The 144,179-nt window shown below is 36.3% G+C and overlaps 4 protein-coding genes and 1 long non-coding RNA gene across 9 annotated transcripts; 2 read left to right on the top strand and 3 right to left on the bottom strand.

The window, feature by feature from the left end:
• Positions 1-6,077: 6,077 nt before the first annotated feature.
• LOC115975810 lies at positions 6,078-8,502 on the top strand. 2 transcript variants are annotated; one of them, XR_004088196.1, is made up of 2 exons: positions 6,078-6,578; positions 7,206-8,502. It is a non-coding gene; the product is annotated as an uncharacterized LOC115975810 (long non-coding RNA). The 2 variants fall into 2 exon arrangements; XR_004088195.1 differs by having other exon boundaries at positions 6,153-6,578; positions 8,024-8,502.
• Positions 8,503-15,426: 6,924 nt separating this feature from the next.
• Positions 15,427-17,081, bottom strand: LOC115966057 (protein FAR1-RELATED SEQUENCE 5-like). Its single transcript, XM_031085397.1, has 2 exons — positions 17,021-17,081; positions 15,427-16,553 (listed from the first exon to the last, which is right to left on the bottom strand). The coding sequence occupies exons 1-2, from the start codon at positions 17,079-17,081 to the stop codon at positions 15,427-15,429; spliced, it is 1,188 nt and encodes a 395-aa protein (XP_030941257.1).
• An 11,850-nt stretch (positions 17,082-28,931) lies between these two features.
• On the bottom strand, positions 28,932-100,005 carry LOC115975809 (protein SWEETIE). Of its 4 annotated transcripts, none has more exons than XM_031096798.1 (48): positions 99,689-100,005; positions 98,979-99,186; positions 90,821-90,927; positions 88,441-88,677; positions 88,234-88,323; positions 88,076-88,163; positions 87,011-87,075; positions 80,172-80,276; positions 79,160-79,249; positions 78,987-79,067; positions 78,616-78,684; positions 75,611-75,736; positions 73,600-73,703; positions 63,950-64,082; positions 63,777-63,886; positions 58,653-58,763; positions 58,396-58,563; positions 58,153-58,239; positions 57,900-57,993; positions 55,886-55,954; positions 55,677-55,799; positions 55,519-55,587; positions 55,288-55,392; positions 55,046-55,134; positions 53,173-53,329; positions 47,376-47,525; positions 47,105-47,151; positions 46,842-46,941; positions 46,682-46,738; positions 46,532-46,599; positions 45,191-45,284; positions 44,075-44,298; positions 42,813-42,957; positions 42,654-42,722; positions 36,604-36,660; positions 36,413-36,499; positions 36,183-36,311; positions 35,853-36,056; positions 35,283-35,741; positions 33,336-33,401; positions 32,756-32,853; positions 32,531-32,627; positions 32,294-32,438; positions 31,446-31,756; positions 31,220-31,351; positions 30,946-31,110; positions 30,741-30,866; positions 28,932-29,966 (listed from the first exon to the last, which is right to left on the bottom strand). In XM_031096798.1, the coding sequence occupies exons 1-48, from the start codon at positions 99,851-99,853 to the stop codon at positions 29,229-29,231; spliced, it is 6,618 nt and encodes a 2,205-aa protein (XP_030952658.1). In that variant the 5' UTR covers positions 99,854-100,005; the 3' UTR covers positions 28,932-29,228. The 4 variants fall into 4 exon arrangements, with proteins under 4 accessions (XP_030952658.1, XP_030952659.1, XP_030952660.1 ...); XM_031096799.1 differs by having other exon boundaries at positions 63,777-63,883; positions 99,689-100,004; XM_031096800.1 differs by lacking the exons at positions 90,821-90,927; positions 99,689-100,005 and having other exon boundaries at positions 98,979-99,110.
• A 7,243-nt stretch (positions 100,006-107,248) lies between these two features.
• Positions 107,249-108,575, top strand: LOC115978157. The gene is made up of 3 exons (XM_031100178.1): positions 107,249-107,688; positions 107,777-107,947; positions 108,034-108,575. The coding sequence occupies exons 1-3, from the start codon at positions 107,406-107,408 to the stop codon at positions 108,540-108,542; spliced, it is 963 nt and encodes a 320-aa protein (XP_030956038.1). The 5' UTR covers positions 107,249-107,405; the 3' UTR covers positions 108,543-108,575.
• A 31,720-nt stretch (positions 108,576-140,295) lies between these two features.
• On the bottom strand, positions 140,296-141,454 carry LOC115978377 (probable carboxylesterase 17). Its single transcript, XM_031100397.1, has one exon. The coding sequence runs from the start codon at positions 141,442-141,444 to the stop codon at positions 140,395-140,397; it is 1,050 nt and encodes a 349-aa protein (XP_030956257.1). The 5' UTR covers positions 141,445-141,454; the 3' UTR covers positions 140,296-140,394.
• Between the last annotated feature and the right edge of the window lie 2,725 nt (positions 141,455-144,179).

The raw sequence follows: 144,179 nt of genomic DNA, 5'->3' as shown, positions 1-144,179 counted from the left end.
CGGATCCTAGTACGCAACTTAATCACCAACTTGAGAAAAATGTTGGCTGCAAAGTTCTTCAGTTCATCACACGATAAAAATCAAGAAACTCCTTGATCACAAAACCCTACAGTGTACAAACACAGCTGCTTCTTCAATAGAAAGATGAACTAGGGTAAATTTTGTCTCCAGTCACAATTTGCATGAACAAGACTCTACTCCACACTTGTGCAACTATGCAACCTTTTACGGCCCTTAAAATAATCCTTATATATGTTTAGTGTTGTGAGAAAAGAAAACCTAAACACATACTCACGGATTGGATGAAAAACAGTTTTGAAAAACTGAGTTTCATAAACCTCGATAGATAGGGTATCTATCGAGCTAGCTGTCAAGCTTCGGGTTTCATAGTTTTTTATACCTCGATAGATACTAGCTGTTGAGCTTTAAAATCTTGCACTTTGTCACTTGATTCTTGGACAGACTTGTATGGCTTTAACACTTGAACTTGAAACCTTATTTCTTGAAGCATTAAACACATCCTAAATCTATTCAATTACAAGTAAAGTGCGTTTTGTCAAAAGATTAACCAATTACATAAAATATTGATATATGTTCTTAACATCAAATCACATATGTCCTAACATTCAGGTGTGGGGATGGAGTGATGGACGACGTGGGTGGGGGTTAATTTTTGGGTTTTTTTTTTTTAAAAAAAAATTTTAAATTAACATTTTTTCTTTAATTTTAGAAGTAAATAATTAAATAAAAATTAAATATGGTTAACGGCAGACATGGATGGAATGTTAACGGAAGATTGAATTGAGGATGATTGAAACTTAAAAGATTGAAATGACAAAATGCAAACTTATAGGACGAAATAAAAAGTGATGAACCTTAAAGGGTGAGTTTTGCATTTTGGCCTAAAATTTTTTGTTTAAAATTTTAGCAATTTCGTTTAATTCGTCCTAAAATATAAATAACTAATTGACTTACACCTATGGCCCCTTCTCCTAAGTCCTGAACCTAATAAATACTTAAACTTAAGTGACGCTACCAAATTGAAGCTATTAATTACCTCAAAAAATATTACCAATTTGTCCACAGATCATGAATACCTCTAGGTCTTCAATAGAGTCAATACTATTGGCAATTTTGGATGGGGTAAAGGCTCTTAAGTCTCACCCTTGTCCTTCCTCTCTTTCTTTAGAATAATTATTTTTTGGATCAATCTTATTAATGATTTACAAAATACTTAAACTTTAGGTTTTAAAAAAAAATGAAGGTTAGGTCCGTATGTTTGGGTGTTGATATAACTGAGAGAATGGGAAAAAATATATTTTTGGAAAATAATCTTTTTTTAATGCAATTTGGTGAACATAACATAATGCTGAGTATTCTCAATAGCATCAAATTAAATGCACTACTTTCATATCAAATTCATTGGTTTTTGTATATATTCAAAGTTAGATGTTTATATAATCCTCATACTCAAAGCTTGTTACTTTTTTTTCTCTTTTTTAATGGTTCTCAAAGTTGATTTTTCTTTTTCGTTTTTCTTTTTTTTTTGTTCTCAAAACTATTTTTTAATCTTTTATATATACATATGTTTTGGTTTGGATTTAGATGCCATATAGTATATGATATGAACAACATAATTTTATTTATATAAAAGAAATTTTGTGGTAACCTCGAACATTAGAGTAAGGGAAATTGTTACCAAATTTCGTAAACTTGATATAACTTGAAATGTATTAAAAAATAATTACTCTTTTGAACAACAATGGGTGGTTCATTTAATAAAAATGTATTTTGTGTGTGTGTGTATATATATATATAAAGTGCGGGTTGAAATATGTGTGAATGATCTTACAGTAAAAGAATGAAAAACAAATAAAATTTTAAAAAATAAAAATTCGTGGCATAGTCTAGACTATGCCATGAAAGAGTGAACGAGAAACCGAAGACCCAAATCAAAGAATTAATATAATAGATGTTTGGGACTTCTATAAACCCATCAAGTGATGATAGGCAAGTCATAGGTGTAGGGTCAAAATAAAGAAAACTATATGTTTCAAATTAAATACCAAAACACAATGCAAACCTCGTATTCCTTACCATTTATACTGAACTAGCATGCAACCCATACAAATACATGAATGCATATAAAATTAAAAACAATTTTTATTATAAAAATATAAATAATTAGTCAAATTAATTAAAAAAAAAAATGTAACACATGCATATGTATAGATATATTTAAAATTAAACACAATTTTTATCATAAAAATATAAATAATTAGTCAAATTATTTTTTTTAAAGTAAACGTAATTAGTCACATATTAAAATTCTTACCTAAATTTAATACTACTTATGATCATTTAAAAAAAAAAAATTTAATAAGATAGAACGTGTTATGATATTTGTTGTGTAATGATTTCTATTGAGTATATGTGATTGGTTTTTTTTTTTTTTTTTTTTTTTTTAATTTTATAGTTCATTAATATTAGATTCTTTGTATTTTTCACTCATTAACTCACTTGGCATAAAAATTTAAAAACTTTACCTATTAATATATATATTGCACAAAAATTATATTCTAATTCCAAATTCTAATTTAACTTTCTCTAAACTTTACCTATTAATATATATATATATATATATATATATATATATATTATCATTAATTTGTGCAATGCTCCAGATAATTAAATAAAATTACATATATTTATTTTGACTGAAGCTACAATGATCAGTATTCCAAATAATATTGTGAAATTTGTGGTGAGACTCTCAATTATGTACTATGTATAATATTGTGAAATTATGTACTCAGTGAGGAACACCCAAAAAAAAAAAAAATCTTTGCATCTAGATACTTTTCACGCACAAAGTGCTAAATGAGAGAGAGTATTGCAGGTGTTTTTTGGGTATTATAGCAATCCTCCCCAAACTACTAAATGGAGAAAATTGGCATATAACACCAATTTTCAAACATATTTGTTAGTTAGCACCTTTTCAAACTTATTAGCAAACTAACATCTCGAGTCTTTAAAACTTGAGTTCACTGTAGCAACTTGAGTCTTGGAAAGTTGATTTCCATGCGTTTGTTAAAAACTCAAGTTCTTCAAAACAAAACTAAAAGAACAAAATTCACGAACAACTTTAGCTCCTCACATGTGAGCTTTAAGTTTCACTCTCACCTTCAATTTCTCACAATATTGTATAGTATCCTTCTAGATCTCACCTTCAAATCATTCATAGGTCTTCACCAACAAGACCAAATCAAAACCTAACAAACACACCGATCAGAACTTGCAAAACCAAACCCAATAGACACACCGATCGGAACCTAGAAAACCAAACCCAACAAACACACCACAACCTCATCTTGATCCCAATTGCCACCTAGGTTCAGACCTCATCCCGATCCTGATTGCCGTCTGGGTTCAGTTTGAGTTGCCGCCTAGAGCTTGGGTTTGTTGCTTCGTGTTACTGTTTTGATTTCAAAGGGTTTGTTGCTTCATGATTCTGTTTTTGTTTTAGAGAAATCGAATTTTAAAGAGTTGAGTTTACATGGAACTCAAGTTTGTGTGACTCGAGTTGCTACAGTGAAATCAAGTCTAACAAACTCGAGATGTTAGTTTGAAAATGATGCTAACTAACGAATATGTTTGAAAATAGGTGTTATATGCCAATTTTCTCCACTCCTAAACTAACAGTGACTCGGTAAGTGTCTGTTTGGCATGTATTATTTTTACCAATTTATTTTATTATTCAGCTTATTTTTGCTACTATTCATAGGTCCCACTACACTTTTAATATTATTTATGAGTCTTACTGTACTATTACAGCTAACTTTTATCTTTATCTACAGTACTTTCAACAAAAAATTTTCAATTTCAGCAAAATAAGCGGATCCCAAATGGACACTAAGAAGGAGCAATATTGAAGACTGCATTTTCAAGAATAGGATCTTTGCGGACTGCAGTTTCTTGGAGTCTTTGGGTTTTTAAGAAAAATTTTAAAAACCAAATGATAAACTAAATTTGAAATAATAATGATATGGAAAATTATGGGAGCTTCAAAACTTATGTGACAAATACTTATGAGATCAAAAAATAGTTAACAGGCTTCGGTTTTATAGTATATATAGGGCAAGTTTGGCATCAGTTTTAAGTTTTAGTTTTTAATTAGCTTTTATGTATAGTTTTTTAAAACCTCATTTTTCCCTACTTTTTCTCACTTTTTCAAAAAATTTAAAGTACAAGTATATTTTAGCACATTTTCAGCAAAAAGTTTTCAATAAAAAACTAAATAAGTTGTTTCTAAATGAACTCATAGATAACTACTTCTAGCTACCTATATTTAAAAATAAACAAATAAATAAAAATCTACCTATACTTTTTTGATAAAAGAAAAAAAAATCTCTACACATGCATACTGCCTATTAATTAAAATGCTAGTAATGATTATTGTTTATTTATTGAACTATCTATCTACTATTTAGAGAGAAAAAATGATGTGTCGAGATTCTAATAAATAGTTAAATATAAAAGGTTTTATAAAGAATCATTATAAAATTTAAACATAATATATATATATATATATAATAAAAATTTGAAAAACTCGAGTTTTTAAAAGATTAAAGTAACATTAGAAGAAGGTGGCAAAAAGTAAAACACTTTTATTTGGTTAAGTGCAAAACACACCCTTCAAATTTTGGGGTTTTTTTACTATAAATTTTTTCTCCTAATATATCAAAATTTTGAGCCGCTCTCTTACCGTTAGGGGGGTCATTTTGATTGGCAACCTCTCTATCCATTTTTTGTTGGTGTGTTTGATAAGTGCCATATAAGCTTGTTACCTATACTAATTGGTCCAATGAAATGATGCCATATAAACCATGTAATTAAATAAATCATAAAAAAATTTTAAAATTTTTTTATTTTCCTTTCTTTTCTTTTTAACATTTTCTTGGATAAACATAATGAACAATTTTTCTTTCTCAAAATCTTTTCCACAATCAATTATCAATCAACCAAAGTTTTCTAAAGATTCAGAATCAAATTTTTTTTTGAATCTCATACCAAGAATTTGACAAAATCGAAACAACAACAGCAACAAAAATTACAAAACCTAAAAACTTTTCTCTTCTTTATTTTCAAATTTGGGTTTGGATTGATATATATATATATATATATATAAAAGGATTTGGATACAATTAGATTTGTTTTGACTTTTCTCGTGCTTGATGGTGTGAGGGATAAGTGGAGCTTATCTTTTTTTTGGTAAAATAAGTGGAGCTTATCGTGGAAGAATCTAAGAGCTTTGGATCAATGCTTGAATCAATTGGCTGTGAGAGTGAGTGAGTGAGTCTCGGTGGGGAATCTAATGTGAAATCCAACAAGTAGGAGGCGGCAGCGATAGAGGAGGCTGCAGAAGCCATGCCCGATTTTCTCCACCACTGGTGGTGGTCACGCTCGCGCCTACATATAACTTTTGTTGTTGTTTTAGTTTTGTCAAATTCTAAATATAAGATTCAAATTTTTATTTTTGGGTTCCAATTCTTTACAACAATTTGGTAGATCAACAATAAAATGTGGAAAAGATTTTGAGAAAAAATAATTGTTCATACAATAATAATTAATAATGTTAAAAAGAAAAGAATATAAATTATTTTTTATTAGATTTTAGGATTTATTTTATTTTATTTAATTACATGGTTTACACAACATCATTTTATTGGACTAATTAGTATAGGTAAAAGGTTTATGTGACATTTATTTAACGGACATATTAACAAAAATAAACAGAGAGCTACCAATCAAAATGACCTCCTAATGTTAGGAGAGCATATCAAAATTTTGAAACTTTAAGAGAACAATATCAAAAGACTTCCAAACTTTTTTTTAAATATATATATATATATATAAAAGAAAAAGACTTTCAAACTTTAGGAGAATGTTTTGCACTTTAGTCATTTTTTTTATATTATATATACATGAAATATATGTTCTATTCTTACCTTTAAAATCTGCTCCACATTCTTCTCAAAAAAAAAAAAAATTCTGCTATAAACTTTTGCTTATAATAAAATTCCATCGCCATAGACTCCATACATAATATATACAATGGAAGAGGATATTCTTGGAAAAATGACACCTTTAAATGTATTTATTTTTTCGTACAGATTTATTCTGAGTTCAATGACACCTTTATATGTATTTATGTTTAATACAGATTTATTCGGACAGAAAAACCTCTTCAATGACACCTTTATATGTATTTATTTTTTCGTACAGATTTATTCTGACATAAAAACCGCCTCCGTGGTAATTTTCCCACCACACATGCACCCACCAGTATCCACCACACATGCACACAAGACACAACGCTTAAAAATAGAAGCCAAAGGCATCAGGAAGGTTCAAGCTCAAAGAGTCTTGAGCATTTTCTAAAAACATATATGGCTCTCTCTCTCTCCAGCTGTTTAACTGAGTATTACTCTTCTCAAAACACCAACCAAGGAGAAGATGCAGATGATGATGATGATGATGGTGGTACATTGAAATTCCAGTGGAAGATCACAAAGCAGGTAATTAATCTTTCTCCAAGAGCTGCTTCTGTAGCATATATGTGGGAGTAGAAATATATGATGCAGAGAAAAAAAAAATAATAATGTTTCAATTTTTGTGGTAAAAATTATGGATGCTGGAACCATTTCCAGTCATTAAACCTGTTATTCTTAATCTTTGTGAAACTGATAACAGCTTGGCATTTTAATCCAAAAAGGTACAGCCACCATTTTGTTTGGTCCAAAATAAAGTATTGGTCTGAATTATCATACATACTATACGCCTATACCAATATCATCTGAAGAAGTTTTACTTTTAGCCAAAGAACCATATATCGTACATCCGTTCCAAGAGAAAACATCGTGCGTATATACATTTGGTTCAATTTTTATTTCGTTATAATTAAGAAAATTTTGAGGTAATTATATGAAGAGGAGGAGGGCGTTGCAGCATTTTCACCAACAGAGGGCAAACCTCCACACACTCTCTTTCTATGTTTGGAATGGTAGGAGAGGAGAAGCTCCATCCAAACATAGGGTTAACTATTTGCTTGTTTTCTGTCAAAAATCTTATAATTCAATTGATATATTATAGTGTTTTCAATGAAAATATCTATAATTCAAAATTTTCCATTGACGAGTCTCCAGCTGAACTCTCACAAGAGATGGAGAAGCCTCTCTCACTTGAATTGACGAGTCCCTTCAATTCTCTTGATCTCAAAAAGGACCTATCAGGAAAAGAAGAAATGTGAAAAGTCCCACATATATCTATAACATGTTTGGAAGAACTGATCCCAAAAGCATCCCAGCCAGAGTGAAGGAAGGGAGAGAAGATGAGTCCATTACATTCTCATGTTGTTAGGGTTCTTCAAGGGCAAGATAAAAGATGATTAAGAAAAAAGCAATTTTTCTTTTTCTTTTTTTTTTTTCAAAATTTTGGTTGATAAGTCAATAATTACAACGGAAAGTTAAGTTTCTCTACTTTTCGATCTATGAAATTTACATGAAATTATAAATAAATAAATATATATATTTATTCTTTAAATAAATAACCGAGAACATATATATTAATCTTTAAGGCTCTCTAAAGCAATATTTATTACCCATACGACTTCATAATCTTCTTACCATATACTTTGATTACCTTGGGAAAAGATTTATTGATATTACGGCCTCACAAAACCAAAAATTTATATCACTTTACTCATCAATAAAATGTCATTGCAACCGCTCTGAGTACTGATTTTATGTGTATAGGAGTCTGTATTTTGTGCCAAACCTGTACAGATTCTTTTCTTCTAATTTCCCTCCAACCAAACTCAGTCTAGGGAGCCCAAACATTGAATCTATCCCATGCCCAACGAGAAATCCATCCCACATCTGTACCTAACGTTTGAGACAAACCTGTTATATATAAATTAATTATTTCAATATTATTGCGCGGAAGTAATGTAAGAATTATGCAGGAAGATTCATATATGGAACACTCATTTGAGCAAGATACTACATGTAACTTCTGTTTCTAGTGGAGGAAGAGGCTATATGGTTAGAGAGCCACAACCTAGGACCTTCAGCAAGCTAGTCCGGTTGAAGCATAATTAGTGGCTTTCTCGTGGCTCTGGTGGAACACAAGTGGTTTGTTCAAAGACAATTAGAGGCTTCCTCGTGGCTCTGATAGAACACAAGTGGTTTGTTCAGAAATAATTAGAGGCTTCTCTCGCGGTTATTGAACATAAGCTGGAAGTACAACATCTTTTGACATTTTTTTATGATCATTACATGGTGATATATACTTTTTGCTACTCTACTTTCTTTCCAAACAAGATATTGTTTTTTTTTTTTTTTTTTTTTTTTTTTTTTGATACGAACAAGATATTGTTTTAAGTGACATGTGAAGCAACAATGCAAAACCGTTTCAATGGTCAGTTAGTAGTTCTTTTGTCAATTTATTCGTAAATCTCTCTCTCTCTCTCTCAAAGCCTAGATTAGGTTTAAAACATACATGTTTATGGATATTGTGATCCAGATTAATAAACGGTTGTACGAAGTTGATAGTAAGTAAAACTATAGGTCACATCCTTTGCAGTTTTACAATAAAATTGTGCTCATATGCAACTTTAATTTGGTCGGTGCTTATAACTTTTCAAAAATCTTGGTTTTGACAACTAATGTATTATTTAAATTTGGATCAATCATTTTTAGAGAAGAAGCCTGATTAATTTTGTTGCAAGGTAAAACTGATGGCATTCTTTCTATCACACAAGAACATAGCAAAAGAAAAAGGGGGGGGGGGGGGGGGGGGGAAAAAAGAAAAAAAAGGACAGAGTACTACATATAGTAGAAAATACGCACATATATATCATGTGTAGTTGTTTGAAAAATGGTGGAACCGATCCTCTTTTCTATTGAACAGTGTTTTGAAGATACATAGTTACTTTTTTTTTTTTTTTTAAGTTTCAACCTATGGTGTCCATTTTTTATGATAAATTTTTATCAACAGAGATTTTACTAGTTAAGGTAACTGGAATCCACATATATAATTGCTTAATCTAAGCACTAAATTAGAAAAGTTGGCGATAGCGCAATGTCACAATACCCGTTTTTTACTTTTAATTTATATGGAAGTTAAGAGACATAAGTTCTAAATATTAGAGTGACAATTTGAATCGAATCCTGGTCACACTAGATGGAGGATGAACCATCCTCTTTAGATCTTTCAAAGGAGTTTTATCTAAAAATTTTCAAAAACTCACTTTAAAAATTAATTTAAATTTATTTTAGCTAGTCCATTTTTCAATTTTAAGTAGTTACTGTACTACTAACTAGTATGTAACTCATGCTTATGCACATGAATGATGAATTGTAGTAGTACTATTGATGTTAGTTTAGATTATTACATATATAGAATATTAGTTCAACTAGGACATTTGAAGATACTACTTTTATATCTTATATTTAAAAGGTAGTGTTAACGGGAACCATAAAGTGTCTCCGTTGAGAAACAACTTTATGTCAAATTATTTTACTTTATGTCACATTTTTTACCAATTTTATATGATGTAGAGTCAATAGAGTTAATTTTTTTTTAGTTTCACTTATCACTCCATTTCTATTTTCAGTCACCTCATTAACTTATACCAATTTTTTATTAGATAAATTTCACATGTGCCTCAATCCGTTTTCCATATCAAACTAATAATTTTGGACCTATTTAATAACATTGTTTAAACAATAATTTTCATTATTTAAATAATAAAAGAAGTATTTTTCAACATTTTTTTACCCTAACATATTTTTACAATATTCAAACAACGTTGTTCTAACGAAACGCCCTCCATCTCAAATGATTAATTCCGAAAAAGAAAGTACGTGAATACGATGACTTCCGTTGTTAATCAATTGCCATAACTGTCCCCAACCCAAAAACACGAGAAATTTCCACTGATGTGGTCCTCCCTGCTCCTGCCAACCAATTAATAAGTGCCATGTGGCCATTTCTCTGATTCAGGTCCACATCAGCAGCAACCCATGTCCTTTAACTCTGGTTAACAAAACCAAACCAAGGTTAAAACAAAAACAAAACTTACCCAGGCGGAAAACCAAAATCAAAACACGCCTCTTTCTTTCTCTCTTCCTCTAGCCCTATTTCCCCAATTCTCTAGAGAAGAAATCCCCATCCCTTTTCGTATGAAATTGAAATTCAAGCCGTGGCTACTACAACAGTGACAGCAACGGCAACAATAATGATAAAGATGAAGATAAAAATAGTGCGATGTCTTTCGCAGAGGCGAGGAGGCTGATGAGATTGGTGAACGTGGAAGCGTGTGAGAGCATGGGCGTCGCTAGATCCACCGCGTTCGTTCAGGTTCTCGACGAAGCCGGCGTTCTTCTCTTTCGCGACAAGGTCTACTTTCATCCCGATAAGGTCGAAGTCTCTCTCAACCAGCAGCATCGTTGCCGAGAAGCAAAGATAGGACCCAAAGCCCACAAGCTCCGATCGGTTTTGGTGGTCATGGGAATTTTGGGTTTTGGTTTTAAGACTCATGCCCCTATTCGATCTTAACAGGGAGGTGGTTTATGAGATGAAGGCATACAGTTTTTTATTTTTTTTATTTTTATTTTTTTTATATATTTATGGGAATTTGAATGTTGTTGTTGATGCTGCGAAATTGATGTCCCAAAGTTTTGAAGAAAGATTGTATCAGTGGCTTTGAAGGCAATGGTGTGCATTAAGGTGTGTTGGGTGATGCATAGTTGTGTGCGTTGAGGGGTGCAATGGGGTGCACGGGCTGCTGCTGTATTGTGCGTGGGCTGCTGCTGTGAGGTGCGTGGGCTGCTGCTTCAGCATGTACCAAAAAGTTGAGCACTTGGTTGGGATGGTCAGGGGAAGTTAGTTTGTTAGGCAGTTAGAGCAGGGTTGTTAATCATTGGGTAGTAAATTAGTTAGTTAACATGGATTTTGTTACATAAATAAGCTGGATTGTATTGATGAGGGTCACAAGGAATAACACATTTGATTTCACTTGCTTCCTTTATTGCTCTGTTTTTGGTGTTTGAATCTCTCTGTAAATTTTGTTCATTTTGGCAATAAAATTTCTCAATTCTTGGGCAGCTTGTTGTTGAGTTGGAGCTTGTTCCCAATTAAGGTGTTGATTCATCTTAAAAAGGGACATGGAAGAAAGAATTCTAAAACAAATAAAACAGGATCATAAGTATATTAAAATAACCACATCTTTGAGCAAAGAAAACAAATTGAACCGTGCCTTATCTCTTCCAGCAGTGAGCAAGATCTAGCCGTCCCTAATATAATTAATGTACTATTTCTTTTAGTTAGTGCATTCACAGAAATTGCATAGCTGCATAAACTTGGAAATAAAAAAAGGGCATACAGATCACATGCTACTTGCATGCAATTTTTTTCCATACCACTGAAGGGAGAAAACAAAAGTTACAGTAGCATTACAAAGAACCAACTGGAAACTGATAGCAATAGTGAATTGGCAAACGTGTTGCCACTTTAGCTATAGACCAAATATCCTTCACAACAACATGAGGAACCCAAAAAAGATCACAAAACAAGCCATTCTGATTCAGGAAGCAGTAGTCCGCGAGCCTAGTGCTGTCCATCCAATCCGTGGCATATTTCTTCTTAACTGTCTGCATAAGTTTTTTGCTATCACTGAGGAACAAGACATTTGGAAAACATTGAGCTTTAGCTACCAAACCAGCTTCAATAACAGCCTCCAAAAGAGCTCCAGTGGAAGTTGTAGCAGAGGCCTTATACCTGCAAGAAAATTTTTTAGCAATTAGAATAACTTCCATTGGATTAGGGATGATTCCTTGATGCACTACTCTGTTCCGATGGTTCCAAATAGCCCAAAGGGTAATGAAAACATCCTGTAAATAAGACATAGAGTCCAAATTTTCCAGTTCATGTCTAGAAATAATTTGTTGCAGCCAATGTTGAACAGACAGGTCAGAGAAATCTGAAGAATGGATAGCTAGAGTGGTTCCATGCCAACACGCCCTAGTGAATGGGCAAAGAAGAAAGAGATACTTGCATGCAATTAAAACATTGGGTAACAAATAGAAGTTACAAGTAATATAGAAGATATAAATATATCAAATTAAAATTAAAGTCTCTCTCATACAGGCATGCAAGCAAAAACATAAGTACATTACAGTTTCACACTAGCTTCATTACAGGCATCAAAGACTTGTAAAGTCCACTCCAATAAGAAATCATCCAATTTCTCAATATCACATTTTTAGAGTACATGGATAAATCTACACAATAGGAACATTTCGAAACTAAAAATGTCATAATAACTGGACAGGAATTTCCATGGCGGTTGTTCAAAAAATCACTTTCCAGAAATTTTATTTCATGTTGCAGTGACTCCATCTTACAAATACCATCTGCCATGCACATAAGGCACCTACTAAAACACCATTCCACTCCCATCAAATTCCTAACCATGAATAAATTAGCAAACCTTTTTTTTTTTCTTTTCCTTGAGAAGGAACCAACTAGCAAACTAAGATAAATTCTCCTTGAAGAGGGAGAAATAAAAAATAAACATAAATTCTCCTTGAAGAGGGGTTGAAACTTGTTAAGGATGAGATTAGGGTATCAAAATCTCAAAGGGAGATATACACAAAAGTTATACAAATGCTAGGTTGCAATTGACTTGAAAGGCATGTAAGCAAATAAATTGTTTGGAAAATAGTGAATGTTGCAATTGACTTGAAAGGCACTGTTTCCACAAAAGTAGCATGGTACTCCTTAAGGACTCTGCAGGAAAGAAATTCATTTTATCTTAGAGATAGTGAAGAAAGGAAAATGTAAATAAGCTAAGGGAAAGGATTTAAAGTTGTTACTTGTATCTTCTGCTAGGTGCTTTGAAGAGCAATAAGATTCTTTCCCAGCATTAAGGGCATGGCTGCAACAAGCTTAACTATCATCAAGCTTAATGATCATCTGCAAAGTTGACCACTTCCTTTTGCTCCTCCTTAACCTTGCACTTGCTATCTTAATGATCATTTGTCAAGTATCACCTAATCCTTGTTGGGTGTTTTTTTGCCTTGTAGGCTGGTGTTAAGAAGTGTTTTGGTTGTTGAAAGCCACCTGATACCTGCAAATCAAAGATTGAATAGTTAGACTAGCCTCCATACTAAGAGTGCTGGTGTAGCCTTTTTCCGCTTGGTACTTACCAGACTTGGAATGTTTCCACAACAATTTGTCTTGGCTAGCACCTACCTTGGAGATGGAGGTTTTAAGAATTTTTGCACTAATAGTATGAGGGTATAGGGAACGGATTAAATCAGGTTTCCAGATGTGTGCAGAATGGTCAATAAGGTTAGACATAGTGCCAAGTTTAGATTATGATGTTGAAGAAGCTGATCACTGCTGAAATGAAAATACTTTTCATTTATATTAGTTATATTCAATTGGATGAAGAACAGTGTTGAATAATACAATTTTTGTCTAGAGGATGAGAAGGCATAACAAAAGAAAATATACAAAAAGGAATGTATTCTAACATATCCTAAAAATCAGCCTATTTTCATTGCCTTCAATATACAAAAATAACATTCCCTACAGCTTTCACTCCTCTCATCATCGATCTATACTTGTTAGTTGCATACTTGTCAAGAGTCTTCTGAATTGAATACTCATCAAAAATCTTTCAAGTCAAATCACTTTTGTCCTGGATTTAGTTGCGTAAAACCATTTAAGAAAGAATTCTGCAAAATTAGATATAGACATTTTCAATTATTAGTAACAAAGTGATAACCATTGATACAAATAAATAAACATAACTAATGAGGAATAAAAATAGCAAGTATATTTACCTGACTTAAATGATTTAAGCAATTGTTACTTTGAAGCATGCTTGTTAAGCTAACATTTGGAGAAGCACCACTCCAATAAGAAAAAGGGATCTACATTCATATGTTCTCAACATCAAATGGTAGATATTTATAAAAATTAAATACTAGTGCATATATCATTTTATTTTATTTTTTACTTGTACCTGATTTGATAGTTGAAAATGGTTTGAACTACTAGTCATTGGCATGCCCAGAGAATGAAATATCTATAAAAGACTATAAGAGATTAAAATGTATGATCATTTAAAAATAAATAAAAAAGAGGATGCAAAGGGCTTAGATCATACTTGATTATTGTAGTTCTCATCCATTGGTACATTAGATGGGTGCATCGGCTGGCATAGTTTGCTGGAAGTCCTCTCTTGGGCAGAGTTTGCTGGAAGTCCTCTCTTGGGCAATTGTTCTAAAAAAAGAGAGGAAATATTGGGCATTATTCACAACAAATAAATAATTAAATCATTGAACTAACATTTAAAATTTAAAAAGAAAAAGAGTTACTTGATCTTGTAATATCTTTTAATGCCTTCCTTTTACGCTTCTCCATATTGCTTTTCATTCTCGCATTTGTGACTCCTTTTGGTCGCACACATGGGGGATCTAATATAGGTAAATTATTAAGTGAGCAATTAGTCTTCTCAACATCACCAGAGATGTTATTATCCACAAAACTATTTTCTTTTTCACCATCATCTCTTGCCCCACTTAACATCTCCATATCTTTCTCAACAAATTCTATCATCTCTCTAATTTTTCTTTTGCACATTTCAGTATGCTGAGTTGTTGCTGCACTTCTTGTGAAAAATTCATAAACTGAGCGCATTAATTCATTACGGCGTGATGTCAATGACAACTCATCATTTGCATCCGCTGATTTTGTATGATCACATACAACATTATCTTTCTTTGCATTTTTTGTCCATCGTTTCAAAATATATTGATCAGGAAGCTCTGTTACATTTTTCACAATAAGTATTCGCAAAGCATGTCGACATAGTAACCCCAATGTTTCAAACATTTTACAGCTGCACGTGATTTCATTATTTAAGGAGTTAAAATAGACAACATGAACCCTTCGACCACCTCCTTCAATGATTTCATAGGTGAAAGACTCTCCATCAGAATTAACATCTTTGTGTGTGACCCCCAAGGTAGAAGTAATTTCTAACTCAAATCTTTTAAACATTGTACGAGTATAAACAGATGATGCATGTTGCAAAAGTCCACAATTTTGGACTATTTGAAAAGACGTACCTTGTTTGCAACGAAAATCTTCTTCTAACTCGTCTGTGCGCATATTTTTTGAAGCTTTCTCATACTCATGTACAAATTCTGTTAGTCTCATTGTTTTGCATGCCATATGTTGAAAAACATTATTTGTACTCTCACTCCTGGATGAAGCTTTCATTCGGCAAGAGAAAATGTTATGACTAAAAACTGAACACCACCTTTCACGATTTTCATATAAGGTGTTAAGTCACTTATTACCCACCAAATTGTAATCTCTGAGCAAGGCATCCCAACAAGACTGAAACTCTATTTCTGTCTCACAATTATAAAGAATCTTATTAAACTTACTCTTAAATTCAGGATTCCCATAATGCCTTGGTAAATTTTCTGCAGCATTTTTTGAGATATGCCATAAGCATAGGCGATGACAAGTATCAGGAAGCACAACTCTTATGGCATTCTTCATTGCTTGACATTGGTCAGTAAAAATTGTCTTTGGTTTTTGATTTCCCATTGATTCCAAGAATGTTTCAAACAACCAAGTAAACGAAGCAGTTGTTTCATCCAATAGAAATGCACAACCAAAAAGTACATTCTTCCAATGATGGTTGACACCTACAAATGGGGCACATATCATATTATACTTGTTAGTTCGATATGTAGTGTCAAAACATATAACATCTCCAAAAGAGTTATAATCAATTCTTGATCTACCATCTCTCCAAAAAAAATTTGTCATTCGATTTTCTTGATCAACTTGAATTGCATAAAAAAACATAGGATCTTCTGCTTGCTTTTGTTTAAAATGGTTTACTAAACTTTGAGCATCTCCAGCCTCAACATTGATTAACTTATGCTTGTTCACCGCATTATAGCAATCTCGTTTTATAAACCCAACATTTTCAAATCCCCCAGCTTCCTCAACTAAATAGGAATATGTACTTACTGTTCTTATGCCCGCTTCTTTAAAAGTTCTTATTACACCTAACTGAGCATCAGTTATTTTTCGATTCGACCTTAAAAACGGTCTTTCTTCAGGCTTTGCAAGCTCATGATTATGATTAGAATTGAAATGAGTAACCTTCCACTCACCATTTGTCACTGTAAACCTGATAGCTTCACAACCAGTCCTAGTTTGTAATCTTTTGAATTTCTTATCATCCAAATGGTCACCATCTCGTGGAAATCCTTCTTTCGAACACACATACTCTCTCTGTCTTACACCATTTTTTGCATATCTGAGTTTTTCTTTTCGAACGCTAAACCCAATTCGTATAGCATAATCATTATACAATTTATATGCTTCCTCCTCACTGTGCACCACCATTCCAAGCAAATTTTCAACATCTTGTAGTTCTTCATCAGCTCTAATATCTATAATTAAAAACATCACAAAACACATTTCTAAGGAAACTCAAATTAAAAGGATAATAAAAAAAGAAATAAGAATGGTGTGTGCGTATAAACTATTAACTGTACAAATTCTAATTTTTAACTATTTTTACATTTTGGACTTAAGGTACGTTTAGAACTTAACTTGTGCTCTGTTTCAAAAACAAAGAAACAGAGTGGCATCTAATAAACCCAAAAACAAAAAGTAGGCAGGGGTATGGAATGGGTTCTAACGATTCATACCATAAACTCATAAAAATTTAATTTTTAATATCTATAAACTAGATAGAAAGAAAACAACACATAAAAATTTCATTATTTTAATTATTTCTTATCTTGGGTTTTTATCAAACACGTAGAATATACTATATTTGTAAACTACATGAAAACAAAACAAAGCAAGAGAATGATACATTGAAGAGTGAATTGAGTCTTTGTAACATACATACCTTGATCAATATTGGTTAGTTGCAATGGTGGTGTGTGGATTCCAGGAACTACTTCAGCCATAGCTTACAGTGAGTACAACTCACTATTCATCCAAGGGAGAAGAAAGAAAACCCAACATAAGATTGTTTGAAAGGCTCGTCCAATGATGCGGGAAGGGAGAGGGAAGAGGATTGAGCGGGTAAAATAAAATTTTGTGTTTTAGAAATTGGGTGAGAAATGGCTAACACAGTGGGTTAACAGGGTTTGATTTTGGCTAATTGATTTTGGGTCTCCGGGTAAGTGAGTAAGTCTGTAAGTATAGCTGAGATTTAACCTTGGTTTGATTTTTTAATTATAGTTAAGTTAATGGTTAAGGCTGATGTGGAGCTGAGTAAGAAAAGATGGTTATGTGGCCTTTTTTTATTGGATGTTGGGACTTGGGAGAGATAAGTCACGGTTCAATTTGTTTTCTTTGCTCAAAGATGTGGTTATTTTAATGTATTTATGATCCTGTTATTAGATATTGTGTGTGGCCCGGTTTTGGGAGGGAAATGATGTTTTAGAATTCTTTCTTCCATGTCCCTTTTTAAAGATGAATCAGCACCTTAATTGGGAACAAGCTCCAACTCAACAACAAGCTGCCCAAGAATTGAGAAATTTTATTGCCAAAATGAACAAAATTTACAGAGAGATTCAAACACCAAAAACAGAGCAATAAACGAAGCAAGTGAAATCAACTGTGTTATTCCTTGTGACCCTCATCAATACAATCCAGCTTATTTATGTAACAAAATCCATGTTAACTAACTAATTTACTACCCAATGATTAACAACCCTGCTCTAACTGCCCAACAAACTAACTTCCCCTGACCATCCCAACCAAGTGCTCAACTTTTTGGTACATGCTGAAGCAGCAGCCCACGCACCTCACAGCAGCAGCCCACGCACAATACAGCAGCAGCCCGTGCACCCCATTGCACCCCTCAACGCACACAACTATGCATCACCCAACACACCTTAATGCACACCATTGCCTTCAAAGCCACTGATACAATCTTTCTTCAAAACTTTGGGACATCAATTTCGCAGCATCAACAACAACATTCAAATTCCCATAAATATATAAAAAATAAAAAATAAAAAACTGTATGCCTCCATCTCATAAACCACCTCCCTGTTAAGATCGAATAGGGGCATGAGTCTTAAAACCAAAACCCAAAATTCCCATGACCACCAAAACCGATCGGAGCTTGTGGGCTTTAGGTCCTATCTTTGCTTCTCGGCAAAGATGCTGCTGGTTGAGAGAGACTTCGACCTTATCGGGATGAAAGTAGACCTTGTCGCGAAAGAGAAGAACGCCGGCTTCGTTGAGAACCTGAACGAACGCGGCGGATCTAGCGACGCCCATGCTCTCGCACGCTTCCACGTTCACCAATCTCATCAGCCTCCTCGCCTCTGCGAAAGACATCGCACTATTTTTATCTTCATCTTTATCATTATTGTTGCCGTTGCTGTCACTGTTGTAGTAGCCACGGCTTGAATTTCAATTTCATACGAAAAGGGATGGGGATTTCTTCTCTAGAGAATTGGGGAAATAGGGCTAGAGGAAGAGAGAAAGAAAGAGGCGTGTTTTGATTTTGGTTTTCCGCCTGGGTAAGTTTTGTTTTTGTTTTAACCTTGGTTTGGTTTTGTTAACCAGAGTTAAAGGACATGGGTTGCTGCTGATGTGGACCTGAATCAGAAAAATAGCCACATGGCACTTATTAATTGGTTGGCAGGAGCAAGGAGGACCACATCAGTGGTCCTCCGGGTGGAACCAAAAATTTCTCCAAAAACACCTCATCTGGCATCTGTCACAAACTCACAAGTCACAATCACTCAGGCATCCAAGAAGTACGGAGTCCGACATGGGAAAAGCTCTTAATGACCTCATCATTTCTTTTTTCTTTTATCTTTAAGAGTTATTTTAGGATAATAATTTTTTTTCACAATTTATCACTCTAATGACCTCGCCAATCTTTTTTCTTTTTTCTTAACTGACTCTAATGAATGTTTATCACTCTCGCGATCCACCATTTCTTGTTTTTCCCTTCTTTTATTCTCTGAGACTTTTTAATGCATTATTTATTGCACCTTTACAACTTCATAAAGTTGTTTACATGTGTCTGACTTCCTTACAAAAAAAATATATTTAAATGGACTCATTCAACCAAAAATATTTGAGGTAACTTTCTCCAAAAATATATATTAATGATGCTGGAAATAATACCACCAATGAGTCACACGTTCCTCGTACGATCGCAAATGGCACCTGCACAACGAAAAGGAATAACCTAACAGAGAGTACCGGTGTGGTACCGGCCAAACACCCTCCGAAGGTCAAGTTAGAACTATTCTCACTGCTCTAAAGTGCTAGAGAGGGTAAATTATGCGTACCTTGGTTTGTGAGGGTGCTTGGGCTTTTATAGTAGTAGAGGGTTGACATCTTTTCCTTAGAGTAGAAGTCTTTTCCTTATAGGAGTCTTCTTGAGCGTATTTTACGGGATTCTTTCCATATAGGAATCCTTAGGCTTCATGAAACGTGGGGAGCAAGTTATTCACTTATACACGTAAACGTGCAGATCAATCATCCCACAGACTGACGCCGTCAGTTTATGTTATCCCGTCAGTTTATGTTTACCCCGTCAGCCTTGAAGGAATGCTGACGACAAAATCATCTCGTCACCCTTGTCAAGCGTATACCGTCACTCTAGTCTATCTAATTTTATCCTCATCATATATATATATATATATATATATATATATTTGAGGCAAAATTTAGGTGCAGTATATAGATGTTGCTCTATAAGTATTCTTCTTAGAATTCAGTCATGTGACTGTACTTAATTAAAAATATACTTTTATCTATGAGAAAAAAGTCACATAACTGAATTTTAAGAGTGGAATTTAAGATACAACTTTTAAGATACTGTACCTAAAGTCGGTTGAAATGTTTTACCATCTGTAACATGTCATTACAAGGACTCTTAGGCCTAAAACTTAGACTAGAGTGCCCAAACATTGGATCAAGAGTCAATCAAACCCATACCTACGAGAAATCCATCCAACGTTTGAGAGAATTTTGTTATACATTGATGATGCCGAAAAATTACTAGTAAGCCACACAATTTTTGCACGCTTGAAACAATACTTGCACAACAAAAAGAGAAGACCTAATAGAGAGCACTGGTATGGTGCCGGCTAAATACCATTCGAAGATCAAGTTAGAACTTTTCACAAATCTAGAGTGCCGGAGCTGGGGTAAATTATGCGTACCTTAGTTTGCGAGGGTCTCGGGGTTTTTATAGTAGTGTAGGGTTGACATCCGTGCCTTGGTTAAGAAGATGTTTCCTTGTAGGAGAAATCCTCCATTATTTGCGTATTTTGCGGAGTTCTTTCCTTATAGGACTTTCTTAAATAGGCTTGAGCGTGGTGCACAAAATATTTCCTTATATGCTTATGCGTGTAAGCCAAGTAAGGTCATGTCAGACTCTTCAGGGGTTCTATTATTCCCTTCAGCATTCTTCCATCAGCTTCCTACCTTCGTCTACACATTCCAGTCGTCACCTTTAGGTGTTAGACTCCCCAAAGGTGACGTTGTCAGTTGAAAGGTGGATTCTGTCGACCTTATCTTGCCGTTGCTCGAGCTTATGGACGTGTGGGCGAAGTTGACGAGTTTGTTAGGGCCGTCACCTTCGCCTAATATGGACGAGCTTATCAATGTTACAAAACTTCCCTTATCATACATCTAATTATTATTATTATTATTTTGCAGGAAGATTGGTACCTGGAATACTCACTTGAGCAAGAAACTACAAATAACTAGTGTTTTTAGAGGATGACAATGCTAAAATGGTTAAAGAGCCGCAACCTAGGACCTTAAGCATGGTTGGTCCGGTTAAAGGATAATTAGTTGCTTCCTCATGAAGATAGAACACAAATTAGCCAGCTTCGTAGCAATTTGACACTTCCCTTGGGGTATAGATCATAAGTAAAATATCTGAAGAACTTCTATATTGAGCGAGTAATGCATTAATTAAGTATTTTTGTGAATTCTAGTTAACTCAATTGGTAAAATTTCTTGTTGTCGAATAAGAAATTTGAGATTCGAATATTGCCTACATCAAAAACTAATTATTGTTTTGATCTGATGATAAAAAACAATTATCATGAAGTGAATGTCATAGATTTAAATTTAAATTCTATTGCATTTATATAAAAAAAAATTATAAAATTATAAACATTTTCAATGATCTTTAAATTGCGATATGTTGTCTTTTACTCTACTTTATTTCCAAATAGAATATTACTTTTAGTAGCATGTGAAGTAACCAGGCAAACAATTTTTAATACTATTCGGGAAAGTACTTTTTCCTTTTTTTTTTTTTAATTTTTTTATATTATAAATTGGAGATTGACAATGATGTGATTTTTTTTTTTTTTTTTTTGAAAACTTTAAACATTTTTAAAACACAAAATTGTGTTAATTGGGCTACAATACAAAGTTTAGAGAAGTACTTTTTCACTGTTTATTAATAAGACTAGTCAAATTACATTTGAAACTCATTATAATGTATTCAGCAAAAAAAAAGAAAGAAACTCATTATAATGACTTTTATAATGTAATTTGACTTAATAAATAGTGGCCAATGTAGAAGTAATTTAGTCACTTCCATCATGACTATAGGATATAAGTAAAATCTCTAAAGCAATTCCATATTAAAAAAGGCCAATGCATCAAATATAAACATTTCAATAACCTTTGTATTGCAATTATGCTATTTTCTACTCTATTTTCTATTTAAACAGAACATTGTTTGTACTTTGTACGAAGCAACCATGTGAAAACTATTTTCATAACAACAAGAGAAAGCGCTAACTACATTTGTACACGACTTTAAAAGCATTATTCAAATTAAAATTAAGATTTTTCGTAATCACTTATATGGCTTATTCATCCAAGCCAATAGTTAATGTAGAAATCAGCACACACCTACTCAACATACATTTACCCAATTGAATTTTCATAATTTGAGGTATCACAATCTTCTCCACTTAAATTCCTAACATCCACATTAGGTCCCATGTTGTGTTGTAGTAGTATTGATCCACATGACTTTACCAAGTTGGTTTCGATACCATTTCTAACGACTCAAGGAAATGCTAGCTACGTATGCATTATACCTTAAAAGACTAGTTAAATTACAATTGAATTAAGGCTCTTGTACTCACTTACATAGCTCAATTCAACCTAGTAAACAATCAATGCCTACACAACACTCACATTTATCCAACCCAATCCAATACAATCCACATAATCCGAGGTATCACAATTTCAATGGTTGGGGTGGTGGTTCTTTTGTCAATTTGTTTCTCTAATATCTCTGTCATCTCCACATGTCCATATGCATTGCAGAACTCATTGATGCTCTTACCAAGGGTGAGAATCTAGTTCCGATGATTCTTCTAAAGACTTTACAAGGGTTGGATGCTTTGTCTAAGAAGAAAACCCACTTGTTTCATGGTAGTTTGTGGGTGCAAGCACCCGCAACGAGCGGTTTCCCCGTGGGAATGACTGATCTTTACTAGAGCATGTGTTTGGAGTTTAGATATGGGGATGGAAAGGTGTTAGGCTCCCAACCCCACCTGACACGTAGGTTGGCCTTCACTCATTGTGTTCCATATCCTAATCCCATCAAAGAGTCTTCTAATAGGTTATTCTATACACACACATACACTAAGCCTACCCTAACATGCATCTAACACACAACTTGGCATTTCAATCATATCACATTCATGGCACAAAATCCTACCATTCATCTAGCACATATATATCCAAAGACAGCAAGTATATCAGAAGGCAGTAGCATTAACAAGGCGTTAACATCAAGCATACCCAAACATCCAAGCATAGCATCATGGCATTAATCAAGCATATTCATCATGTTCATCAACCAAATCAAATGCATGCTCATGTAATTATGCATAACTTACCTCACTGCATCCAATGGTGGAGCCAGAAATTTATCTTTGGGGGAGGGGGGGGTGCAAATATATATATATATATATATATATATTTTTTGTGTATATGAAATCTAAAATAGTAATATACAATACTTCATAACTCAAAATGTGCTATAAACAACAACTAAATACATGTTAATATAGTAGTATATACTGTATATTTTAATTAAACTAATCAAGTACATTTATAAATTATAATGCCATACGATATATAATATATTGATTATTATAATAACAAATAATATATTATAAGGAAAATAAAAAAGAAAGTAAATGAAAAGTAAAGTAAAGAAATCAAAACAAAGCAAATGAAAAATAAAGTAACACAAGAGCATTACACAGGAGTGAAAGGCCTACGGAAGCTTCAAGCTTGTCTTTTACTCTTTCTTGTCTAGTCTAGTAACACAAAAATTTTAATTTTTATATTATAAACACAAAACTGCAGTAACAGTGGGAACATGAAAGAACTGGAAAAAGAGAGAGAGTCACTTGTGAGAGCACTATGAGCTAAATTTTCTACAACTGTGTGGGGGACTTGGTGATGCGGCAAATCAACAAAGCTTTTGACCTTTCAATTTTTCTATTGTTGTGGTACAAGTAAGCTCTAAATGTGTTGGGATGAAAATTAGAATTTTTCCCTTTTTATTTGCTGAGATAATTGTTAAAATTCCTAGCTATGTGTTCATTTTAAAGATGCTAAATGTTTAATTATTGTAATTTTTTGACATATATATATATATATATATTATCGAGTATGGGGGGCCAAAATGATAAGGTTCTTTTAAAAAATTTCAAATTATTTAGGATAATTCCAAAAAAAAAAAAAAATTCCTTAATATTTTTTTAAAAAATTGGGGGGGCTAAGGCCCCCTCGGTCTTCATGATGATCAGCCATTGATTGCATCATAGCACCTATGCATGAATGCAAGTTCATGTTTATATGCATGTTCATGGAATTCATAAAAAGGTATAAACCCTAATCATTAATCTAATAATCCAAGCATGTGAATCATGTTATTCTCTTGACCCTATACCTAAACATGTGAAAACTAAACTAAACAAATGCTAAGCATGTAATTAAAACAAAGTAAAACAAATAAAGTAGCAAGAACTGGACTCTTGCTTGGTAGTCTCCAAGTCTCTTAAATGTCTTATTAGACCCTTGCTTAGTAGTCTCCAAGTCTCTCAAAGTCACATCAATCATGGTGTTGAAGATGAATTGGTCCAAAAGTAAATCCACTTGCTCATTTCATACCTTAGTCTTGCTTAAATCCAAGCCGTAGTACCATCTCGAGGCATTTCCCGTGAAAGACATAGAAGGCACACAAAACTTGCTTCTCATCCATTCCCTTCATTCAAATTAAACAAATATATTTTTGAATATGTTGCCTTGGATCACCACTTCCATCATACTTCTCAGCATTCAAAATCTTGAACTTGGGAGGCAATGGCACCAATGGAATTAAACCCAATCCACCCATAGTATACAAGAAAACATCTGTCCCTTGGGCCTTGCGAAAGATTTGTTGCATCTTTTCCATCATCATGGCGGTCTCAACAGCTATCTTGTCCTTATCTTGTAGGGGCTTCTTCCCTCTTCCTTCTTCCAAACAACTTAGGCGACTTCCCAATTGTGGTAGCATTTCTTCTTGCTTAGTCAACATTTGGGTAATTTTCTCAATTGCGTCATTAGGTACTCCAACCATGTCTTCCAGTACAACAATGTCAACTTCCTTTAGGCGACTAGGGTAGGTGATCGAAACCAAGTGAACTTAGGAAGTTCTTTTGAGCAGGGAGTGTTATTGTGCTTGAAACAAAATTTGATCAAATAAATATGTGCTCCCAATGTCTTTTAAAGATTTGGACCCAAAGGCATATTCAACTCTTCTTGTTTACATCAAATTGTGTGCTATATGTATGCCCCATTTGTATTCTAAGTTTTGTATCATTTTTATTATCTTGGATGTAGAAATAGAATAAGCTACATCAATCTTCCAAAATTCATTTTTTCCTCTATTGCTTAAAGCCCAATTACACCATTCACACTTGTCACTCTCTCATATTTCCTCATTTGAATCCAAGCCCAACATTCTTTCTTTCTTTTTCGTTTCTTTTCTTTTCTTTTCTTTTCTTTTCCTTTCCTTTGCTTTTCTTTTGTTTTGTTTTTTTTTCCTTGGGCTTTGAATCCAATTACAAATCACTCATCTCGCCCTCTCTTCCTCATTTGGGCTTAAGCATAGATTGTTCATGAATTTTGCAAGGTTGATCCACATCTTGTGCTCTATTAAGCCTTATGAAAATGATATCATCAAATAATTTAAACACAAAGATCAATACCTCATTTATAATTCAAGCCTGTCATGCTTTGGAAAGATTTCTTTTCTCATAAAGAACTTATTTGAACTTGTATTTGAAATGAGCCATGACATTTAGAAGTCCACATCCTTTCTTTTCTTTTTCTTTTCTTTTCTTTTTTTTCTTTTTTTTTTAAATTTTTTTAATTATTTTGGAAAAAAAAGTTGACCAAGTTTTATCCCAACCCATCAAAACCTTTTATTTGTCCCAAACAAAACCCATCTTGAATGTTTACTCTCTTCCCTCCAGAAGCCCTTGCCCCTAGTTTCAAAAGTTCGATCCATTTTCATTTTCATTCTCAAATGGGCATTGCCCCTAGTTCAAAGGGCTTGGTCAATTAGTTCAAAAATATTTCACCTTTAATCTTCATTGGGCTCTTGGTAAGCCTACCTATGCCTTTAGGGTTTTAGGGTATCAAAAATTTCCCAAAGCATGGATTGGTTCACAACTTTTCAATAAAGTCTGTAACATACTCATGATCTTGGGTTCTCTTGCTTTTGAAAAAGATTTCTAAATTTTGACCCAAAATCTAGGGTATGTTATGACTTCATGGCCCATTGTCCTCCTCCAAAGAGACTAAATTGATTGTAATTTGAAAATAACAAAGACCAAATTGACTGTTACCAAAATGTAGAAACCAAATTAATAGTAACCTAAAAATATAGGGACCAAAATGGTATTTTTGCCTTTTATTTAAGTGAGATTTTTTTGGCCATCCAAGCATGTCAAATTGAAGTTCACCATGCCAGTTTTCCAATAACTCCTCACTCGAACCAATTAGTGGTCGTTTGATTAAAATTAAAATTGAAATTAAATTTTAATCACACATCACAAAAAGAGACTATTATATAGGCCATGAAATTAAATTAAGAAAACCTAATTTTCTTCCTATCATTGCTACTCATGAATTTTGACCTAAAGAGCCTATTATATAGGCCAAGAAATCCTATTTCAAGTAGAATTCTTGAAAAAAAAATCCTTAATTTTCAGGCTTTATTTAACTAGCTTTTTTTACCCATTTATTGTCATAATTTGGAGTTTTGGTAAACTATAAATTTGTAGCCCTTTGAGTTAGCTTTCCTTCCCAACTTGAATCCACAATACATATCTGAGCCAAAAATTATGCCCAAAATACTAAAGCTTGCGCAGACTGGAATCCTAATTTGAATTGGACTTGAATTAAGTGCGAATTTCGTCCTTACTCCCATTGAACCCAAATTTAATTGGGTTGACCTTCTTTAATTTCATTATAACCCTTGTAAAAATATAGTCCATCAGCCTTCTTATTTACACAAATTTGCTGATGCATTTCACGATAAATCTTGCTAGAATCAATTCCATTATCCTATAAAAGACATATTAATGCATTAAAATATTTATTTTAAACACAAAATTAATTATTCAACATTTTTCCATTTTATATGAATTAACACAAAATAAGTATGATAATACTTTCTAATAATAATAATATAAATATACAAAATTAAGCTTTCATCAATTGACCCAATGGCTTGCCCAATATATTTCGGCCAATATCTTTGAGGGCCACAAGGGCAATATGTTTGAGAAACATAGGATCAATTATGTATTTTGAGAAGCGGGCCTAGATTGCTATAGAGGAAGGGGAAGACTTGAAATTTGGGACCCAAGATCTTTCGCTAAGGAAGTGCTCACTAATAAACCACGGCTGCCCTTAAATATTTCTCTAATTCCAACTATTTGAAAGCTGAATCGGCTCCAATATACATTTTTTATGACAAAATTATAAACATAAGATCTTTATAAATGAGAAACTAACAAATATTATAAAGTAATATATTACAAATATTATAATGTGCTCTTACCATTTGATTTAATAAATTGCACTCATATCTTAAAATTTTATCCAATGCTTTTCATGAATCTATTTCCTCCTTTTGGAGGCTCCTCTTTTCTTGACTTCTTCATGCTACATAATTATGCTCTTCTCTTTCCTCAACTTCTTCAAGTTACTTAACTCTTTACCAAATTTTTATCAAGTATAGAATCAAATTATACCAATTCATCCAAGAGATTACAATGTAAAATCAATCACCCTTAATATGTATGGCTTGAATTCTTACATTTGGCCAATGACCTATCGGTCAATTGGCACTAAAGATGAATCAAGAAGAATATTATGATATTTTGACAACGAAGAGAAATCCTTTGATATCCTTGGCTCTATCAACAAATCAAAAAGATAGAAAAAGGAAATAATCAGAAAAAGACACAATTGATAGCTTAGGGAGAGAGAGAGAGAGAGAGAGAGAGAGAGAGAGAGTGACAGACCCAATGATATGATATTCTGACGAAGGGAACAATTTGAACCTCCTTTACAATTAATAAAAATCATACAACTGTTGTTATACTCAAAACCAAGTATTACACAAACCAAATCAAACTAACTAATAATGAAGATTGGAGAGTCTTTTCTTTAGTGGAAATCAAATTAGCAATGCATCCAAACCCAATTATCACAAAGATAATAGAACATTTAGACCATACAATCAAAATGGCAAATTACTTATCCAAAGAATTTGGAGTTCTCACTACAAAATCACTTATCACAAAAAAAAAAGAGAAGGATTTTTTCATATTTCCCTCTTCAAATCATGATTTGAAACACTTTTTAAATACTAATCCTATGCACAATACGCACAAATTTTGTAATATATCAAAGTAAATGAAATATTAATCAGTTCATGGGGTAATACAAATAGTTAAGTCATCAATCGGTTATGTTATATGTAAAGTATGAATCGTGCTCTGTAATCATAAAATTATATACTAATTTTAGGTCAATCAATTAGCTACTAAACAATGCAAGCATCCCCATTCCAATTGAGGGTAGTCCTTTTTATTCTATAAGTATCATATTATACTTTTAACCCCGATTGATAACCAATTAGTACGGCCAATTATGCAGAGGACAATCATAAAAAGAAAATAGCAATGAGGTTAAAAATTGTGGAGACTGCAAAGCTAAGGTGGCACACTCTCAAGAGGTCAACAAAAAGTTAAAAGGTTTTAATTTTATGGTACATATAGATTACAGATTAAAATCCTGGGAAGAAACAACACATGCATGCAATTCCTGGTTTACGAATGATGGTATTGGTAGCCCTGTGGTAGATTGTTGGTTTTCTTCTCTCACAGGGTTGCACTTAATCTTCGCTTTATATGGGCTGAGATCTCCACCCGTTATGGTTTCTCAAGAAAATGGATGTTCGCAGTGGAATCTTACTTGTTTGATGATGATTGACGCAAGAAATCCTAGAAAACTAATGGTGATTTGTGTGTGATACCGGGGGGATGTATGATAAAAATATGCAAAAAAATAAAGGACAGCTCTAATGGGTTTCTACTATACTCGTGTATCTAGTCCTCATTCAGTTGGTATACCTCGGTTATTTATAGAGGTATTTTTCTTGTTTTTATGAGTTAGAGGTCGTGTAGTTGGTGATATACCATCATATTTATCTACCATAAAAATTAGAAGAAAACGTAGAGAAAATTGAATAAAACGGACTCCCTCTCTCACAAATTGTTTAAAAGGTAACATGCTTTAGTTCAATATTGAGTTCGCTATACTAATTCTCTTAATAATAAAACAACTAATGCATTGAAAGTACAAACTTCCTCGTCCTTTTTAGCCGGCGTACTCTTATATTTTTACGCGGGAGTAAGAGAAAAGCTACAATTTCGCAATTTAATAATTTCATACACCTCGTCTCTTGTTGCCAGTGGTCACTGCTATTATTTTCAGCCATCATTTTCTTTCTGGCATCTTCATGTGGTTTTCTCTTCGTTTTCTCGATTTCCTTCTCCATGAGTTTCATTACAAATGTCTTCAAGAGGCAGAGAATCTGCTAATATCTGATCAACATTGTTATCTGGGTTCTCATTTCTCACTTCATGTTGAAGATCTGATGATATTTTTTCATTCTCGTGGCTTGAAACTACCGTTTCATCTCTCTCTTGGCTTTGAACCACTTCCTCTTTTTCCTCAGGCTGATCATCACATGGCTTAATACTATCGTTAGTTTGGAAATCACTGGCTTCATGCATCCCAATTCCACCACTTGGTGCATCACTCTGCAGAGACACCGGACTGCCAGGCCTATCAGATATGACTTCTTCACCAGCCTCTTGATGCTCTGCATTGTTGATCTCTTTCACATTGTTGTGAGGTTGGGAAGTAGAGTGTTCTTGAAAGTCATCACTTCCAGTATTATTTTTCAGATCAGAAGAATTTTGAACCAGGCCAGGGTCTTTAGCAACACTCTCTACTTTTGAGTCATTTCCAGCTGGATTTGTAGACGCAGGAAAAGACTGGAAATTATCCCAGTCATCCTCATCCTCTTCATCCTCTTCCATGCTATCCGAGTGTATCGCGGTGGCCAATGGTGGGGATTGTTTTTCCCTACTTCCATCTGTCAAAATTGGTAATTTTATCTCTAACGATGGTGTCACAGCCTTCATTTGTGTTGCATCATGATCTTGTGTTACAGAAGCACGAATAACCCCCTGAAAACAGAAATGGGAAGTCAAATAGAAACTTCCTCAATAGGCATGGGCAAAGTCTGTCATAAAGAAATTAACATCTCTACCAGATAACATACAACAACAACAACCATGCCTTAGTCCCAAAATTCTGGGATCGATTATAGATCCTCAACAGACTAATCAAGGTCAGCCACATGTATTTGTTTGGGCCATTCTATTCTATCATATACCATACTAACTCTAAAATTGTCTCACAACCACAAATGGGTTTCTTTTAATAGCAGCTTAATAGTTTCTTTTGGGTTGAAAGAAACCCATGTGTTAGCAACGCAAGCCATAAGAGTAATCGAAAACATAAGAGTTCTCCAAAGTGAGTGACTGAGAAGTTGAGCATTATAATTCTTATTGAGTATAGTTTATTTGATCTTACTGTGCTGAACCATGAAATTATTGTGCTTTTTACTTTTTTTTATCTGTCTTTACTATTATTTGTTCAAATTTGTGAGTGTTATCACACAACCCATATTGAATCAATTGTAAAACTATAAGATTTTAACTGATGAAATTATAAACATATATTTCAATTTTCAATTGGGATCAAACCTTGGGATTTTTTCTTTTCCCTATTTCCTTGTTATCAAACATATAGATACATGGATAAATTCGTCGATGTATGTGTTTGTAACACACTCCCACGAATTATATATGCATATGAAGGTATGTGTATATACATACACATCTATGCATGTACATATGTATGTATACATGCGTATGTATTTATAACAAGAAGAGCACCTGAAGTTGCTGCCTGTGCATTGGAGGCATTGACAACAGGACATCCTTGAAGTGAACTGCTGAGGAAGGGATTTGAGCTAGGTGAGAAACAAGCTTTACAGAGATGCTTCTTATGTCACCGACTTCCTGTAATAATCATACATAATTAGAAAAAAGTCAAACTAAAGAATTGTGTTCAACTTTAGAAGCCTCTTATTTATATTACCTTAGAAATTCCATCTTCTGTTGCCAAGAAAACCATGATGATGGCTTCAAAAAGCAAATTCATAAAACTTCTCTGAGATTCACTACCTTTGGACAGTGTCTGAAGGAGCACTAAGATTCTCAAGCACTCACTGACAATAGTTACTGATTCTTTGGTTAGAGGTTTCTGTCATCAATAGCATAGCACAAATCTGTTAGAATGATAAGAAGCTGAAGTTGAACAAGTGAAAGTGTTGTAATCTTTGGTTTAGAAGCAAAATAACAACAAAAAAGACCTTTAATGTCTTCTGGATTATGGTGAAAATATCTCTAATATGCTCTCCAACCAAAAATATTACAAAAGCACTGTTTTCAATGGTGCCTTTCTGTACACTACTTTTAAGCACTTGTAAACCAATTGATTGAACCTGTGTGAAAGAAAATTCCATTAGTTGTTGTCATACTGGTCTACATAACACCTACAACCACACCCAGATATTATATGCATAGAGATCTATTTACCAGTATACTTGAATCAGTGAGTAATGTTCGGATGCATTCAGTGCAACACTTGAACAGCGTAAAATAGACGGGATCGCTGCCTTCACTCTCGTCAAGACCTTCAATTTCATGAACCAGCTTGGCAAATGATATAGTTTGTTCAACTGAGAAAGCAATTTTCATTTGATGTAGTTTTCGCAAGTCAGATCTCTTATACTCCAGCAGATGGATGTCCTCAATGAAATCCGTAGCCAAATTAGTAATCACATCCAGACAAGTCCCAATAACTGTTCTGAGATGGAGTATACCATCGTCACCGAGTTTTGAATTATCTGCAGCACAAATGCTAAATGCTTCAGATAACCATTTAATCACATCCAGAGCAAATTAATTAGAATAGGCAGAAGCACTGATGCAGTGGAACAAATGCAAGACCAATGTAGTAATTCAATGCATCTTCATGTCTTTGATTGGCATGTTGGAGCCTAGCAAAAAAAGACTGGCATGTTTCACACCACCTGACACGTGATGAACTGCATTTATCTGTCTTAAACCTTAAAAAAAATCCCAATATTCCATATAGAAGGATTAAAGCATCAAAAGTTTTAAACTCTAAACTGGTTTACTATGAAACAAGCTGAAAAAAAAAATGTTTTCATCTATATCCAAGAAATATAGTCACTAAAAACCCAAATTGTAATTGAGTAAAATCATTCTTATTAATATTGTTATACTGACTTTAAAAAAACAAAAGCTTACAATTCTAAAATTAAAAATTAAATGCTGTAAAGGTTAGGATAAAATGACATATATAGTTAGTAGCAAATAAAACTACGTATTGGTCAAATCTGTAACTTTGAAATGCTCACCACCAATAAGTTTCTCCAATGACAAAGTAGTGCACTTGACAAAATCAATAACTTTGGAGAAGCATAATTCAGTAGGGGCTTCTCTAATGCACCTGTAACCAATTAAAAGAAACGCCAACACCACTGATTCCAACTGCTTCTGCAACTGAGACATGCAACTCAGTAAGAAGATGGAACACAAACACCACAATTAAGAAAGTTAAAAAAATATTTTAATCATGGACACACGAAACCTACCTTAGTTTCAAAACGCTTCAACAGTGTCTTTGCAGTAAAAAGTAATGTTGAGATCAATTCCACCCAGTTTGGCTGATCTGGTGAAGTTGCACTGGTACTGAGCTCAGAAAGGTTGGAACTAGTTAGCCAAGGATATTTCTATGAATACAACTCATCAAATTTTTTCCAGAAAAAACAAAAGGAAAACACTAAAATGAAATCCAATCTCCGTGGTACATTGGTTACCATTGAAACATTTTAAAGAGGTAAGCCAAACAAAGTTCCATTGTCATGTAAGAAAAATTTTCTGCTTCAAGAAATTCTTCAGGGCAGTTCTGCACAATCTGTTGTAAGAATATGAAGCAAATAACTCAGCACCTCTGCTTGAAAACCAAGTTGGCACATACATGCAAATAAATCAAAGTTGTGAAGTAAATATCAGACAGATAAAAACTAAATACCAGTTTATAGATATACAAATAACTTTGTTATAGAACACCCATCTGATCAAATCATACAGGAGTCCATCAAAGTTACAAGAAGAAGCCAATACTCTGTAAATCCATATATAAAAATCAATACAAAAAACTAAATCTGGAAAGTGGATATGGGTGTTAATAACATTTGTTTCATGGTAAACTGGATTTATGCATAAGAATTGGAAAACATAGTAGGACTATATACTGACCACATCTTTACATTTCTGAAAGCTAAAAAATGGCAAATCAAAAAGAAAACAAACCAATTGGTAATGTATCCCCCATGTGTATTATTTGAGGTTTTGGTAAATTTTAACTTCAAAAAGAAAATGCATATTAATCTTTACCTGTGATAGAACAGATATTGCAAGACTGTTAAATGAATTATCCATGTATGTGCAGTATGATAACACCTGCATGCAATAAAAAAATTTTAAGCATCCATTTGAACATATCCCATAATTTTAAGCACAAAAAGAGTCATTCTAGGATTGAATATATGAAGGCAGCCATCCATCCTGGTAAGATTTGATTCAAAGCACAGGTTGCAAAGAGGAAACATGAAATGAGACCCAAAAACCAGGTGAGTTAATGACCTTGCATTTTCTAAGGGCACACAAAATGAAGGCTAGCAGTTAAAGTAATTAATTATTCAGAATGTCATATTTGTATCCATTCTACAAAGTAATGAAACTAGCCAAGGCATCCAAATTTAGGGTTTTAAAATAGCTAGTGGAAAGCCCAAATAGGACTGATTTGTTATTGTTGCTATGTATCACACTTATGTATTGAGGAAAGAATCAACAATATAGTCCAATGGGGAGACATTACATTCTTCAACTTCTCACAAACACATAGATCTATGAATATACCAAGTACCATAGGACATGAGGGGTCTTAACCCTTTACATGGCACAAACAAATCATGACATATTTTAGACAGGCTTAGGGCATGCAGAAAATTCAAATACAGAAATTATTTTTGTGTAGATTCCTATGTACATGAGGTGGTTCCTTTTCTTAACTAAAAATTTATTACTTATTAAAACATATAAATATATATATATATATATATATTGATAAGTAAGGAGTCTTTATAAAAAAAAAAAAAGAAGGCTATTTTATGCAAAAAGATCACAAAGTAGTCAAATAGTACAATCAAGAGGTGTTTGTGTGTGTGTATTTATAATTTCATAGAAAATTTGAAGTGACAAGATGGACACTAAGAGCAGTGGTTCTCTTTATTAATGTATCAGACTTTATCTACAACAAGAGTCAATGTTAGAAGTTTTGAAAAGTTTGGTTCTCCCACTTGCACTGGTAACTGTATTGATGAAGATCACAATAAAGCAGTTTCCAACTACTTAACCAAGCCTTTAGCAGTTTCAGAATAATATTATCAAATTTAGGATATGAAATGGGATACAAAAGCATGTTTTCACCTCCTAGTATTTCCAACGGAGATGGCCAAGGTTCAAATCTCCCCCCCTCAACCCAATTGTAACTATCGAATTATAAAAGAAGTTTTCAAATCATATGCTGTAATATACTTTATACTATTCAGCCAAGTGTATGCCTCCATTAATTCTTTCCCCTATAATTAGAAACTAATAAAGTCACTTAAAAATTTGAAAAGTATGATAAATGTCGGAGGGATGATGCATTGAAAGAAAAAGGGAATGTTGGTCATCTCAATAAAAATGAACAGAACCTTTGAAAGGCACAAAACATCATTGTTACAATCTTACACAAAAACTGGGCCCATTGAAGAACAATTTAGCCACCATGGATACATTGGCATGTGATCTATTTATGATTTCATGAAACACATCATTTCAAGTAAGTACCACCAACTGTGTAAAATATTTTCATTTCAGAATGTTCCAGTTCAAGCTAATGGGTTCAAACATGAAAATCCTATGAGACTAAATGTGTCAATTCACTCTGCAGTCTGCACTAGATGCCCAAACAAAACTTTTTTTTTCTCTTTTTATAGGTAAATTACACACCCAATAGATCTTAAACCCATGACGTCAACCTTCAATTCATTATTATGGAAGAGTAAAGGGCCAGTTGATCTATAGCTAATTGGCCCCAAACATACCATTTTTACACATGTTAAAAAGACAAAAGGAACGGAGCAAGACCAAAGAGCCTTACATCTCAGTGGCATAACCTACTCTCATTAATTAGGAGAACTCGAATCCCTCCCTCCCCATTGTTGTAACTATTGAATTATTATTATTATTATTATTGTAAAATAAATAAATAAAAGGATGGAGAAAGATCACCACCTGCAACAATTCTCTGCTAATATCCATAGTAAGAAATCCAGCACTAAAAAATCTTTCAGTAGAGAGACACTGGAACACCGGTAGCACAATTTCATATAAGTTCAACCCTGGGGGATCCATTTCTTCAATTGGTGAGTCTTCGGCATGTATTGCTTTAGCAAATGTTAACGACAATTTAGATTCACCAAGTGTTAGATGCTGTCCCTGAAAAAGAACAAGCAGAGCAAAGCCCCATAGAAACCTAAATTCTCCTAACTCTAGTTCAACCATGCTATACCCAGATACTAAGCTTCTTGCCATATTCTCAACAGTGTCTGTGGAATGTTCAATGGCTTCAAGATTCAGAGGAACTGCATCCAGTACAAGTGCTTGCAAAATTACTGGCCAGGATTCTTCCAAACAAGGCTGCAACTTTGAAGAAACCAAAGGCGATTGGATTCCATCAAGGAACGGGTTCCACTGAAAGAAGTATCCCATGAAGTCTAAAGACATTAGAATAGGTAAATCTATATGAAACTTTAATCTCTTTAAGGTGAAGGATGGTAGTGAAAAAGGAAAGAGGTAGCTTACATTCTTCTTGAGATGCAAACAAAGGCAAATATAGCTGTAATCCTTCAATACCCGGATCCAGTACTTCCCCAGTATACTTGAACTCTTTGAAAATAAAGGTAACAATGCTAGATATTCATCTGGAATCCCACTATGGTGTCTCCTCAAAAATGCATATGTATAACACTTGAGAGAGGCATGAGCAGCCAGAAGTCTTATCTTGATCTACTTTATTATTAAGATATTAGTAAAAGAATTTTCATCTTAATGAACAGCTGTATGCCAGATAATAAAAATCATAACAGGAAAAAGTGTGTGCATGAAATCTGAAGAAGAATGGAATGGTTATACCTTGCATGAGACCCATTCAGCAAAAGAAGGATAATAGAGTTCCTTGAACTCATTCAATGGGCGTGAAATCAAGGAAAATATGCGTTTAACTGCACCTTGATCACCACTAATTATTCCGCTTGTCAGTATCTGGGATTTTGTTTTTCATACACGTGTCATTGCATTTCAAATACATCACTCAATTGGAATGAAATGAAAGAAAAAAAAAATGATATGTCTATGCTCTTAACCTTAGTAGCCAGCTGTAAGCCTGCCTCCAATAGAATAGGGCCTGCAGATGTGTCCAAGGCAGTGCGAACTGCAGATACCAGTTGGGCCTACATACATAAAATCTAAGTTAATTGAGATTCATGAATCCCAGAAGTTATACAACTATATACATATGAAAAAAAAAAAAAAAAAAAAAACCTGGTTAACGTACCTGATACTGTTCAAGTAGAAGGTGTCCTGGAAGCTCAGGATCAGGTACCCTTTCAAACTGTACGCCAAAATCACAACACAAACAATTCAACTTTCAATGGATACTAAAAATTACTACCAAAAACCAAGCGAAGAATAAAATGCAAAGCAAGCTCCAAGATAAAAGCCATAGACTTCCTCACAACTGATTGCCACCAAGCAATAGTAACAGACTAAAAAGTAGCAAAGTACTGCAGTACATTAGTGCCCCCTAGTTTACTGGAAGTATATGAGTCTTTAAATTGCTATTTTAACTCATCCTCTAATAGCACTCAGGAACGAGAAATCATTCAAACTCAAAAGTCGTTGTAGTTGTTGGTTTTTTTTCCTCCTCTTTCTGTATTTTATTTTCCTTTCTTGCTATCCTATTAAAGTGGGTAAAATGTAAGAAAATGAATGCAAAACTGGTAATATTACTTCATTTCATGAGTGTGGAAGTAACATTGGAATGTCAAGTTGAGCCTCAGGTATCTGAAACCACTGCCTAAAGAGAAACTTTTATGTTTATTATTGTATTATAGATTGAAGTAGAACAATCACAAATAATCTGTCACCTTCAACTTCAAAGATATTCACCTCATGGTCTACCATAATAATTTTTAGCATTGAGTGACTATCACGTTTGACACTGTGAAGTTACTCCTATCATGCATAGTTTGTTTTTTTTTTTGTAACAGCCAAAACCTACATCTTGAACATTTACATCAATGTGGCATTGAGCATAAGATCTCCAATTTCACATACTCAAGTTATGTTTAAGTCTCAAGTTTAACAAATGTCACTTCTCATCACCACAGCAGCACAATGGCAGCATAAAAGTTATAGTATAAAAATTCATTATTCAATATGATGCTGAACAAGCCAGAACAATTCAACAAGGAAATTAAAAGAGCAGGAAAAATAAAGATAGAACATAGTAGTCAGCACCCAGGGTTGGCTAGAGTCAACACCAGATCATGGAGACAATTTTAATCGAAATTTTATTCATCAAAACAGTCTCCATTGATAGGAGTACAATACTGAGATTATATGATGTAGTCACCCTCTACCTTAGGCCAGCCAACCAACCAACCCCCCCTCCCCCCCCTCCCTCTACTCTTAAAACTGTCAACCAGCCACCCTCTACTCTTAAGCCAAAACAACCAGCCACCATTTCTGATCTCTTAGGGCAGGCAGGCAGCCCCTTATTTTGACTTCTTAGATCTACCATGTATTCTCATTAATATATTCTCAGCTTTGAATTATGTTGTGATAGCCTGCCTAGATGTAACTGTTAGCTAGTTTATTTCCCAGTAGTTAAAGATTATAAATAGGCTTGTTATGTAAGAGTAGATGCAGTTTTTCATGTAAATTTAACTTAGTTTCAGACCTGGACAGAAACTCTGTTTCTCCAGTTATTTTCTCTGTAATTCCATCTTTGATTCTTAATTTCAATGCAGATCTATTTCAGTTCTCAGTCAACTGATCTTGATTTCCATCATTATATAGGTGTACTAAACCCTAAGCCTAACTGTCATAGGAAAAACTAATGACTTATTACAAAATTATCCTTCCTTCTAGAAAATAAAATACTAATAACCGGATAAACTACTAAGACCTAAAATAAAAATACAATTGATCTCCACAAGAAATAAAACTAAATTAAAATAAATCTTTGTTTGCACTTCCTACATCATCCTCATTTGGAGAAAACTTAACCTTGAGTTTTTTTTTTTTTTTTTTTTTTTTTTTTTTGGAGCAAAGATGATAGCAACCTTTAGAACATAGAAATTCAAGTAAATCAGGGGCCTTTGAGCAAATCATTTTGAGGTTAGTCAGATAATGCTTAGAAAGCACAAAGCAGTTATTGCCTCCAAAGCAGTTAACCTCGAGTTTTGAAGTGTGGAAGGATAAGAGTTCTAGCACTGGGTACTTCAATTCTTGTATTACCTTTGCAAGCACCTAAAATAGAGAAACCTTGTACTCCACATCATTAAATTCATATGGAATTACAAAAATCAATGTGTGAAATAAGCGTTGGAAATGAGACAATCGTCTCTTGGGCCACAGGAAGAATTGTTGCATCTAACTTTTCCACAATGAAGGGCTGATCAGTAGCACATTAATCAAATTCAAATTTCACATCATGTGCACCCACTAATTTATTACTCTCTTGTAGAACCTTCTCTTCATCAAGTATAGTGGAATCTTCTATTTCAACAATAGGCAATATATCTGACACTTCAACAAGTGGAAATAACTCTGGTAGACATGGTTTAGATATTTTACATTGATGTTTAGGCTCTTCAATAGGTTCTCCCTGTTTCACGAGTATTTAAGCAACATCTATCAACACTTGTCCTCAATTTCAGCACAAAATTTTGGTGGCTCAACAGTATTGGCTCTCATGTGTGAGGTTTTTACCTTTGAGGTTATTGGTCTTTCTATGGAAGGACTTCTCAACAGGCTCAAGTCAAATGTCAATTTGTGAAAGTTGTGCTATCATGTCTTAATATTGTACATAGAGGTATTAGAGGGCTCTTCCCATGTTCTCTAAGGCTTGTTGCAGTGTAAACCATGCTGGAGTGGGCTCAGGACTAGGAACTGCACGAATACTCATCTTGTCTTCAAATCGTGCAATGGTTGGCTGTTCGATTGTCTTATACTGGCTCTTCATTCTTGAAAATTACCATAAGAAGATTAGTCAAATTATGCAACTGACTGACTATTCCATTTCCTCAAATTATCTCTTCGATCTTGAAAATCAGAATATTGAGATTGGGGTAGATATTTCGCCCGAAAGCATTGTGGTAAATATTCATCTCGAACTTTTTCTTTCATGTCTTCCCAATCAGTAATGACAGTTTTGTAATTCATAAAGCGGTGATGTTTGAGACCCTCCCGACTTACTTAGCCGAAGAAGCTGTATTTGTCTAAGGGGGGTCGTTTGATGTTACTCAAGAGTACGCTATCTAGCCTTCCGACTTACTTTCTATCGCTATTCACAATTCCTACTCATGTGGCTAATAAAATTGAAAAGATGCAAAGGGATTTTCTATGGGGTGATAGCAAACTTCACTTGGTAGGTTGGGATAAAGTTTGTGCTCCTATAGCCAATGGTGGTTTGGGGATAAGGAAACTTACTACCTTCAATAAGGCCTTATTGGGGAAATGGTTGTGGCGGTTTGGGAAGGAAGAGGATCAGTTGTGGAGGAGGGTGGTAGCTTCAAAATATGGGGAAGAATGGGGGGGATGGACCTTTAAGTTGGGTAGGGGAGTTCATGGGTGTGGTTTGTGGAGAGGTATTCATATGGGTTGGGAGGATTTCAACAAAAATTGTCAATTTGTTGTTGGGTTGGGGAATAGAGTGAGGTTTTGGCAGGATGGGTGGTATGGGGATCATCCTTTTCAATTGGCCTTTCCAAGGTTGTATGGTATCGCCTTTGATAAGAAGGTTTTTGTTGAAACTTCTTTGCTAAGGAAGGGGGTGAAGGAGAGGAGAAGTTGGAATGTTCGTTTTATTAGAGATTTTAATGATTGGGAGATGGATAAAGGGCTGCTTTTTCTTCGTATTTTGGGAGCCAATACTCCTCCTATGGAGGCTGGAGACCGGATGAGATGGAAATTGAAGTCTAATGGGGTTTTTGACATCCGATCGTATTATAACAAATTAAGGGATTCTCCCTCAACTATCTTTCCTTGGAAAGCTATTTGGAGAGTTAAGGCCCCTAGGCAAGTTTCTTTTTTTGTTTAGTATGTAGCTTGGAATAAGATCCTTACAAGAGATAACTTGAGATTGAGGAGATTGGAGTTTGTGGATTGGTGCATTATGAGTCTGTTTGGATAGAACTTATTTTGCTGAAACAGAAAACACTGTAGCAAAATAATTTTTAAATGTATAAATAGTGCCGTGGGACCCATTTTTAATGAAAAAATTGCTGAAAAGTGGAATTTGTGGATCCGTGAACAATGCATGGATGCACTGTTTATCGTGGAAAAGTCAACAAAACCGGCTCAAAAATTAATTTAAAAAAAAAAAAAAAAAAAAAAAAAAAAAAAAAAACTGCTGTAAACGCAAACGTAAAACGCAAAAGCTGAATCCAAACCCAGCCTATGTGACGTCATTGTGGAGAGACGGTAGATCACTTACTTCTTCATTGTGAGATGGTAAATCGATTATGGAGCTTTGTGTTTATAACTTTTGGCTTGTCTTGGGCTATATCTAGATTGATTCTAGACTTGCTTTTTGGTTGGTGGAATTGGCTAGGGAAGCATTCGTCTCAAATTTGGAACTTAGTCCCGTTGTGCATCCTTTGGTGTATTTGGAAGGAACAGAATCGGAGGACTTTTGAGGATTTAGATAGTTTCGGTGATCAGATGCTTGCTTCTTTTAGTGGAACTCTTTTTGATTGGTCTCGGGCTTGGGGACTCGCGTCTAGTGATTCCCTCCCTTCTTTTCTTTGCTCCCTTTCTCTGTTGTAATTTTTGTGTTGTTTGGTTCTCTATTGTGTTTGTTCTCTATTCTCTTTTTCTTGTACTTTCTAGGCTTGCTCTATGTTCTTCATGCATAGAGCAGGCTTTCGTATATATATATCATCCTTACTTATCAAAACAAAATGTTTGAGACCCTCCCAAAAAACTTGAGCTCCACCTATTAGCTTCAACTTTACAAACTTGACTTTTGTGTCATCTGCAAAACTTGGTTGTTCAAAGAATTGTTCCATATCATTTAACCAATTGACAAAACTCCATGGAAATCGATCTTTATGACTATCAAAATAAGGTATATTTGAGATTACTATGGTTCACTAAAAGAATAATCTTCAACAAAATTTTTACAAGAACTTGGATTGTTTAACTTAAGGCCATAAGTCCAAACAGTAAACCTCAGGTTGGGGTCTTCTGTTTTTTCTTTTCCCTTTCTACTCTGGGTCAAGTACTGAACAGGTTTATTGAAGTCAGTTTGAGTTTTCAAAGGCTCCCCACAAATATCTGAAGGTGCCAGCCTCAAGTGAAAATTACAACAATAATGGCCCCTTATGACCCGACTAGTACTCATGATGGGTCAGCTTTGACTCGTTAAGACTGATCAGGTCTAGATCTTTAGAAAGCTGAGTCCTTCATTGCATATATTTGAAGCAGTGATTTACTGTTTGGCAGTGACGACACTTGTGGCGGCTTCCTGATGGACTTTGGGTGACGACGAGGTACGAAGAGACAAACAGTTGGAGCGACAACTCACGAGGGCTGATGAAAGCCGATTGACGGTGTGAGAACAGTCAAGAGGAATCATTGGTGGATATTAGCAATGAACACATTGGATGATTCAAGATGTGGGTCAACTAGATTGTTGGCAATGGTGTGTGTAATCAGGATTTTTTTTTGGTTGCTGGTGTGGATGCTGGGAGCTGGGTTCGTGGCGATGACGCAACTAGGATTATTATTATTTTAAAAAAAATTTGCAATGAAGCTGCAATCGATTCAAATTTGCACTGACACCAAATTTGGCTCATGACAACCCCAGAACAATGTAGAACAAGAAAATAAAAGATAAATTACCTAGGTGTCGACACCATGCCAAGAAAAAACACTGGGAGTTTGAACCTATGATTGACTGGAGTTGGCACCAAACTATAGAGAGAATTTCAATCAAAATTTAATCCATCAAAATAATCTCCCTTGATAGCAGTACAATACTTAGCTTATGTAGGAGTACTAAACCCTAATTCTGACTGTCATATGAAACCCTATTGACTTGTTACAAAAAATGTCCTTACTTCTAGGAAATAAAATACTAATAACCTAATAAACTACTAGCACCTGAAATAATAATACAATTGATGTCCAAGAAGAAATAAAGCTTAGCCTGGGCTTCTGGCATCACAATAGCCCAGTTGTAGAATTTAGAGAAAAATAAAGAGAAGAAAAAATACAGAAAAAAATTAATGACAAAAATTTGCTCCAGTCAAGGGAAAAAGAAGGAAGAAATTTCTGAACTAGCAATCTTCATCTAGAATTTTCACACTGATGTACCTTATCCATAATTGTACTCAGAAGCCCGACACCAATTGGCTGCATGTTTTCAAACTGGATTGTGCTTATCTGAGACAAGGAATAAGAGGGGAAATATGTCATCTTTAACATGCATTCCTTTTAAGTTATACAATATGCTTGTGGGTTCATATTAAGTACCTGATAAGCAAGTGATATTAACTCTTGTACATGGAGTACTAGCCAATCACAAGAAACTTGTCCATTCGCAGATTGTTTCCTTGCCAAAGAGAGGTCAAAATGAGCTGGATTCTTTCCCACAGCTCTGGGTAGATGACTCAAACACCTATGTACAAAAAAATAACAAAAATTAGATAACCCCTTGATGAATAATGCATGCACACGTGCGCGCACACACATATACATATACATACAAACATATAATTAGATAACCTCATGATGGATACATGCATGCACACACACATTACTCAATAAGGCTTTGAAAGGTGGGAGGGGTCTAAGTAAGGGTTAGGGGTGTTGGTTGGACAACAGTTATATACAGTATAGCAATATGGATATTATGCTGGTTTACATTTTATGCTTAGGGATAAAATAGCTCACTTTCTTAATTTCCTCTGTGATAAATAGTTCTTAGAAGCACAGATAGGTGCAACCCAGATATACCCCACATAACTGAGCTAGAGCCACTGGCAGATAATATACAAATGAAGGGAACAAATGAAACAAAAGAATGTGTTGAAGACAATTGTTTAAGAAATTTATGGTTGTAAAACTCATCAGTTGAAGTTCAATAGTTTTTTTCTTAATATATTAATTAATAAATTTTATTAAAAGAAAAAGGGACATAGCCCAATTACACGGAAGTATACAAGAGCTATCCAACAAACTAATATGGAAAAGATCTAAGAATTCCAAAATAGAACAATTAATATCCTCAATGCTCATAAGCCAATCATAAAGAATCAGTCAGAGTTAAATAGTAACATGTCAAATTCAAATTCAAATAAGAAACAATTGATTCTGAACAATTAAGGACATACATTCAGTTTCTTATAGTGATATAAACAAGGAAATTTTATATATGAGCTGAATAAAATATATTAAAGGAAAAGGGGGAAAGGTAAACAGCTATGGAAATAAGAAACTAAAGTATGTGACATAATGTTCATTCAAGCTCCGGAGATATTATTTTTTAACATGAATCTGTGTCTATGAGAAATAAAGATATAACTCAAGAACCCCACAAATCTCAATGTGGATGTATGCATTTCATTTCTTTCTAAGAAAAACAGATAGTAAATTGTACAGAAACTAGAATATGCACAGGCGCGCCTGTGTGTGGAATGTGTATAATGAATTCAAATGTAAACTCCAAACAAAATAAATAAGATAAACATAAAAATAAAAATAAAAAAGAAATGTAGAGAAAAGGCATCACATACTCAGCAGCAAAAACCCTGGTTCGATATCTGAGGTGTTTCTCCCTATTAGGCATTATGCTGGCAGATTCAAATTTATAGCCTTGTCCTGGCATGCCTTCGGAGCTAGAAACCATGGTTTCATCATCTTCTCCAAAATTTATCCTTGTGTCACCATCTGGATCATTTGACGGATCCTTTACTATATTTTTATTATGTTCAGTTCTCCTTGTTGACATAGCAAGAACCTGGGTAAACGTTAAACAGTTCATTCAATTAGTGTTTATATTACTATAGCAAAAATATCTTTTACAATTAAATGACACCTCAACTTTTCCTTTTCCTTGAAGGAGAAAAAAATATATATTATAATGTTTTGGCTGACATCTACCATGCAGAAAACCAGGTGCAACATCTGAGGTATGTACACCTAACACTATGTAATCATACCACAAACCATGATTATGTAAGAACATTTCCCCCTTGGAAGTGCATTTAAAAACAATGCATCGCCGTACAAGTTAACCCATCTCGTCACAGGGAAAAACATCATTAAGCATTTTTAAAGCCCCACATCAGGACTCTAGCCTCTTATGAACACAGTTGGAGGAATCAAAATCAACAAATCTATGAACCCATTTCACAGAGAATAGATCAGCAGAGGATAGCACTAAACTTCTATCTACAATATATGGATGATCTATGGATTCAAAATAAGCACTCCATGATAAATGAGTTCTCACTCCGATTATTTGCATGCTAAAAATAGATAAACCTTTGTGAGCATTTACTATCTTGACAGAAACATTAAGGAAGATGGTACAAAAAGAAGAACTGCACTAACTAAAGACAGCCAGCCATGCTTCAATTAAAAAAAAAAAAAAAAAAACTGTTATTTAAGATCAAGGGGGTCAATCAAATATACAAATTCTTTAAATCATAAGAAAGAGAAAAAAAAAAAAAAAACTATTTTCAAGAAGGCATTTAATATTCCACGTAGTTAACTAATTTCCACTTCCTAGTTTTAACCTAGAGATCGTTTCTTTAGACAAATTGGATCATATTATTTGGTTGTAGAATTTTAAAGCATTGAATGATATGCAAGAAAAATACACATTTTAGGGGAGGAAAAGAGCTTACCATGTTACGACATATTGATATCCAATGAGATGGACGTAAAGGGCACGATGCATATAGCAATCGCATAATTGTGGTACGTGCCAGATTCCCAATCCTACAAGATTAGACGGAACTTATTATGACCCAAAAAATTATGATAGCAATCACTTCATGGCGGTGAGTTCTATCCCCTTCACAATGTATACAGGAAAAGATAACGTAATTTCTATAACTAATGGATGACAGAAAAGCTGATCAGAAAGGCAAGCCAATGATACTAACTAATCCAATAGTGGTTGCAAGAACCTAACCGATGCATGCATAACAAGATAGAAAAAATATAACGTGAAAGTCAATCATCAGAAGAACACTAAAGAAGATAAGATGAAAGATACATATCCTAGTCTCAAGCCATGCATGCCTACATACACTGACCACGTGAGAAGATATAGATTCTGGAAGCCTGACTAAATAACTTAGATCATAAGTTTCGACTTCATGCGTGACTACATACACTGACCACATGAGAAGATATAGATTCTGGAAGCCCGACTAAATAACTTAGATCATTAGGTTCGACTTTCCTTCTAGAAAGATAATGCTATTTTTCTAAACATATGAACAACTGTAATTATTATTATGGAATTTGGCCTTGTAATATGGAACTTGGGCTTGTAATTTCATTTTATGGCGTTACTTGTATTATCTTCACTGTCGAAGGGAGGGGGGGCAGAGGGGGGCCATGGCCCCCCCTGGGTTTTGAAAAAGCCCCTCCTCCTCCTTGTATTTTCTTTGAAAAATAAAAATTTTATATTAGTTTTTGCACATTGATCCCCCCTAAGAAAAATGTCTGGCTTTGCCACTGATTACCTTTTGTTGTTATTTCTAAACTACTAGTTATCATTATATTTTAATTGTTGCTGGCTTTGTTTGGAATCTAGTCATCCACAAGTTATATAATGTGTGTACGATCAAATTTGCAATTTGCTAACAATTCAATTCATGTCAGGTAAATTGGGTTAACCTGAACCTAACATGACCATATTTATTAAATGGGTCATGTCAGGTCATGTCAACCATCACAACCTCTTTATTAAACAAGTTATGTCAGTCATGTCGTGCCAACCTACTTAATAAACAAGTCATGTTAGGGTTGAAGGACCCCAACATGATTAATAAACATGTTGTGTTCATGTAGACCAATATACTTGAATACTTCCGAGTCGTGATGGCATAAACATGAGTTGTGAACACAAATTTCCACCCTTACCCAAAAAAGAGGAAAACATTTTTTGGAAAATATTTTAAGCCAAAACAAACGAGACCTAGGGAAACGCAAATAGAAGTGTTATCTTGACATACTCAGAATTAGTTTCTTCATCCAGCATATGGAACAAATTATCTTCTATTTGCTCATCAATGATGGAAACCTGCAAAAAATAGTATCAGTACAAAGATCTGACTCATTGGAACAAGGCTTAGTAGATTGGATAACAGAGATTAGGGACATACGGGATCCTTTTCTATGAGATGTCGCAGAGTAGAGACAGCAAGATGCCTTAAAGTTGGCTGTTCAATATTTTTTTTTTTCAAAAGAGAAAGGACAAATTACAGCAGTGAAAAGAATCAAACCACATAGCATTCAAGAATTTATCTCATCAAGGAACAAAACCTGTCTTGAGGATAGTGTCGGGAGAAGAGTTTGAACATGCAAGTGCACTGACACAGCTTGTGGTGCAAAAAGGACAAGTTGTTGTGTAAAGCGTACACTCCTGCAAGAACAATAGTCAACAGATTAAAAACTGCTAACAATAATAAAATTAGGGAAATAATGATAAAAATGGGTTTTAACTGAAGTCACCCCCAAGGATTGAAACCAATAGTAGAAAAAACAAATTAAGCAAGAAAAGGAAGAAAACAAAATGGATCACATACTCTAGCATTGTTGCTGTTTCTTGGCAGGTTATCTCTGCAACAACAGACTGGACACAAAATTTATAACCAGCACATAATCCAAAATCATAAACTAATAAGTATCAACATAATAATGATGATGACAATGATGACAAAACTAACCAAAATGATAAGAAGATAAATTCAGCTTATAAGAACTTAGAACATTGCTCGGTATGTCTCCATAAAGAATATTTCAAAAGCATCCCCAACAAGACGTTGTAAGGTAATTGAAAACTCGGAAGAAAAATACCTTGCAGCGTGAAAAGAAAATGCTTCCTGGAGAAAGTTCAGGACCAAGAACAGCAACAATAGCATTTATGAGGCGGCCTACTCCTTGCTGAAGCTCAACCCATCCATTCTCCTCAGACAAAAGAATGTCCATGGCAAGGCCAAGTGTGGCCTATGAATGAAGAGAAACAGATCAGAATATCAACAAACAATTAACAGTTCAAATAACAGACGTACAAAATCAATATGACAGCTGTAACACCAAAGGACACTAACCAAAAATTCAAAATTGTATTTTAGCACCCAAATAGAGAAAGCCTTAATAGAGCATTTTCTTTTGTACCACATAATTATCAGAATCTCGTTCACCAGTATCAACAACAAGAATGCCGCAAGAAATATCATTTTGAATCCAACTCTTATAAAGTTGAATCATATGTTACAATGATATATATCAGATATATCATTAAAACTGAAAGAAAAAAAGAGGTATATATCAGATATACATTATACAAAGAATATTCTTTTCCATAAGAATGTTATCAAAAAGAGGAAAATGAACAAAGCCCAAGTATGTGGCTAATTGCTCATATACAAGTCCAGCTAAGATTAATTGATTCTTAACATTAAACATAAAAATAAAATACAAAAACAACAAAGAAATAAATGATGAATGATCTAAAAATAAAGATTGTAAGATCAAATAAGCCAATCTTGAGACTCATAAGTAGAAGCTAAAGCTGTTGTCTTTATTCCAAATCACCACATCCGACACAAAGGCAGAGCCCTCAGATTCTTCTAAAATCAGTCAGTGACATTTATTAGAACATTAAGAGGTCTCACATCAAGTCAAAGACACTGAGAATAATGGGATTTTTCTTCTTTTAAGAAATTTTTATGGGGGAGCTAGTGGCTTTGTTGGGTCGTAGACAGTCCTTGCTTCCAATGAAATATTTGGGGCTTCCCTTGGGTGCTAAATTCAATGTAAGGACAATTTGGAACCCTATTCTTGAGAAACTTGAGCATAGATTAGTGGGTTGAAATTTATTATATTTATCAAAGGGGAGGAGGTGGGGGGGTAAGGTAACCTTAATTAAAAGTACTCTCTCGAGTTTGCCAACTTATTTTCTTTCACTCTTCCCTATTCTGGTGGAGACTGCTAACTGCATTGATAAGCTTCAGAGGGATTTCTTAAGGAGCGGGATTGGTGAGGCCTCTAAATTCCATCTGGTTGAGTGTGCTCAAGTTTGTAAACTGTTGAAGTTTGGAGGATTAGGTATTCAGAATTTGTGAAGATTCAATCAAGCTTTGTTGAGAAAATGGTTGTGGAGATATGGGAATGAGATAAACCACCTTTGGAGGAGGGTCATAGAGGTGAAATATGGGAATGATTGGGCTGGCTGGTGTACAAAAGGGGTGTTGGAACCTTATGCCGTTAGCCTTTGGAAATTCATAAGACAAGGCTGGCCAATTTTCTCCCAATTCATCCAATTCGATCTAGGTGCTGGTAATAGAGTAAAAATTTGGCATGATTTGAGGTGTGGTGTTTGTGCTCTTAAAGAGGCCTACCCAAAACTTTATGTGGTGTTTGTACTCTTAAAGAGGCCTACCCAAAACTTTATAGCATTAGTCGTAATAAGGAGTCTTCTATAGCGGAAGTCAAGCAATTTCCAAACCAGATGTTGCATTGCGATATTCAATTTCCTAGAGCAATCCAAGAAGGGAGTTGAAACCTTTGACCACCTTTATGGACCTAATATATTCTATGCCACTTAAGGGTGAGGGACATGACAAACTTTGTTGGAAACCAGCCAAGAGTAAAGGTTTAAGGTGCTTGAGTACTATTTTTCCCTTTCCTTGACTCCTAGTATTCTTTTTCCTTGGAAACCAGTGTGGAGTTCAAAGATTCCTCCTAGGTTAGCTTCTTTCCATGGACTGCAGCCTTTGGAAAGATTTTGACCATTGATAATTTATAAATTAACAGTGTTGCTGTTGTGGATTGGTGCTATATGTGCAAAAGGAGTAGAGAGTTGGTGGATCATCTTCTTCTTCATTCTCCCATAGCTTTTGAGTTATGGACAATGGTGTGGAATTTGTTTAGTCTTTTATGGGTTATGCCACAAGGTGTCACTAGTTTATTCTCAGCTTGGCAAGGTCTTTTTGGTAAACATTGATATATAGTTTTCTTGCAGGCTATGCCGCACCATGTCATGTGGTGTTGGTGAGAACAAAATGCAAAATGCTTTGAGGGAAGTGAATGATATATACTTGACATTAAATCTCTTCTTCTTCACACTTTACTGGATTGGAGTATCACTTTTAACTCTCTTCCCTATTCTAATTTACTAGATATGTTTGAGTATTGTAATTTGAGAGATTGATGTTCTGCTACTCAAGTACACCTCTGGTGTACGTAGGTATTCTCTTTTTTGATTAAAATCTTTCATCATTTATAAAATAAATAAATAATAAAGAACTTTTCATTTTGTTTATTTTTTTTAAACTTCATTACATTTAAGAATCTTGAGGCTTTCAGTTGAAAGACAAGAATAAAATAATTTAGAGAAGCAAAAGCAAGAAAAAGAGAAAAACACAAGAGTTACATGGTTTAGCCTGACGGACTAAGAAGCACAAACACTTCATTTAGGGTGTCATACTCAGTTTGTATGTGTATCGGACACTTGACACGGTTAGGACACTTCCGTGTCCCAATTGTGTCCTTTTAAAAAAATAAAAAAAAGACATTAAACAAAGAGAATATTCATGCTCTAAATAATAATAGTGCATTTAAAAATTAATAAATATCTTTAATCTTGGTTTGTATTCTAATTTCTAAACATCTTTTAATAGCCATGGATTTGCTTTATTACTCATTACTACTCTTAATTTAATAGTCATGGATTTGTTTATCTCTATATATTAAGATGATTCAGTAAGTTAGTTATGACTTTAAAAAATGTCAAAAATGTCCATAATCTAATTATATAGTCGTTATTCCTAAAAAATAAAAAATAGGATTAAAATCATAATTCAACAAAATTCAAAAACAAAAAGCTATTGGATAAATCTCAATTCAACTTCCCACTAGACAGATTCAAGCTTTTTCCTAAAAATTAGTGCACACTTTCTATTTAGATATGTCTCACAAATGTTTGATACAATTTTTCCGGAAAATTAGCACGCTAAACCTAGCAATTTACACCTTTTCAAAATCCTAAATTTTAGCTTTATAAAAATCCATTTCCATGTAATCTCACTAACAATAGACAAATTCAAATTGAAACACATTTTCTAAAGCAATTATCTCTGTTTCTAAATAAAGCATTTATTTGTGCAACCACTAATCACATCTCAACTCACGTCATAACTAATTAGTGTCATAATCCAAAAATTGGGATGAATGACAAATTATGACTCTTTTTTTTTTTTTATATAGGTAATAAGAATATTATTAAACAAACTTTAACACTAACGAAAGCAAATATAAGGTGTTAATGATGGTGAACACAAGGAAATGCAACAAACAAACAAACAGCATCAAACAACAAGAAAAAACTTAAAAGTGCACAACTAAGAGAAGAAATAAATGACAAATTATGACTCTAAACCCAAAATAAATATACGGAGCCTCATCGCATGCGCGGAGTGCATGTGATGAGGCAAGTTATACATTATTACTCTTAATTTGATATATATTCAACTTTATATTTAATAAATGCTTAATATATGAAAAATAAATGCTTAATAATATATAGAAAATATAAATAAAAACATATTTAATAATTATTTAATACTGTTCATACCCCTGTCTGTGCTTCTTAACTAATGGCATACGTCCACGAGATATGCCCAACTAGGGTATATATAAGAGATAGGGTTAGCCCTACATGGGCTTACAAATTACAATACATTGAGCCTATTACATTAACATAAAACCAATATCTTTAACACTCCCCTCAAGCTGGAGCATATAGTCATATAAGTCCAGCTTGTAACATATACACTCTGAGGGAACCAGATCTGCCAAGACATGCTGAAATACATTGAGAACTACAACTAAGGAGTACCAGATCCGCCGAGGCAAGCCAAAATACACCGAAAAAAAACCACCCCACAGCAACCACCGAGATATGACACCCACCGCCAAGAACAACCAAGAGAACGAAGGAGATTGAGGAAAACCACCGAGATCAAGAAAGGCTAATGCTATGCTCTAACAAGCGACCTCCATTATTGAAAAACTACCAAGAGCGTCAACACAATAACAACTGAGATTTGACAAACAACCAAAGTGATCTGCCAAACAACCAACACGATTTGACAACAACCGATAGCCTACGACCATGGGATAAAGCCCTAGCAACTTCATCTTTACTATTCTCAAATTATTGATTACAATGAACTCAAGTAAGGTATATATAAGTGCTAGAGTTAGCCCCACATGGGCTTACAATATATTTGGCCTCTTGGGCCATTACATTAACATAAACCCAACAAAAACATATTTTCATGAAAATAAAAAGCTAATCATATAATATAACAATAAAGTGCACAAAACACATTCACATAGACACACACCCATTACTCCACTCCATATGAATTCCCTGTCAAATATGCTTTTTTTACTACTAGAATTGTGGTTGGGATTGCGAGCAAGCAAGACAGAAAAGAGAGAAATAGAAGGCAGTAATATTAACATGGTTTGGCCTGATAGTGCATGTTTGCAATGGAAAGCCCTTGAGCGGAAATAAAATTTATGTTGCTATGGAGATGATGGTTGGGATCTCGGTGATCATAGTCATGGGCATTTATGTTGGAAATTTGCTACCTGAGTTGGGTTTCATCTCTGAAGGGTCTATTGCTACGGTCACATCAATAAATGCATCTTCATTAGCTGCAACTACAGCTGACACAATGTGGGGAAGGTTTAGCCTTGTGCGGCTATATCTTTACTATATAGAACAATATTTAACAACGAACCCAAAGTAGGGTATACATAGTAGTAGCTAACCTTAGGCTAACCCTAGACTATCCTAGGGTGGTAGTACTTACAATACAAGTAGAAGTAGGAATACTTTACTTAATCAACAAGTACATGTGTGTATGATAAGATTGGGCCTCTCTTGATTCATAATATCTCAAACAGTGACCAAAGATGGAGCAGACAATAGATACAAGGCCCAATCACGCTTGTTTATGGACATCAACCCAGTGACTTTGTGGATGGATAAAGCTGCTACTAGTTGGGTCTAATTGATATCTATTAGATCTTTATTTAATCACTTCAATGTAACTGGTTAGGAGTTATTTCTTTCCCTTTTTTTTTTTTTTTTTGATAAGTTATTTCCTTTCCTTACTTGGTTAGAAATTGTTTCTTTCCCTTTTTGATGTAACTTAGAAACCCTATTTAAAGGCCCCAAAGTTCAGAATTGTTCACTTGACTTGATTAATAAAATTAATATTGAAAATTTCTCCAGTGGCTTGGTGTTGGTTCTAGGCAACCCTATATGCTGATTCTTAGGTTTTATTTTCTTTCCCCTGCTTGGTGATGACTCCAAGCAACCATAGGTGTTGATTCCTAGGCTTATCTTCTTCTTTTTCCTGTTTGTTTCACCTCAAATATCTTTCAGAATTCTGTAATGCTTCAAATGATATTAAGATACGAAAGATATAAAAGGTAGAATTTGCTTGAATCTGATAAATATCAAGTTTTAAAGTAGCACAACGGAAAACAATAAGACAGTAAAACAGGTCAAAATACACATAACACTTAAATAAAAGCCATTGTCCGAAGGCATTACAGTTAAGAATTGGATTACCTGGACATGAGATACAAAGGACAAACCAGCAGCTTCAATGGTCAAAAGAAGTCCATGCAAAGACCAGATCTGCAAACCAGCTAAAGAACTTTTAGCCAGCAAAGAGATTGAGCTCACGGTTGCAGGCACCAAAGTTGACAAAGCCATTCCTCCTGCACTGCAGTCAAGATATATAAGATGGAAAAAAGGAGGGAAAAAATCTAAAAGACATTAATGATTAGAATATAGAATCTCCCATCAATAAGCATCATCACACAAATCACCAAAATAAATAAACAAACAAACAAACAAACAAACAAACAAAAGAACAAAGTGAATAAATATTTATAATAAAAATTTAAAAATTTAAAAAAATAAAAAATAAAAAAAGCTCAAGTTGACATAGTATTTCATAAATTCTGGAGAACTAGCAAGATGCTTAACCAATTAAGGACTAGACTCACCCATTACTTCTGAATATGTATTGTTTTCAGGATATATGTCTTTAATTATTGTATCATGTGCCATAACATGAAACATCAATTATAACTAAGAATTATCCAACAGACATTCAAATACATAAAGACATGATACAATCCAAAATGGAAAATTAGAAATCCAATACTTAATCCTTCTACTAATAGAGTTTAGGGTTTAGATGACAGATATTCATATACATCATTACGAAGTATTCAGATGTGCAAACAAGCATGCTTAATATCATGATTGTCACAAGTTCTAGTATTTCATTATTACTGATTATATTTATCTAAAATGAAAAGGTAAGTCTTTCATACTGCCAAGTTTTGACTAAATATTCCATGTCTGCAACATCTTGCCCAGGTTTACAAACTCTCCATTCACCTTTATATTTACAGGGATAAAGAATAACGTTTAAGTGATAATGCATTAGGACAAAATGATGATATTAGACTGTGTGCAACATAAGGAGAGAATGAAAGAAGGAAAAGAAAGCAAGCAAACAAACGTTGAACCTATTGTTACAGTACCTTCCATAGATTAGCTTTCCCCCAAACCCCCCCCCCCCCCCAAATATTAAACGAATTAGGCTGATTTATCTTCAAAAAAAAAAAAAAAAAAACCATCTGAACCAGATCCATTTTGTGTATTGTACTGAAAGGCCATAACTTCCATAAAACCATTGCTGAGAAGTAGAAGGGTATTGCAGTATACAATAAGCCTTCAAGGTTGGTTGCTTGCCCTTCAATACCAACATTCAATTTAGTTTTTTTTTTTTTTGAAAAATACTTAAGTCAATTGCCTCCAAATGACAAATTTCTGTACAGGCTACCTCTTGGATATGGTCAAGTAATCATAGAAAAAGAGTTGATCAACCCAAGAGTTATGCATTCCATCAAATACAACTTGTGCCAATTTTTTGTTGTTTTTTTGGCAGATTTCAACTTATTAATAATATCATTTGCAGATCCCATGTTGATATATTAACAGTCATAAGACATGTTGTGGTACCTCATACCATTTGCCATAGTTCCTGGAGTATGGACAGACATAAAGGGAGGTGTGAAGTTTTTCATGTCTCAGAAATAAATGCACTAGTAAAATGCAAAGTAGGGCACATTTCAATTACATCAAAATCAACAAGAAGGCCAACAAGTGAATCTGGAAGTTATTTATATATATGAATCAAGTTATCATAGTCAATCCCTCTAAAACCAGGTTGATATTTTGCCAGGGCGTTTTGTTTTCATTCTTGCAAGCTCCTAGAGATTGAGGATGTCTAACTCCAGATCTCTTCCAAATCAATCATTTTTATAAGACATACCATAAAGATATACAGAGGTTTTAAGGGGCATTAAAAAATAAAAAAGAAGAAAAAGGTGAAAACATTATGAAACAAAAGCTAGATATTCACCTGCGATGGATGCAGCCAAGTGCCATAGCAATTGATCCAGAATAGTTTGGGTCTATTGCTCCACTTAGGTCACCAAGCAACAATCTAGTCTGTTCATTGCCATATAGGAGAGAGAGATAAATATAAAATTTGAACACTTCAGGAAGAGGGGGGGGGGGGGGGCTGCATTTTTAAAACAACTAACAAAATTTCAAAAGTAACAAAATGATATTGTTGCTTGGACATCAGACTCTGGAACTAACCATTCTTGCTGTAAAAATATCATTTCCAAGGCGAGCTAAAAGACCAAGACCTTCAGACGATGCTCTACGTTGTGACCCACAAATGTCTCCCTCTGCCAGAATACTCTGCCAAAATAATATGAAATTTATAAAATAAAAAAAGTATAACAACAATAGAATGGTCTTAACAACGCCAAATACAACAATAACAATTATCACTATCATCATCTTGATCACTAACATAGTTAATACCTGAAAAATAGACTGTGCTGAACTTATGATTTCTGGTCCTAGTGGTTGGGGACGTAATGAAAGCAAAGCCTGAGCAAGAGCAAGAGCAAGAGATCTTGATTATAAGATAAGGCCCCACAAAAGACTCTTTGAATAGATCAAAGTAGGATAAAGAGTACCTTGAATCCAGTTAGCAACCCCACACATATATTGGTGACACTGGCTGCATGCCATGATTGTTTCTTTCCAGCTTTCAAACACTGCTCTATTATTCCAAGAAGTGCGAGCATCCCACTACTATCCTGGGAAATGTAAATCCAGGTTACATCAACAACATTTAGATACAGAAGAAAACATGCAAAAACCAAACCATTACTACATCCACTACCTGAGCAGCAAATATTACTCCAAAACACAGAAGCATCTGGTTCACCAATGTCTTGCTTATTGTCTCCGGCTTCATGGTTAAAATAAATCCTCAGATTATGAAGTTAAGTGAGACAAGGAAAACATAGCAATGAAATTTAAGAACACACGTATCAACAACACTAGAAGAAAACTTTGACACCAAAGACATCTTGGCCTACTGGCGCTTCAGCTCCCTCCCAAAGGGGTGAGATTGGGTTCAGTACACTAAATCCCTTTTGGGGATGAATTTGGCTTTCTCTAGTAAAACAGAAGCTTTGACAAGTATGGAGGTGAATGACAGAAAATATAATTGGATAAAATTCATCAGAAAAGAACATTAATTTTACATCAACACCTAGTTGGGAGACTGATTTTTCTTTTTCTTTTTTGGATAAGTAATGAAAATATTATTAAACTATCAAAAAAAGTGTCACCCAAGTATACAAGAAGTATACACTAGGGACAAGAACAATCAAACACACAAATTACAAGCATCCATCCACCTTGTCCAGATATTGCCTATTCTGTAGTGTGGTTAGCCAATTCATGCATTCACCTTGAGTATCTCATATGGATGTTGTTTACTGTATTCTTCAATACTTGAAATAAACTCCTGGTCATACAAATGCAGATTTTTTTTTTGGGAAAGGGGGTGGGGGGGAGAGGGGGGGGGGGGGGGGGGGTGGTGGTTGGGTTCTATTACTAATAGAGGATCTACTACAGTACTATACCTATGTTCGATGAAATTTGGTCACTTAGAGAATCAAGAAACAAGCAGTTGTAGTCAGGCCCACTGCAGATCCTGAATTCCATGCAAAATGACTCATTGTATTTGTGAACTTCTTTGGGTGAAGATAATGTTAAGAGAACTAGGGTTTAAAACACAAGAGCCTATGCGATTAAATTGTGACAACAAGGCAGCTTCTAATATTGATCACAATTTTGAGATTGACAGACATTTCATCAAGAAGCCAGATCATGGTGTTATCTATACTCTATTTGTGAAGACAGGCGAGCAACTAGCAAATGTCTTAACAAAAGAAGTCTAAAGTAGAGCTTTTCATAATATGTGAAGCAAGAATTACAACACTTTTGAAGATGTGGAAGTCTAGGAAATGCAGGTGAATAATTATTTTCCTAGGTTACTTTGTGAATATTTGATTGTCTTGGGTCTCAGTTAAAATGGTACTATTAGAGTTTACTAAATCCCTTTTTTTCCTAGTAATTCTTTTGACTATCTTGTGTTTTTTTTTTTTTTTTTTTTTTTTTTCATGAGGTAGTTATTTCATACTAAAATCCTTTACTTATACTTAAAAAAAAAACAAGCTAGGCATGTGAAATATCTTCACCTCAGGTTGAGGGGGAGTGTTAGAATACATAGTTTATACACTAAGCATCCGTGTGGCATGATTAATTTTGCCAACTTATTTTACTATTCAGTTTATTTTTACTACTATAAATGGGTCTTACTACACTTTTTGGTACTATTCATGGGTCCTAGTATACTATTTCAACTAACTTTTACTTTCATCTACAATACTTTCAGCAAAAAGTTTTCAGTTTCAGCAAAATAAGCAAATCCTAAACAGAACCTAAGTATGAAATTTTTGCCCCTTGTGAGAGCATACTTATAATTTTCATATTAGCATATGATTGAGTAAGATAAAACCGATTAACCTAACCCAAAATTTTCTCCAAAATTCAACATTCACTTCATGGTTGGTTATGTTTGCTACTTAACCATGATATTTCTATAGCTTCGTCAAGATAGCAACCTGTAACTAGAAACACTTTAGCACTAGTGACTAACCACTCTTCTATTTCCAACCTTTATTTCCTTCTTTCTTTGATGTAGTACCCATTCAACTAAACTATTGGTTTCTCATCTTTCCACTAGTGAATGTGGTGGACCTTACCATGATATTGAGGAGACTGATAATCACATCTTCCAATTCGTAAGAGTGCAGGCCTTAGCTAAGAGAAACAATTATTACCTGAGGAAAACTAGAAAGCTCGTTCTCCCATACGCAAGGTATTAGGCCATCTTTTCCACCTTGAAAAGCCCGAAGTTCATCTTCAAACCAATCTCTAAGTAAATTAACAAGAAACAAATAGCTTGTGAAAGTGGGAAAGAATATAGAATCTGAGTTTGCCAAAAAAGGATTATAAAAAATTGATGCATTAAATCACAAGGTACAACAATGTTTATAGAAAACCAAAGGACCCATGAAATGAAAAGCTAAACACCTTCCAGGAATCCAGGGACCCAACCACGCATCTCGCTTGTCTAACAGCAACCGCAAGCATGAACTTTCCTCACATCCAGAAGCAACTCTTTCATTTTAAACCAACAAGAAGTTATGGAGAACCAAATCAGTCTCACAAAATGGGAAAAAAGATTTCCAAATTTGCCAGTCAAAGTCATTCAAGTTAAAGTCATATTAGTAGTCCAATTAAAAAAGGTAAATAAAAACTGTAACTAATCATTACCTGAAAGGAGTTGTGCACAACTGAATAATCCGGGGGTGGTCACTCTTATATGTCAATGGATCAGGCAGCGACTGATGAGCAATTAAAGTCTTGATTATAAGTATGTCTACTGCAGACTTCAAATTTGGCATCTCTTTAGCTGTTGCCACTGAAATGTAGGATAAAGCACTGGTTCCAAGATATGTTAGAACATTTTTATTACTGCATAAACAGTAGAACTTTTGGCCTAACACATTTGAGACTATTGGTAATCATACCTACTGAGGTATACAAGCACTGGTTGAAGTAAAATTCTACTGTTCGCAGCATTAGGAGAAATAAAGCACCTTACAAATGCCGTGAGTGCATCAACTGCAGCAGACCATACACTACAAAAAGACAAAAGGGGAACTTAAGATTTACAAACAATTATAGATCAAGTGTCTATTTGGGAACAACTTATTTAGCTGAAACTGAAAACTTTTTGTTGAAACTACTGTAAAGGTAAAAGTTAGCTGAATAATACAGTAGAACCCATAAATAATACCAAAAAGTGCAGTGGGACCCATGAGTAGCAAAAATAAGCTGAAATTTTCAGCTTGTCCCAAACGCATACCAAATTTAACACTATTCAAGAAATCACTTTTGGCAATATTATTTTGTTGTTATTGATATCAGTTGGTAATTGAATGTGGTAATTGGATGATGATAATTGACATCCAATAAAAGAGAAAAAAAATGACAATGAGCTGAAATTTTCAGCTTATCCCAAATGCACACCAAATTTAACACTATTCAAGAAATCACTTTTGGCAATATTATTATGTTGCTATTGATATCAGTTGGTAATTGAATGTGGTAATTGGATGATGATAATTGACATCCAATAAAAGAGAAAAAAAAATGACAATGACATCAATTACAAAATAATTAGGGGAATTTTACAAAATAAAGATATTTTAATAATATTTTTTGGCAAAATACAATGTGTCAAAACTATTTGGGAGAATAGCCTTTTCTGCAAATTGTGTTTTCAAAATAAAATCATTGAAATCATTAATCATGTCTTCAAGCCAAAATTTCAAACCTTGTGATTGTGTTTTGAACACTAAATTTTTGAAAGTCTATTTTTCAAAATGATTTATAAAAACAGAGCTATTTTGCCAAACTATTATTAAAATCATTATTTTGCAAAACACATTCAAATATGAAAACAAGAATAAATAAATAAATAAAATTTGCCATGAGTATACAGAATAAACTAAACTTCTGTAATATCCTCTTTTTTCATTTCCAGCTTCTAAAAGCAGTTTCCCAGTTTTGCTACCAACTCAGTGCATCATCTCCAAAGCTCTATAAGAAGTTCCCAAAGAACCAAGCAGCTTTTATTAGTAGCTCTATTGACCAAATCTCTCTAAAAAAAACCTCTATTACACACTAAATTCCAATCACAGAAAGCTCTAATACATTTAAGATTCCAAAAAACAATAACTACCATCCTCCCAAGCCCAAACAAGAAAACACATTTTTGCACACCACATATCATGCCAATACCAAATTCTTCATCCATATATAACAACAACCAAGCCTTAGTCCCAAAATTTTGGGTTTGGCTAGGTAACCTCAACAAACTAATCAAGGTCGGCAACACATATACTTTTTTGCCATTCTATCCAATCCAAAGTCATACTCTCATTTACCTCTTAAATTGACATGCCATTTTTTACTACTTCTACTATTTTATTTTAAGTCTTCCTCTATCCTTTTTTTTTTCCTTGGACTTGAATCAACTCACTCTTTCTCACTAATGCATTAATTGATCTCCAACTACCCGCATCTTTAGTGGTCCGTTTGGATTTAGGGAGAGGGAGGGGGAGTAGAGTAGAGTAGAGTAAAGTAGATTTAGCACAAAATTAGCTTATTTTTAGCCAACTCTACTCTACTCTCCTCCACTCCCCCTCCATCCAAACAGGCCATAAGTAACTTTTCTCATTTCAAATCCTATCTTTCCTTTTATTTCCACTTATCCATCTTAACATTTTCATTTCATATACAATCATTTTATGAACCTATTGCTTCTCAACAGCCAACATTCAATACCATAGAGCATAGTTTCTTATTGAGAAATCTTTTGAAATTTTTCCTTTAACTTAATAAGTATTCGACAATCACACGATACTACTTATGCACTTCTCCACTTCATCCACTATGCTTTTATCCTATGATTTACATCCTCTTCAATCTCTACATCCTTATGAATAATTGACACAAGATATCGAAAGCTCACTCTCTAGTATCTCTTGACCATAAGTCTTACAATCCATCTCATGAATTCTTCTTCCATCCACAGCATTGAAAATAACAAAAGCTGAAAATACATCCCATCCTACTCTAATACCTCTCCAAAACTCTAGTATTTCTCCAAAGATAATAGCTACTAGTCTTCATACTGCAGACTGCCTTTAACATCAATCTACCCCAAACTTATCCAAACAATCTGCCCCTCCCCATAACACCAAAGCCATTTAAACAATAGTGCTTAATTCTCTCAAACACAAGCCCCCAAGAAAAATAGGAGAACACGTCTTTATATAGTAAAGTTTATTTGAAAAAATAAGAGAAGAGAAAGGGTTCTACCCAAGTACAGGAGAAGTATACTAAGTGTATAACACAAAAGCAAAAGAAAATAGCATGCAAAGAGTTAAGATACATAGCTACTGAAAACTTCATGAATCCAAGTATCCCACAACAGATAATTCCATAGACTTCGAAGTCCAATCAAGTAAAGATTTTGGCAATATATACTTCAATTTCTCTGCACTCAATTCTTGCCCCTCAAAGCACCTAGCATTCTGCTCTCTCCAATGACACCATATGAGACACATCGGAACTGTCTGCCATATACCCCCATTGAATCTTCATCCGAGCCAACCCTTCCAACACACAAATATCTCTTGCAGTGACAATGGCATTACCCAAGAAACACCAGATAAACATCATAGACTGCTTCTCCCAAGTCACATCACATTGCAAGAATAGATGGTTCACATACTCACCAAGTTTCTAGCATAATAAGCATCACTCCATAGTAATTAAACCCATCTTCCTTAAATTATCAATTGTCAAAATCCTCCCCCATGCCACACCCCATGAAAAAAATGCCACCCTTGGTGGAACACTAACTTTCCAAATACTTTTCCATGGAAAGCCTGCACTTCCCCTCCCCTTCTCAAAACGCTGTAGTAGGTCTTCACTTCAAAACCTTGCATGGCAAAGAAAGCTACAACAACTTGTCGGCATTCCCAGACCGAATCTTTGTTGCATACAGGTCCTCCAACAGCTGGGCCACAACATTGACTTCCCAATCTTGCACCGCACAGCTGAAAATTGGATTTGAATGCCGCTAATCATGACGAAATTCCACATAATCTTCCTTTGTGGCTTCACTATCTCATGCAATGAGAAATAAATTGGGATATTTTTCTCCTTAAGAGAAGCGCCCCTCAGCCAGACATCAAACCAAAACCTAACTTTAGTGCCATCTCTTACATAGCATTTCATGAACCACGCAAAAATCTTCCAACCCCTTAAATCCCACCCCATATGGTATCCTCAACTCACGCAACCACCAAAACTTGATATTTAATCCATACTTTATGTTTGTTACTCATCTTCATAAAGTTGTATCTTCTAAAGTATAACACTGCAACCACTTACCCAACAAGGCAAGATTATGTGGCAATAGCTTCTTTATCCCTAAGCCTCCATAGCACACGAGTGCAACAAGTATTCCAATTAACCAAGTGAAATTTAAATTCGTCTCCAAACCCACCCCAAAGAAAACCCCATTGGAGCTTTCCATTCTATTGGCCCCACCAGCTTCCAATGGGAAGAAAGATAAGAAATAAGTAGGAAAACTAGATAACATATTCTTGATGAGTGTAAGCTTAACCCTTTCGATAAGTACAATTTTTCCATCTAACCAATCTCCTTTGCAAGCGTTCTATGATGGGATCCCCAAATGGATTGTAGTTTGAATGGGGCTTCAAGAGGTAACCCCCAAATACTTCATCAAGACAGAAGAAACACTACATCAAAGAATTCCTGCCAATTCCTGAATATCTTGTACCTCCCCAACAAGTACTATTTCTAATTTTCTTAAATTTGTTCCGACCCCAAACATATGAGAATACACCATAGATACTGGAGATTCATGGAATTGGCCTCACAAAAAATTAGAGTCATTTGCAAAGAAAATGTGAGATATTACCATTCTTTCCCATCAAACATTCAATAGAAAACCACTAAAATATCCTCATGATACTGTTCGGGCTCAAAACTTCCATAATAACCACAAATAACAGATCCCCCTAACATAAACCCCTGCTGCTAGCAAAAAAACCAGTGGGAATGCCATTCACCAGAACCGAAAATTTAACTGTGGAAAAACAAAATGCTATCCACTTTCTCCACCTTTCCCCAACCAATTCCACACCATTTAAGCAAATACAATAAGAAAAACCCAGTTAAATGGGCCTCCTCCACATCATGTTTACATAAAATCCCAGCTCAAACAAACTTCAAGCGACTACCCAGACACTCATTAGCGATGAGAACTGACTCAAGTAGTTGTCACCCTTGAATGAAAGCATTTTGCATATCTAACACTATCTCTCCCAGTACTCCTTTCAATCTATTAGAACACCTTTGCTAGGACTTGTACACACACACACACACACACACACACTATATATATATATATATATATATAAAGTAGGAAACCTTTCTAAGGAAGAGCCCATTGGACTCGCCTTTAGCGAATAAAACCTACGGGCAACTGACCCTACACATCGTAATCCAGGGGCGTCCATTCCTGACGAGCTAAGCAGTTTATGCTTATGCCCAAGAGCAAGCATTAAATAATTTATTACCACATTCCAATGGGATTGTCTCTGCAATGGGATGTCCACAACCTCCAAAATTCTCATATTTCTTTTACTGTAAATAAATCACATCAAACGAAAAAGGAATTGCCCTCAAAGTTACATGTCCTCTGCTATTACCAGCCACCTCTCTCTTGCACTTAGAACATTTCAAACACAGGCTCAAGGATTTAGCAACATCAAAAAGCAAACAGCAGGAATAAAACTCACAACAAAGACACTTCAGTTTTCTCCTCTCCAAATATATCACAACTACATCGCCTTGTATTATTTTCTTAAATTATAAGTAGTTCAAAACAACAACACCTCATTTTCTCTTAGATAAAACTTGTCCCAAGATAGTTCAAGATTGTAATGCACATAAACACATATATTGTCACAAGCTCACTACAGATCCTACAAGCTAGTAAGCAGAATGCTTCTGTGCAGGACTACACCATACTCAATATATTGACTTACCGTATCCTAAATGTTAAATCTCCAGTTTGCACGATTTCATGTGCAGGATTTCCACTGAACACAGTAACCCATAAGGAAAGAATATCAAAAACCTGGTCTTCAAGCTCCTGCTGGGATAAAATAGCACATTTAGTTCTTACACCAAACAAAAGAACAGAGAGATGACTAAGTACCTCCTTTGGCATGGAAGCTAACAGTGATGACAAAAGTAACCATCCAGCTTCTTTTTCAACTGTGGAGGCCACAGGGTTTCGACTAGATTCCGTCAGCATCTTTTTTGAAACTTCGAGCACTGATCTGGGCAATCTGTGCAAAACAACAAGATACTACTGCTTATACTGCTATATTCTAAAAAGAACAATGATCTTCATGTGACAATAAACATTTCAATCATTTGTTATCTAACATGGTGACTGCAAGAAAAATGGCATGCCTACAACATGCAAATTCAGGGCACTAGCGCAACAAAGTTGTAACAAATATATATATATATATATATATATTTGATAGGTAAGAATAATTTTATTGAAAAGAGACTACTTCATTAAAAAAGACACAAAGTAGCCTTAAGAATTACGTCATGAAAAAATATCTACAAATGAATGGACTATATGAAAGATCAAAAGCCACACTACAATGTATCAAAAGGTGGTCCAATCTCCCTATGACAACAGCACATACAACACCAACTCACCATTAAATAACCCTTCTTGATAAAGTTATCACGAGTAAGAATTTCCCCCCATGCCACTATCCACACAAAAAAGACACTCTTCGAGAGGCCTCAACCCTCCATATGGCTTTCCAAGGGAAAGACATAGGGGTTGAACCATACTCATAAAAAGAACATACAATGAATTCCCCACTACCTCGTAACTTCCATCTCATCTTGTCTTCCCCCTCCCTAATGGGAAAATGAGATTCTAACAAATGGAGGAATGAAGCTACCCCATCAATCTCCCAATCATTAAAATTTCTTAGGAATCACAAGCCCCAACACCTCTGATCTCTCCAATAAAAATTCCACATAAGCATCATTATCCACAACTGTTTCAAATAGTAGTGGAAATGTCATCTTCCAAGGTTGATCTGCACACCAACAATCATGCCAAAAACGGATACGATTACCACAGCCCACGTCAAATTGAATGCACTGCATAAAACAATCTCCAAGCATTCTAATACTTTTCCACAACCCATAACCATGAGCACCTTGGACAGGTTTCGAATACCACCCACCCCCCCCTCCCCCCCCCCCCCCATATTTTACAGTGACTACCCATCTCCACAATCAGTCTCTCTCCAACTGAAACCACCATAACCTCTTACCCAACAAGGATTGATTCAACATGGTAAGTTTCCGAATACCTGACCCTCCACTAGCCATGGACACAAGTTATCCCATCCAACCAAATGATGTTTGAACTCCTCTCCTAAATGACCCACAAAAAATTCCTCTGTAACCTCTCTATTCTATTCACCACACTAGTGGGAATGGGGAAAAAAGATTATAAAAAAAAATATGTAGGCATGCTAGAAAGTATGCTCTTCAGACATGTCATCTAACCCCTTTTGATAAGTACAACCTCTTCATTTTTTACCAAATCCCATCCTCTCCAATAAATAGACAAGAAACTCAATTAACATGATCATATAAGCTTTTTCTATATCCAGCTTGCAAATAATGGCAAGAATGTGGCCTTCTATCTAGCTATCCACACGCTCCTTAGCAATAAGCACCGAATCAAAATCTACCTCACCTACAAATGCATTTTGTGGTGCAAATATAACTGTCCAAAACCCCTTTCAATCTATTAGCCAACACTTTTGACACAATTTTATATGCACTTCCAATTAAACTGATGGGTCTAAAATCCCTTATATTAATAGCATTTATCTTCTAAGGGATTAACGATATAAATAAAGCATTAAGGTATTTTTCGAACTTAAAGATTTATGGAATTCCTCAAGAACAGCAAACACATCAGCTTCAACCACCCTCCAATAATGCTGGATGAAAGCAATGTTGAACCCATCTGGGCCTGGAGATTTGTCCCCCTCAAAATTCTACACTACCTATGTTATTTCTTCCTTCTCAAACAGCCTCTCAAGTAAGCACACTGCACTCATCTTTCCCAATACTAGCCAAATTAGGCCCATTCAACCGTTGGTCTCCATCCTTATGTTTCTTGATACAAGAATTCATAAAATTGAACCACCTGACCCTTCACCTCCTCATAAACTATTCCCTCTACCAACAACCCAAATGATTATATCTTCAGTGAGAATTAGCCACTTTGTGAAAATATTTAGTGTTATTATCTCCTTTTTTTCAGCCAAATAGCTCTTGATTTTTTTCTCCAAGCTATCTCTTCCAAGGAAATAAGATGATCAATCTCATCTTTTACCTCCTCTCTTTTATGCTTCTCCTCCAAGGTAAGTCCATGCAAGCCTTCATTCTCATCTAACCTCGACACTTCACCCAACAACCTCTTTTTATTAACCCCTACATTCCCAAATTCCATTTTGTTTAATCTTTTTAGATCCTCCTTTAGAGCTTTTAGCTTCTAGGCAAGAACAAAACTAGGGGGACCTCAAAAAGAATACCGACTCCACCAAGCCCGTACTTTCTCATCAAATCCTTTTGTTTTCAGCCACATGTTCTCAAATCGGAAAGGACTCTTTCCATGCACCATGCCCCCGCCTCAACCAAATCAGACTATAATCAGAAAGGAGGCATGGTAGAAGCCACTGAGAAACATCTGAAAATTTATCCTTCCAATCTCCCAAAACTAAGATCTTATCATATATGAGACATAGAGGGTGGTTCTATACCACTAAACCATGTAAACAATCCCCTTTCCAATGGTAAGTATAACAAGTTTATTTTTTAATCATTAAATAAAAACTTTATTGAAAAAAAATATATACAAGAAGCAGAAAAACAAATTCCTTGGTACCCAGGGAGTGTACAAGGAAAGCAAAAGCCTACCCAAAATTACATAAATCTACAAAATCTAAAACAGAGGATATGGCAAGACCACTCCACGCAGTCCTCCATTCAAATAAAGACAGAAGAAAAGAGCGCTTCAACCCAATAACAGAATGCTCCTCCCCTTCAAAGATTCTAATATTCCGTTCCCACCATATTTTCCACATAATATACTTAACTACACCCCAAACAGATGCCTGCCTATGTTGCCCAACACCTCTATGCCAACAAGCAAGCAACTCAACCACTTGCTTAGGCATAACCCAGGAGATACCAAATAAACTAAATACAAAGGACCATAAATCAGAGGCATAAGTCTAACAAGTTAAGCTCTTCAATAAATTCAAAGAACTCAAACATGGCAGAGCTAAATCTACTACGTTCCAATTGTTCAGAAGGGAATCTATCCACATTAAAATCCCTTAATAGACACCATGGTATACTCCACCTTTGCTGCACCAGGGTGGTTCTATACCACTAACCACCTTTGCTGCACCATGGTATACTCCACCATGGTATTCATCCCACAATTTTTTTTTTTTTTTTTGATAAGTAAATTCATCCCAAAAGTTATATCTGATACTATCATCATTGGGTCCATAGACTCTAGTGCATATCCACTCAAACCCATCTTCCACCCCATTCCACCTAGCTAACATTGAAAAATTCAACCCCCGAAAGAATCAATCCTTTCCAATACCCTTGTTTCCCATGACAAAAGCACCCCTCAGGCTGTGCCATTTGCATTGAGTACTACCCAATCCATAAACAGATATTTATTGAAAAGGGCTAGGGGATCTTTGGTAAGGGGGAACCAAAAACAAAAGTGATAATATAGCGTCATCAAAGAAAGGTTTTGCTGCTGCTAGCTACACAACCGAGTCGACTTATACTACAACCATAGGCCCCTCTCTTCTTTTTTTTTGATAGGTAACAGCCATAGGCCCCTCTTTATCATGAACCTCCATTGGAACAGCACTAATAGATTTTTAGTATTATAAGACTACCACTGTCTTGCATTTCTTAGATCTACAAGACAGAGCCCCTGCATGTCTTAATGTTAACTAAAACAGCCAATCATTGGAAAAAAAAAAAGAGTAAATATAATAAGACACAAAGCAAGCAGAACGTCTTACTACCCATAAAAGACATGATATCCACTTATTACCCGTTAAGTTGAAGTATAAGGTATTAGGTTTGAAGGAGAAACAAGAAGAGTGGAGAGAGAGAGAGAGAGAGAGAGAGAGAGAGAGATGCTGCGTTAATCAGTCCCTCAACCAAGCACATCTTCATATTAGATTGATATGGCAAGATTTCAAGAATAACCGTACACTAATATAAAATAGGACAAAATTTAGCTACAAAATTAATTGCAGCCTAAGACTACAACCTTAATAAAATAAACAATACTACATGTTTTGAAAATCTAACCGTTGAATTGCATGTTCTTTACACTCTTAATACACATGTCAAATTTTATGTCAATCAAATATTATTTACTATATAATCTATAAGCTCATATTTTATTCATAATTTTAAACTACAAAAACTTGCAATTTAAATAATTTATTGATGACATAGTTATTAATCTTTAATTTTCTAAAAATTTTACAAGCATGGAAGATATAAGAAAAATATGTAATCTAATAGTGAATTTGTCCAAATTCATCACCAATAAAAAGATATTGAGTAAAGTTGTAGCCTTTAACTAAACTTTGTCCTATAAAATAACATGTGAATATAAAATAACATGGGTAACTCTAACATATTGATGCAAGACAACCAGAACAAAACTAAACAACGGAAAAATAAATGGAAATGACCTAGAAGTCAACACCTAAGCCTGGCTTGGAGTCAACACCAAGCGAGGAAACCACTAGGAGTCAGCACGACCAAAGAGAGACCAAACGGCCATTTTTTCATTCATCGAAATATCAACTACCTCCTCAAGGAGTACAATAGGTTGCTTATAAAAAATTACTAAACCCTAGTTCTAATTGACTAGGACACTCTAATTGTCTTATTACAAAAATAACCTTACTTCCAAATTAAAATACTAATATCTCAATAAACTACTAGGACCTAAAACATAAAAATACAATTGACTTGCAAACATAAAAAATACTAAATAAAAAACTTCTTGCATCTCCCGCATTATTCTCCTCTAGTTGGAGAAAACTCGACCTCGAGTTTTAAAGCATTGAAGGATTAGGATGCTGACAAGTAACACTTGCTTCAATTCTGGAATCACCTTAGGGAGAACAAGGAAAAGAAAAACCTTGAATTCCACCACATCAAACTCATTTGGAATAACCAAATCAATGTGTGGAATCAATATAATCTCATCTTGGACCTTATGAACTATAGGAAACAGTGGTTTTAACCTCTTCGACTTCAGCAAGATGTAGATCCTCTAGCACCATGGAGGGTTGATCAGAAGCACATTCAACAACTTCAAGTTTCACATCATGTGCACCCTCAAGCTTACTGCGTTTTTTTTTTTAGTTGGTGCCATTATCTTTTACTAGCTGGGCGTTATTCCTAGTGATTATTTGCTCCCCCAATTTCCACAACATAGGTGAAACATTTTGATTTTTCTTTCTTACACTAGCAAAAACTAAACTAAGAAGATCCAAGGAAATGTCTTCACTTTCATCTATGACCAGATTCATAATTGTTTCCATGGCTGAAAGTACAGCAAGTGGATAGTTGGACCTAATTATCTTCAAGAAACTTTGAAACATCTCAACAACCAATGCATCACACTCAAGATCCAGCATCACCAAGCATAAGTTAACCTTTGCAATGGTATCAAGAATTGATACCACCTTCTTATAAGAGCAAGTAGACACATGAGACATTTTCAAATGCTACCACAATCAACTGAAATATTTCTTTCATTTGCTCATCCTTATATGGGGCATCTGGTACTGTTATCCTTGTAATCTCAATAAAGCGAGATACAACTGAAACCTTCACATCCATTTCAGCATGTCTCAAAAGTTTATTAGTGATCAATGCCTTCACTGAGGGAAAAAGTGCATCTCGCATTGCTCCACATATGCTAACAAATTTTCAACTTCATCAAGAAGAGTGAGAAGATCATCAATGGAGGAAGGAGTGTTAAGGAGTCTATTCCCAGCCTCCTTAATCTGCTTCTCAAATTCTCTATCCTTAAGCTACTTCTCAAGTTCTCTATCAAAGGAAGTCATTTTGCAGCTCCAACTTAGAGGCACAGTACACAAAGACTAAAACTTAATTTTCTACCTTTTTATTTTTGGTCAGGCAAGGTTTTATGGTTCGGTATAGTACTGGGTTGTCAAACAATAGGCTTAGGCTTGCATTTGTTAGGAAATGGGGCTGATGGGTGGACTTTTAAAGGGAAAAATGGGCCAAGTAAAGAATTTTTTTTTTTTTTTAACGGGTTTGTGCTGGGTTTAATGGGTCGGTCACAAGTTATGTATCACGTGAGGTCATATGGATTGGGTATCGCAAAGAGAAGTGTGCTGGGATTTTAGGATTTTAACACAGGCTATTTACAAGTTACCTTACAGGCTATTTACGAGTTACCTTACATGATCGGATTGAGCTTGGTGTCGCAGTTGGGTTCGGCAAAGTCTCGACCACGGCTCTCATGAGTTTGGTGGGCTTGTGGCAGCGCGGAACAGAGGTGATGGTGGTGGTGTGCTAAGCAAACTTCATGAAAGAATTTGACTAGATCTGACGGGGCATTTGTTGGTGGTGGTGGTGTGGTGCGACGGCGGCGATGGGCTCTTATCTGTCTACTCTCTTAGTGGTTGCAAGGGATTTGGAGACTTGAATGTGGGTTCTAGACTAGAGGTTTTTGGTTGGCTTCAAAATCGAGGTTTTTTAATGGGAAACATAACTGTATGACAACTTTCTTGTACCAAGTAGAAAAATGACAGAGACAACCAAAACAAAACTAAACAACGGAAAAATGACACAGGACAACCACCAGATCGATGTCCTGTGTCATTTTTCACTATAGTGATGCTTCAAACAGATCGGTGTTTGCTCTGATACCAAAACTGACGCAAGACAACCAGAACAAAACTAAATAACGGAAAAATGAATGGATATGACCTAGGAATCAGCACCTAAACCTGGCTTGGAGTTAACACCAAGCGGGGAAACCATCAAGAGTCAGCACCTAGGATGGACCTCGAGTCAACACCAGTCCAAAGAGAGACCAAACGGCCATTTTTTATTCATCAAAATATCAACTCTCTCCAAAAGGAGTATAATAGGAGGAAACGTTAATTGCCTTATTACAAGAATAATCTTGCTTCCAAATTAAAATACTAATAGCCTCATAAACTACTAGGACCTAAAACATAAAAATACAATTGACTTGCAAACATAAATAATACTAGATAAAAATATTCTTGCGTCTCCCACATCACATATCCTTCATGTACCAGTACACATCTATCATATAGACTACTTAATCAATTATGCTCTAGCAACTACAACTTTTGATATTGGAAAACATGAAATTGACCTTTCCCAACATGGCATGTATACAAAACCATCTCTAGGAGCTCATGCATGTCAATTCAGAGAGCTATACTACAATTAACTTTGTTGTACTTTGGTGAGAACATTGACCTTTAGTAAGAAATCCTTCAAGAAGGGAGAAATAGAAATTACAAGAATAGGGAAAACCAAGCTAAGGCATTAGGGATATATAAATGAAACAATATTATCCGAAACAAAACATTGTACAAGTATAAAAATACATGGTTTTCAGAAATTTAAACACAATTTAGTAGCTTCCTTACCACTCTTCATCCACCTAAAATTCAAAAATATCGTCATTAAATTTTATAATTAATAAGTCTCGTACATATATCACTTCACTCTTCTTTGTCTCATGTTTCAAAATCAACTGATCATAGTAGATTTGAATATATATATATATATATATATAATAAAATAACAAGAAGGGATGATATATATGAATCAAAACTGTAATTCCTAGAATTTTCTTGCACAGCATTTTTCCAACAATACCCCTTATATCAAGATCATGTACAATTTCGAAAATTTAAGGGTCTAATAAAACTATAGATACATGACATCATTTAGGGAGGCTCTTTGGAGAGAGTTACTGGAGAAAAAATATGGCAGTTGGGTGAAGGTTGGCTTCCTGTACGATCAGTGGTCCTAATAGGATAAGTCTATGGAAATTTATCAGTCAGGAGGGGTTGGGGAATGTTTTCTCGTTTTACTAAATTTGAAGTGGGTGACAGCACATAAATTCATTTCTGGCATGATATATGGTGCGGTGAGCAACCTTTGAAGGTGACTTTCACAATTGATTCGCATGGCTTGTAATAAGGAGGCTTTGGTGACTGATCATAAGTACTAGTTCAATGATCAATTGCAGTGGCAAATTAATTCCATGAGAACTCAGCAGGGTTAGGACTTTGGGAGTTGGAAGCTGTATTATCTTTTACTAACCTTCTCTATTCCACTAAACGTAGGAGGGATTGAGACGATAAGGACAGTACCCCTTTTCCTTGGAAAGTATAAGGTAGATTAAGGTAGAGGTGACAAAATTGCACACAACCCATGAACCCGACACGAAACTAGCAGGTTATGGGTTGAGGCTTAATGGGTTCATGTCATATTCGGGTCGTGTCACGACTGACCCATTTAATAAACGAGTTGGGTTAGCGTTCAACACATAAAACCCGTTTGACCCGTTTAATTAAATGACATTTTACCAATATACCCTTCAAACTCTAGGTATATAAACTTATTAGTTGTTGTGGTTTTTTTTTTTTTTTTTACATATTGTGATTGATTATTTGTGATATTGAGATATGCTTTAGTTTTAAATGATTATTTGTGATGCAGTTACTCGTTAGTTTTGATTTTATATTAAATTTTTTTTTTTTTTTATAAGTAAGAAGAGAATATTATTGATAAAAGAAAAGCAAGAGAAACACAGAGAGTTCACGGTAGTGAACAAGGAAAAGAAGAAACAAAAAAGACAAAAGCAGCCCCTAATCTATTCTAATAAATATTCTTATTATGGATTTTAACCTATCAAAAAAAAAATTCTTCTTATGGACGTCAGCCTGGAATTCCATACTAACCACGGATAAACTTATCAAAAGGAAGCTGGTGGTCATTAATAGATGTATAATGTGCAAGTGTAGCTGTGAAATAGTAAAACACCAGTTAGCATTGTCATATAGCTCGAGCGTTAAGATATTTTGAACACACAGCTTTGGAACTAATTTGAGAGATTCAAAGGCAAGTGATAGATTTGTTGATCATTTGGAGAGGAGCGTGTGGTAGGCCTCAAAACCAGGATGTTTGGCAAGCTACTCCTCACTGCATCTTGTGGATTATATGGAGATAGAGAAATTACTGGACTTTTCAGAATGAAAAGAAATCTATGCAGGAATTTAAGAATAGTTTTTTGAGATCTAGTTTGAATATTGTACCATAATTTTTTTTTTGGGGGGGGGGGGGGGGGGGTGTATCATGCAATTCCAATGTTGATTTTTTGGATCATCTTTTCTAATAGATTATTTTACTTTTCAAATAAATAATAGTTTATGCACATTCAATAGCTGGGAGAGCATCAGTTTGGATCCTAGAATTCAAAGAATTATAGTTATGCCAAAACAAGAAGTACAAAGGATTCCAATTGGTTTTAAAACCTCGTAAGACGACTAACACCATGCCATTAGTCCAAGCATGACCCAAAAATATGTTACGATATAACTAATATAAATTTTGTATACGTATATATTCATGTGTCTTGAAAGTACATAACAAAACAAAGACCAGTACCTAGCTGGATAACCATGAGGTAACTTTGGTGAAATGGAAACCAAGGCTGCCAACACAGTAGCTTGCCCATGCAAAGAATCAAGGTCAAATTGCAAATTGCTTCCCTACAAAAACATAATAAGCCAATTAATCAAACATATTTTGCTTGCAAAGGCAGAAATCAATCAAAAGCTTTTGATATATCAAACACACTACAATTCAAAGCTGGGTGTAGTAGTGCTTATGTTGTATGATAGTAGTTCATTTTACTTGTAACAACCATTATCACTTGTAACAAAGTTAATTAACTGATAGATTGTTAGTGATAAGTACAATAGCCTATCAGTTAGATGAGTCTGTTAGGCTCTAGCCAATCCAATGGCAGGCTCATGTAACTAACTTCCTAGCCAATTAGCAGCTTGCATATGTAACTATAAATAATAAAGACCACCGTCATTGTAACTAGTGGAATTTGAGTGAATAAACCCCATACCCAAGAGGTATTCTTTCCAAGAGTGTCTCAAAGAGCTAGCCTAACCTTTCATTCTCTAAGCAACCTAGCATTCCAAACAACAAATCAATCATCCAATTCCCTCCATCACCCTCCACCATACTCTTACAAGAGAAAGAGATGTCATTAGAGCTAGAGCCTTTTTTTTATCACTGAGATACACATACCCAGTGGGTATCAAATACATGACCTCCATCTACCTAGCACTTGCAAGGAGAGAAGGTGTCAGGTGAGCTAGAGCTCATTGGTGCCATTTGAGCTAAAACTAATTAAGTTGTTACATAAATTCAACTCTACTTTCCAGTTCCAAGCATAACCCGAGTCGATTCTAATACTACCAGCTTAATTCAACTCAATAGAAATCATACAGAAAAGGAACCCCAAAGGCCAAGTTCAATTATAGATGGAACACCACTAATTTCATGAAACATTTAAATTCAAGCTACTCTTTCTTTTTTGATAAGTACAAAAACAATTTATTAAAAAAACAAAATTAAGTACACCAGGGGGGTACTCAGGGAGAATTACAAACAGTTCTCAACCTACGATGTTCAACCAAATCTAAAAGAGAAAAACAAGAAAAAGGATGAAAAGCAACACTCCAATCTACTTGTCTATCCGCATATAATCCTTGACAGGAAACCTATTCAGTTTTTGGTCAGTTAGACCAGCAAGACAGAAAGGTAGCTCATTTGTAAAAGTTTCAACTGGATGTGGATTGTGGTGGGGAATTTAACTGAGCCTCAAAGATGAAGTGGATATCTAGTATGACATGGAACACAATCTAAACACACTGTCATTTAAACAACACTGGACACCATTTCTGCATGCAATTGCATCTCCCAAGCTAATCTCTTGAGAATGAATGTTAAATTGTAAGACTAATAATTTTGAGAACATAGTTTCCCCTCCCTCGTTCATTCTGGCCACTGGTCCTAAAGACTATAGTAGTCACATTTAAACTAATATAATCCCACTCCTGATTTCAGACAGCACAAATGGCAACATGTTTTTAACTGAATTTAGTAGAAGAAACAACTGAGAGGAATATCACAGCAGAACCACAAGGTTGACAATCCATTCATAGAAGAAAAAACTACCTCCTGTCTACTAGGGTTGCTCCTCTTTTTTCCAATGTTTAATAAATTATTTACTAGCTCATAAGAAAAAATACTCTGAATATAGTTACCAAGCAGCACTCAAATGAAAAAGTCACTACTAGGAGTGAGAAATACTGTGAGGATCAGGAAAAGATTAAAAACTTAGCAATCATAGGGAACATTCAGCTAAAACACAAATTAGATGCAGTAAAACTAATCAAACTGGGTAAATTTCGTACAGCATTATGACTAATATAAAAAAGTTTTGGGGGAAAAAAAGAGCTAAAAGAAACCAAATGACTTTCACTTTTTGTAATCTTAATTAGATGAATCCAGATATAATCAAAACAAGGATAAACAAGAAAATGGGTAAAAAAAGGTAGCCAGAACAAAGGTTTCCCATATAATTTATAAACTTTACCTTTTCAAAAGAAACATTCTCTCTCAAAGCATTTAGCGTGGTCACCCCATAAGAAATCAAACCACCAACACAGGTTGGATCAACCTCAGCCAATGCACGCAATGCCAAAGCAGCCTCAACGCGTACCTAAACATAAATGTATTTAGTGTTCAACAAACATCAAAGAGCAATCAGATGACTTTGAACATTGCCACCTTAAGCATAAGTAAAATATGATTTAATTAAGCAAAAGATCTTGACATCAATGCCAGTGGCAAATCAATTCACAAAAGACAAAATTTATAATAAAAAATCATTATTAAAAAAAAAAAACAATAATATTCCAACTCATTATACCATAATTCATTCCAAGTAGAACCTGAGAAGGAAACAATAACCGAAGATAGAACATGAAGAAAAAACAATGAAATATGAAACACTAACATTATAACTAGTTCTGTGATAAATCTAAAAATCAATGAACAAAATCAAATTCTATCACATGCTACACAGACCTTGTATATGTCCAATTTACATAACAACCCTGGTTGACCAGACTTCAATCTACTGTCAAGACATTCATTAGCAATAAGGACGGAATCAAGAATCTGCCTATTTAGAACAAAGGCATTCTGAGGAGCTGAAATGATATCTCCTAAAACCATACGAAGTCAAATAGCCAAAACTTTAGCAAGAATTTTATAAACCCCCCCCCCCCTAACAAGGTTGATAGGCCGAAAGTCCTTTACTTCCACTGTAGCAGCCTTTTTAGGGACAAGAGCAACGAAAGTTGCATTTAGGCTTTTTTCAAACTGACCAGTAACATGGAAATGATGGAACATAGCCATGATATCTGATGAGAATCCCCCAACAAGCTTGAAAGAAAGCCATCGGGGAAACCATCTGGCCAGGTGATTTATCCCCATTAAACTCCTTGATGACTTCATAAATCTCAATTTCCTCAAAAGGTCTCTCTAACCGATCCACATTATCCTCGGAAATCCTTGGAAAATCCAACACATCCGGGAAAGGCCGCTACTCTTGCTTCTCAGAGTATAAATTCATGTAGAATTGTTCAATATGGTCAGCGATCCTATCCTGGTTAGAAGACAAAGCCCCATCAATCATAAGATTTTCAATACAATTATTTCTTCTATTAGAATTGGTCATCCTATGAAAAAACCTCGTATTAGAGTTGCCCTCCTTTAAGTACAACACTCTGGACTTTTGCCTCCAACTAATCTCCTCTAACAAGGCTGTCTTCTCAAGATCGGCGCGAAAGGATGCTTTTTCCAATTTTTCCTCCTCTAAAAGAGGTTGATTGTCCTCTTTTACATCCAAAGCATTCAACTTACTCCATAATTGCTGTTTCTTGGCTGAGATGTTGCCAAAATCAGACTCGTTCCATTGCTTTAGATCTGATTTTAGAGCAGTCAACTTCTTGGCAAGAATGTAACTAGGAGTCCTTTGAAAGTGGTAATTCTCCCACCAAGACTTCACCTTTTCCATGAACCCCTCCTCCTTCAACCACATATTCTCAAAACGAAAAGGAATTCGCCCTCTTCAATGACTCCCACTCTCCAAAAGAATTGGAAAGTGATCAAATAACACTCTAGTAAGCCTTTTTTGGGAGAAATGAGTGAAATATTCTGCAAATATCGAAGAGAAGAGAAACCGATCTATTCTAGAAGCTGAGGTAGAGTTAGACCATGTGAAAAGACCTCCCTCCAAAAGATTATCCATTAGCCCATGAAGAGATATAAAATCTGAAAAATCATACATGCAGCGAATAAATCTTCCTGCCCCTAACCTCTCCGATGGAAAGCGAATAACATTAAAATCACCACCCAAACACCATGGCAAATTCCACCAACTAGCCAAGCCTGCCAATTCCTCCCACATAAATTGATGCTTTCTGTTCAAATTTGGACCATAGATACCTGTGAAAGCCCACTCAAATTGGTTACTGACGTTTTTGAACCTACAAGAAATCGAAAAATGCCCCACTGCTTCCTCTATCTTTTCAACCACCCTCCCACATGAGCAGAATTCCACCAGAAGCACTCTCTGAACCCAAATATAACCAATCTATATAAGGACAACTCCATATACTTCTAACAAGTCCTCTTGTAACCCATTCCAATTTTTTCTCTTGTAAACAAACGATATCAACCCTCCAAGTACTCAGTGTGGAGAAACCATCCTTTTTCTTCTTTTTTGGATTTTCTGGATTTATGTAATTTTTGTATTTGATTTGTACACCCCTGTATACTTCCTGTGTACTTGGGTGTGTCTCTCTTTTCATTTCAATAAATCCTTATTACTTATCAAAATAATAATAATAAAAAAAAAAAAAAAATTTAAGAAAAAATATCTAATAAACCAGAAAGAAATATTATGGAGTGAAAAAGTTCAACCTCTTCATACCAAAATGTATATTGTAACTGATGACTCATATCCTCATTCTCCCTAATTATATAGCAACACACATTTGACACTCCTAGCCCCCAAATATTTCCACTTTTTTTTAAATCTAAATGAGAAGTCAGCCAAAAATAGAAGTTGAAGCAAACAGGTAAACCGATGACAATAATCAAAGGATTAACTCAAGGAAGTAGGTACACATAATTAAAAGAAAAATGATATAAAGTCCATATTTGACATAGATAAGTATGTTTGTCAGCATGCCTAAATAAAGATATCTTCCAGTCCAACCCCCACAATACTATCAACACCCACTGACTTTCAAAAGTTCGCTAAATCTCTGCTATGAATTTTATGATTCTGAACAAAAAGTGCATAAAAAAGGTGATGGATGGGAACATCTATGAAGACTATAGTTGCAAAACAAAGTCAAACTTTTAACAATCTCTCTCTTGTCAACCCAAAAAAACAGAAAGTGTTATCAACAAGTATTAGCAGCTATATAAATCCACAGGTTTGACAGAAATAAAAAGAGAGATCCCTGAACACTCCCAAATACATTTGAGGTTCTAATGACAATGAAAATAAAATCAAGAATTTACAAGTTGTGCAGGATGAGATATTGCTGCCATAACCGTGTTATCAAGAACTTCCTTGAATTCAAATGGAACCTGCAAATGGACAGATCAAGCACCAGCTAATCAGTGATAATAGTAACACCAGACTTCTTTTCATATGCTGTAGTGTTAAAGTATGTACTTTATCCAAATCAAAACACTATACCTTTTTCTGCTAACCTAACGTTTAGAAGACAAATCACTCTAATCTTGTGCTTATTTATAATAAAATAATGATAACAATTTCTTTTTAAAAAAAAGCATTATTTAAAATATGTCAAACATGGTGCTCTATACAAAACAAGCTAAAGAAGGACCAGAGAACTAAATAGAATCACATGAGAGTCATCCCTTACCTCTCCCAGTGTTTTCAGGGTATATGACAATGTACGTAAGGCAGAAGCTTTCATGGAAGGGCTAGCATCATGGGACTGAAGCTGCAAAGTATAAAGAGAAATTTTTTTCCATACAGATACCTCTAAAAAAAAACCTCAACAATTGAAGACCCAATTGAATTTTTTTAACAAACCTGCGTTCCAAGGAAAACCAAAAAGTTCCTTTGAGTGGGTTCTGTCATCTGATCAGTTATGCCAACCCGAAGGATGTAGAGAACACATGCCTTCAGTAAATCATTATTCATAAGACAAATTGGTCAGTAGCTTGATTTTGTAGAGCATCACTTAGGTACTTCATTATAAGAAAGCCACCAAGGGAGCCATTATAAACACTTATACTAGTCATTGTAGACTCAGGTTATACAAATTAATAAGGCACTTTTACAATTTACAAGAATTCAGTTTAAACGTAACAAACTAGTAATTTTCAAATAATAATTCAATCCATTTACTGCATATAGAAAAGTACCATAAAACCCCATAAACTCTAGCAGACAATCCTTTCCAATTCTAGCAGATCTGAAAATGTTCCATGAAGACATTCTCGCGTAAGCCAAAATAAAAATGTAAATTGGACAAATTTTATGCATCAATGGCAGAACTGGCAACCTATCATTCAAACTCATGTAAGAAGTTGAACTCCTATACAAAGATTTAAAGGGTGTATTAGTATTGAATCTCTTGATCTTATTTATTTTTCCTTAATATAAGTTCAATATATCAGTAAATCTTGGGGATTGTACTAATATATGTGTAGCATACTGCTACATAGTTCTCTAAAATGACAATATCTTTCCTACTAACAGTTTTCTACAAGGTGCCACATCAATGCAAGACTGAAAGATATAAAAATTTACCATCAATTGAACTGAAAATGAAAGACAACATCAGACACCTATGTCGTCTAAGAAGAAATTAAGAACAATGAACAAGGATAAGCCACAAGTCAGTTCATCTTTTACCCCATTCAATTCATTTCCTGTTTTGCTACCCTTTTTTCTACCAATAAACAATATAAGAGTGCAGAACAAAGTTAAATAGTCTTTTTTCTGGGGGGGTGTGGGACACAGAAGTCATCTGATAGTCATATGTACTTGAGAGGAAGAATATAAAAACAAATCTATGATGCAAATTTTAGGGAAATACCAATGGATGGGCATCAATACAAGTATCAGCACCAAGCATGTCCATAACTTGCAAAGCAAAGTTTTGAAGCTCACTATCTGGATGCTGATACTTTAGACGAATAGCCTGCAAAGAAGAAAGAAACATTATTAACCAAATTACAAGGTAAACATATATAACTGCATTAAAATCAACCTATCTACAAAGCAAATTTAAATATGGCTGCAAACTGACCAAAAATTATGTGCTAAGTTCAAGCCAGAAGTAACACATTTCTGATATGAGTGGGGTAAGATTGGGTAGATTTCAGAGCTTCTCTCTTTCCAGAATTTCCATCTATTTTCAGTTTACTTTTTTTTCCTCAAGAGTTTGTGTAAATTTGTGAATTCCATTTATTTCTTCATGGATCTATGTTCTAAAGTTCACATATTATAGAACAAATCAGTGAGTTTTGAGAACCCAAACCAACCTTTGGTTTCAATGCGAGTTAGGAACAATGAGAATCCAAAGGACAAGTCAAGTTAGCTAAACTCATGATGTGATACCCCAATTTGATTAATTGTGTGATGTATGTGGGTGTGTGATGAGTCCCACATTGGGTATTTACTAGGTAGATCTGAGCTTTATTAACAATAACAAGGAGTCTCAATTGTAACTAGTCCTTTTGAGGTATAGCGCAAATGTGGCTAGCGCAAATGTGGCTAGCGCTTTTTCTTTGGGTCGTTACATATGGTATCAGAGCCGGCCCGGTAATCCCATGTGGGCTCTGAGACACTACCCCACAAAGTGGGCCCTAACGAGGACGTAAGGGATTTAAGTTGAAGAGATTGTGATGCCCCAATTTGATTGATTGTGTGATGTGTATAGATGTGTGATGAGTCTCACATCGGGTATTTACTAGGTTGAACTGGGCTTTATAAACAACTACAAGGAGCCTCAATTGTGACTAGTCCTATTGAGGTATAGCGCAGATGTGTGTGGGTGTGTGATAAGTCCCACATCGAGTATTTACTGGGTTGAACTGAGTTTTATAAACAACTACAAGGAGTCTCAATTGTGACTAGTCCTTTTGAGATATAACGCAGATGTGGCTAGCGCTTTTCCTTGGGTCGTTACATATGGTATCAAAGCCAGCCCGGTAATCCTGTGTGAGCTCAAAGACACTACCCCACAAAGTGGGCCCAAACGAAGACATTAGGAATTTAAGTGAGGGAGATTGTGATACCCCAATTTGATTGATTGTGTGATATGTGTGGGTGTGTGATGAGTCCCACATCGAGTATTTACTGGGTAGATATGGGCTTTATTAACAATTACAAGGAGCCTCAATTGTGACTAGTCCTTTTGAGATATAGCGCAGATATGGCTAACGCTTTTCCTTGGGTTGTTACATATAACATTTCTAGATCTTAAAGAAAAATCCTTTATGAAGGAAATTGAGAAGCTGAGAACTGCATTAAAACAAAGCAATGCTTCTATTAACAATCTATGGGGACCAAGGAGGTTGATCACTCTGGTAGTAGAAGAAACAAGGGAGGGGAGTGATTTCACTGGCTGGTGAGGCAGAGGAAGACTTGGCAGTGTGTTGAGCAGATGTTAGCATCTTCATCACGGAGTGAGAATGGGCAACTCTTGGTTAAGCGATGCTATTTTAATTTCAATAAAAATTTTGTTACTTATCAAAAAAGAATGTTAAAAACTCCATGGATAGTTTGCAAGGGAGCAAGAGGGTGCTGTCGCCCCAAGTGCCAATAATGGAGGCTAAACCAAAAAAATTCCCTAATGAGGGGTTGCAATGTCAGGTAAGGATCTTGTTACTACAAAGGTGACAGCTTCTAGTGTTTTTTTTTTATTAGTAATAAAAATATATTAAAAAGAAGAAGGGTGTCACCTGAGTATGCAGGAAGTATACATCAAGGACAAAAACAAATCAAGTGCATAAAGTACAAAAGTCCATGAAGCCATGGACTAAAAAAAAAGAACGAAAGCCTAACACTGCAACCCAATCCAAAAGTGTCTTAAGGAAGAAGAGTTTAAGATCTGAAACTGATCTCTCTAAATCCTCAAAATGCCGGTTATTCCTCTACTACCAAATGCACCACATCAAACAATGGGGCACAACCATCCAAATGGCAGAATTCTGATGCCTCCCAAACTTTCCTTGCCAACAAGCCAACAGCTCCACCACTGTTTTCGGCATAACTCAGTGAATGCCAAACAAAGTAAACACCATAGACCACAAATTAAAAGCAATAGGGCTATGGATAAGGAGTTGGTCTACTGATTCCTCATTTCTTTTACACATACAACACCAATCCAAAATCAAAACCTTTCGTTTCCTAAGATTATCAATAGTCAAAATATTCCCCAAAGCTGCAGTCCAAACAAAAAAAGCAACTCTAAATGGGACCTTGGACTTCCCAACAGTCTTCCAAGGTAAAGACTGATCGAAACTTTTTGTCAGAACCTGGTAATAAGAATGAACAGCAAAACCTCTTCCTATAGCAGGTTTCTAGACATTAAACTGTAAAAGGATTCCAATTCCCAATCTTCACTGTATCTTCTAAAATTTAGATCCTAGAAAAGAACACCATTTGGGAAATTCATCAAATCAGCCACATAGGCCTCCTTATTTCGACTAAGAAAAAAGTCTCAGATAGAGCACACACAAAGAAGTGTCCCAAAACCAAATATCCTGCCAAAATCTAATAATAAAACCGGCCCCAACCTCAAATTGGATGTGACAAACAAAAGATGGCCAACCACAACTAATAGACTTCCATCCACAAACTTGCTCCATAAGGGCCAATAATGGGAAGAGAGCACCAACCTCCCCCTTCACAACCATACTTTGCCCCTATCACTCATTCCCAAATATCCATAACCATTTTCCAAACAAAGTTTTATTAAAACTTCTCAAACTTCTAATAGCTAAACCTCCCAAATGAAGAGGCGCGCAAACCGTAGCCCATTTCACTAGGTGAGTTTTTTTAACATCCCCCATACCACTCCAGAGAAAATTTCGTTGAAGTTGCTCAATACGGCTTGCAACCTCCACCAGGATAGGAAAAAGAGAGAGAAAATAAGTTGGAAGATTGGACAAAGTACTCTTAATAAGAGTAACATTACCACCTTTTGAGAGATACAATCATTTCCAACCTGCTAACCTCCTCTCCATCTTCTCAATAATTGGATTCCAAATAGAACTATCTCTGACATTAGCACCCAGCGGAAGACCTAAATATTTCATCAGGAAGGAGTTTTGCTTGCACTCTAGCACATCCACCACATCTGCTATATTTGGAACCACACCCACAGGGACCAATTGAGACTTACCCATATTAATTTTGAACCCAAAAACAACTTCAAACCAAAACAGCACCAGCCAAAGAAACAAAATCTGACCAAGATCAATATCACATAAGACCAAGGTATCATCAACGAAGAAAAGATGGGGTCACCTGTAAAGAGTTACCCGTGGGACCCACCCTAATACCAGACATGAGCCCATTCCTCACTACCTTATCCAACATTTTACTAAAAGCATCCATAACAATGACAAACAATAAAGGGGATAATGGATCACCTTGTCTTATACCTCTAGAGTTTTCAAAGAAACCACACGAAGTTCCATTAATAAGAATGGAGAATTTAACAGTAGAGATGCAGAAAAAAAAAAAAAAAAAAAAAAAAAAAAAAAAAAAAAAAAAAAACCCATCTTCTCCATTTTTCAGAAAAACCACAACGATCCAACGTATAAATGAGGAAGTCTCAATTCACAGGATCATATGTCTTCTCTACATCCAGCTTACACCACCCCAGGAACTCCTGATTTCAGCCTACTATCCAAGCATTCATTGGCAATAAGAACGGAATCTAAAATCTATCTTTCTTTGACAAAAGCATTTTGAGATTCATAAACAATATCCCCAAGCACCATTTTCAACCTGTCAGCTTCTAGTGTTAATGATGGATTGTCCAATTCAAACCCGAATGAAAAGGGTGGGAATGCACCAAAGTTTCTCTCCACTACAAATCAAACCCCTAAAAATCAGGACAATGTCTCAAAAGCCCAAGTGAAAGCAGTCACAGTCCAATGGAATTAGAGTATTTTCAACCGGGAGAGGATGCCCTTGCTTTTGGATTATATGAGGCCTAATTAGTACCAACATTCTGTCAGATGAGTGATATTTCAGCAATTGTTATTCCCCTTCTTTGCTTATTGACCAATTTTTGGGGGGAAAAAGGTCTGAAGCAACATCAGAAACTAGACAAATAGGAGTTGTGGTTCAGTCAACTATTCCCACTGATAACCCCACTTTTCAAATTACCACAGTTAAATTGGATGGACATAATCACCTAGCTCGATCACCTCCTTAAAAGTAGGAGGAAAATAGGCTATGTTAATAGAGCAATTCTTGAGCCTAGACAAATGATTCCACCTCTGGTGAGTGGGAGTCTAAAAAAATATCAGCTTTTGCAATCTATGGAACCTGAAATTAGTAGTGAATACCTGCTATTGCAAACTGCCAAGGAGATTTAGAATGTTGTGGCTCAAACTTTAAGCTCTGAAAGGGATTATAGTACAGATTTATGACTTGAAGTGTTACATACATTAGACTAAATAATGGGGATGGCCTCAAAAAAACTAAGATCACGTCTTTCTGTCTCACTCAATTCAAAATTGTTTGCCCATGTTCTTTAAATTGAATGTTTTAGGTTAGATTTTTCCATCTATATATTTTTTTAATTTTTTTACAATGAAACAGATTCTCTCTTACGTACTTCGAAATTCTGTCAAATACAAGAGCTTTTTTTATAGGTTTATTTCTGCATCTTGTTTGATTTTTTTTTTTAATAAAAAAATTAAAATAAATAATAATATTAATTATAATAATAATTTATAATAAAAAAATTAAAAATATATAAACAACAAAAAAAGAATCTATATTTTAGGAGGGATGCTCAAAATTTTCCAAGAAGCATAATAGATGATATCAAGAGTTGCTAATAGAAATTAAATCTTGCAAAAAAAATATATATATATATATATATTTGTTAATAGAGTTTCAACCTATGGCATCTTCTATGATAATTATGTTATTTATCATCAAACCAAGATACCAATCAGTTTTTAGTACAGACGGGAATTGAACCCCAAATCTCTTATTCAACCATCAGAAACTTTACTAATTAAGTTAACTGGAACTCATAAAAGTATGTAAAATTTGATGTGATGAGTTTTTAAAATTGTATTTCAATATTATAAAATAATTTCACAAATCTAGACATAGCTTTTAAATTCAACATTTATTCATCAATATTGATTGAGTTTGTGCCTTCAAAGTTCCATGGAAAAGTCAAGGGAGTGAGAGTAATAAAAGTCAACACCACAAATGTCAAATGGATAGTATACACAACGAAGCCAGCAACTTTGCTGGGATTTTTGGAGTTATTATCAGGGGTCTGTTCTGAACTTCTGTGAGAAACCAAGCAAGCATTTTGTGTTGTTAAATTTCTTGGAATGATGATGAAGGATTGTAGGGGAGATCATTTTTTGGTTGTGTGGTTCCATTCTTTTCAGGAAGGATTAGAAACAGAAAGGGGGAGTGGAGAGACTTGCTTGAGTGTGATTATAAATTACAGCAACTGCTTATTAGTGGGAAAGTTGGTGTAACCGATTGAAAATGGCTTTTGAATTTTCATAGGTTATGGTGTGGTGATATATCAACTTAATTATATGTCCTGTCTTTATTTCTTAGGAAGACTAAGTTAAACAATTCTGAGGTTTTTTTGGAAACTACATAAAAAAAAGGACATCAAGGATCCCTACTGCAAATATTTTTCCCAAAAAAAAAAAAAAAAAAAAAAAAAAAAAAAAAACCTAAATTTTAGGATTTTGAAAATTATGCATTTTAACGGTTTGACTGTATTATCTCAAGTTTTTTAAAATTGTATTATTAGTGTGAGGGTATTTTGGAACATCTAAAAAGTATACACCAAAGTGGGGAATCCTCTTTAAAGTGGTATATGTTAAATTACCAAATTCTCCCAAAAGCTTAAGTTATTAAGAAATGGTAAATTTAATCACTTAATCATAATTCTAACATTCTCCTTCACGTGTGAGCTCAAACTCCTTTTTACTAGGTGAGGCCCAACACATGGAATTTTTAACATTTTAAATGAGAGGTAGAGCGAATACAGGAATTGAACACAAGATCTCTTACTCTAATACCATGTTAAATTACCGATTCTCCCAAAAGTTTAAGTTATTAGGATATAGTAAATTTAATCATTTAACCACATACTTCTAACACTCCCCCTCGCGTGTAGGCTCAAACTACCTTTTAATAGATGAGGAGTAACACATGGGATTTTAAATGAGAGATAGAGTGAAGGAGACAAGGATCGAACTTAGGACCCCTTGCTCTGATACCATGTTAAATTACCAATTCTCCTAAAAACTTAACCTATTAAGAAATTGTGAATTTAATTACTTAATCATAATTCTAACTATCATTTCCAGCCAAAACATTAAAATAAAATCACTTCAAACTATTACTAGTTATAAACCATATAAACATAGAGAACTGTCACATATGTTAGGCTGATAATGGACTAGAATGAAACAGTTTGTTCTTTTGAACAACTGAATGACAAACAGCCTATTTGATACTTGATGCAAAACAGGTAACGAATGCAAAAATGCGGAATAGTTACTCAAGCTTATTCCTAAGTAAAAGAAAATCAACTCAAATTGCAAACCCTCTCAACCACAAGAAAAAGAAGAAGAAGATATTTGGGAACCTTTTGGGAGAGGAGGGGGGTGTTAGAGAGCAGATATGATCAGCAAAATCTACCTGTAAAAAGAATACCCAAGACAAGGTTAAGCCAACTCGTATATCCTTAGAGCGAGCTCCACTTGCTGCAAGTTAAACAATACATGAGAAACAGTTGAATGCCAAGAAGTTTGCACTTACACAATTGTAAAGGATTAGGCCCATTACCCCACCCCTAGAAGTTTTCTTTTTTCATTTTTCTCTAAAAGGTAAATAAATCATTTTTCACTAGATGAAATTTTTTTTTTTTTTGATAAGTAATAAAGATTTATTGATATCATTTTTCACTAGATGAATATAATATTTTGACAAGTAAATGATAATTTTATTTAAATATAATCAATGAAACAAGTAGTTTAAAATTACAAGTGAGATGTAATGAATCTACAAAATTATAAAAATAAAAAAAAATAAATAAAAAAAAGAGGTACAATAGGGATGTTGCCTAATGCAATCATCCAATCATACAAAGAAAATTAAATATACTGTTTAATGACATGAATGAAGGTTCTACACCATCAAAGATCCTGCTATTCCTTTCTCACCAAATAATCCACAAAATACACAAAGGAACATCCTTCCAAAATATGTATATTCCTGTGATTATTGAACCTTCCTTGCCATGAAGTCAGCATTTGGATCTCAAAATAAAGCAAACACAAGAAACCACAATTCTCAAGCCATAGGACAAAGAAGCAAGAGATGCTCAATTTGTGAAGGAAACTAAAAACATGTAAAAGACTGTTTTCAGTTTCTAATTTTCAAAAATCAATGAAAATACGCATTTAATTTAATGAATTTGTCTCATTTAATGAGTTAGCATTAGAGTTAAATTCTTGTAACAACATATTTTAGTATTTTCTATTTTTTTCTTCAAAAACTATTTTTTTAATTTTAACTAACCAAACATGTTTTTGATTTAAAAAATACAAGAAAATTGTTTTTTTCTTTATATTCCGAAAACAAGTTTTTGAAAATAGAAAATAAAAACTGTTACCAAACATAACCTTAAACTTCCAAACGCCCACATAAATGGTTACTTGAAGATTACTAGGCCCTTATGACACTGCATAAGCAGGATTATACCTTTTGTGAAGGGCAAAGCTAAATGCCTTTGCAAACCACCTTCTAATTTCTTTGCTGGAGGAAAAGGACCTTTTCCCCTTGGTTGAACCTAGTAAGAAAAACAAACTGTGAGACAGAGCTATCAAAGAGAGAATCCCTCTAAACACAACATATCATACCTGTGCCTCAGGATTCATTCCGAGAGCAAGCAAGGAGCCCAAAGCTTCTGCAAATGCATCCCGAACAGATGAAACAGGATCCTCTAGTGCCTACTATGAGTAGCAGTAAAAAGAATAAATTGAAAATTATGACAACAAAACCTCAAAGATTGACATATTAAATACTAAAAAATCAATCAGGAAAATGTCACAAAGAAGAAAACCTGCCTTCACACAATAAGCGGCTGAGTTATCAAGTTCACCCAAGCCTAAACCAGGCCCTCCAATGCTGGCAAATGCCTTGAGACATCTCGCTGCCGCTATTCTAACAACAAATGACTTATCCACAATGGCAAATCGCATGATAAGACGGTATGCTTCAGTATATGCTGAAGAAGCAGCACTACCACCAGAGCCTTCCAAAGCATTTTGAAGCATATGTAGAGCCTCCTGTCTCACAAAGTCCTGAAATTTAAAGAATACAAGATAGAATTTAAAGAACAAAGGAAACCAAAAGAAGTATCAATGGTAATTATATAACTCAATAACCATACTTCAATTTTCTAGTCATTAGCCTAGTTGAGAACCTAAGGATTGCCACAGCTTTGAAGAAACCAGGAAGTATGATGCCTGTCATAGTCATAAGCCCCAGGAAGAATCCTTGTTTACTGCATAAGTTGATCAAGACAGTAGGCCACTACATTTGTGACTGACATGCATACATATATAAATACATACATAAATTAAAAAACTCAATAACCATACTTCAATTTTCTAATCATTAGCCTGGTTAAGCACCTAAGGATTACTAGAGCTTTGAAGAAACCAGCAAGTATGAGGCCTATCATACTTATAAACCCAAGGAAGAAGCCTTGTTTACTTCACAAGTTGACCAAGACAGTAGGCCATTACATTTCAAATAATGGGTTTACCTTGGAAGCCTTATTGTCACACACTACTGCTCTCAAAATATTGGTTAGCACATAAACCGTTAGTTCTCGTTGGTTATATCCAAGGACAAGAAAATCCCACATCCCTAGCACTCTTTGCATTAATAAGTCTTAGCGCTGTGAAAAGAATATTGCAATTGGACTTGAAATTGTAGCAATTATCTAGGAAACCCATGTCAAAGGAAAGAAGAAAATGGCCAATAAGCACTAGCTAAAATAATACCCTGTCCTCTTGTAAGAAGACCTACCAAGTGCATGTAATCACCAATAAAAAAAAGGGGGAAAGAGGAGAATGTTAAAGATCCTTTTGGATTTATGTCCCCATCAAAAAACACACTTCACTAGCCTCTCTTAGAACTTTTTCTCTAATATAGTTCAAATACAGAATTGTTTTTATTGGTAAGTTACACATGCATCTAGTGGGTCATGAATCTATGACCTCTTTGTCCATCCCATTGTTATGGGAGGAGGAAGTGCCACTTGAGCTATAGCTCATTGGAAAATATAAAATTAAGTAAGAAAAATGTATTGTCACCAAGAAAAAAAAAAATCATGAATACCTATAGGCATAAATACATGTATGGAATAAATACATGCATCATAACACTTCAATATAGCCTGAAAATAATACATGTGTTATATAAACAAATTTGCCTCATCTCCTTAAATTCCAGATTTGCCTTCAGATATTGACATGGGACAGAAACCAACAGGAAGAACAATAATGCTTTCTTTTCAAATCAGAACAAGTTTTCTTTGGACATAAAGATAAATCAATACTCTTGCTGACATTTTTTATTAAACGAGGAACTTCTTCAGGAGAATTTCAAAGAAATAACATGCTGCCCAGCCTTTCTTCTCTTGTTTCACCTGCCATACCCTAGGTTATTTCATTCTTCTTCCTCTCTTTTTTTTGCACTTTTGTACTAGTTGAGAAGAAAAGGTACAGGAAAGAAAGATAGGAAGAATAGAGGACCGTTCCAAAATAAAGCACAGAAACTAAAAAATGTACCAAAGTGTGAAATGCCCCAAGCAAACATCCTGAACCCTAGCTCTGCCCTGGGAGAATACAATTCCCCCACCCCCAAAAGAGAAACTTTTTTTTTTAAAATCTCATTAGGCACCTGTCTAGCCTCCACATCAAAAATGCCCAAAAAAATTTATTAAAAAAAAAACTCCAACTCCACACATCAAACACCCATATTACCAAGGCCCCAAAACAAAATCTCACCCCGCTGATAACTGAAAGCACAAAAAAATGCAAAGATACTATGATAACGGTCTTCCCACATTCATTTAGCATAACTAGAATTTCAGCAGTAAATATCCTTTTCTTTCTGACACCCCAAACAATAATAATATGATATCTAGTATATCATTTCTAAAATACCTCATCTTCCTTAGGCCCAGATTTTCCAGGGTGCCACAGTCAAATTTTTAACTTTCAAAATCCAACAGGGAGTACCCAGAAGAATCATTACAGGCTAACAACTGAGAGCAAACTGAGACCAAAGCTGACAGAATAGTAGTGTTAACCACTTAACCTATTCCTTTCTCTTTTTTTTGATAAGCAACCTATTCCTTTCTAAATGAGAGTTTTGTATCTTATTAAAAGGGGGAAAAATTATAGGGATAGAGATGCAGATTGAATGGACTACCTCATGAAACTTGATAAGTTTTGTTGCAATAGTAGTCGTTTCAAATAAACCTGCGGTAATTCGTCTCCCAAAATGCTTGTATAATTCTCCTAGGCATTGAGCAACACCTAGAAAGATTGATATATTTAGAAAAATTATATGAAAGAAACATTACTTATCAAAAGATAATTGAAGGGCTGATTAGGTAAAAGCCTAAATAGACAACAAACCATGAAGAAGACAGAAGGCTTAAATAATGCTTAAACCATGTTAGAAAAATCAGATTATTCAAAGAAGTACTACTAGGAAAATGGTTGTGGCGGTTTGGTCCAAAGGGAAGCTTTTTGGAGAAGGGTTATAGCTCTGTAGTATGGCTCTATGGAGGGAGGCTGGTGCACAAAGGCAGCCCATGGTGCTTATGGGGTAAGCCTTTGGAAATACAATCAGAAGGGGTGGGACTCTTTCGCATTTTATCAAATTTGAGGTGGAAGATGATGGGTATGATATAAAATTCTGGACTGATGTTTGGTGTGGTGATTCTACCCTAAAGTTTTCTTTTCCTGAATTGTACCGTATTGCTTGGAACCAAGATGCTTTTGGAGGATCTTTTACAATCCATAAATGGGTTGATTCTTTGGGAGTTGAATTTCAATCAAGCAATTCAAGATTAGGAATTGGAATGTCTCTATGTTTTTGGATCTATTGTATTCCGCTAAGGTGGAGGGGGTTGGATTAGATAAGCTATGCTGGAGGCCTTCGATTCAAAGAGGTTTTGAGGTTTGCTCTTACCATAGAGTATTAGCTCCTTCACATTCTGACAATTTCCCATGTCAGAGTATTTGGAAACTGCTTGTCCCCAGTAAGGTGGCTTTTTACCTTTGGGTTGCTGCTTTTGGGAACAGCGGAGAACCTGAAGAAGTGAAACATTATTTTGGAGAACTGGTGTTGTATGTGCAAGAGGGATGAGGAGACAGTAAACCATTTATTGCTGCATTTCCCTTTTGGTAGAGATTTATGGGGTTTGGTTTTTGCTCTTTTTGGGGTGGAGCAGATAATGTCTAGAAAGGTTTTCGATCTTTTAGCATGTTGGCAAGGTCATTAAGGGCATCATCAGGGCAGTGAAATATGGAAAGCCATTCCTCATCAGGGAAGTTTTCTTTTACCAATTTATTTGATTTTATCGTTCATTGTGTAACCTTCAGCCAGTATACTTCCTGTGTACTTGTTGATTTCTTTCCAATAATATTATTAATTATCAAAAAAAAAATTATGCTTTCCAAAATATGATGCCCATGCCTTTTTTAGAAACAAAATTATCATACTTTATGTATACCCACGAGAAACATGCATTATAAGCTACATTAAAAAGAATAATTAAAGATTATAGGAAGGTGTCAATGCTGTATGTGTACATGAATTGCCTTTGTGTATATACAATTTTCTCTTTGTGAAGTGTTTGGGACTAGCTTATAACTTTTTGCTTGATTGCTTTTAACATGGGGGGAGTTCGTAAATTCTTCATTGAGTCAAAAAATTTTCATTTAGTTTTAGAGGAAGGGGGTCGTTATTTCATGTTAAGGATTTTTGAGAGGGGCAAATTCTTTATGAGATCAGTCTTTATGGGCAAGAATGCAGCACAATGGCTGATGTCTAACATAGAACACCTTGTTATTGGGGTGAGTTCCAAACAGTTTTTTAATCTTAGAGAAGGTGACACAGCTTTTACTCTCCAATGGAGTTCCAACTCTTCTGGTCAGTTCTTGCTGTTGACTAAGCTCAAAGCTGGTGGGTCTAGGAGGTCGATTATTATACCGGAAGGTAAAGAGAGACATGGTTGGAGGGCTTTTGGTCTTGAATTAAGAAAACTGCTGAATCCTTCTCAATATGCAATGGGAGGAAATGGATTTCCCAAATTCATTCCTCAGGTGCGTAGGTATAACTTGGAGGCTGTAGGTTCTAGAACTTTTGCTGAAGTGGTGCAAGGCTTACATGGAAGAACAGAGGAAAGGAAGCAACCAAAGCAACTAGGAGCCACTGCCAAAAGGAAGTTACCACAGATAGGGGAGGAGAAGATGGGAGTGAATCTGAGAATCTCTGGTGTAAAAGAGGGGGATTTACCGGTGGTGAAATCTGACGGGATGGAGATGGTGGGAGGAGCTAGGAGGGAGCTTTGCTCTTATGAGGTGGCAGAGGTTGGTGAGCAAAACCTGGCAGACACTAGGCTACGTTTCCCTAGTATTAATTTGAATTCAAAAGATTTTGATATGGGGAAGAAGAGTGATGCTAGGAGATCTTGCTGGTCTGGGAGAGGTCTTGTCGTGGAGGTTGATGTGATGGGGAGGAGGCGGGTTTTCTGGGATAGAAAGAAAGGGGGAGATACGAAGTGCAGAGGGGATTCACGTGTAGCTGGTATAGATACTTCTAAGGCTTTTAAATGGGTTCAACGGAGCTCTAAACAAGCTGTAGTTAAGCCTTTTATGGGCCTTGGAACAAGCCCAGAGCTGACCGACACTAGTGAGGGTCTTTTTTAAGGCCCACGACTTGTTGAAGTGGGCGAGAGCTCTTGGGCTGGTGAAGGAGCTTTAGCCCAGGTCCCGTTGGAAGCTGATTTAGAGATAGGGGTGGCGGGCCAGTGCACGTCGTCTTCCGTTGAGCCCTCGCTAGCATCAGGTGAGGCCGTTGTCTTCACCGATACCAGCTCCGGCGAGCCCACGCCGATACAGGGTAAGGACAACGGTCCTTTCTGCGCCGGTACATGCTCCGATGAGCTCACGGTGGCTCAGGAAAAGGCCGATGGCCCTATCTCCGCTGGAAACAGCCCTGTCCTGCCTTCGTTTTTACTGGGCAAGGCCGACGACTCCTTTGTCGAAACTAGCTCCGATGAGTCCACGTCGACACCGAGTAAGTCAGATAACTTGCTTCCGTGGTCACCGGTTGAGGGTTTTTTATTTGTTTTTCTTCTGAGCTTATCGTGGGCTGGACTTTTGGTTTTGGGTGACCATGAAGGGGACGAAGGTGGCTTGGACAACAGTGCCGTCTTGCCGAAAGCTGCCCTTGAATTTGAGCAACCCAGTTCAGCGGAGTTACCCGCGATGGCATTGAGTGTTGTCCCTGGGGCGTGTGCTTTGGTGGAGGAAGGTTTGAATTTTTCTGATATGGGTTTGGGTGGTGAGGATAGTTCACCTATTCCTCTGTTGGCTATCACTCCCTGTGGGTTACCTCTGTCAGATGAGCTGAACCGTGATAACCAGGCAGTGGAGTGTGTGGATATTCGGGATACTTCTAGATGGGTGAAGAATAGGCTCCCTGGTTTTAGTAAACTGGTGGGGCTGCCTTTGAGCCATCATGAGAAGTTATGCATTGCTTTGTTACAAAAGATTGAGAGGGAGACGGAGGCTGTCAAAGTGCTAAACAGGAAAGTTACAAAATCTAGAAAAGCGGTTATCTATAAGGATAAGGGGAAGAGAGAGCTGAGGAACTTGCAGTCTTCGGTTAACTACGATGGTAGGTAGTGGTTGGCTGCTGAGCTTCTTTTCAGCCGGGGACTTCATGTCTTTATGCATTTAAAATTTCTCTCTTGGAATGTTAGGAGACTGAATGACTGTCAGAAACGTTTGATAGTGAAGAATTGTTTGCGTGAGTGGAAGTGTGATGTTATATGCCTTCAAGAAACTAAACTTACTGGTATGGACAGACAGATGGTAGGTAATTTGTGGAGCTGTCCTTATGTGGATATGTGGATTGGGTGGCTTTGGATGCTGTCCAGACAGCCGGAGGGGTTGTGATGATGTGGGATAGAACGGTTTTAGAGAGGACAGAGGTTTTGGTGGGCTCTTTCTCTGTGTCTATTCGGTGGCAAGGGGTGGGGGACGGCTTCAGTTGGGCGTGTTCGGGGGTTTATGGCCCAATTGATAACAATGCAAGGGGGTTAATGTGGGACGAGTTGGTTGGTGTTCAGCATTACTGGAATGTCCCTTGGTGTTGCATTGGGGATTTCAATATTGTCCGCTTCCCTAGTGAACGGTTGGGTAATTCTCATCTTACTCCGGCTATGGAACTTTTTTCGGAGTTCATTGAGGATCTTAATTTGATAGATTTGCCTCTGGAGGGAGGGAGCTTTACTTGGTCTAGCGGGTCAGAGAGGCCTTCGATGTCCAGGATAGACAGAGTTTTGGTGTCTCATGATTGGGAGGAGCAATATCCGAATGTGACCCAACGGATTCTCCCTCGTCCTGTTTTAGACCATTTTCCAATTCTAGTGGAGGTAGGGGGAATGGCGAGGGGGAAAAGTCCGTTTAGGTTTGAGAATATGTGGCTTAAGACAGATGGGTTTACCGATAGAGTTCAGTCTTGGTGGAGTCGGCATTCTTTCTCTGGCACTCCTAGTTTTGTGTTTGCCAAAAAGTTGAAGGCTTTGAAAGAGGACATCGTTCAATGGAACCGTTTGGAGTTTGGTCATGTTGGTCGCAAAAAGACTCATTTATTAGAGACTTTGAAATTGTTAGATGTCAAGGAAGGGGAGATTGGCCTCTCAGAGGCAGAGATTTGTGAGAGAGCTGTGGTGAGATCTGAAGTGGAAAATCTTCTCTCTCTGGAAGAAATCTCTTGGAGACAGAAATCAAGGATGCTATGGATTAAGGAAGGAGATAATAATACTAAATTCTTCCATAAGGTGGCTAATTCCCGTAGAAGGTTTAATCATCTGAGTTTTTTGGAGGTGGACGGGGTGATTTATGAGGAGGATTCCGAGGTGGCTGCTCAGGTAGTAAATTTTTATAAAAATTTGTACCAGGAGTCAAAGGAATGGAGGCCTTTTGTGGAAGGTTTGGAGTTTGATCAGCTAGATGGGTTGGAGAGGGGTTGGCTTGAAAGGAGGTTTAAGCAGGAGGAGATTCTTCTAGCTGTTAATGAGCTGGCTGGAGATAAAGCTCCAGGTCCTGATGACTTCTCTATGGCTTTTTTCCACCATTGCTGGAGAGTGGTGGAAAGGGATGTTCTAGCAGTTTTTGAGGAATTTTATCAGCACAGTAAGTTTGAGAGATCTTTGAACGCTACCTTTATAGCTCTTATTCCCAGGAAAAACGATGCTTCTAATATTCGAGATTTCCGGCCTATCAGCCTGGTGGGGAGCTTGTACAAGATCTTGTCTAAGGTTTTGGCAAATCAAATGAAACGGGTCTTAGATCAATTAATTTCTGAGTCTCAGAATAGTTTTGTGGGAGGCAGACAGATTCTTGACTCAGTTCTTATTGCTAATGAGTGTGTTGATAGTCGTGTGAAGAGTAAGATCCCGGGGGTTATTTGTAAGCTAGACATTGAGAAAGTTTACGATCATGTGAATTGGGAGGCTCTTCTAGATCTTTTAAAGAGAATGGGCTTTGGGGAGAAGTGGTGTAGTTGGATTCGCACTTGTATTTCAATTGTCCAGTTTTCTATTTTGATTAATGGGGCTCCAGCTGACTTTTTTGGGAGCACGAGGGGCCTAAGACAAGGGGATCCGCCATCTCCTATGTTGTTTTTAGTTATGATGGAGGTCTTAAGTAGGATGATGAAAAGAGTTGAAGGTGCTGGCTTGATCAGGGGTTTTCAGGCTATAGGCAGACGAGGTGTAGGGGAGTGTGTCTCGCATCTTTTGTTTGCGGATGATACTATTCTTTTCTTTGATGCGGATGTGGAGCAGATCCTTCATGTGCGAATGCTTCTCCTTTGTTTCCAGGCTGTCACAGGTTTGAAGGTTAATGTCTTGAAGAGCGAGTTGGTTCCTATAGGGGAGGTTGACAATATTCATGCCTTGGCAGAGATTCTGGGCTGCCGGATTGGGTCTTTGCCTATGACCTATCTTGGTATGCCGTTGGGGGCTTCCCATAAGTCCCCTTCTATTTGGAATCCTATATTGGAAAAGATTAGTCGGAAGTTGGCCGGGTGGAAGAAGTTGTATTTGTCAAAAGGTGGTAGACTGACGCTGATTAAGAGTACGCTTTCCAACCTTCCTACTTACTATTTATCCCTTTTTACCATCCCTTCGCATGCGGCTAATAAGATTGAGAAGATTCAGAGGGACTTCTTGTGGGGGGATTCCAAGCTTCATTTGGTGGGGTGGGATAAGGTGTGTGCTCCTAAGGCTAATGGTGGTTTGGGAATAAGGAAGTTAACTACGTTTAACAAAGCTTTACTAGGAAAATGGCTTTGGCGGTTTGGGGTTGAGGAGACTCGTCTTTGGAGGAGGGTGGTGGCTCTGAAGTTTGGGGAAGAGTAGGGGGGTTGGTCTTCCAAACTGGGCAGGGGTGTTCATGGGTGTGGTTTATGGAGAAGTATCCGAAAATGTTGGGAGGTGTTTAGCAAACACATCCGGTTTGAGGTAGGGGTGGGGGATAGAGTGAAGCTTTGGACGGACCATTGGTGTGGGGACTCACCACTCCATCTATCTTTCCCGGTAGTGTTCGGGATTGCTCTAATAGAGAGGCATCGGTGGCCTCGTCTCTTGAACGTTTGGGGACCAAGGCTCGGAGAAGTTGGAAGGTTCTTTTACTTAGAAATCCAAATGATTGGAAGATGGGTGTGGTGGATGATTTCCTTCAAACCCTGGGTTCTAACTTACCTCAATCTGAGCAAGGAGACCGCATGATTTGGAAATTGTCGAAGAAAGGGGTTTTTGACATCCGCTCGTTCTACAATAAGCTCCGAAGCTCCCTGCCTATTACCTTTCCTTGGAAAGGTATTTGGAATGCTAAGGCTCCTACTCACGCCTCCTTCTTTGTTTGGACTGCGGCTTGGGAGAAGATTCTTACAGGGGATATTTTGCGGTGTAGAGGATTTGATTTTATTGATTGGTGCATTTTGTGCCGTTGTAATGGGGAGTTGGCGAATCATTTGCTTCTCCATTGTGACAAAGCTTATCTGTTGTGGAGCTTGGTTTTTAGATCCTTTGGGATTTCTTGGGTCTTGCCAAGATCGGTTGCAGATATGCTTTTCGGTTGGTGGAATTGGTTTGGAAAGCACTCTTCTAGCGTTTGGAATCTAGCTCCGTTGTGCCTAATGTGGTGTATTTGGAGGGAGCGTAATTGGCATACTTTTGAGGATAGGGACAAGTCTGATGACCAGTTGCTCGCTTACTTTAGTGGCTCTCTTTTTGATTGGTCTAGGGCTTGGGGGCTCACCTCTAGTGATTCTATCCCTATGTTCCTTAGTTCTCTTCTCTATAATTAATTTGCTCTTTGTTGTCTCCATTTGTTTTCTTCTTTTTTTCTTTTTCTTCACTCTTTTTGTTTGTTTCCTTCTCTGTATTCTCTGTTCTGCCTTGTGTTTTCATGAGGTAGCTTTTAATATATATCATTCTTACTTATCAAAAAAAAAAGATTATAGGATAGAGAATACCAAAATATATTCTAACCTCTAGTAAATAATCATAAAAGTGACATTGAAATAATGGCATGTAGCTCCATGGAAATTTATGACCCTCAAACACTAACCTCCCTGCCAAAAGCACCAGACAATTGATCTGAAGATTGTTTGAGCTAAAGAAGAGCCATTCCATTCCTCTTTCTGAAGACAGGGATAAAATCGATATTTTACCTCCATTTTATTAAAGGAATGAGTATTCCTCCCACTTTTGGGAGGTCCAGGAATGCTTAGAACTTAGAAGAGATGGAATGGAATGGGCAATCCCTCATACTCATTCCATTCCTTCCCACTAAACTCTCAAACAAGAGAATAGATGGAATATCCTATAATATTTTTTATTCCATTCCTTTCCTCCCTCCTGAAAGGGATGGCTAGTGTATTAGGGCAGCACCACCATCAAATCATTTTCAATAAAATCATTACTTGTGCCAAAAAAAAAATTTCTTGAAGAAAAAATTAATAAAAATATTATCATGTAATCATGTTTAAAAGCCCTAATCTGATCCCATGCAAGTGTCAATAACCACAGTGCATAATACACTTGAATTGGGTCATACATATCCACAAACCAAAAGTTTGCTTAACCAACTAAATCAATTCCTGCAGGCAGCAGTGCATCACCTTACCATGTTGATTTTGTGCAATCGTCAATATGATATCAATTATTTGTTAACAATCAAATTGAAGATACGAATCAAGTTCAAAGGAATGCGTACATAAGAAAATTAAAGTATACATGTCACTATCTAACCACAAGTTGTTAGTTTCTATGACCAACCTGCAACTCTCTGAGGCTCACTTTTCTTCCCATCAGAAAGAAACCCTTGGAGACTGCTCACTCTGGAGTATATCGAAATGGGATCTCCCTTAAATATAATCATTGCCATCGCCACCGATGCCAAATGTCGCATAGGCCGTCGAGCACCAAGAATGAGTAAGGAATATAGCGCATCCTCACATTTTCTTTGCCACAACAATATAGACTCCTGAAATATATAAATTCCAAACCAAAATTCAAATATTACTAATCTCTCTTGCTCTCGCTCTCTCTCTCTCTACAAACAGCAAAAACTCAAGCAATTAATCAATTTCATCACAGACGCATGATTTCAAATTATAAAATCCCAATCCAAAATGTTAAAACTGAATTCTCAAAATCGTTTTCAGTGCCACTGTTGTACTCAATCATAATGCCAACGCTGCTCTCTCTCTCTCTCTCTCTCTCTCTGCCAAAAACTCAAGCAATTAATCAATTTCACAACAAATGCATTATTTCAAATTATACAATTCCAATCCAAAATGTTAAAAACTGAATTTTCAAAATCGGTATCGGTGCCATTGTTGTGCACAATCATAATGCTAAACCTCGAAACCCTAAAAACATTCACAAAATTAGAAACAGGGCAATTTAAGTCTGATTCTAAGGAATGCATACAGATCTGGAAAAACAACGAAAGGTTTTGAAGAAGAGAAGAGAGAGAAAGTGACCTTAGGCTCTTCGTCGATGGCGGAGATGAGATCAGAGAGGAGATCGAAGCAGAGGAGAGCGTCCGGAGGCTGCTGGGCGGCGGAGGCGACTATGGACTCCAATTGCGCAACCAGCACGCCGAACCGCGAGAGAGGCACGTTCTCTCTCACGTACTTCTTCGCCATTTCTACAACGACGAAGACGAAATGCTACAGAGAGTAACAGAGAAATTGCTCTGTAGAAGAAGAAGATTCAAGATTCAAGAATGAGGAGAGAGCTTTGGTGTTTAAAAAAAAAAAAAATGATAGTAGTAGAGTGTGAGAGAAAGGAGCCGAAAGAAATACGGAATTGATCATTAACTGCCCTGCCCCTGCCCCTGCCCGTTGGGGGGATTTGGTGAGGGCATAAAATATGGTAAGTGTTTTTTTTTTTTTTTTTTTGATGAACTAAAATATGGTAAGTTATCACATGTTTGAAAGGTATTTGCAAATTAGTATCTTGAGTTTTAGAGCTGTTTGGCAACCCTACTTAAATACAAAACTACACATTTTAAATAATATAACACACATTTTTACATACTTTTTACCCACACATATATCAAAAACACTCAAACAACATTACTTAAACTAACTCACCAAACTGGCCCTCAGAAACTTGAGTTCTATATAGAACTTGAGGTTTAAAGACTCGCTTCTTACTTGCTGAGTTGAACACTATTATACCACATAGATCTTAAGTCTTAAAGACTCAATTTGTAACTCGAGTTTTATAGACTTGATTTATGCTGGTGCTGCCCCATGTTCTTCATCGTCATCATCATCTCTCGGCAACAATCAATCTCCAACAAGTTATTGCCTTTTGCCGGCGGAGGCAGCAATGGCAGAGCTGGGATCGAACGTGGCAACGATAATGGAGGCTAGAGTGGAGGAGCAGGACGAGATGGGAATGAATTTGGTAATGATTCTTCTAAGTCTTCTAGGGGAGGATTTGGGCTTTTGGGTTTGTTATTGAATGGATGGAGATCAACGGTTGCTACAGATCCACAATTTGCTTTCAAGGTTCTAATGGAAGAGTTGGTGGGTGTTACTGCTTGTGTTCTTGGAGACATGGGTTGCCTCCATTTGCGTTTGAGGGTTTGAGATCCACTGAAAGAACAGGGGAAGAAGAAGAAGAAGAAGAAGACAAAGGCTGATCTGAAAAGAAAATGGTGAAACTCAAGTTTCTAAAATTCGAGTTCTATGTGGATTCATCAGATGCCACCACTTACAAATCGAGACTTAGAAACTCGAGTTTTAGACATTCGAGATGCTAGTTTCCCACATTGTTTTATAACGTGACAACTAACTAAATTCTTTGATATTTAAGGTTATTTGGAAAAAAAAAAAAAAATCTGCCCCGTCAGGTCTAAAGTCTGGCCCGAAACTTTTTTTTCTTTTTTTCTTTTGTAGTAGAATAGTGCGTGGAGAACTCTTCTAGTTTTTTTTTTTTTTTTTCAAATAATAATTTGATAGTTTTTTTTTTTTTTAGGAAATAATTTGATAGTTAATTCTCTTTATTTTCAATTGAAATAGAGAGTGTATATTTCATGGCTATGATTTAATGTTGAGCAAATGCAAATCTAAATTGTGCCAACTCATTAATAGAATTGTATGCAACTAGTGCAAAAAGCACTCTTCTAAACTTTTTTTTTTTTTTTTTTTTTTATGAATAATATCTCTCTTTTTTTTCATTTAAATTTTAATTCAATAGCTACAAATGAGAAGTTGAGAACCGGATAAAGATCCTTTCTATTTCTAAGTGAAATAGAGTGTGTCTATTTAATGGCTATGATTTAATGTTGAGTAAATGTAGGATCTAGATTTTGCCCACTCATTAAACTTAAACTAGAGTTATCAATTTTTAAGAGAATTGGCATTATCTAAATCATATCTTTACTCCACTTTAAATCTTAGCCATTAAATAGACGTTCTCCAAGTCTCCATTTCATTTAGAATTAGAAATTGAAACCACCGCACACATTTGACATGATGGTCACTCCACAAGTATAAATCTTTGTGAGGTGTGGAAGGGTAAAGACCGAGGTTCAAGTCTCTAGAAAAGAGCTTCACACACACATACACTTAGATTAGGCTAAAGTAGAATTTCTATCTTGTATCAAAAAGAAATTGAGAGGATTCAAATTCATTTAAACTCTAAATGTCCTCAATGAAAAGTGAAAACACCAATAAATGACAATAATACTTACCATTACTGAGAGAAAAGAAAATACAAAGGAGGGGAGGTTGATGCAGCAGACTCATATGAACCTAAACAAAAAAAACAAAAAAAAAAAGTTTTCCTCAATGTTACAAAAAGTGCCCATGTAACAATATTATATGCCACAAAATTCGTCTAAGTTTATATGCCAATAAAATAAAGGAGTTTAAAATCACTTTAGTCTTAGCAATGATTTATTCTATGAACTAGTTAGGAGAGGTCAAGGAATTTTGAATTGGTTGGATTACATTAAGAGCAATAATGCCCCAACTCAAAAATAAATTTCGTAGCACTCTTTTGACATGTAAATGTGAGACCCATACAAGTTAATAATCTTGCATGTGCGTCCATTAATTTATTTTTTTATTTTTTTAGGTAAATTGGATTCCATTCAAAGACTAAGATACATAAGTTTCAATCCAGTGCAGTCAAAGAACCAATTTGTGTCCTGGTTCCCCCATTTTTGACTGATTTTTACTGGTTTTGAGGGATTTTACCAAACCAGACTGGTGCCTGATTGAACTGGCCGATCCAATATGGTTTTTAAAATAGTGGTTTCAATATAACCATTGTGGTCAATAAACGTATCAAAGTTGTCTAAAATAACAAAGGCAGCACATAAGATAGAGGATGATCAAAAGTTATAAAAACTTATTGCAGTAAGGTCCCCCTCCTTTTTTGTGATACCATTCCAAGAAACACAAGATTACAAAAGAGTTGGGCTCACCCAACTAAAATGCAGTGGCACACTAGTAGCCAAGTTCGCCAGATTATACACATTACCTATAATATAAAAGAAACTAGACTGATTAAGGTGGGACAAATTAGTTAACAAAATCCTTTCCTGCCAACTGGGAGCTACCTCTCTATTGGACACCTAGGTTGATCTCTTGTTATCACTGAGAAACAAAACGTGGGTGAATCCTAGATTTCTGGCCTTCATAGCTGCAATTACCTTAGCTTCCTGGATGGCATTGAAGGTTGAGTCATATGTGCAAGTAGAGGCACCATGGAAAAGGGCAGTCTCTTGCATGTTAATGGCTTCATAAGCAAATCCACATCTTTTAGCTTTCTTCTACCTAGCACCAGCAACATTGATGATCAACTGCCAAGGACCTTGAAAACACTACTGAGTTCTTGCCTGGTTTGCATGATTATGAGGAGGATTAGAGCAAGTGCTAAGAGCATCCTTGTACCTACAAAGAAGGGATTGAGACGTTAGAAAAACTTCAACAGGATTGGGTTGTTTTCCTTCATGAATCTCCAAGTTTCTATGAGTCCAAATTGTCCAGAGGGTAGTAAAGATAGCTTGCAGACAATGCATAGAGGTTTGATCCAATCGTCTATGTCTAAACAGGGATGCTCCTATCCAATCTTGAATTGAAGTTTGTGTTTGATCAGAGATGTGGATTGCCAAGGCAGATCCATGCCAAACTGCTCTCGCAAAGGTGCATCTAAGAAACAAATGACAAAGGGCAACCACTTTCAATAGGGATCCCTTTTCTTTTCAAAATAAGCTTAGTTGGTAGACTATCATGCAGCAACCTCCACATAATGTTGCAAACCTTCAAAGGGACTCCCATCTTCCAAACCAATTTCCAAGAAGCTAGATGGACATTATGTTGCCTACTACGATTTTCATTAAAGCTAGTTGAGTCCCTATGCAGAAGATTGTAAGCACACTTGACGTTATAGTTGCCCAAGCTAGAACACTAGGATATCAGGACTTGCTCCCATCTTGGAAATTGGGATCCTAAGAATTTCTGAACTGACCTGGGGAAGGTAAACTGTTCTGACTAAACCAGGCTTCCATGTGTGTGAAGTGCAGTCAATTAGATCAACCACTGTACCAAACCTGAAGTTAGGGTTATCAGTTTGGAGGGGATACCAAGGAGGATGATCAAGAGGAATATCATGACCTGACCCTATAAGCCATCCACCCTCCTTTAGCTTTTTTTTTTTTTAGGTCAATGATATTTCTCCAAAACCAGGAATGATGAGATTTAGGCTTACAATCATGGATGGAACTCCTTGGGAAGTATCTGGCCTTAAAGGTTCTGGAGATGAAGGATTGTGGATTATGGCTGATTCTCCAGTATTGCTTTGCTAACATGACTTGGTTCATTATACTGAATTTCTTCAATCCAATGCCACCATCCTTCTTTGGAGTACAAATATTGTCCAAATTGAGCAAGTGCATTTTCCTAACTCCTAAATCATGCCCCCACCAAAAGGCTCTAGTAATTGCATCCATCTTGTTACAAATGCTTTTAGGAACTTTGAAACAAGCCATGGTATATAAGGGCAGAGTTTGGAGGACTGAAGAAATTAGGGTAGTTCTACCAGCCCAAGAGAGAAGCTTAGCCTTCCAACCCTGAAGTTTAGAATTAAGCTTGTCCACTAGGACCCCCTCCTTGATAAAACACAAACCCAACGATTAGTGTAGCAATTATCCTTGTCTCGAGGAAACATTCCCAACATCACCACATTGTTATCAATAAGTGTAGCAATTATTCTAATATGGTGGTAATTCAAATACTTTTATATTCTTATCTTATTATTATCACAATGAGGAAACCTCACAACCCTCAAATGATCACAATTGTGCTTAGGTCCTTTATTGATATTTATATTTAAATATTCATTATATAATATTTTTTATTTTTACATTTATTCTTCTTTTTTTTTATATGTAAAGTTACTGACTAAATTTTTATATTGTTCTATACACCTATATTACTATCAATAAAGAAAGTGACAATTTATTTAAAATCGCCAAAAAAAATATAAGAAATGAGTGTGGAAGTGATCGCCAATATTATGATCTTTTTTATATATAAAACCTATGCTACCCTACCCCAATTATGAATGGTAGAATGGTCACTTATGTCTAATCCATTTTCTCCTATTAACTAAGGGTTACCCTAAGGGTGGTTCCTAAGTTAAAGGGTAAGGCAAATGTCTTGAACCAAAGACATGGATTTGGAAGTTTTATCATGTGTGGGGAAGGTATAAGGCACCCCACAATGCATATTCTAAGATAGTATCTTATTTTGATTTCATTCCTAATGTCTATCGTGGGGGGAGAATCCAATTATGGAAAACGGGCCTGGGCTAAGAGGCCCAAAAGCCAGAAGAAGGGAAAAGACTTAGACCAATGAGGTTGGACCTAATCGAAAAAGGCCCCAGTGGAGGAGACAACTTTTACAAATCCCGAGAAAGAACGTCCGACAAGGATCCATCCTTTGGAATATATCCGAAGAGCATTCCCTCCTCAATGACTTGTCAAGGCTCGTCCAATGCGCAGAATATAGGCAAGGATTCATGCTAGCCAAACAATAAGCAATCCAAGAAGGCTGAAGAAGGAAGTTTTTGGAGGAAGCAACCACTCCCTCAGCATTAAATGCTTTTCACTTACCAACAATGACACATTAATGGTTGAATGACAAAGTAGAATAGTGCTCAACAGCCTGATTACCACCTATTTCTATCTCAAAAGAAAGGGAAAGAGAAGGGATGAAACAATTATCTTCCCCACTTAATATAGGCCCTGTAGGTGAATGACAAGGAGGGTGCCTCCAAGAGTATAAATAGGGATGAATCCCCCATGCACAAGGGATCCAGAAAAAAAAAAAAAAAAAAAAGAGAGAGAAAGTGTTAAGATCAAAACTTAAGGATACATAGTGTAACTCAATATTGTTGTAACCTGTCCTCAGTATATCTACAGACGATTATGTAATATATCATCACAAGTTTCCCACTTATTTCTTGTTAAGTATTTTTGTTATTATTCATCTAGGATTCTTCCATTAATTAGATAGTCCTTGACTCATCTTTATAAATTAGTTGTTACAGATTAGACCCATATCATGTGGTAAATCCCACACTTCTATTATTTGAAAATTTTGATGTGAGTTATGTATTTTCAAATAATAGATGTGTGGTATAAAAATCTCGGTGCAAGCATAGGGGAATTAAGCACAAAGGGCTTAACTCATCCTTTTAAAGGTAATTACTGATGGTTCTCTCTTTATCAGTGGGTTGATAGGACTCGAACGTTGATCTTTAGGCTATTTCCTGTAACACAAAGGACACAGAATCAGAGGGGACCGGTGGGGGACCGGCCAAAAATCCTCCGATGATCAAGTCAGTTACTTTGAACTCTCTGTAACGAAGAAATGTTCTCTCAAAAAGTAAAAGTGTCTGAATGCCTTTACCTTTCATCGAAGAAGCCTTATATAGTGTGTGTGTGGAACGGTTTATCTGTTTACGAACCGTTCCCAATGTCGAGGAGTCCGGCGAATTGGGAGTAACTTCCATAACCGCTGTGGAAGTTACCTAGGTCGGACGGGCCGATGAACTCGTCCATCCATAATCAGGATGGACGACACCTCCAGGATGATCTCGTCCATCTTTAGTGGAAGATGAACGAGATCATCTTGGAAGGCTTGACGTTCATAAATGATAAATAGATCTCACAAGGTATTGCTCGTCCATGTATGGACGAGGTTCGCCAGTACGCTCGCAATTTTCATCGCCTATTGTAGCTTCTTTCGTTGGACGAGACACGTGGACGAGTTATGGACTTGGGATTATTTATGACACCATCAGTTGCCCCCTCGTCCATGTGAGTCGTCCAAATGGTTGAACGTCTTTGTACTGGTGTAATTGGTTTTTTATTATTTGCACCACGTGTCACTTTTTTATTGGCGACTGATTCCGTCGATTTATATTTCCGAGGTAGATGCCACGTGTCGCTTTCGTATTGGTTGGGTCGTTTCGATTACCCAGGTCATCATCCTATAAATAGTGGAATGCCTCCCTTAACCCTTTTCATTCCAGAAATTTTCTTCCTTGACATCCGTCGTCTAGAGCCTCGTCTAGGAGTTCCTCTGCGTCTAGAGTCTTCTTCCGTCTAGAGCCAGGTACTCTTCTTCCCCTCGTCTTTAGGTTTTAAGTTTCTAAATAGAGATGTCTGCTACTTCCTCGTCTACTGATAGCCTTAATAAGGCTATAGACGAGTACTGTGAGGATACTAGTGAGAGGTCTAACTCTAGCAGTGCTAGTGATGAGAGTGGAGGAAGCACGGACGAGAACTACTCTTCTGGGGCCCCTGGGCTCCCTATTGAGGTCGTCCAAGAACAGCTTAGGAGAGCTTCTGGCTCTCAAGCTGGTTCTCCGTCCAATCCTACGGACGAGGTAGAAACCGTCTTCAGTTGCGCTGTAGGCGTCCATTCTAAGACGGACGAACAGAGGTTAAATAGCCTTAAATCCTGGTATCAAATCCCAGACGAGTTTAACCCTAGGCTGCCCGCCCGTGGAGAGTGGTGTTGTGAGCCCCGTTTTGGTATAGGCGTCTATGAATCTTACTTCTTAGGTGGCCTTAGGTTTCCTTTAAATGCCTTCGCTAGAGAGTTATTAGTTAAGTTAGGTTTAGGTGTTTGTCAATTCAATCCTAACGCATGGAGACTAATTATCTCCATGCAAATTTTGTGGAGGGAAGTTTTTGGTAGGGACCGTCCTCTTACAGTGGACGAGTTCCTTTATTGTTATAAACCTTCTGCCATAAGTCAATCTGAAGGTTTTTATCAGTTTACTGCTAGAGGGAATGATTGTAGGTTGATCAAATCCCTAGCTTCGTCTGATAGGAAATGGAAGACGGAGTTCATTTTTGTTTCAGGCTTCTGGGCAGGGAACCCTGTGGACGTTGGCAGGGATCCCTTTCCCCCTTACACTGGGGACCTAGGGAACCTTCGTCCAGAAGGTATGTCCCTTCCCCTTGTTTATTTTTATTCTCGCTTCTATTTGGTATATTTATAATTTCTAACCTTTGTTTGTTCACTGTGCTGTAGCTGCCAAACGTCCGTCTTTGAGCAAATTTCACCGCGACCGCGTCCACAGGGCTCGTCTACATACAGACAGGAGCTTTCGTTCTCTTGTCACGCTTAGACGTCTAGCCAAGTGGGGTTTAGGTCCTGAGCCTTCAGACGAAGCTATCGCCCACGAAGTTACTGTGCGAAAAAGTAAGTTTTTAGCTAAACCTCCTTTTCTTTTTCCTCTTCTTTTTCTTTTTTACGTATACATTCCTAACTTGTTCATCTCGTCTTAGGAATGTCAACAATGAAAGAGAACAGAGGGAAGGAGATTGCAGGAGAGGGGAAACGTCCTGAGAGTCAGACCCAGGATCGTCCTGAGGGTCAGACACGTCCATTGGCTGGGGACAAAAGGAAGTTCTTGCCAAAAAACATTGACTTGGAAGGGCTCCCCAGTCGTAGAGACAAAAGGGTTAAGTCAGGCTCGTCCAAGGTGGTCAAGTCCAAACCTCCCCAGTCCCAGCCTGCCGCCCAGATAGTTGATGTGGACTCGTCCACTCCAGTGGAGTCCACGCCGTCCAAGACTCCACCCAGAACTCCTTTGGCCAAGTCTACCACGCCTGGCTCGTCCCAGCCTTCTACGAGCATTATTGAGAACGAAGACCTGGCTTGGGAACGTTTCCAGATAGCTGTCAAGGACGAGGATATAAACATGTGCTATAACATGGGCTTGAAGGAATTTGAGCATTCAGGCGTCCATGACCTCTTCAAGGTATGCCAGTATCTCTCATCCTTATTTGGTTAGCCACTTTTCCTTATTTAATCACTCTATGTTGCTTTGTTTATTCATAGGCCATGTCAAAATTTATAGCAGCGTCTAGACAGGCAACAGAGCTGGACAAGACGAGAGTCTTGTTGGAGACGAGGATTCAGCAGGTGAATGCTGAGTGTAAAAAATGGGTTGGGGTTGCTGAAAAAGCTAAGGACGAGGTCAAGGAACGTAGCAAGCTGATTGAGGAGCTCAGGACTGATGCAGTGGAGAAGGATACGCGCATTGATCATTTGCAGAAGATGAACGATGAATTGAATGCTCGTCTCTCCAAGGCAAAAGAGGACGCTGTGGCTGAGTTCAAGTCGTCCAAAGAATATACAGACACTTTGGATCACAATTATGCAGCTGGTTTTGAAGATTTCAGAATGGACGCTATTGAGAACTTCCCTGAAGTTTATTTTAATGCAATCAAGCTTAACCTTGCTGCTGCCACAAGCTCTCTTCTCCAGACTGGCTCTGATGACGTCAACGTGGAAGACGACGCTAGTACCCAGCCTCAGGACGCACCTGTTGTGAATGCTCCCCCTTCTTAGGACGAGACTTTTAACCTTAGTGGTTTTTCTTTTCTTTTTTTTTTGTTTGGTCCTTTGTTTTTGGACCTTTCTTTTATGTAACAAGAATACATTATACTCGTCCATGGTTTTAGGACGGGTTTTTAAGTAGTTTTTGCTTTTCAAACTAATCAGGGTTTTTTGGACGTAGGAAGTCCACCCTTTGAATGAATTTTTATTATCTTTGCATGGACGAGTGATTTTATTTTCTTGGACGAATGTTGCTAAGCTATTTTAACTCCAACTTTAGCTTGTCCATGTCGAGATTACATATTTTTCATGTAGTCTAACTCGTCTTAGCAGGTAGTATTTTCAATTAGCTTGATTCGTCTTAGGACTTGCAAACTAATTTTACTTACCATCTTGCTTATTTTGCCAACTTTTTCTCTCGTCCAGGTTTTGGATTGTTTCAGTTGGCTTTGTCTCGTCTATGAGTTGGACGAGTGTGGATGTGGTTTTTTCCTTAGAAAATTTAGACGTTACATCTCTGCGTCCAGAGATTTTGTTCGTCTTGGATTTTTCAACCCTCTTGAGGATTGACTTGGACGACAATATCATGGAGAAATTTCACACAACATTTAGCACATAACATAAATACTGTTTACAGACAAGGCATATGCACACTGATGCCTTTTTTATTTAATAAATACATACTTCATGACTTCGTCCATAACCATAACACAACTATAATAAATAATAAGATCATAGTTTCAAACTCCACACATAAGCAGCACCAATCATAATAGTATCAAACACAAACGGCATCATACGTAGTAGTAGGGTATTTAGACAGATAAGACCCAGTCTCGTCCATAGGTTCACTCTTACTGGTAGTACCTCCTCAGGTGCTCCACGTTCCAAGGATGTTCCAGCTTTCTCCCATCCAGGGCCTCCAGGTAGTAGGATCCTTGCCTTTTACAGTTGATAACTCTATAGGGTCCTTCCCAGTTTGGGCCCAATTTCCCATGTGCTGGGTTCTTGGTCGACAGAGAGACCTTTCTCAGGACGAGGTCTCCAATGTTGAAACGCCTAGGCTTCACCATCGCGTCATACTGCTTAGCCATGAGATTCTTATACTTTGCTGCCCGGTGTTCTGCGTTTGTCCTTACCTCGTCTATTAGATCGAGGTTCAAACGAAGCTGATCTTCATTATCCTTGTCTTGATACATCATCACCCTGTGATTAGCCATATGTACTTCTGCAGGTATGACTGCATCACTTCCATAGGCTAGTTTGAAAGGAGTCTCTCCTGTAGGTGTCCTCACTGTGGTCCTATATGCCCATAAAACTCCTGGTAATTCATCTGGCCACACTCCCTTTGCCCCCTCAAGCCGAGTCTTGATGATTTTCAACAAAGATCGGTTTGCAACTTCAGCCTGGCCGTTGGCTTGGGGGTGTGCAGGCGAGGAGTAATGGTTCTGAATTCCAAAATGTAAGCAGAAGTCCTTGAAGAGTGCATTGTCAAATTGTCGTCCGTTATCAGACACCAATACCTTCGGCACTCCAAATCTGCATACGATGTTCTTCCACACGAAGTTTTTCACGTTTTGTTGTGTGATATTTGCCAACGGTTCTGCCTCCACCCATTTGGTGAAGTAATCGATGCCCACCACTAGAAACTTCATCTGCCTTACTCCCAAGGGGAAGGGACCCAAAATGTCCAGTCCCCATTGTGCGAAGGGCCACGGCGCCACCATTGGGGTGAGGTATTCTGATGGTTGCCTGGGGACGTTGCTAAATCGCTGGCACTGGTCGCAGACCTTAACGTATGCTTTAGCATCAGCTTGCATGTTCGGCCAGTAGTACCCTGCACGGACGACCTTGTGGACAAGTGATCTTGCTCCCGAATGATTGCCACATGCCCCTTCATGAACTTCTCTCAGCACGTAGTTTGCTTCGTCCGGAGCTAAACATCTAAGGTAAGGTTGAGAGAAACCTCTCTTGTATAAAACTCCATTCATAAGGACGTATCTAGCTGACCTCACCCTCACCTTTCTGGCCTCGTCCTTCTCTTCTGGTAGTCGTCCGTCTTTCAAATAGGATATAATGGGAGTCATCCAATTTTCTCTGTTATCAACCTGCTGTACTTCCTGGGCATCTATACTTGGCACATATTGAACTTCATCTGACTTCTCTAATGATTCATCTGCTGAGGCCTCCTTCGCTATAGTATCAGCTTCCACGTTCTCCTCCCTCGGGATTTGAACGAAGTCAGCTTTTTCAAACCTTTTCACAAGGCGCATCACCCTACCAAGATACTTCTTCATTCGTTCTTCCTTCGCCTCATACGCCCCATTCACTTGCCCCATGATCAGTCGGGAATCCCCCATGACACATATGGACTTTGCTTCCACGGACTTTGCCAATTCTAGCCCTTTGAGGAGGGCTTCATATTCGACTTCATTGTTTGTCGCTTGGTACTGTAGACGGACTTTATGTTTCAGTTTATCTCCCTCTGGGGACTGCAGGACCACACCAATTCCTCCTGCATGCCGTGTGGACGAACCATCCACATGGACGATCCATCTCTTACTGTCCTCTGTCTCGTTATGACTTGGGGTAAACTCCGCAATAAAATCTGCTAGGGCTTGAGCTTTAATGGCATGCCTTGGTAGATACCTGATATCGAACTCACTTAGCTCCACAGCCCACTGGATTAATCGTCCTGCAGCTTCCGGCCTATTCATTGCCTTTTTGAGAGGATGATCTGTCATAACATTAATGACATGTGCTTGGAAATAATGCCTCAGCTTCCGTGATGCTGTGATTAGTGCGAAGGCCAACTTCTCCATTTGCGGATACCGTCCTTCCGCTCCTTTCAATGCCTTGCTTGTATAGTACACAGGTCTTTGCACTTTATCTTCCTCTCTTATCAATGCCGAGCTCACGGCATGCGGGGTTACTGCTAGGTACAAATATAGTTCCTCTCCTTCCATTGATGGACTCAGCAGCGGTGCCATGGTAAGGTATACTTTCAAATCTTCAAAAGCTCTCTGACACTCGTTGGTCCATTCGAATGCTTTTTTGAGAACCTTAAAAAATGGCAAACATTTATCAGTAGCTTTAGAGACAAACCTGTTAAGCGCAGCGACTCGTCCAGTAAGGGATTGGATTTCCTTGGTATTTTGCGGTGGCTTCATGTCCAATATTGCTTGAATTTTATCTGGATTCGCTTCAATTCCCCTGTGGGATACCATAAAGCCCAAGAATTTCCCTGATGATACTCCAAAGGCACATTTGCTAGGATTTAGCTTCATGTGATACTGCCTCAATGTCTCGAATGTCTCCTGCAGGTCGTCTAGATGTCTTTCTTCGTCTTGACTTTTCACCAGCATGTCATCTACGTAGACTTCCACATTCCGCCCAATCTGTGGACGAAACATGTGGTTGACCAACCTCTGATATGTTGCCCCTGCATTCTTCAAGCCAAACGGCATCACCTTATAGCAGAATAAGCCTTGACTAGTTACAAAAGATGTCTTCTCTTGGTCCGCCTCGTCCATTCTTATCTGATTGTATCCTGAAAAGGCATCCATGAAGCTAAGCAATTTGTGTCCTGCAGTTGAGTCTACTAACTGGTCAATGCGTGGTAGCGGGTAGCTATCCTTGGGGCAAGCCTTGTTCAGATCAGTGAAGTCCACGCACATTCTCCACTTGCCATTCGCTTTTTTGACCATTACTACATTGGCCAACCAATCAGGGTAATACACTTCCCTAATGAACTTTGCTACCATCAGCTTCTGGACCTCGTCCTTGATGGCATTATCTCTCTCAGGGGCAAACACCCTCTTCTTTTGTCGCACAGGCTTAGAGGAAGGACATACATTCAAACGGTGGGTAATGACATTAGGGTCTATTCCCGGCATATCCTCGTGATTCCACGCGAACACATCGATATTTTTCTTCAAAAATTGGACGAGGTCCTTTTTAATCTTCTCGTCTAAATCTGCTCCAACCCTGGTACACCTCTCAGGGTTAACCTCATCCAAGGAAATATCTTCCAATGCTTCAGTAGGCTCTGCTACAACCTTCTTTTCTTCAATATTCATTGCTTGAACTTGTTCATCCATGGCCAGCATGGCCAAGTAACATTCTCTTGCTGCCAGTTGGTCACCTTGTACCTGTCCTACCCCGTATTCTGTTGGAAACTTGACTGATAAATAATAAGTGGAGGTAACAGCTTTCCAGCTATTCAAAGTTGGTCTTCCAATGATGGCATTGTAGGATGATGGACAATTTACCACAAGGAAGTTGACGTCCTTGGTAAGTTGTTGTGGATATGCCCCCACTACCGCGGATAAGGAAATGGTACCCACTGGTTGCACCTTCATCCCACCAAAACCTACTAGGGGGGAATTCACTGGACGGAGCTGGTCTCGTCCTAATCTCATCTGCTGAAAAGCTGGATAGTATAAAATGTCTGCCGAGCTTCCGTTGTCCACAAGCACTCTTTTGGTTGTGTAGTTTGCAATTAGTAGGGAGATGACAAGGGCATCATCATGAGGGTGATGAATTCTATCAGCATCCTCGTCCGTGAAAGTGATTGCCTGCTCGTCCATAGACATTGCTCTCGGTGATCGTCCGGTAAGCTGGACGTTCTGTACTACCTTCAAGTATGCTTTCTTGGACTTGGACGACCGGCCAGTTGAACTTCCCCCAATGATGACTCTTATCTCTCCGAGTGGTGGTTGCGATGAATCTTCCATCTTTCCCTTCTGTTTCTCGTCCCTCTGGTCTCGTCCAAGGAAGCCCCTCAACTTCCCTTGCCTTATGAGATTTTCAATTTGTTGCTTCAAGTCAAAACACTCGTCCGTGTTATGACCATGATCCCTATGAAAGCGACAGTACTTGTTCCTGTTGCGCTTGTTGGGATCACCCTTCAATTTCTCCGGCCACTTCAGCGAAGGATCATCCTTGATTTGCATAAGGACTTGCTCAAGTGGGGCGTTTAAAGGGGTATACTGCTGGTTCCGTACTGGAAGGCCTGGCTTCTTACTTTCTCGATCTCTCCTTTCATCCGTCCGTCCCTTCTTTGGACGAGTGCCTTGCTCGTGATGACGACTGGGATTTGCATCCATTCTCTCGGACCTCTTCCTCTTCTTGGCGATGATTGCATCTTCTGCATTCATAAAATTCTGAGCCGAATGGACGAGTTCGGCCATGGACTGGGGCTCTTTTTCGTAGAGCTTGTGTATAAACAGATCCGAATTCACCCCGTTGTGGAAGGCTGCCAGTAAAAGCTTATCATCTGCTTCGTCCACACTAAGAGCTTCTCTGTTAAAACGGGTGATAAATGACCGAAGGCTCTCATTCTCTCCCTGCTCTATTGTCAACAAACTGGAGGAGGAACGCTTGTGCCTTTGTCCTCCAATGAAATTGTTAACAAACAACTTACTCAACTCTTCAAAAGAACTCACCGAATTTGGGGGTATCTTGCTAAACCAAACTCGCGCTGAACCCTTAAGGGTGGTAGGGAAGGCTCTACACATTATCTCATCAGGCACCCCTTGAAGATGCATGGTGGTCTTGAAAGTGGCTATGTGATCAAACGGGTCACGTGTTCCATCATATGAATCCAGTGAAGGCAACTTGAACTTTGATGGTAGGGGATGACCGTTGATGGAAGCCGTAAAGGGAGAATCAGTTCTGTGAACCAAATCTTCTATCGGATTCGCCCTTTTCATACTTTCCTTCATCTCCTCCATAACTCTCTTCATTTGGTCCATTTCTTCCTTCAAGTGTGGTACCGTTCGTGAAGTGGTGCCTCTAAACTGGCTTCCAATTTCAGTATTCTCTCTTCCGCCATGACTCTCTGTTTGTCCACCTTCACGTTCTTCATGTGTTTGCCTCCTCATATTAATCTCCATTCGTAATTCTTGGTTCTGGCGAGTCAACTCCGCCATAGCGTCTGCCATTGATTGTGCGTGTTGGGCAGATGACTGCATGACCGGTGCAGACTGGCGATCACGATGCGGGTTGCTGCTTCCCTGATGGCCTGGGCTAGTAGCCCTTGATCTAGTCCGAACCATCAAACCCTTTGTCACGGAGAAGTAAACTGTGAAACAATTTCTTCCCACAGACGGCGCCAACTGATGATTCTCTCTTTATCAGTGGGTTGATAGGACTCGAACGTTGATCTTTAGGCTATTTCCTGTAACACAAAGGACACAGAATCAGAGGGGACCGGTGGGGGACCGGCCAAAAATCCTCCGATGATCAAGTCAGTTACTTTGAACTCTCTGTAACGAAGAAATGTTCTCTCAAAAAGTAAAAGTGTCTGAATGCCTTTACCTTTCATCGAAGAAGCCTTATATAGTGTGTGTGTGGAACGGTTTATCTGTTTACGAACCGTTCCCAATGTCGAGGAGTTCGGCGAATTGGGAGTAACTTCCATAACCGCTGTGGAAGTTACCTAGGTCGGACGGGCCGATGAACTCGTCCATCCATAATCAGGATGGATGACACCTCCAGGATGATCTCGTCCATCTTTAGTGGAAGATGAACGAGATCATCTTGGAAGGCTTGACGTTCATAAATGATAAATAGATCTCACAAGGTATTGCTCGTCCATGTATGGACGAGGTTCGCCAGTACGCTCGCAATTTTCATCGCCTATTGTAGCTTCTTTCGTTGGACGAGACACGTGGACGAGTTATGGACTTGGGATTATTTATGACACCATCAATTACTATTTAAATTTATCTCTTATGTAATTCTCATGCAAAAGAGACAAAAATAAAATGGTTAGTTTAGGGGTGGGGGGAAATGTTGGTTTGTTTGATTTTTGGGTGTTCAATTACTCAATTGATGTGAGTTAGGGACAATATCTTTTTTTTTTTTTTTAAATAAAAGAAAATGGTTTTGAAAAGGAAGGAATATTCCTTGAATTCTTGGAAGATATTTTTAGGAAATATTTTCATAAAAATAATTCTTCAAAAAAGGGAATATTTTCTTGAATAATTTGAAAAGGGATTTAATTTTGAAAAATCTCATGAGAATTTGTGAAAAAAAAAAAACAATTTCTCATGAGTTTTAGATGGAAATGAATTTTTGAAAAGTAAATTACACCTATTTTTAATGGAAAAACATCTTAGAAAGCATTTTCCTAGGTTCATTAGTCTAAAAAATGTCATCTTCAAGTTCTAGGAAAAGCTTTGTAGGAATCACCTGTTTTTTAGAAACGAAAGTATAATAAATATCTCTTCGAATATCTGACTATTCACTTGAGTATATGCAATCCCTAATTCCCACACACACCGGATTATTATAGATAGTAATCCCTTGGGGTGGATCCAAGATACTGGCAAGATGTTTCGAACCTAAGATCTCATAGATATCATGAAATTTTAGAAACCACTTATTTTCTGTTTCGAACCCAAATTTCTTTTTTTTGATACTAAAAAACTTGTTTAGCAACCCAAAATAGAGAGAACAAAAATTGTTCTCAAAACTCAATTTGTAAAGGAAATTGAAAACATACAAAAGACTGTTTTCAGTTTCTAGTTTTCAAAAGCCAATGAAAACACACACTTGATTTAATGAATCCGTCTCATTTAATGAATTAGCGCCAGAGTTCGAATCCTAGTTACAACAAATTTTAGTATATATATATATATATATATATTTTTTTTTTTATCTCCTCTCTTCTCTCGCATAGGAATTTTTCTCTTTATCTTGCACTTTAAAAAAAAAAAAAATTATTACTCCATTGTGTGAAACTCAACGGTCCTATAGAGAAACACCACCTTACAAGTAGGAAGATCTTTGGCCTCTTCTTCTTCACCATGGTTTGTTCTCACTATATATATTAGTTGCAAATATTTTTTAATGTTGTTGATGCCCATTTTGGAAAAAAAGAAAAGGGCCAATGGCAAGAAAAAGTCCGACAATATAACAAAGAGTGAAGAAGAATTAACAAAGTAAGAAAAAACCATTAAACTCGAATGGCAGGAATAGGTCCACAGGCCTATAAAACAGTAAAAAAGGCCCCAAAGAAAATAAACGAGCCTAAGGGAGTCTAGAGAAGGAAGTAGTATGCCCATGGAAATTATAAGAAATGGAAACCAAGCAAAAATGGGTCGGAGGAGCCCAAAGAAAGGAACTAGTAAATGGAAAAGTAAAGGATATGGTAATAGGGTTGGTGAAGCCCGAAAGATTTAGCAAAAACCCATGAGAATGTAAGAATGGAATGGGCCTAGGATGCCTAAAAGACTAAAGTAGGCTAAGGATGCCCAAAGGAATAAAATGGGCTGAGGAAGCCTAAAATGGTATGAGAATTAACCCAGCAGAAATACTGGGCAATGTGAACTGAATAAAGGAAAAATACATGGTAGGCCAAAAGGAGGCCCAGCAAGCACAAGTCAAGTAATAACATGGCAGAAGCAATGGAGTGGCGCGGTAGGAATACTAGTTGGCCCACAAACCAACAATAAAGGGAAACAAGGGCCGACTTGAAGAAGAAAGGGCTCGTGCCCAAGCAAGACCCAGCCCAGGAAGGAAACGAAATGCAAAGAATGAAGATTCAGACTCACCTACGCCACAAAAGGTTAAAAAATAAGTAGCAGAAGCGCGCAACAAGACTAGATAGGCTCACAGGCAATGGCAAATGCATGAACGACAGACAAACCATGAACTCACATGGGAATGGAGCATGCACAATGCTTAGGCACCACTCATTTGTACCTAGTCAATACAGGTGCGGTGGGCCATGGGCCAAAGGTAAGAGAGGGTATGGTCTGGTAGTGAGGAGAAGAAGAAGTCTATTTTGGAATTCCCGCTCAAACTCTTTTGGGGGAAATGTCTTGCTAAGATGACATACCACCTAAAAGAGGGAGAGATGAGCTGAAATCACTAAGTGCATACAGTAGAAGTTAGTGAGAGAGGGCACCCAACCCTTATCCGAATGGGAATGCTACGGAAAATAAGAAAAATAAAACAAAATTCCTTTTTTTTCTAGGAATGGAACGTGGTATAGCTAACCCAAGGTAGTAGTGGTGGCTGGGCAGCCAGAATACCAGTGGGTGGCTAAGGAAGGGCACCCACAACAAGCCAAAAGCAATTGAGGGGTAAAATGGTAAATCTTATTACAGCAGATAGTATAAAAAAGTCCTAGCTGTGCACAATGAACAACAACGGAGGAAAAGGGGAAAAACAAGAAAGAATAGAAGCATAGAGAGAATTAGAAAGAGAAAAGGAAAAATAGAGAGGTTAAGCAAAAGAAAGAAAGAAAACGAGATAGTAGGAAGGAAAGTGAGAAAACAAAAGTGTGATAAGGCATGCACCAATAGCTGCTCCATTCTCTCCCTTTCAACAGCCTACCCTCTAGTCAACTAAGAGATTTAAGAATAAGCCACTTAGGTCAATTCTTCCAAAGTGGGCAATTTCTATGACAAGATTACCTTAAGAGGTTGCCCACATTAGAGATTGGTTCCCTTCTTGGACTTAAATCTGTCAAGGTGCTAAGCCTAGCAGACCAAACCCCTTTCCCTCTTTTATCATGATTGTTTCAGCATAAACACTGCTCTTTTCATTGTTGTTAACTTATTTATGCCATACTCATATTATCATTTCTCTTTTCTGTTGCAAAGTTGTTTAAATATTATTCTTGATTGATCTTTTAATTATCCTGTTATATTGTCTCCTGCCATAATGTTTTTGTGACAGCACCCTGCCGTGGGCACGTGACTAGTGCCATTGCAATCTTGCACAAAATTCAATAGTCAAACATTTGATACTCCGGCACATAGATTTTACAGAAGTCTAAAATCATACCTTTATGGTCAAGACTCTGTACTGCAATAAAGACTATAAATTATAATAGATTTACCATGGCAGAATATATAACAATGGGTCAATGAATAAACGGTAAAGTGAATCACATTCTCTCAGCAAGAATGTGTTGATATTAAATCACAGTCAAACAAGCAACACATGCTTTTCATTAAGTCAAAGATATGTTAGCAAGATACAAACTTATAGCAAAAAGTCTCATCTTTAAAAGGGTATATTCCCTCTTGACCAGAAAATGATCCTCCGAATGGGAAAATTGCAATGACAACAAGAATCTCAAAATTCGAAGTATGTTAGTGCAATCCGAATCACAAATATCAAACCGTCAATATGTACTAGCCTCTCCAACCGTGCAAATCATCATTGCACTATTTTGTTTTGTTTAATTTAAACAAAAAATTATAACAAACCGTTTCGGGAATTACATGTTACCATATTGAAAATCTACCCAGATTTAAAGATGAAGCCAACAGAAGATCGTCCATCGAAACCAAATCAGTCAAACGGTTATTCTATAACAGTCTCCAGGATTCAGGATTAAATAAATGATCAAATGTCAAAACGAAACCAACGTAATCAAGTGCCAAAGACTATATAAGCGAACAGTTTGCGGTAAACCGAAAGCCCAAACTGATAAACACGATTTTCATCTTTAACCCAAGGAAGAAAATTCACAGATTAACGTAAGCACACACAATTACAAATCCTTTCACAGTAATCACAAAAATAAATTAAAAAACCGAAAATCTGCTTTAAGATTGTTGGATATATTTCAACAATTTACTTTCGTGATAAAGCAAAAAAAACAACATATAGATCTAAATACAAGTAATAACACAAATTGATGTGATAAACAAAAGCAATGAATAAATGATGCATATATATAAGAAAAAATCTGCAAATAATTAAAAACTCATAGACCATATGCGTGAAGGATGAATGATTCAGATCAAGTCTTGTATTTGACATAATCTTTTTAAAGCAGATTTCGGCCCTTACATAATATGTGGTGCTTTGAAACTCACGAACATTTGCCTTTCAGGATAAAATGATCTACAGCACGGAGAAGAAGCACGCAAGATCCATGCTTTGCGAACTACTCTATGTCTCTTTCTCTCTCTTTGACTAAAATGAATGCACAATATATTTTTTCTCTGAGAGAGTTTCTCAAAAAATTCTTTTTCATAAATGAGGGACTATGAAAATATACGTTACTAAACAGACACACTGTTTCAGAAATAACTACTAAGCCTCAGAAAATCTCTCATTAAAAACCACGCAACGTTATTTGGGTCGGGTCATCAAACCGAATCAAACAAAACTAAGCTCTATAAAGCCCAACAAATCTCCCACTTGGAGACTAGTTCAATCACTAACAGTAACCGCAATCCTCCAAAACACAATCCCTCATCCCTGCAACTCATCCTCTTGTCCTCAAGCTAGAAGGCCAATTGAAGCTGCACATAGCTTCAGCTTCTCAATAGTGACATCCTTAGTCGACATGTCTGCCGGGTTCTTAGATTCACAAATCTTCTCAAATATTACTAGCTTATCTTCAACAAGGTAATGGATAAAGTGGTATTTTGTTTGTATATGCTTCGACTTTGAATGAAAAGTCGAATTTTTGGTAAGAAAGATTGTACTCTGACTGTCACTGTGTAGAATGCCCATCTCCTGCTTCTTATCCAATTCATCTAAGAAACCATGTAATCAAATCATCTCCTTTCCAACTTTAGTTGCTGTAACATACTCAACTTCTGTAGTAGACAAAGTGACAATCTTTTATAGATTTGAACCCCATGATATAGCTGTACCACTCAGAGTAAAAAAAAACCCAGTAGTACTCTTTCTACTATCAATATCACCAGCAAAATCAGCATCTACATAACCCTCCAGTTTCAAACTTGCACCTGTGAAGTAAAGACATGTATCTAATGAACCCCTCAGATATCTCGTAATCCACTTAATTGCCTCCTAATGCTGCTTTCCTAGCCTACTTATGAATCTGCTCACAACTCCCACTGCATGTGCAATGTTTGGCCTTGTACACACCATAGCATACATCAAGCTGCCAATAGCTGAGGCATAGGGCACCTTGCTCATATAGTCCCTTTCTTCTTCTGTCTTTGGTGACTGTTCTTTGCTTAGTTTGAAATGATTACCCAAAGGTGTGCTCACTGGTTTTGTTTCATTCATGTTAAATTTGCTGAGAACTTTCTTCACATACTCTGATTATGAAAGCTTCAATGTACCATTAGTCTTATTTCTAATGATTCTTATACCAAGGATTTGCTTTGCAGCTCCCAAATCTTTCATTGCAAACTGTTTGGACAATTGCTTCTTCATATTATTAATCTTCTCAATGTTAGACCTTGCCATAAGCATATCATCCACATACAACAGTAATATTATGTAAGAATTGTCAAAAGACTTAACATAGCAACAGTGATCAGCTTCACATCTCTTGAACCCAATTTTATGCATAAAACTGTCAAATTTCTTGTACCACAATCTAGGAGTTTGTTTTAGGCCATACAAGCTCTTTCTCAGTTTGCAAACTAGATTCTCTTGTCCCTGAATAATGAACCCTTCTGACTGAATCATATAAAGGTCTTCCTCCAAGTCACCATGAAGGAATGCTGTCTTCACATCTAACTGCTCAAGATATAAATTTTTTGCAGCCACCATTCCCAATACTAGTCTAATTGTTGACATTTTTACAACTGGAGAAAATATCTCTGTGTAGTCAATGCCCTCCTTCTGCTGGAACCATTTAACAACTAATCTGGCTTTATAATGTTTGCTACCATCATACTCATTCTTTATTCTGTATACCCACTTCCTTCTGACTGAATCATATAAAGGTCTTCCTCCAAGTCACCATGAAGGAATGCCGTCTTCACATCTAACTGCTCAAGATATAAATTTTCTGCAGCCACCATTCCCAATACCAGTCTAATTGTTGACATCTTTACAACTGGAGAAAATATCTCTGTGTAGTCAATGCCCTCCTTCTGCTGGAACCATTTAACAACTAATCTGGCCTTGTAATGTTTGCTACCATCATACTCATTCTTTATTATGTATACCCACTTGTTGTGTAAAACCTTCTTTCCTACTGGCAATTCAGTCAGTTCCCATATTTAATTCCCCAATTATGTATACCCACTTGTTGTGTAAAACCTTCTTTCCTACTGGCAATTCAGTCAGTTCCCATATTTAATTCCCCAATAAGGAATCCATCTCATCCTTCATGGCTAACTCCCACTTGCTTGAATTCTCATCTTGCAAGGCTTCATCATAACACTTTGGCTCACTACCATCAGTTAACAGGAAATAATTTAGAGCGGGTGAATAACGCTGTGGAGGTCTAATGTTCCTGAAAAATCTACGGACTTCAGCTACAGGTGCACTCTGATCTACCTATGAATCTACATTCTCCTTATCTTCTTCACCCATTTTCTAAATAGTTCTTTCAGTCAATTCATCTAAGTTGACAAACTCAGATTTCTTTTGATCTATCTCTGTAACATCTGACACTATAGTTGACATGTCCTTGTACATAACCTGTTCATTAAATATCACATTTCTACTTTTGATAATTTTCCTATTTTGTTCATCCCAAAACCTATAGCCAAATTTCTCATTACCATAGCCAATGAAAAAACATATTTTAGATTTTGCATCAAGTTTATTACGAGCATCAGAATCAATATGAACTTAAGAAATACAACAAAAAACTTTTAAATGTGAAAACTTTACCTCTTTACCGCTCCAAACCTCCTTAGGAAGTCTGAACTCCATGGGAACTGATGGTCCTCGGTTTATTAGGTAAGCTGCAGTGCTAACAGCATCAGCCCAGAAAGTTTTTGGTAGTCCAACATGCAATCTCATACTCCTAGCACGCTCATTGAGAGTTCTGTTCATGCGTTCAGCCACACTATTCTGTTGTGGTGTCCCAGGAATAGTCTTCTCCATCCTAATTCCATGTGCAGCACAATACTTACTGAACCCTCCATCTATGTACTCTCTTCTATTATCTAACCTCAAACGTTTTACTTTCAAACCTGTTTCTGTCTCAATCATGGCCTTCCATTTCTTAAAAGTTTCAAATACATCAGATTTATTTTTCAGAAAATAAACCCATACATTTCTGCTTGAATCATCAATGAAAGTGATATAGTACTTTGAACCTCCAAGGAATGCAACCGGAGAAGGCCTCTACAAATCAGTGTGTATTAACTCTAATTTTTTAGCTTTCGGTGTCTTACCAGTTTTCAAGAAGCTCATATTTTTTTACTTTCCTAAGATGCATCTTTCACACATGTCAAAATCAACGAACTTCAATTCTGGTAGTTTCCCTTTTGATAGTAGCATCTTCATCCCTTTCTCACTTATGTGACCAAGTCTGAGGTGCCATAGACTTATATCAATACTTGCATCAACAACTGTAATTGTGTCTTTTGGACTTGAGGTCATATATAGAGTACCAATCTTCTTTCCACGAGCCAATACCCTAGTTCTCTTTGTAACCTTCAAAGTACCACCAACAAATAGTATTGCATGCCCTTCATCATCAAGTTGTCTAACAGAAATCAGATTCCTCCTCAAGTCAGGAATATGTCGAACCTTCTCTAGTAACCAAACAGACCCATTAGGCAACAATATCCGGACGTCTCCCATACCCACAACATCTAAGGCTGAACCATCAGCCAAATACACCTTACTAAAATCACCTGTAACATAATTCTGTATGATTTCTTGATGTGGAGTGGTATGAAATGAAACTCCTGAGTCCAAAACTCAATCATCAAGTGGACTGTCTACTGCAAGAAGTAATGCATCTTGTACCTCTTCTGTTACAGCATTAGTAGAATAATCTTCATTCTTCTTCTTAGGACTTTTGCATTGCCTCTTAAAGTGACATGTTTTCCCACAGTTCCAGCATTGTACTTGTTGGCCTGATCTAGATTTACTTCTGTTCCGATTAGAATTTCTAGATTTTGATCTGCCCCGATTTAAATCTCTGTCATTGCCTCTGCCTCTTGTCTCAAGGTTTAGGGCAGAATTAGATCCTGAGGTTTCACCTGCATCTTTTCTGCGAATCTCCTCAATCATAATTAAATCTCGTATATCATTGTACTTGAGATTTTCTTTTCTTATAGAATTGCTTACTGTCATCCTCATTGCCTCCCAACTGTTTGGCAAAGAAGCCAAGACGACCAGAGAACGAATCTCATCATCAAAATCAATTTCTACAGACGATAATTGATTTGTGATAGTGTTAAATTCGTTCAGATGTTGTGTTATTGATGTATTCTATGCCATCTTCAAATTGAACAGTTTTTTCATCAGATGCACATTATTGTTTGCTGACGGCTTTTCATACATACCAGACAAAGTCTTCATCAAATCTGCTGTGGTCTTCTCCTTTACAACGTTGTGTGCAACAGACCTAGATAGAGTTAACCTGATAACTCCCCGTACATGTCTGTCAAGAAGAGCCCATTCCTCAGCCTTCGTAGTCTCAGGTTTTGTCCCCAAAAGAGGCAGATGCAATTTCCTCCCATAGAAATAATCTTCAATCTGCATCCTCCAATACGCGAAGTTTGTGCCATCAAACTTTTCTATTCCAGACGTCTTTCCTGCTTCCTTTGCCATTGCTCCCACTCAAACCTAACCCTAAGCTCTGATACTAGTTGTAGGGAAATAAAACCGATTTTCCTAACCTGTGAGAAACAAAAATAGAGAAAACACACATCAAAGAAAAAAACAATCACAGGCACAAGACAGTATTTACGTGGTTCGACAAATTGCCTACGTCCACGGAATCACATTAGGAGTCAATTTCTTATTCACTCCATACTATTTTTCCAACAATCTCCGTTCAAACTTTGAAGTCAAATGCCATGGGATGTGTGGAGACCTATGAGATTGTTCGAATCTTAGTTTTAGGTTATTACTAGTCTGGGTCTTTATTTTATTTTCTTTTTCTTTTAGTTATACGGTATTGGGGTAATGTTCAAAGTTGAATTATAAAAGCTTAAACTGTGATGGATTTTTTTTTTTCCAAATAACCTTAAATATCAAAGAATTTAGTTAGTTGTCATGCTTCAAAACAATGTGGAAATTCCTAACATCTTGAGTGTCTAAAACTCGAGTTCCAAGATAAAACTCGAGTTTCTAAGTCTCGATTTGTAAGTGGTGGGATCTGACATGGAAAAAAATCCACATAGAACTCAAGTTTTAGAAATTCGAGTTCCACCATTTTCTTTTCAGATCAGCCTTCGTCTTCTTCTTCTTCTTCTTCCCCTGTTCTTTCAGTGGATCTCAAACCCTCAAATGCAAACGGCGGCAACCCATGTCTCCAAGAACACAAGCAGTGACATCCACTAACTCTTCCATTAGAACCTTGAAAGCAAATTGTAGATCTACAGCAACCCTCGATCTCCATCCATTCAAAAGCAAACCCAAAAGCCCAAATCCTCCCCCAAAAGACTTAGAAGAATCATTACCAAATTCGTTCCCATCTCCTCCTGCTCCTTCACTCCAGCCTCCATTATCGCCACCACGTCTGATTCCAGCTCCGTCGTTGCTGCCTCCGCCGGCAAAAGGCAATAACTTGTTGGGGATTAATTGTTGCAGAGAGATGATGACGATGAAGAACATGGAAACGAAATTGAAGTAGGTGGGCAACAACAGCATAAATCGAGTCTATAAAACTCGAGTTACAAATCGAGTCTTTAAGACTCGATTGGCATAATAGTGTCCAATTCAGCAAGTAGGAAGCGAGTCTTTAAGCCTCGAGTTTTATATAGAACTCGAGTTTCTAAAACTCGAGATGCTAGTTTGCAAATACCTTTCAAACTTGTGTTAACTTACTATATTCCATGCTCTCACCATGCTAGTCTGCAAATATCCCCAACTGTGATGGGTATTGAAGCAATAGTGTAGTGTGAGCATCTTAAAACTTTTTATTACTTTTCTAGCAAAATTTGCTTTGTTTTGTGGTGATGTTGTTAAACGCAAAATTTCTTGTTGTTATGGCATACAGCCAAGAGATTCGAGGACGTGGTGTTCACATCATGATCTTTGGAAGTCTTGTTGGGGATGGTGGTGCTGTTGGTGGTTGGATTGAGGAAGGGAATGGTGGCTAGCCCACAAGGGTTTTGGGACTCCTTAGGTAACCGAGAAGTTTTGCTGAGTTGGCTATTTGTTGGGATATGCATTTAATTTTTTTAATATTAAAAAACTATCATGTCACTTAAATAAGGTCATTTCATTGCTTTGTTAGCCACATAAGTAAGAATACTAAGAATTTCTCAAAAAAAAAAAAAAGTAAGAATACTAACAAAAGGATCAATATTGTTCATTTTTTAAACTTCAGGGACCAAACTTAAGAGACTAAAATTGTGGTTTTGCCTTTAAAAAAAAAAAAAAAATTATTATGGGTTTCCTTGGAAAATATTCCTCAATGAATCACATGGGTTTTTATAAAAAAGGCAATTTGGAAATGAAAAATTCATGGTTTATGTATAAGCTTTTCATGGAAATGACTTTAGAGGACACATGGGTTTATGACCATTTTTGAAAGTGGATTTTTTTGAAATCAAGTTATAAAAGTGCCTCAAAAATGATTTTGGGGAATCATTGTGAAAGAGAATTTCAAAAAATCAATTAAAAAAAAAACCCACCCCAAATATTAAGATAAATAATACTCCTTTCCCTTAAGGTTTTTGGAAATCAATACATTTAGTCATTCTGTTATGTTTAGTTACAGAATATTTCAAAATTTGAAAAAATTCCCATGACCAAACTCTAATCATGGTTAACAAAAATTTTGGATTGAATATTATTCCTTATCACCATACTATGGTTAGGATTTGGTTAAGAGAATCTTTCTAAAATTTGAAATATTTTGTTATTGTTATTAATGGAATGATTAATATGTTGATTTCTTCAAATCTCAAGAGATGGAAGTGGGAAAGACTGCTTTATGGCAACGAAGCTTGATATGAGCAAAGCCTTTGATAGGGTTGAATGGGGTTTTATAGAAAGGGTCATGAGGAAAATGGGGTTCAATGAGGGGTGGATTAGCTTAATTATGAGATGTATTTCCTCTGTTTCTTACTCTGTTATTATCAACGGTGAATCCTTTGGTAATATTGTCCCCACTAGAGGGCTAAGACAAGGAGACCCCCTCTCACCCTACCTATTTCTTCTATGTGTCGAAGGTCTCTCGGCTCTCCTCCATGATGCAGCTAGAAACCAGCTTTTGAATGGCATATCTTTAAGTAGAGGATGCCCTAGGATCACTCATCTTTTCTTTGTCGATGACAGCCTCCTCTTCTGTAAAGCTAAAAGGGAAGAATGTGAGAAGCTCAAGGAGATTCTTGAGATATATGAGGCAGCCTCTGGGCAAAAGGTCAACTCAGATAAATCCTCTATTTTCTTCAGCCCAAACACAACCCCTAAACTCAAGGAAACAATCTTTAACATCTTAGGGCCTATGCAAGATTCAAGGCACAATAAATATTTGGGTCTCCCTTCCATCATAGGTAGATCCAAAAAGCAAGTCTTTGCAGAGATTAAAGAGAGAGTGGGGTTGAAATTGGCGGGTTGGAAGGGGAAGTTGCTCTCTTCGGGTGGGAAGGAAATTCTCATCAAAGCGGTGGCCCAAGCTATCCCCACCTACACAATGAGCTGTTTCCTTCTCCCAAAAAGCCTCTGTGATGAGCTTGAAAAAATGATGAGGAACTTTTGGTGGGGGCAGAAAAACCAAGAGTCGAAAGTTGCCTGGATTAGCTGGAGGAAGATGTGTAAGCCAAAATCTCTTGGAGGCTTAGGGTTCCGAAACCTTCATGCTTTCAATCTTGTCCTTCTTGCTAAGCAAGCTTGGAGAATTCTCACAAATCCGGGTTCTCTAGCAGCTCGTATTCTCAAGGCAAAATATTTTCCCTATGGAGATGTGCTTAATGCTAGCTTGGGTAGCAACCCTTCCTACACATGGAGGAGTATTCACAATAGCCTTGAGGTACTTAAAAGAGGCACTCGATGGAGAGTTGGGAATGGTCGGAGGATTCATATTTGGGATGACAAGTGGCTTCCATCCCCCTCGACATACAAAGTCATTACCCCCCCGCGAATCACTGAAGACTACCCCATGGTTTCCTCTCTAATTGACCCGGATACTAGATGGTGGAAAATCGATTCTATTAGAGCTCTCTTCCTTCCCGTAGATGCAGAAGCTATTCTCAAGATTCCCTTGAGCTTCAATCTGCCTGATGACAGAATCATTTGGATAGGAAATAAAAAAGGAGAGTTTTCTGTTAAAAGTGCCTACTTTGTTGCTGTTAATCTCCTTGAATCAGCTGAGATAGTGGAATGCTCTTCGGGGGATCCCTTTTTGCCTCTTTGGAAGAATCTTTGGAAGCTTGATCTCCCTGAAAAAGTAAAAATTTTCGCTTGGAGAGCTTGCTTGAATGGCCTACCAACAATGGCTAATATGCACATGAGAGGCCTGAATGCCAACATATTCTGTCCGGCCTGTGATGAGGAGGTTGAATGTTTAAATCACTGCCTTCTCACTTGTGACTTTGCCCTATCTGTTTGGGCCCTTTGGCAAGACTGTCCGCTTGGTTTGCTGCTGGAATCTCGTGACGTTAAGGCCCTTGCTCTTCATTTCCTTGCTAATTCTCCTCCTCGGCACCTGCTGATCTTCTTTGCCATTTCCTGGGCAATTTGGCATAATAGGAACCTGCGTGTTCATGATGAAGATTGTCTTTCGCCCCTCCAAACTTGGGAGATGGCTCAAAGATTGATAGATGACTACCATGGCGCCATTAAATTGGATTTTCCCCCTTTGCAGTCCACTCTTAGGGGCTGGTCTGCCCCTCCTCCTGGTGTGTTCAAAGTTAATGTAGATGGGGCATGCTCTATAGATCCTGTGGGGAGTTCAGGGGTTGGTGTTGTTATAAGGGATGAATCCGGCATGGTTATTGCAGCTCTCTGCAAGCTGCTGCCTTCATATTTCCCTGCTGAATGGACGGAGCTTTTTGCTATTGAGCAAGACCTATTGTTAGCGCAAGAAATGGACCTCCTTCAAATCATGTTGGAATCAGATGCTCTTTCAGCGATTCTTGCTATTAATCTTAGTAACTTCGAAGGTGAAGCTGGTCATTTAGTGGAAGGCATTCTGCAGACCAAAGCTTTGTTCTCTTGTTGCTCCTTTTCCTACTTGAAAAGGGACTACAACATGGTTGCTCACAAGCTTGCTCAATTTGCCAAGTCTAATCTTTGTTCTCATGTTTGGAAAGGTGTTACACCACCTTTTGTTTCTCATTTGATTGTATCTGATTTAGAGCTTCATGCTGGTGGCTCTCTGTTGTAGCCCTTTTCTGGTTTAATGAAAGTATTTTCCTCTCAAAAAAAAAAAAAAAAAAAAAAAAAAAAGAGATGGAAGTGTCACTTCCCTTAAAGTTTAGAGTGAAATGTCATTTCCCCAAAACCTTAAAAGAAGGTTTGAAAAATATACCATTTAAAAGAGGCGTTGGAAATTTAGACTAACTCAGAGAATTATTGTTACAATTTAACCCTTCCTTTCGCCAACAAATGAGGTGACACTATATGATTACCATTATCCCATTTAAAAGAGGCGTTGGAAATTTAGACTAACTCAGAGAATTACTGTTACAATTTAACCCTTCCTTTCGCCAACAAATGAGGTGACACTATATGATTACCATTATATTTTTTTAAAACTAAATGTTGAGCATGATTATTTTCCCTACTCAATGGGATAGATGAGGTGACTCCATCAATAAGAGTAGGCGGCCATGGAGAGGGAGGAGTTCAGATTTAAAGCCCATAACAGTGAAACCATAGTGCTTTGGTGAACGTTAGGGATGAGGTTGAGCAATAGATTGGTCCCTAGAGGTTGTTGGGCAATAAAGGGAGAGATAAACATCTATGAATTATGATGCCCCTTGATGCCGAACCTTGAAGTATGATTGATATTTGTCTATCTTCTACTCTTTTTAATCTCTGGGGAGATTTCACTCAAATTATTATTTTTTTAAAATCTCTGGTGGCAATAAAAAGGCACAGCAGTATTGAATAAAAGAAACTAATCTTATTAATATCATCTCACTAATTCAGAAAAAAAGAAAAAAAAAAAAAAAGCATATTTGGTCTTTAACCTTTACATTATATATCAATTTGTCTCTGACCTTTCAAGTGTTTCAATTTAGTCTATTTTTTTTTTTTGATACAAAATAAAATTCTATTCTAGCCTAATCTAAGTGTATATGTGTGTGAAGCTCCCTCCTGGAGACTTGAACCCCGGCCCTTGCCCCCCACACCCCACAAACACTTATACTTGTGGAGTGACTATCGCACCAAGGGTGTGCGGTGGTGTTTCAATTTAGTTCTTAACCTTTTGTTATTGTGCTAAAATGATCCTTACCAATAAATGATGATAAAAAAAAAAAAAAAAAATACTAATGTGACTAACGGCCAAAATAAAATATAATTTTCTTGCCAGATGAACTGCCCCTATACTACCACGTTGCCTATATAAAATGGGGGAAAAAAAAAGAAGCATGTGTAAACACATCTCCAATCTCATTTTTCTCTTTGCAGATTGCACTTTCTATTATTTTTCTTTCAAGTAAAGTTTCCTTGAAAAAAAAAAAAAAAAAACATTTAAGCCCCATCCACCAACAGATCTCAGTCCAATCGAATAAATCGTTGATACATTTGGCTTCTGTTTGGATGTCAAGAAAATGAGATTTTCTCTTGGTGGTTGGGCTTAATCTTATGAGATTGGAGGAAGAGAAAGCAGGCCATCACTCCATTGCTTTTGAAATGGTCCCTTCTTCGATTTTGCCATAAGCTTTTCCTTTTGTTTCACAAACTAGAGAGGGAAATGTTGAGTAGTAAAAAGTTTGATTTATAGTTACTTGGAAACTGGGATAGAAGCTTTGTTTTTCTTTTATTTCCTTGTGCTCAGTGTATTCGTTTACTTGTGGAGGACTACTGGGGATCCCTATCTCTAGACTTTTTTTTTTTGGTTGAATTCTATCTCTAGACTCTAGTTCACTAGTATTTCTTTGGGAAAAATGCCCATATATCCCCTAAACTTTCAACCACTAGCCAAGACATCCCTTGAACTTTTATTCCCTAAACTATACATACTTGTCAAATCAATACTTCAGTTAGTCTAACGTTAAAACACTAACAGAATGGGCAGGTGAGACTCACGTGACTTTAAAAAAAAAAAAATCAATCACCCAAACCTAGTGGAAAAGAGAAAGAAGAGAGGCAGGTCTGGCAAAGAGGAGAGAGAGAGAGAGAGGCAATAGATCCAGAGCCACCGCGAAGCTTCTCCCTGCCCTTGTCCCAATAGTGTCTTAATGGTTTTGCCACACCGTTCAATCCTGGTAATTTTTTTTCCCTTTCATTCATTCCTTGAGTTTAAATCCACAAAGAATTTTTTATTTTAACGGAAAAAAAAGAAAAAAAAAATACCAGTATTGAACGGTGCGGCGGAACCACCAAGGCGTCGTTGGGACAAGGACGGCAAGACGACGAAGAGAAGCTTCGCAGTGGCTCTAGTTCTATTGCCTCTCTCTCTCTCTCCTCTTTGCCAGACCTATCTCTCTTCTCTCTCTCCTCTTTGCTTTTAAAAGTCACGTGAGTCTCACATGCACATTCTATTAGTGTTTTAATGTTAGACTAACTGAAGTACTGATTTGACATATATGTATAGTATAGAGAGTAAATTGGCCAATATAATAGTTTAGGGGTTGTCTTGGCTAGTGGTTGAAAGTTTAGGGGGTACATGAACATTTTTCCCTATTTCTTTTTATGAATTGAAAGGTCTGGGCCGTCTAAGAAAATAAATTTGGGAGAAAAAAAGGGGAAGCGGCAACCTTTTTTTCCCCCCAGAAAATCAAAGATTTTTATCTTTTTAACAAGTGAACGAAAAAGGACTTATTTTTTATTTTTTGATAGGGGAACTTGTGAAACAAATTAATTTTTAATTTGTCTAATATTACAAATTGTGATTAATTTAAGGATTTTGGTCTCAACAATTTTTTTTCTTCTACTTTTGTTTAATCCACGTTAATAGTACATTTGACATATGAGGTAAAAAAATTTATTTATTTATTTTGGCCATAAACTACGTCAGCATTTTTCACCTATTAATTAACGATATGGACTAATTTGATATAACATAAAAAAGTTAGGGGCTAAATCAATACAGTTAAAATATTAGAGACAAAACTAACACATAGCGAAAAAGTTAGAAACTAAATTGGTAATTTAGCCAAAAAAATTATCTCATGACTCATGAGTATATGCAGCAAGACTACTGACATAGATAATTAAGTTGGCACATTAACTCATCAAGCTTTTTTTTTTTGTTGAGAATACTAAGTATTTTTAACACACACACGGGGAGAGGGGAGAAATCTTAAAGAAAATTAACTTATCAAGCTTCAATCATATATTTTAAAACTTAAAAGTAAGAAAAAATGCAAAGTGTACCATCTAAGTTTGAGTAAAACTCATTTAAGTCCTCTAACTTTACTTTCGTTTAATTAAGTCCTTTAAATTTCAAGCTTATTCAATTAAAACATTTCCATTAAAATTTTAATTAAAAAATCTAGAAAATATTTTTCAATAATTAATTGAATTTTTTTAATTTAAAATTTTTGAAGGAAGAATAAAAATTTGGACACTCAAACACAACATTTAACTAAATTTAATGGAGACACCATTGATTGAATAAATTTGAAACTTAGATGACACAATTGAACAAAAGTATAATTAAAAGACTGAAATAAATTTTGTTAATACTGATAAGGTGTGATTTGCATTTTTGCCTTAAAAGTAAATGAATTGTAACACGGTGGATAATTTGAAAATTTTGTAGCTCCAAACTAGTTTGGAATTATCTTCCTTCAACCCACTATATAATAATTGAAGAGACCATTCATGTGTAGTTTTAGTCATGATTTTTTTTAATAAGTCATGTGACTTGTTTAAATAATACACATGGATAGTCTTATAAATCGTCATGTAAGCATGTATGGGTTAGAAGAGATAACTCCAAATTAATTTAGAGCTCAACTTTGTTTTCTAAATCGTCATCTTTGAATATGATATAAATGTGTATTTTTTTTTTTTATTTTTTTTTATACTAGATAGAAATTTTACTCTAGCCTAATCTAAGTGTATATGTGTGTGAAACTTTCTCCTGGAGACTTGAACTCCGGCCCTTGACCCCCACACCTCACAAGTATTTATACTTGTGAAGTGACCACTGCATCAAGGGTGTGCGGTATAAATGTGTAATTCTTGATTTGTATTTAATAAGTTAATACCATGGTTTTTATTCAGTCAAAAAAAAAAAAAAGTTAATACCATGGTTTTAAAACAACAAGTTAAAAGAATTGAATTAGATTGAAGTTTCAAGGTCCAATTTGTTCTAGCAAAAATCATGACAGATTTTTAGCAAAACAATATGATGTAGATAAATTCAATAATAAAACATAACATCAACAAGTATAGTGCATACAATAATCACAACAATCCAATAAAAACACAATACAATCAAATTATAACAAGATCAACAGAAACAAAATTTAGCAAGATCATAACAAGATCCACAAATTTCTAATAAAATTTACCAATCCATCATGTCATCATGTATCAATTAGACCTAGCAATTTTGGATTGAAACTGTTAATCCAACCCAAAGCAAAATACCTAACTCACAATCCGACTCATTTTAATTTTTATTTATTTTTAAAGCATACGAAATAAGTTGACAAATCACTCCAAATGATAAACCATGTAAAAGTAATATGACATCAACTATCCAATGGTAATGACTATGTTGAATTAAATAGCAGCCACCAAAAAGTTTTATTTCTAGTTTAACTATGGGGCAACAAGATTCAAAGAAAATTAAACTTACTGTATAAATTTTGAAAGCATTAAGCATTAGAGTATTGGTCTAAACCCCAAATTTTTACATTGAAACTCATAAGATCCACGTCATTGTCAATCTTATATGCTTAGGTGAACCAACATCTTTGACTTTTTGTGGATTTTTTTTCACCGAGCATCCAAGTACATGTATCAAATGGTGATTAGATTATTTTTTAGGGATTTTTTAATGTAAGAAATTTTTAATGAAGAAAAATCACGTCATTTTTGGGTACTTAATGACAAATCACTAAACTTTTATGGTGAGGATATCATTGGTGTGAATTGTGTAAACTTAAGAATCTATATATTATTTAAATTTTATTTTGATTATTTTTTATTTTTGACATTTAGTAAAAAAAAAAAAAAATCATTTCTTCTTTTCATGTGAAAAATTATTCGACCCATAACCCGTTTAAGATGACCTGTTTTTTACTTGAACCCAAATAGCCTTGACCTAAACTGACCTATTTGCTAGATCTATATCCGACAACAATAATATTTAATAAAACCCAATCTAGCCCATCACTCTTATTAAAAAAAAAAAAAAAAAAAAAAAAAAAAAACACCCATATGTGATACCCTAAATAATGTGATACTGATAGGATCATATTGTGTAAGTGGGTGTTGTGTGGGAATAAGCTAAGTCCTTTATTGAGTGTTTATTAGGTGAATCTTCAATATATAAATGTGTTGAAACAAATTTAGTTGGATGTGCAAAATTACCAAATTTTTAAACTAAGTTGAATTAATTATCCAATTATGCAATGTGATTCAAAGCTTGGTTAAAACATGCACACCATATCGTAATAAACAAAGTTAAAGAAAAAATAAGACAAATGATATAGTGACAAAGAGAAAACCTGAATTGGATGGAAGTTTTACAATAAACTTAACTCTAATCTATTGTTATCTCCTGTAGACTTTCTAATTGTCCAAAAATTTTCCAAATCCTTGGATCTCTACTAACATGTCCAAAAAATTTTAGACCATTGAATCTCACCAAAATTTTCCAAATCCTTGAGACCATGCCCACGAGGCCCATTTGATAGAGTTGGGTCAAACCCATGTGAACGGGTGAAGTCATGTATGTGTCTTTCAAAATTGAGATTCAACTAATAATATTTCTCCCTAAATCGTGAGTTTTACAATAGAGTCACCACTTACTTATTAACTAGGGAAAATAAGAATACCATAATTGAAATGAAATATCCTTATTAAATAATAAAAAATTACATCTTTGTTGAAGTAACTAAAAAGGTACATGGCTTTGGTCCTAGATACAATTTAAGAGAAAAGTACATGACTTTGAGTCCTAGTTACATTCTACAAAGATAAAATTTCATGGATAAGAAACTATTATAGAACCCTTGATCTAAGCTCGGAGGCTAAGTTACAAGGTGGGAAGGGTTAGACACCCACCTTGCTCGTTGAAACCGGTATTTTAGGCTATGGTGACTAATGATCATGTCACATCATCTATTCAACTAAACATATCATCTATCAATTGCATATTGTTTTCTTGAAATTAAATGTGTGTGCATGTTCATAAACCCTAATTTCATAATGTTCATGATCTCATTTGGACTAACAAATAAGTTCTAGTGATTGTGTGTGATTAGTGACATCCTAGTTTTAGACATATTACTTAGATAAAAGAAATAACATAGTGATTATGTGTGATTAGTGTTATCCTAAATTTAGGCATATCTTTGAATTAAAAGAAATAACACCATGATTGTGTGTTATTAGTGTTATCCTAGATCTAACATTTGAGGGAACTTGAAAGTTAACATCTTCTTTCATATGTTTGACATAAATTTAGGATCAAAATCTAGTGTATGCATGAAAATGTGAAGAACGGTTAAGAACATGTGAACAACATTCAAGCATATTCAAAGAACAACCAAAAAACCAAGCATGTTTTGATGCAAATTAACATAACAACAATATGAAAAACAAGTTTCAGGAAAGAGATTATATATACATACAAATCCAACACAATGGAAAAGGAGGCTTTCTTGGAGATTCCCAAGAGAGGGGGTTATAGGAGTACTTACTCAATACCCCAAATCTCAGGAAGACCAGGGTATGAAAAGCATTTTCCTTACTGTCTTAGGACTTTAGGAAGAGAAATAGAAGGAATCCTAGGAGGGGTAAAGAGGTACTAACTCAAATCCCGAATCTCAGGAAGACCATGAATTAACAAGCCCTTTCTTATTTCACTAGAACTCTAGGATAAGAGGAGGAGGTTTTGGTGTGCTTTGGAATGAATGCCTCACACCTTTTTTTATAAAGGGGAAAGGAAAATTCTGGAAATGGGGTCATAAATTTGAAGTTGGTGAAAGTGAAGGAAAAAGGGAAGAGGGAAATTCAAAATTCAAAGGGGGGGGGGGGGGGGGGGGAGCCAAGTGCTGATCAGAACTTGCTTGGCTTGCCCAAGTGCTGATCCAGTGCTAACCTACCAATTTCCTTTTTTAGCTCAAATTTGTCATTAATTTGTGATTTCCTTCCAAAATTCAACTCATTCAACCCCTAATATGTCATTCTGATCTCATATTTTCATAAAATTAATTAATTCGAATTGATTTAAAAAAATTATTTTTGACAAAAATATTAAAGGTGCATTAATGTGAAAGGTTAGGAGTGATTATATGCATGTAAGCTTACCAAATGTGTTAGCCTTAAACCAATAAGACCACTAGGCATCATTAATTTCCAATTGACCCTAAATTGGACCAATCTAAATTAATTTTTTTTATATTCATGTATGGTTAGGCTTATTAGTATGGATGCATCTTCATCGTTGAAATTTGATTTCTCAATATCTTACAATTTGCTGGTTTGATTGAGGTATGTGACCAGTCGTTATGATCATTATGATGTTGAGATCAATTTGATGAGGGGTGATTGGGGATATAACGTTCAAGATTAAGATGCTATCCTTAGGTGAAATCACCCATTTACCCTCTAAATGAGGTTAAATGCAGGTTGTAAAATGGTATCTACAGAATGCCCCTCATCGACAGAACTTGAAAAGCGAATGTCAATTTAAGAGAAAGACACTGAATTTTGCAACTAGAATTTAACCGAAGTGTGTTTGTGAGTGTTGACTGAATCTCAGGATAAATTACATACTCACCTCCTAATGAGAGGATCGGGTCTAGATGTTGTTTATGCAAATTGGTCTTTGAAAATTTGTTGCAAAAGTTTTTACTTGAAAGATAAGGTTTTTTTGAAGATGGGGACCATGCTTAGAAAGGTCCAAAGATTTGGAATGTTTCCCAGAGGTCTAATAGTTTTGAAATTTTTGGACATGTTTGTAGAGGTCTAAGGATTTGGAAAATTTTGAACATAAAAATGACCCCATGTAGCTCCAAATCCTTACTACTTCATGTAGACTTACTATTTGTGGACTTTGTCCAATGTGAACCTCTCACTCACGACTTTAAGAACCCTCTTGAAGATTCACTCTAGCAGCTTGATTGTGTACCATAAGCAACAACTTCAACTAGATTACTTGATCTTTTGAAATATTCAACTTGAACTTCGGTTGATGCTTTAAGAGAGCTTGGTTTATCTCCAACCCTAGGTGTACAATGCACTACTCTCAAAAAGTCTGATTTCACGTGCCATAGATCTCTTTTTGTACATTAACTTGTAATCTACAAAACCCTAGATGCACAATTGCTGATTGAGCTTAATTAGGATTTTGTCAGTACGAATCTCAATAGGTCAAACTAGGCTCTTGATTAATCAATTTAAATGATTCTCAATCGATCAACTTGGAATTGAGATTCTAGAGCCTACATTACTTCTTGCATAGTAACTTGGTCTTCAAAACTTCTTTAAAACTTAGTCAAGATTCAACATTAAGGTTACTTTTGTTCAAGGTTTGCCAACTTAGCATTGTTGACTTAACTTTATGAAGAGCCAAAATTATAACTTTACTAGTTCTTTTGAGGTATAACACATATGTGACTAGCGCTTTCTTGGATGCTTACAAATTGTATCAATGGCAACCTAGTAATTCCATATGGGTGCAAACTCTCTCTCTCTCTTTTTTTTTTTTTTAGGTTATATAAAGTGATGTAAGGGTAGGTTCTAGTTAAAGTGGCTACACTAGTAGATCTAGTTTGGGTTTTAAAACTGATGATGCTAAAAATCATTAGTAAGTCACACAGTCTTCACGTGCTCTAAACAACACCTGTGTGACACAGAACAAGAAGATCTTAGGACAGTACCGGTGTGGTGCCAGCCAAAATCCCTTCGAAAGTTAAGTTAGAAAACTTTCGCAACTCTAGAATGCTAGAGCTGGGGGAAATTATGCGTACCTTGTTTTTTGAGGGCTTGAGGTTTTATAGTAGAGTAGAATCTACTTCTGTTTCTTGGGCAAGAAGGTATTTCCTTATGGAGAGGATCCCAATAAATGTATGTATTTTGTGGAATTCTTCCCATATAGGGGTTGCTTGACCAAGGTCAAACGTAGAGTGCAAGATATTTCCATTTAGGATTCCTTGGAGTTCACTTAAGCTATGTGGGTGTCACATGGCCTTGACATTAGTTGCCCTTGTGTCCCTACACCAAGGATTCCGTCTGTATAGGACCACCCGTCATGCATTCTTTCCGTCTAGAACCTCGATCCATCGTCTTACATAATTTAGTGCCTTCAGGCTCATGTGTCTGTCATGCTTTGATTTTTATCCCCTTCAAAAACTATTCTTAATACCCATATATTTGTATTTCATAATTACTAGCTTCTCTAGAAGAGTAGATCACTGCAGTTCTAGCAAAGCAAGAATTGCATCTTCGAAACGCACAAATGGTTTTTGGTCACATATCATCAAAAGTGCCAACTTCCCTTCTACTTCTTGGGTTGCAAAAATTGAGTGGATCGAGGTCCTCATGGCGCTGGAGTAGTTAGCTTGCAGGAAAGACCTCCTCAAACAGTGTCTTTGGAGGATTGGTAAAGGTAATCAGAGTAATGTTTGGGGTGCAAAATGGATATCACTTTATCCAGCCCTACTCCTGTCTCTTCACATAAACAACATGAAAATAGATAAGCTTATCAACTATGGGAGGGAAAGTATGGGATAAGGTGAAACTATAACAACTATTTGATGGTTATACAGGTATAATACCCTATCAGTTTCACAAGTGAAAAGCAAGCAGGTACCAGTCCATTCTTTCAAAAGTCACAAAACAAGCAAAGGGAGAGGGCCTCATCTTCCTTCATGCACCCATACAATATGAGGAGGTCCATATGGAGTCTCCAATGTCTTCTTTCTTTGGATGGTATGTCACAATGCCTTACCCACAATGAATATTTCATGTAGAAGGATGATTATTAAAGACCCTATCCATATGCAAAAAAGAAGAGGAAACACTCAACATATATTGCTCCCATGCCCATAGATGAAAGAATTGTAACGTGAAAGTGATTTCTTTTGTGATTGCGAGAGGTGATATAAGTAGATTTGCATTATGTTTGTTGAAGAACTTCCAAGGAATCAAAGAAGGATATTCAAGAGCAACTGTAAATATGTCTCTTTTAGCTTCCTTTTAGGCAATTTAGCTAAGCCTTTGATAATACTAATCCAGGCCCATGCTTAGCCTTGTCAAGAGCTCAAAAACTACAATTTATTTGTTTTCAAAAGCAAATGAAGCCAGCAGAATCGAAGTCATCCTTAATTTGGAATTGCAAGCATAGATGGTTCAAACCTTTCAAGACACTGGTGACCTCCAAAAAATTTGGTTGAAAGCCAATGCAGATGCATCTTTTGACTCCGCCAAAAGAGCCGAGGTCTATTGCAGTTGTGTGAGAGACCTCCTAGGAAAGCTGGTTATAGGGAATGCCTACAAAATTTCAGCAACTTCGAATTGATAACAAAGGCTTTTGCACTTGGAGAAGGCACTTTCTTGGTGAAGAACCTAAGTCAATCATGCCATCATACAATAAAGATAATGATACTGACTACTGTAATGCTAAATTCAACTTATTTATGCGAAATTTGATTTAGTTGTCATGGTATTAAGGTAGCCTGGGACTTACGCCTCTTAACATTTACTTTCACCTTTTCTCAAAAACAAAAAAAAAAAAAAACATTTACTTTCACCAGTCACCTAGCTAGTAGAGTTGCCCACTAGATTGCTAGTATGCTACTAAGGCTAAACTTGGCTCACTATCCGTTAATTGGATTTCTTTACCACCTCAAGAACTACAAGGCTATTTACTTCAAGACAGCCTTGCTACAGTATGAAATCCAATTGGATTTCTTTATGCTCTCTTGATTTAATTGTAACTTTTTTACAAAAATAAATTTGTAGAACAGTATGAAATATTAATTCTTTTATTGATACAAACAAAGATACATTACTATTGCTTAGGGAATACATTACTATTAGACCAACAGACTTACTGGCAACAATCATATCATCAACACAAACATGCTCCAAAAAAATCAAAAGAAAAAGGAAAATCCCAGTAGTTATTCGTTAATGAAAGCCTTGATATGGGACATCATTTCTTGGGTTCGAGGTTGAGAGAGCTGAGAGTTATGCAGAATTTGGAATGAATGCCCTACGCCTTTGTACATCACTGTTTCCACCCTCTTCCCTGCGTTAGTCAAGGCTGTGCAAAACTCCAAGTTCCTATCCTTCAATATGTCCGTCTCCGATACACATACCATTATGTTTGGAAGCCTAAAGTCCCTCAACTTGGCCATGCCGTTTGCTAGAGGGTTACACCATGGATTGTCACGGTTAGACCCAATAGGTAGTGATAAATGCCAATATGTATCAGAAACCAATAGGGATAGTGCTGAATTAGCCGGTTGATTGGTATACTTTTCTGACCAAGTTCGTGCCTCTCCTCCAAAGAAAGGTTGGATCAAGATGGTACCTTTGAGATACAATGGCCTTAAGATGGTGAAATCAGATGTGCCACTTGACCCTAGCCGTGTGGCCACATTGTAAGCTATATTGGCCCCTGCACTGTCACCTGCTAGGAACATGCTAGTGAGATTGCAATGCCTCAACCACCATCTGTGCTCAGTTGAACCATTTAGAGCTTGTTGTTTCACCCACATAAGTGTGTTGAAACCATCTTCATATGCAGCAGGGAGACGGTTCTCAGGGGCTAAACGATAATTTACAGAGATGATCACACAATTTGCTTTGGAAGCAAGATTGGACAGGAACTCATTGTAACAGCTCCAAGCAGCAGAACCTACACAAAATCCACCTCCATGAAAATAAACAAGAAATGGAAGCTTGCCAAAACAGCTTGGGACATATATACGTGCCCATAAGCTAGTGCATTTATCGATTACAACATCATTTGCCGTCACACCACGCTCTAATGACATGGTGCAGGGGACAATAGGGACAATTGAAGGCCTCTCAACATGTCCATCCATGTAAACTCTTATAAGACCGTCAATCTCTTCAACAACTCCTCCATGTTGGTGCTGGTTCTTGCCAACTTGGAGATTAAACCTTGGATCAAGGGAAATGGTAGCCATGTTTTTGGTTCTCATTAAATGAGTGGATTAGAATGGTCTTTGTGGTCTGAATAATGTTATTGCCTTGAGGAGTCTTTATATAGAGAATGAGAACGTGTGAGGCCAAAGAGAAAGCCTCAAGATGATAAGAACCTTCCTCTTGTTTTTCTCTCACAAGTGGGTGTCGTCACATGGATTCTCATATGAGGTAAAAGTTCAAATTCTTAATCCTTTTTTTCTTACATTCCTTCTCTTTCAATTCATAATTTCAATATAATCCATATTTATTCGTTTCTGACCAAGAAGAGCTACATCTAGACTTAGTACATTCTAGCTATTACCCGAGAAAGATCTCTATTTGAACTTTGCAGCAACTTTTTATCAACCTTACTACATTTTGTCCATATCTTAAGCCTCAATATGTACAGAAAAGAGATAACCAAGCATCTTTTTCAAGTAAGATTTATAGTTAGAATTCCCCCATGAAATAATGTATAACAATGCATTAATTAATAGAGTAAGCACAAGAAAATCAATCACATATAGACTGTTTATTCTTTCCAAATATTCTCTTCACGTTTCTTTAGTACTAGGAGGATGCAGGACTATCTTTCTCTCGATATATCTTGTCAGAATATATTTGGGAACTATAATTGAGTCCACTTTTTATCTGCAGAACCACCTTCTCAAACTTACTGAGTATCTGTTATGGAAGCCTGGTGGTTTATGATATAATGTTGCTTCTTAGTTCTTATCCACGTGTTCACAAATTTTCTGACCGACTTGAATAAAATACTGATTGAAAATCATGGATATTCTTCAATTTCCAAGTACAAGCAAATGGACAGTCAACTTTATTCTCCAGATATCCTACTTTCTCCTGAATTGCTTTTTGACTACTTATTTTCTAATTATTCCTTCCCTTTTCCTTTTTTTACTTCCCCTGGAGCCTGGAGGCAGGCGTGGGGGAGGGGCTGGTTTTGAATTTTTATTATGTAATCTCTATAGAAATTAAGCTAACGGTTAAAGTGAGGGAAATTAATCCTGGCTCAAGCCCACAAATGAGGGCATGCAGTTGGGCAGGTATTATTAGTCCAGAAGGCCATCAGCAATAGCTCTCAACAAATTAAGCGACAGACATGTTTAAAATGACATCGTATAGGGGGTATTTGATTTGCTTGATGCTACGTTATATTGTAACTAGTGCATTACATCGTGTGTATGTACAGTACAATTAATTAAAAATAATCACAATTATACCGTTCAAATTATACATTTTTTTTGAAAAAAATGTTCAAATTATATATGGTATTAGTTTATACTTTTTTTAAACCATACATTTCTAAAATATATAATGGTTTCTCATTATTATTGAAAGTTCAATAAGTGTATAAAACACCTTGAACGTTTAAACCCCCAATTTATAAATTACCAATTCAAGCTTAATATCAAACAATTAATGTGCGGAATATGAACATAAGTTTAATACAAAATTGATAAACAATCTAAACCAAATAAAATCACATCTACAGCAGAAATTAAATGGAAAAGATTAAGGGAAGAGAGATGCAAACATAAGGACAACACTTGATATGTTATCGAAGAGGAACCCAAAGCTCTCGGCGTAAAACCTCTTCGCCGCCCTCCAAGCGGTAAACAATCTATTAAAAAATGTAGTTGGAATACATGAACAACAGAAAGCCCTCCAAGCCTAATCTATCCAATGTACCTAAGCCCTCGAAGCTCTTACTCCAACGAGATTACGCCGAACCTATTTCTTCTTTAGCTTGTCGGATTCCGCTACTTGACCATAGCATCAACCAATATGAAATTGATCCTTTCTTAACTGCTTCTCAAACACCAAATGACCTCCTCACAGATATGGGTATGGTGAGAAAAGGATTTGGTAATGTACCTCTCAAGGATTTGACAATGGAGAGGAAGAGAGTAGAGGAATTTAAAGAGTCTCTATGTGAAGATTGTGGATGAATCAATCTTGCTTTTCTCTAGGGTTTCTCTCTCCAAATTCTCTCTGGAAGCTCTCTCAATATCATGGGTATAAGGGTATATATATAGTAGGCTGAGAAGGAATGTGAAAAGTCAGTTTTTCCCAAACAGGGTGGTTTAACGACTTGACCTCGCGACTGGGCTGAGTCGCAAGTTCAAGTTGTGAGTTAACAGCTTGGCCAGCCTGGGACTTTTGTCCTGTAGTGCAACAGCTAGCATGACTCTTCAGCTCCCCTGCATGCTCCGCACGTGTGCCGACTTTGGCGGCTTGCCAGTCGCGAGTCACCCGCGAGTCTCTGCATCTTTGCACAATCTTGAGCATTTCTTCACACTCGCTCATTCACTACCCTTACATAATTCTCACCTAAATACAGGGTTACTAATTGCTAAAATACAAGCAAATTTGGCACGGAATAAAGCCAACAAGATGGTTGATAAAATTCAACTTTACAATTATATATATATATATATGTGTGTGTATATTTATTTATAATTTAGAATTTAATTGGTTTTAGACTTTTCGGTTTTTACAACTAATAATTCACTTGCCACAAAAATTAAAAACTTAGATGGACACGTGACAAAAAATTGAACTCCAATTTAGAATCTAATTGGATTTGGACACTTCGATTTTTAGACTCAATAATTCACTTGGTACAAATTTAAAAATTAAATGGGACACGTGACACAAAATTGAGAATCCAATTAAAATCTAATTGGATTTTCTCTAAACTTTTGCTATTAATATATACTAGTATGTAACC

Source organism: Quercus lobata, chromosome 2 (assembly GCF_001633185.2).
Source record: "Quercus lobata isolate SW786 chromosome 2, ValleyOak3.0 Primary Assembly, whole genome shotgun sequence".
Classification (NCBI taxonomy): domain Eukaryota; kingdom Viridiplantae; phylum Streptophyta; class Magnoliopsida; order Fagales; family Fagaceae; genus Quercus; species Quercus lobata.
Note: the sequence above shows the minus strand (reverse complement) of the source record. Positions and strands in the feature narration are given on the sequence as shown.

Excerpts from the sequence above, each read along its gene's own strand:
- LOC115966057 (XM_031085397.1), bottom strand. The coding sequence starts at position 17,081 with ATGGCTGAAGTAGTTCCTGGAATCCACACACCACCATTGCAACTAACC. Across the intron at positions 16,554-17,020 it reads ACTAACCAATATTGATCAAG|ATATTAGAGCTGATGAAGAA; the intron begins GTATGTATGTTA and ends TTTTAATTATAG.
- LOC115975809 (XM_031096798.1), bottom strand. The coding sequence starts at position 99,853 with ATGGCGAAGAAGTACGTGAGAGAGAACGTGCCTCTCTCGCGGTTCGGC. Across the intron at positions 58,764-63,776 it reads GATTTAACATTTAGGATACG|TGTATGGTCTGCTGCAGTTG; the intron begins GTAAGTCAATAT and ends GTCTTTTTGTAG. Across the intron at positions 45,285-46,531 it reads GATGAAGAAACTAATTCTGA|GATTGGGAATCTGGCACGTA; the intron begins GTATGTCAAGAT and ends CTAATCTTGTAG.
- LOC115978157 (XM_031100178.1), top strand. The coding sequence starts at position 107,406 with ATGCAAATTTTGTGGAGGGAAGTTTTTGGTAGGGACCGTCCTCTTACA. Across the intron at positions 107,689-107,776 it reads AGGGAACCTTCGTCCAGAAG|CTGCCAAACGTCCGTCTTTG; the intron begins GTATGTCCCTTC and ends ACTGTGCTGTAG. Across the intron at positions 107,948-108,033 it reads CGAAGTTACTGTGCGAAAAA|GAATGTCAACAATGAAAGAG; the intron begins GTAAGTTTTTAG and ends ATCTCGTCTTAG.
- LOC115978377 (XM_031100397.1), bottom strand. The coding sequence starts at position 141,444 with ATGAGAACCAAAAACATGGCTACCATTTCCCTTGATCCAAGGTTTAAT.